Here is a 129,046-nt window from a genome sequence, read left to right on the forward strand (position 1 = left end):
GAGAGGCAGGTACGTATATCGATGGCATGGCAGTGAATTAAGACAGCGATGTGAAGCTATTATCATGTCGGAGCCTCTTTTACTGCACGCTCATAGGAAAACATACCGAACTGTAGAAAGGCAACCTGTAGTCAGGAGTTGTCTATGCACAAGCTCATATATATTACTGCTGATAGAATAAGGTTAGGTTTGAGGGAATCTAAAAAGGCTAAAGATGAATCACGCTGGGGTAGAATGTTTCTCATATTAGCATAAAGTTACGAAAAAGGTATAGGAAAAGTATATATGGCTTGCTCAATCGCATGAAGCGCCAACCCTGCTATTATTCTTTGGCTCGAACGCGGACTCGTTCCAGTCCGATTGTCAGGATTGCGGCGATCCCTTCTGCACTTTAGAACACATGCTCTGGCGGTGTCCCTCGTTACGCGACCACGATAATCTCATCACGGAAGAAAAGTGGGTGGAGGCGCTCAAGAGCTCCGACCTCACCACACAGCTACGGGCTGTACAGAGGGCCCGCGACGCGGCGGTCAGGCATGGCCTGCCCGTCCCAACGTGGGAGCGGCCCGCGGTGGCTCCTCCCCCGTAAGGGGTTCTCGGAGTCGCTCCTCAGGACCTAAAATAAAGTTCACTGCCTGCCTGCCTGGTTCTGGGATAAAATATTTTACTAGCTGTAAAATTCTTTGGCATATCCTTCGACTATGGCATAAGAACCGACTCCGCGTACACCCCGGCTTGATTATTCAAGATTGGGCGTTGCGCTTCCCCGCTTTGTGCCTTCTGTGGTGACATTGGAGACATCGCACATTTCATTTTGGCTATGCCCACAGTTCGACACAGGAAGAAAAGCGGTGGTTGACAGCCTGAAAAAAAACGCGGTCTTGCGCACAGGACCTTTGAAGACATCGCTTTCCCCGGAGGGCCCGCGGCAATCAGGAAGAGAGCGCAACGACTGCTGATAGCCTTGCTGAGAGACACGGGGCCCATCGGACACATTGTGACACACCCCTGATCTCAATTCAACGGACGATCAGGCGGAACATTTGCTGGCTATGTATGCCAGGCTAACCCCGCCTGCTTAGATTTAGGTGCAGGTTAAAGAAACCGAGGTGGTCTAAATTAATACGGACTACGGTGTGCCTCATAATCAGATGGTGGTCTTGGCACGTAAAACCCCGTAATTTAGTGTAATTTTCTACCTCTACTTTTGACTAAGAGATCAAATCAGGTCGTATCAATCTCTTCCCTGCTTTTTTCCCACCAATTATCTAAACGTATCTGGCTAATCTCGACTGCTGACCGGTTGATGCTTCCGTCTACTTCAAAACCAAGCGCTTCTGGAAGCTGTACGTTACCTACTGTTCTCACTGGGTGAGTCCCTTCATATTCCATTAGAATGTGTTGAGTGGTCTCCGGATCTTTGCTGCCGCATACACATGCCTCATTTAGGTCGAAATATTTGCTCCGGTGTGTTTTGGTCCTTAGGCAACCGTCTCGAGCCTCAAATAGTAAGGCGCTGCCCTTTGTGTTATCGTACAGATTTTCGCTTCTAATTTCTGTCTTCTCATTCTTGTAAATATCCATTGTCCTTTTTGTGGTGTCCGGCCTATCGCCACCATCCTTAATGCGCAGGCGCGCAAAACGAATAAAAGGCGTGCGCCGCAACCTGCGCGGTGGCTTATCTCAACCAGCCACGCACCGATGAACATGTGGCAATAAACGTCGCTTCGCCCCTGGAAACTTGTCTGCTCCTTCGCATGAACCACGCAACACAACACTTTTTGTTTTCATTCGTTGCATCCAATTCACTGTCTCTATTTTTCTCGCTTTCTTTCTGATGAATCCTGGTTGTCTATTTGCAGTTTGAATAATCCTGTACTTGTTTGCCAACTTTTTTGACCTCTTCCTTCATTCTGTGTCCACGCTTTTCAGATACAGGTACTTGTGCACTTTAGCTGCCCATTTATTCAGAAAAGCCACTACGGTGCGAAAGGAGCCCGCGAGTACACGCAGAATTCCCGCGCGACTGGTCCCTCGAGGCACTTTGCGTGTATTCGCGGGCTTCTTTCATGCTCGGAAAAACACTTTTATGTAGCACGTATTGAGCATCAGTAAGCTGTATCCGGAGTTTTTCATGTTGCTCTACAATTTTCTCATTGGCACTTTGACAATTAGGACAGTACTTCTCGAGTTAGATAATTAATTGCATTTAGCTAATAAAATCACAGTAGCGAAAAAATTACTGGCGGCTACTACACTGTACCGAAAACAATACGCGCTAGGTTTCCTTCGCGTAACGCCGTTCCTATTTTTTTAAATCGTGCTGCGTGATAGCTGGGACACCCTGTATGCTATTCCGACTTCAGTGGTGGCTGGAAGTAAACGGTTCATTGACTGAATACCTCGCAGGATTCCAAACGACGGGTTGTACTATGGAATGTATACTGTACATTTTAACGCACATAAAGCAACAGCGTGCAATGGGTAATTTTACAGTTTGCTTGCTTCGATGGTAACCATGCTTCGATGGTTAGCAGTGTTCTCGCGCGTTCATCAAATATTTATTGAGTCTGTCGATGCAAAACTTCTAATTTGTAACATGCGGGGTCCCACAAGGCAGTGTGCCGAGTAAAACCTTTTTTATTGTTGTTATGTCGCGACTACCGTCAAAGCGTCCCCCACCATTTTACACCACGATATACGCGGATAATGTTTGCATATGAGTATTAGGAAGGAATCCGTTGCTTATGCAGCACCAGCTGAACTCTGCTATTGATGTTGTGGATGAGTTTCTGCATGCTCGGGGTATCGGTTCGCCAACAGAAAAGCAAGTGTACCTGCAATTTACTTGCAAACAATTAAGGAATTTCTCACTTTATTTAAATCAAATGACCATTTAGCGATGTAATCATCATAAATTTCTTGGTGTGTTCCTTGACACGCCTGTGTCTTGGAAAAGACATTCAGAATTGGTCGAGGAAAAAGCGAATAAGGTCCTTCATACTTTGCCTTGCCTATGGGGGCCTCTGTGGGACGCCCAACAAGATCTACTTCAGGTGCACACGAGTGCCGTGAGGCGATGCATGGCCTACTGTTTACCAGTGCTCAAAAACTTGCCCTCTACTCATAAATACGAATTAAGTTAATTTTAGTTTGCAGCCTGAGGGTTTCCTTAGTACTGCTAGCTGTGATATCTGACATTCTTGTGAAGACCGAAGCACACGAACCTCCATCAGCTTCACTTCAATCAAGGGAAGCGTGCAGTCATTTCTTTCGATTACCCTGCCTATGCTTTGCGGGTGCGCTGCCTACCTGATGCATTTACAAGACGTGACAGCTACTTCTGTCGGTTACTTGGCAGTCTTTCGTTCTCAATTGCACACCATGCGCCGCGAAGTGTTGATTCACATTGTTCACCTTGAATTTGTTCTCCACTGCAGATAAATGTCGACCTTGCTACGCTGGACAAAATAAATGCTGTCGGCACCCCTTTTGCTAAAATGTGAACTCTGTGTCACCTACACGATTATCACAATGAAAGTATGCGCGTTTATACTGACGGTTCAACGAATTTGTCAGGATCAACATCCGCTTTTGTGATTAGAACACTCGGAATAGGTCAAAGTTGTCGTATTTCATATTGGACGTCATGAATATGGCAGAAGAGCTCCATGCAATACTGTAGGCTGCTGGATTCACTCAAGCACAGGATTAACTTGCTATATGGTCTATTCTCACATACCCAAAGTTGGCTTTTCAATGCTTGGGTTGATTTTGCCGCCGTGATCCAGATGCAATAATAATTTTTGTGATTTCCTTTAATATAGTTACAGCTGCATCAACAGGTGACTTACCCATTAGGTACCAGGTACCAAGATGCAATGAACTCCTGGGCATGTCCGTATAGCACGAAATACTGAAGCCGACAAAATGGCAGGAGAAGCATGTCATTCCGCTTTTGTCCCACTAACTTAATTCACGAGGGCGGATAATAACATTAAAACAAAACAATTGATCAAGTCTATAACACAAGTTCAGCGATTCGACGCCACTTCAATGAACAGCCTTTTGTATAGAGTTGACCACAATCTACAGTTTCCAACCTCTGCTTGTGATGGCGGTGACATAGACTCTCATTCATCGTGTGAGGTTGGAAATGGTGCATACAAGAAGAGTTTTGTATCATCTACGTCGTTGCACGTGTGACCATTCATTGGAGAACGTAGAACATGTTATGTTAGGCTGTCCTAAGTTTGAACAGCACAGATGTGCTTCTAAGGCAACGTTGATGACCCTTGATAATCGTCCTTTCAGCACAGAAACGTTGCTTGAGCCCTGGGATAAATCATAATAACACCGATCAGCTCTGAGAGCTTTAATAACATTCCACACTGAAAGTGACATTCTATCTATGCAATAACACTTTGTATGTCCTCGTGTCTAATTATGTCGCAACATTCCATGTGGGTAATAGATTAATTGGTGTGCTGTTTTTTATATATTGACTGTTGTTGTTTAAGCGTGTTTACGAAATGTGCTTATTGCTGGATCGTAAGCTGATTGGACAATCTATTGTTTGTGAAGAAGCCGGTGACACAACAGTTGCCAACATTTCAGGTGTCAGAATAAATCACTCACAATGCGTGTGCCTCGGAAGCTGGTAAAAAACCTTCTGGAAATTCTTAACAATTTCCATATCAACTGCCGAAGACTTGACTGATCTTTGCTTATATAGGAGCACGAGCTCATTGCATTTCACACGAGCTCATACTGCATTTGGAAGTAATTGGAGCTGTTTAGTGGTTCGTTTTTATACTGTTTTTGATCTCCGTCTTCTATAAGTGTTTCCTTAGTGTTCAGGGAAATTTTCAGAGCATGCCCACACAAAGAGATAGTATAATTTTATATCGGCGCAACGCCTTCTATAAGTGTTTCCTTAGTGTTCAGGGAAATTTTCAGAGCATGCCCACACAAAGAGATAGTATAATTTTATATCGGCGCAACGCCTAAAACTATATGTACTAAAGGTGTGGGCTTTCATCTTGATAAAACAAATTTTGCCGGCCAATGTCTGGTCGCTAATTGATAGCATCCGTGCTTGTGGTCGAAGAACGAAGTTTCTGTTTCATCATCTGCAAGCTGAAGACCGTCACAGTATATTGTTATTTTTCTTAACACCGTACGACAAAGTGAGGAACAATTTATTAATGTAACTTCGGACACTGTTGTCGAAAAAGCCAACGTACTCATTAGCCTGACCGATCGCCATTTTTTACTCGATAGCTTGCCCTTTCGTGCCACTAAATAAAAAGAGCATGTTGTACTGCCATTGTGGCAAAATAGAGGTCTTGGAGTTATAGTGCTTTGGGACGACGGGTGTGAAAGCAGCATGACATGCGCACGCATGAATTACAGGCAAATAATGGATGCTATCACTGAGTAATCGTGGATGTCTCTACGTAACTACATTGATCTACTGCGGAGCTGATGACAGCTCTTTGGGGAAACTACGTACTCGTACACATATACAAGCTCGCAAACGCGTGTAAAATAATAATTGAGGCACGTATTCATCAATGCCGAATAATTTTGAATTGCTAAAGTTCGTTGACTACCATGGTGCGTTTCTTGTTGTTTATATATTGAAAATCGATACAGTGAGTGTAGCGCCGTCGTTGCGTTTACGGAATAATAATGGGGCAGCGATTCCTTAAGGAAAAACTTAGCATGTCGGTCGCCTTCTGTCGCAAGTTGTTATTCTTGTTGATAGTGTTGCTCTTGGTGGTGGCTTTCCCCAGGTGGAGCGAGTGGTTTCGTAAGAAATTGGCGTAATGCAAAATGCTGCACACCATTTGATTCTAGAAAGCCCGCCACAGAGATCTACGATGTTACCCAGGCAAGCCGCCGTAGGTTTTGCGTTCCTTACGGTACTGGTGATCGGTAAGTTTTCTACTTGATCATGGTTTTCATTTACCTTGATTTCCTGCCATGCTGAGTTTTCAACGTGACACTGCATGTTCTTTTTTTTGTTTTTCTTTCGGTGCGTGTTGACGACATCCTCTCTTAAGGGCTCTTAAGGAGGCAGTAAATAAATTAGCTTATGTGATTACCTAACGTAATGGCACACTTGAACCCGATATCGAAGGAAAAAAAAACTAAAATTCTAATATGGCTGTGTTACACCGCGAAGAAAAATTCTGCACAGCACACATTGCTTTCTTTGCAATGCCCGGAGAAGGCAGTGGTTAAAGAAGAGCCGCTAAAGACAGCGCTGAACTCCTTAACTTTATGCATAGTTCGCGCCTTTGGTCGGTTTGGAGCAGACCAGTCAAAAGCACATGGGAGATATGATCTGTTTCACCCCAAGCACATAAAAAATCAGCACGCCTGATTGTATCTAGAAGGCGGTTAGAGAACGCCACTGAAGTCAACAAAAAGAAGTTTGCACTCTCTTGGAGAGTTATTTGACTTCGGTGAAGTGCGATAGACGGAGCAGGCAGGCGAGACAGACGAGACAAGCGCTTGCTCCGTCTGTCTCACCTTACTTGGAGAGTTAATTGAAAGTCTGTACCTTAATAACGCGACAGCGTTAAGGGCCCCGTGTCGCAGAAAATCCGGCGTCGGTGTAAGCATCGGTGTCCGAGGAATTCGTGGCGGAGAAATTCATCCCGAACCACCGCCATCACACAGGCCCTCCGCGTGGCTCAAGGGGTTAGTGAACAAAAATTGAGTTTCTTAAAGTCAAATTCATGAGATACAAACACCGCCCAAGCACTCCGTACAGATGGTTAACCAGCGAAGCTGAAACGTGCCGCCCCGGTGTTTAGCATTGGGTTAATCCCGACTCTGTATTCAAGCATTTCTCAATAACTGGTTACATGTTTGTGCTTCTAATGGAACGCTAGCTGCAATGGCGGGCGGATGCTGCTAACCACGACGCAGAGCTAACTCGAGATATCGAACGTATGCGACAACGGCGAGCCGAGGAGCCGGCGTTGCGGGCAGAGCAGGCACGACGCAGAGAACGACGTCACTAACGGCGCTGCCAATGGCGCGCGCGCTTGGTTGCGACGTAGAGAACGACGTAACTGACGGCGCCGTCAATGGAGACGTTTAGAGAAACATGGGACGAACGGTTTTTCATTTCGCCTACCCATATACAGCTTTCGCTGTAAAAATAATTAAGTCCGATTTAACTACAACCTACAGACATGATAGCGTCGGATTGTAATTTGAATATACGAGAAAAAAGCCTTATAAGCAGCCAGGGATTTTTTAATTCAATCGCCTTACACTTTTAAAGGCGAAGCTTAAGCGTCGTCTAATGATGATGGTGTTGGATCAGTCGCTCACAACTCGAGTTTTTTCAGGGTTTGCTGCATACAGAATCAATTTTGTGCATTGTCGAAAAGAGTAGTCAAAGACCACATGGAACATTTCTTCACGATCTGCCTTATATCATAAGTGAAGAGCTCAATAACGCACATGTCACTGCGTTGGTGCACGCCCGCTTTGCCATTTGGTCAGACCGTTCGTTCTCAGATAATGCAATTTGACTGGGTATACCCACAGAAGTACACAACAGGCGCACGTTGTAGGCCCGATTTTTCGAGGAATTTAAATTCACATTGATTTGCTCAAAGCACTAAGTTCGTTGATTTTCACAGGCTTTCGCAGAAACATTGTACGCAGTTTGTGAGCAGAAATTTATGTCCTCTCACAAAATATTCATGCCGTATATCTGATGTGGGGCTGCAGCTCAATCAATTTCCTCGACTGCATTTTTTCAAGCATGCGCGTACGCACACACAAACGTGGTTGCAGCTATGGTTGTCATGTCATGTGTGTTTTCGAAGGCTGAAACGAACTTAAGTGCAATAAAAGACAACGGACAAAACAGGCACATGATGGAGCACCAAGATCAAATGGCGTTTACTCATCACACTTCATGCTCTTTTATACTTAATAGGTCACAAATGCGCCGTAATCATTGCCGGCATGCATAAAAAGCATGCTGCGAATCAACGAATTAATGTAGCCTCTCAAACGTTCTAGTTAGTTGATCGTCTTACGGCTGGTACGGACAGCCCATGTGTCTACTGACTTATCGGCAATTTTTATTGTCGCAGGCACGCACCAGGTCGAATTGAAAGCTGGTTGCAAGATTGAGACCTTACGGGCTTGCGGCGACGACTACGTACCATATGGTAATGGACCGCGCATGGAGGTTTCCGGAGAACCATTCAACAAAACATGCGCGTACGTATGGGAACTTTTCTTCGGGAATTACTTAAATACTTCGTTATGATGTTATTCTATGCAATATTTGTATAGTTACGTCAGTAATATGCAGCAGAGGTGTTTGTTGTGCGTGAATTTGTTGGGGATAACGTGTGTACTAATTGAGACGTCATTTGGTGATGGGGATTCTTTCACGAAATAGAAAATAAAACACATGTCACTACCATATTGTGCCACAAAGTAAGCTAATGAGGGTTCCGGAGATTATAAATTTGTAGTTTTAGTAACGTAGTAAGTTGAAATATGTAACAGTTAAGGAAAAAAGAAACGCTGACCGCCACCCGACACAGACATTAGTTCTAGCAGCTGTGCTCAGATCCATGTCTGCATACTGTGTGACGGACACACCTACTGAATTACAAAGTGATACGGATTGAGACGTGTAGTTCCGACGCAACACAAGGAAATTACAGTGAAGCAGCTGATGTTTAATCTAGCTATGAATATAGCGAAACAACCTGCGCCAGACTGACAAGAGAGACGGGCGTATATGTTTCAGCAACGTGTGCGTCCATATCTACGGTCAGTCTTCCGTCCGCTGTCGCGCTGTTTTTACAAAGGATTACCAAGTAGTAGCCTAGTCATGCACCTTCCCTCTACAAATTCACAATTTGAGATTGGGAATGAGCCATTCTGAATTGCTAGCGCGTACGTTAAGGAATACAATGTGGAAGGGCACAACCAGTGTCTCTGTAGAAAAGTCAATGACAAGTCCGGAAGGCAGGAGAGTTGTGTTTAATAAACTGCGCACTGTAACGATGTGAAGGAAGGAAGCGTCGAAGGCGTCAAAGCCAGAATTACATACACCGACACTCAAGCACTACCAGCTGGATTGTGCGTTTAGTTGCACCAAATTTTCAAAATTAGAGCATAAAAATCATAGTGTCCAGATTGATTGCCTCTAGATAAAGACTGCGTGCCACAGTTATGTTATAAATAACGAAGTTACAATATTTAACCCCTTAGTGCATTACTTGTATTCTTGTGAAGGAAAATTAGACAAAGCTGTCTACATGACAGATATGCCTAAAACGAAATTTTATACAGAAGCTCATGGTTGCAGTTTTATGAATGGCAATTGTTGAGTAATATATATTATATATAATGCCACCCCCCTTCCAAGCCTTAACGCCCCCTACGCCTGGTTACGGGTAAATTTAACAACTGTACACAGAGACGTTTGACTCGGAGAAAACCTGCAATAATACCAAAGCGATAAAAAAACTTCCGACATTGCTGTAATAAATGGAGCGTATTTATAGCATCTTTGTCTTTTTTAATTCCTCAACAATTTTATTATGCCATCTTGGTTGACTAAATTATAGCTTCACTATCTAAGCCGGCTCCTTTAGCAGGCTTCTTTTTATCTTGATTTTTCTTTCGTGTAGGCTTTAAGAGCTTGAGAACGAGCCCCTTCTTCCGAGAGTTCTTTGTAGCTGCTCGTGTCGTTAGCTTTTGGAAAACCGTGGGCCTCACACTATGTCTATTCTAGAAACAGGTGGAATACCTGTATTTATTTTCTACCATTTGCATCGCAATATAGGTGCTAATCCCAATAGAGGCTAATTCTTTTTTCTTCTTTCGGGGGTTTTACGTGCCACAACCAGTTCTTGTTATGAGGCAGAGTGGGGCACCGACGGGGGGGGGGGGGGGGTTGGTTCGGGTGATGTAACCCCCCCTGAGGCCGAGCCAACCGACCCCCCCCCCCCGCGTCCAACACCCACATGTCTAACATGTCCCTTCAGCGCTCTCTTCACATTGTCATCACAATTCAGAAGGTGCCTTGAGGTCGAATTTTCCTGATTCACGAAAACACTCAATCACAGTCATGTGTTTTTTAATTCACTCCTACATTACTTTGAGTAAAACGCTGAAGAAATAAACATCGTTATCATCCTTGGTGTCATTTTTATAATTATTAGGCACGTTATTTGCAGTTGGATTCCTCTGGTGAAAGCAAGGAAATTGCATGTTATGCAAAGTGTTTGCTTCCCCCCCCCCCCCACACACACACGCACAAAAATTTAACCCCCCCCCCCCCCCCCCCCTTGGCAGAGATCTTGGGTGCGCTACTGATGAGACACGCTGTAGTGGAGGGCTCCGGATTAATTTTGACCACCTGGGGTACTTTAACGTGCACTATGACGCAAGCACACGGGCGTTTTTGCATTTCGCCTCCATCGAAATGCGGCTGCCGGGGCCGATAGGTGCTAGTTAACAGCATGGCTGTTAACAACGTTCTTATTTGCCACCAAGCTTGTTTTCTCGCAGCAAAACAAATATCAGCTCTCGTCCACAAGTTAAGCCAAAACTGCATGGTCGTGCCATCTATGTTACAACAATGGAAGCTCTTCTCACAGTAGCAACTAAATGTCTTGTTCATTCAGAACAACGCGAAGACAGAGAAATAGCTAACAACCCTCCTGCGATTTTGTCAGCGCTATCTTTCAAGTTTAAGAACAAGAATTATAACCTGTCTGTTTGCAAATTTCTTACGCATTTTGTGACAAGCTACCGGTACACATATTTTGAGAAAATAATAACTTGAAAATGTTTTCTAGAGTTAAAGCCGCTATTAAATTTATTGCTAGAAGTGACGCGGATTCCGGGAACATGTGTGCTGATTTCCTTTGGTTTTGTGGAAGTAGGGTAAAAAAAGGGGTTCTATGCCTATCATATATAATACACCATGCGGTGAAGGGTTAACTATTTAATTATTCCGCTTAGGTGGTTAACGCAGATGACCCGTTCGAAGGTCGTGCTCTACATAATCTAGCTGTTTGATGAAATTTTATTAACGGAGGCCTTGTGAAAAGTACACGAATAAACCTTTCACGTCCGAAGGCTAGCTGAGACTGAAGGTAAAAAGGAAAACGATCGCCAACGGCTTTGATATCACCACGCCAGATGACGATATGTGGGAGTTGTCTGCTGCAGATCATAATGAACCCACTCGTAACATTTTCGACACTGTGTGATTCATCTTGTTGTGTCCACTGGATGATTAAATACGACATGAGAACATCCACTACAGTGAATAACTACGTTGATAAAACTGTTACTTTTCACTACATCAATCATTCGCTCGGCCAAGTTTTTTTTTCTTTATTAAAGCGCTACAGATGGCCTTTGAAGTGGCTGTAATAAGGGAACGGTAGAGGCTACATAACTTTTCAAGAGCACTCTATATATTTTTGTGTTTCACAAGGTAATACCAGCTCCTCACCATTACTGCTTAGGGGTTGGTCTGTTAACCTATTAACGTGTACAACTTTACGCGCTGCTTAGCCATGACATCATGTGCGTGATATACACGACCACGCACGCACACACGCACGCACAATACGTACGCATATAGAGAGAGACAAAAATGATGATGAGCTTGTAAACAACATAAAAAGGAATGACCGTCTGTACCACTATATTATCACAGGCAGAGAGCGAGACAGAGAAATGGTTGCGGGCTTATAAAATATGAGTAATAAAGGTATACATTGAAAAGTTTGGACTTATATTATCGTGTTTATCCTAATTTCCTTCTATATTATTAACCTTATTTTTTGATGATTTGCAGGACGCAGAAACAACAGGTAAACTGAAGTATGCACTTCGCCAGTGACTGCTTGTATGGCATACCCAAAATTGCTGCAGGGCTCACCCTAAGTGCATTTGACGATAACACGAAGAGCATCTGCAAAGTGGGTTCCGAACAGCACGAGGGTACGTAACACATAGTCTAAGCTTGAAAGTACCTCCATACACACTGACCTGTACAAACCGGCAGTGATGATGAACGAAGTGGGCCAGAAGGGCTGCCTGCTCGATGCTTTCCGCTTAGTTTAATTTCTTTACGCTAAAGGGTTCACCGCATTTGTCGGCGACAAACGGTCCTTTGCTGTGCAAAGGCACGCAGACGAATTCGGTCCCTTGGAATACCGTCGCAGTGCTTTGTGCTACGATAGCGTCTAGAATCACTTGAGCGGAGCAACCACCGCTCTTTTTTCTGCCTTGTTTGGTGTTTCCTTTCTTGTTTTTGAGCTATTAGCTTAACAATAACGGCGCTACTAAAATCCCGTAAATTGCTACAATCTCTAGCGGTGCCCAGCCGCAATACTGCCGTTGCAATACAGGCCTTAGCATCAGTAAGTAAAAGGTGAAATAAGCAATATTAGTTAATGAGCGAGTGTACTTCGAGGGTTACTATCTTACAAATAATTTCCATCCCACTGCATGTGCCCACGTAGGTAACAAAATATCCTGGTCTGAAGGCATTTTGTAAAATCTGTTTCCTTTATAAATCATTCAGTATAAATGTAACCAAGAGCTCATATGCACTAAGATGGAACTGTTAATTACGTCGACACGTCAAACTATCGGTGAGAGATGGACCTGTCTGAAGACCGAGACAAAAATGAAGAAGATTTCGGTCCGCTTTTTTTCATAGAGTTAGCATATATACTTACTTTAACAGAAAAGCTGGCCGAGAAAGGAGGAAACTGCAAAGGCTCCGCCACGTCACTACCTCTCATTTTTGTAGCGCAAAAAATTATTCACAATATGATTAAAAAATGAGCATTTAGACGCACCGCGTACAATGTGTAAAGCTCTCCCGGATATTTTTCGTAAATATTCAATGGAAATTTATAAAATGTTGATGTAATGTTTACGGTGCGCGAAACAATGTATTTGCAGGCGCCTGAACTAGACCGCGCCACTATACTCAGCTAGGCTGGGGATTGTTTAGATTCCGCGTCTCGTCTGAATCGCATCTCGTCGTCTGCGCCTGAGTGCCTGCACAAAGTAACAACATGGCGGCGCCCTTGCAGTTACCGAATCCAATGCATGGCCACTATGGGGAACCATTCCTGTAGAGTTGTTTATATTATCTCTATGCGATTTCCCCCCTTTTAGCAGAAAAAAAAGAAACATGGTAAAAGAAGAAACAATAAAACTAGAAGCAAAGTCTCGTTGAATAAGGTGATAAAGATGCACTAGAGGGGCGGAGTTGCGCAACAAATGGCGCAAGAAGTAATACAAGAAAAAAAATGAGTGGAAGATGAACAAACAAGAGCCGGCACGAGTAGTACAACCCCTATCCCGATCGCCTGCGATGATTTACAATTTATAAAAAGAATTACAATAAAGTGGCAGGAGAAAGGTATGTCTCTTTATAACTCACTGAGGAGATATTGGTGGACTACTCGGTTGGGCATTGTTGTTTTAAAGGCTGCGAACTTGTGGAACACAAGCATGCAGGAACTCCAAAACAGACAAACTTGAGCATTGTGTTGCAACTGTCGGCTGTACGTCAAGCGCTTCTGTTCATACTAGAATACAACGCATGCGCAGGTGAAATGGCGGGATGGGATCGATGTGGAATATCAAAGAAATAAGATCTTAAGGTCGCAACGTAAACGATGAGACACAGGGAAGAAGCCAAGTGATAGACTGTAGCTTCGGCTTTACGAAAATCAGATACTCGACGGCCTTATCCAGGTCAACTGCCGCTAATATTTTCTTTTTTTTTCTGAGAATTGGTGTTAATGCCGATTAATGCCACACACCTGAATAACGCAGTTCACCCGTGTCCCACCGGCATCAACAAAGTATCATGGTGATGGCGACTTGAAAATGGCATATAAAAGAACAAAGAGAAAGGGCACTTTAAACGCTCTCAAATGTCGGACTTCCGTCTCTTACAATTGACCTTTCGGACATCTGAGCCATGGAAATTTTAGTTTCTTTTATTCTATGTACAATAAACACCAGAAATGGAAACTCAACAAGACGTAAGCAAGTCAAAACAAAATGCTATATGAAACCTACTGACACACCAAAAAGTGATTTCGGAGATTTCAACATGCTTATCACACATCTTGCACTGTCAGTGGCTGTGCAAAACATGATTTTTTTTGTCGTGGAGGAGATGGCCAGGTTTTTTAGATAGGGAGATTGCAAATCAAACCTAGTGTGAAGTTAACATTTTTATTAATGCTCTCTCTGGAATCTGTAGAAAAGACACTACTTCTTCCCAATCCGTGCAAGAATCAAGGGTTGTCTCAAGGTGTTTCAGGAAAATTTGTTGATCATGATAGAAATAGTGTCTTGCCTATAACCAAATTGTAACAGGGAAGAGTTTTTGAATTCAGATCAAAGAATCATTGTTCATTTTAGCAAATGTATATCAAAGGGAACCTTTCTTTGCCCTTCTTTGATTTTTTTTCTTTTTTGTGATTCCACCCATTGGATATACATATGCGCCACTGATGGAACGAAAAATATTAGGAGTAACGTTCAGAGACAGGAAGAGAGCGGTGTGGATCAGAGAACAAACGGGGATAGCCGATATTCTAGTTGACATTAGGCGGAAGAAATGGAGCTGGGCAGGCCATGTAATGCGTAGGATGGATAACCGATGGACCATTAGGGTTACAGAATGGATACCAATAGAAGGGAAGCGCAGTCGAGGTCGGCAGAAAACCAGGTGGGATGATGAAGTTAGGAAATTTGCAGGCGCAAGTTGGAATACGCTAGCGCAAGACCAGGGTAATTTGATATCGCAGGGTGAGGCCTTCGTCCTGCAGTGGACATAAATATAGGCTGCTGCTGCTGCTGCTGCTGATGATGATGATGATGCGCCACTGAATATGCGCATATTCTTGGCCAATCGTCCAAACTGCGTAAGCGCCACAAACCTAAATGTATGAAGTCCAGAATCGGACAGAATCCAGTATTCTCAAACCTAAGACATGTGTGTTTCACCGTACATACACCTGTCGTAACCTTTTTTCTCTAGACAAATGTCAAACATCGGCTTTGTTCACGTGACGTCGCAGCACAGACACTTCACAATGTGATTTCATCACATTTGCAGTTTGCCTTCGGCATAGCTTTTGAATGTCGCACTGCGTAAATATAACAAATTACGTGAAATCAATGCTGTGACCTTTCGTTGTACACAAAGATAAAAAAAAACGTAAACACAAGCGTACGCGTTGCTGTTAGTTGTATATCATTCATTTACCACCTTCAATAAAGGTTCAGCTTCACTTAGATTTCTGCATGTGCGTTGAGTCGGCGCGTGTTTTTTCCCGCTGGTTTTCGCTAAGCAATAGCTGTCGCATATTCGTCGGCGGGCTTTTATTGCGACACCCGAAGCGCACACTGCCGGCACGTCTTCTCCGCCGCCGCCACCAACGTCGCACAGCCTCGGCTGTGACGGCTCACGCGGTTGAGTGGGTTGAGTGAGTTGAGCGCCCGTCGCCGGGTTGAAGGCATGTCCTCGGAGAATCTGCGCACTAGCAGCAAAACCTGCTAGCGCTCGCAATCAAGGAAGCCATCTTGAAGCTCACGTGAGTGGCTGGGCTTCTAAAAGGTGGCACTTATGTAGGCACTGTTAAATGCAGCAGCAGCACTAAGCGTTCTTTTTGGCGCAAGCACGCGCGCTCTCCGCTGCCAGTGTTTTGACCGGGAGTGCTTGCTGTCATCTAATTCTGCAAGTGTTTGTCTACGGGCGCGTGACATTAAGAGTGTTTTGTTAGTAGATGAACGTGTACAGCAAATTGTACTGCCCATAAAAGTTCGAGCCTCAAACTTTGCCTGACGTTCTAACACCTCCCTATCGATTTCACTGCGTCGCCGTTCGGGTGAAACAGCGGCCTTTATTTCCTGGTTCACCTCTGTCGTGCTCCTAACGTACATTGTTGTATTAATCAGGATGTGTTTAGCGAGCCCGGTGGACACGTATTCCTCCTCAATCCTGGACGAAATTGACGAAGTACACGCGCAGGGAGCAGGCACAGCTCACGGTGCATCCATAGTGGTTCGCGACACAATGTCCTGAGCAGCATTGGCGATGCCGCTGCCATCCCTACAACATGTAGCAGCATTCTTAGCGATCGAGTGGGTCACACTCAATCTGACACACTTATTATCGCGCAGTGCATCATGCGGTGCTTTTATTGTCACGCAGCGTACCGGAAGGCCGTCGGCTGCATGAACTCAGTGGGCACAAAGATCAACGCCTGCCTAAAGGGCTTCCACAGCCTCGTGCAGAGGGCAGTTGTCAAAGCACAAGCCAAACATGTGATTGGCCACGCCTGCTGGTGAGTACAGTGGGTCCGGATAGGAACTGAGAATGCAGTTTTTAACTACACACTACCCATTGTGACGCAACAATGTTGGAGTATGCATTAAAGGGTACCTCTGGGGGACAGAGATAAATATGAACTCAAGTAAATAACATTTGCAGATATTTGGAAATGAGCAATATAGAGAGTGGAAAAATGCTGTGCGTTGCAAGCCGTATAGCAAGCAGTCTCAACCAGAAAATGCGAGCAACAGCGGCAAATAGAAAGTGTGCATTTAGTTCAATGCAATACATCGAATTCCATCAAATCGTCACCGTGTTCTAGTAGATGGCGGAGTGGTTGTTGTAGAAGAAGTCGAAGCCCGGGACTGCAGGATAGGGCCGATGGCGACATGTACGAGACGATAACAGCTTCGAGTCGCGGGGCAGAATCGTCATGGTGACCATGCAGACACATGCACTGCATCACTGCTAGAACTGCCGTCGGGAAGTACTGTTTCCGAAAGTCGCTGCAAAATGATGGTCACGTCAGGGAAACTAATTGAAAGGGTAACGTAGCAGGGTCTGTTGGCACTCTTCGACTGTGTAAACGCCTCCCCGACCTGAATGCCTGCACTGCTTCCATGGAGTGGTCGTTAGGGACGTTGTTGAGGCGTCAAGTTGACGGGCTCAAACGCTAGTTTCGTTTCACAGACTATCAGTGTTACCTACTACGAGGAACTATTCAAAAAGCAGGTGGCTTTAGAAATTTGTATTTTTAGGTGAAGAATATTAGAACCAAATAACAATTTAGAAAATTAAAGTACGGGCGAGAGATAAAAAAATCTGGGAAATGAAACAATGGCTAGAATGAACCTTGAAATGAACAAAATACAAAATGAATGAATAAAGTGAAAGAAGCTATAAAAATTTTCGGAACTTGACAATGTTGTCGTTGTGTGTTCCTAATGGTGTTGTAAACTGCAATGCACATGTGAGCGCCTTGAGCTCAGCGAAGACGTCCGAAAGGAGAGAATAGGTGGCGACGTTAGTGATAAATGAATTTGGCGAAATTAAATGACTGAAAGATTCTTTTGCTTGAAAACAGGTGGCGGGATAAAAAAAGAAAACTGCACAATGGGTTCAGACACATTGCAAAAATGATAGATAGCTACAACAGACTTGTAGTCTGTTGTAAAACTTGAAAGAGGTATACGGTGCCATCCTCTTCCTATCCACGCCCATTTTTTTTTGGACAGCACAGACCGGGGTTTCAGCCCCTGCAGTGACAGTTTGCATCTTCTGTCTCTTCTGCCTGGGATGATTTTTCTACGTAGAAACCTAATAATAATTGTGTACTGACACGTGTGTTTGTTTATCTTTCTTGGGAGACCGCGTTTCACCGTCTAACAAGTGCTACCACTTAGCGCAGGAAGAGCCTGCATGTATCGGAAGTTTCTCGAATGTTATCGATGGTTCTATCCGCTGTCTGTGGTCACCGTACCTTTGCAATCTGATTGCATCTATGCGCGACGCGAATTGTGCAGTACTTTCTGGAAAACACGCCGGCACCAGCGATTACTCTATAACCTTCGATGACTCGTGTATAAAAAGTCGATGCGCTTGACCCGCTGTCCGATTTTCGGCGACCGCCATCTGTGTTCGCCGCTATCGTTGTTGTTTGAGTGTAGCCTCTTTTAGTGGGCACAAGTTCGCCCAATAAAATAAAGCTAGTTTCGTCATTCACAGCATTGCTGCTGTTTTTTGTTCATCGTCTCTACTACGTGAAAATACCATAGCATTTTGTCAGTTCATTTTAGTGTTCTCTATATTCCCACACAGCTCGTACCATGATGCTCTGGACTGCCTCCGCAATGCTCTGACACCATGCGACAGTGCTGGCTCCATCGAATTTGCAACTGGCCTGCTCGGGAAAGTGTTCGGTGAAACTTTGCATTTGGTGTGCGGCGAGCACACCGAGGGATCTGAGGCCTGCAAGACTCTGCCCGAAGTGCCGAAGCTGGGACCACGTGATCGCAAAATCGACAATTATGTTGAACTGCTGGTAGAGGTTGCTAGTAAGGTGGGCCGCCAAAAATGAGCACATGACTGGCTCCGGCTGAAGCTTTGGTTGCACCGTTTTAACTTCATTGGTTTGCTCAATCTACGTAGAACAAATTATCCAACCGCGGTAGCTCAGTGACTATGACGTTGCGCTGCTGAGCCCGAAGTCGCGCGTGCGGTCCCCGGCCGCGGTATGCAAAAATGTTCGTGTGCATAGATTTAGGTGCACGTCAAAGAATCCCAGTTGGTTAAAACTAATCTCGAGTTCCCCACTACGGCGTGCATCATATACGATTGCTCCTTTTGCACGGAAAGCCCCTCAATTTAATTTTAATAACGTACATGTTTAACTTGCAAGAACGGAAACAGGGAAATGAAAATGGCAGGACGGGAGGACAGCCTGAGGAAAGTGCGGTTTGCTACGTCCCAAACGAGGAACGGCTACAAACCCTTCACCCCATGGTGCACGCCTATGTTTGCTCGACTTGCGTTTAATGTGATTATAGTTCTCTGGAAACATCACTCAGTTTGCCTTATATATCTGTGTTTGTCCGTATCTGACCTTTTTCCCAGCAACTTCGGTCATTGGCTAGTCCGCGCTCTAATGGGGAGAACATCGGGCTGCTGTGCTTAGAGAACCCGGTTCAAAACCAACCGTCGAACAAATTAGGGTTCAGGATGTTTCGTGTACAGGGTGTTTAATGTGCGTATGTGACACTCGGCATGTGCAACTCTCCAGTGAACCTCTTTCACGCCAACTTGGGTCACAGTGTATGTGGCCCTGGGTGTGTGCCGCTTTTCAATAAACTGAGGACGCGCGCCACACGCGAACCTAGTGGCCTCGCCGCTAGAGGGGGCAGCGCGTCCATGCTGCCCGCATATATATATATACACGTGGGATGTATACACGCATATATATGTATACACGCAGCGTATATGTATACACGTGGCATGATGGCTTCGGAAAAACATACCTCTGCTTTGCAAACTCGTTGCGCAACATTACAGCAATACTCTACGCGAGGTGTACAGGCTGTTTAATGTAACTTGGGCCAATCTCTAAAATATGCAAATGCCACGTAGCTGGACAGAACTCAGGTAATGTTGTTTGCCGTTGCTTGGAGATACTCAGATTATGTTTTGCATTTAGCTTAATTAGCTAATTCATCCTAATTAGTTAATCAACTTCTCAATTATTATAACTACATTAAAATTGTCGATGAGAGAATTGTACCGCAAAATGAATAACTCCCGATACATTTTTGCGTTGCTCAATACGTGCTGCATAAAAGTGTTCTTCCGGGCGTGAAAGAAGCCCGCGAACACACGCAAAGTGCCTCGAGAGGCCAGTCGCGCGGCAAGCTTTTCGCAAAGGCAGTGGGCTGTTCAAAAATTTCACTCTCAGGGACGCCATAGAATATAAGACTATATCGCCTACTACGATTTTCCGAGTCATCCAGTTTAGTGTATGAGCATTTCACCACTGAATCAGCTCGCGATTTTAATTCTTGCAAAGCTGCATTGCTTTGGTCCTACGATAGCCTGTAATTTGCTCGTTATTTCTTTCTGATGATCCAAAATTAGTTGCAGTGTCTCTGAGGCAGTCGGCCTGGAATTTGACTACGTTTGACCGCACAGGAATGAAAACAAGAAATTGAAAGCATATCTGCACAGCAAAATAAAGCGGCTACTCACAACCTTAGGTGCGGCAACTCCACCGGGCTGCGCAACTTTGTCATCCTACGGCCGCTTGTTATCAGCAGTTGTTCAAGAATCGTCAGCCTCATTAATGCATTCCGAACGGGTTAGCTGTGGCCGAGATATTGAGTCTGCAGTGCTTGCTTTCTGTTTATGTTTCTATCTTAACATTGCCCCGCTCGCCGGGGCTTGATTTTCTTTTCCGGGACCTCAGAGAGGTGCGGCACAATGTCTAACGCATTTATCTCGCAATTACCGCTATAACGCCAATGAATGTGTATTGTTATTTGGCCAATTTCCCCCTTCGGTCGCCGGAATTTCTAAGCTGCGTCAAAGGGCACGTGCTCTTAATACGTCAGCACGTGCTCAAACGGGCACGTGCGGACGTTCGTCGCCTAGAGCTTCGAAACGCACGTGTTTTAAGACGTTCTTCGTGGGCGTGATGACGGTTGCCGGGCGCGTTCGTAGCTTTTGTTCGCGGCGCGTCATTTGTCCAGATGTTCCTTTTCGTCTCTCCGGTTCACCCCAGTTTCGCTTCCGACTGCCACAGTGCGATGAATATGCACGACCTTTAGGCGACTGTTCGGAGATGTGCCTAGTCTCCGTACAGTAAACGGGGGGTGCGCAGGTGCGCAGGCGTTGTGAATCCATCGTCTTCACGCTGTCGGGATCCCATTGACGTCATACCGTCGTCGTCGTCATGCCGTCGTGGGCCTCATTTACGCATCCGCCATGCCGAGCAACATACCGGAGACGTGATGGAGCGGTTTTCGAGCAGACAACAATGGTGCGAACGCCATCGGTCGCATATTTTGTATTTTGTTCATCAACCAGCCACGTTAGTCCTAAGCTTGATTCATCATCATCATCATCATCATCATCTTATATTTAGGTCCGCTGCAGGACGAACGCCTCTCCCTGCGATCTCCAATTAACCCATTCTTGCGCTAGCTCGATTCCAACTTGCGCCTGAAAATTTCCTAACTACATCACCTCCCCCCTCGCTTTCTGCCGTCCTCGACTGCGCTTCCCTTCTGTTGGTATCCATTCTGTAACTCTAATGGTCCACCGGTTATCCATCCTACGCATTACATGGCCTAACGCATCGACATCTGATATTTTCCACGGCATTTCAAGGTCATGTTGCCACACTGACGTTTCTAGCGCGCACAAGTACGCGGGCGTGTGGTCGAATGTCGTGTGTTCGGCCTTTAAAATGAAAAATAAAAGCTGTATATAAGAGAGCGAGAGAGCGACAGAAAAATGGGGTAAGGCAGGGAGGTTAACCAGAAGGGAAGGTCCGGTTTGCTAACGCTGGGGAGAGACGGCGGGGGGAATTAAAGTGACCGAAAGTAGAGATAGAGAAAGAAGTGGAGCCCAGATACATAATCACAGTCGGTCACTGTGACCACATACTATCACTACACAGCACAGTAGCACTTGTAGCACTGTAAACATGAGTTCAGGCTACAGCCGCTTGCCCAAGTCTGTTGCCCTTAAAAACTGCAACAGAGCCCTTGTCGGCCTTCGCTGCAATGGCTTGTGATGTCGGCATTCTAAAGCGTTTTCCTCTTTTAAAGGCCATTGATCAAATCACTTTGTAGAATGCTTTAGGCAATAACAAAAGGAGGCCACTTTCGATTTTCTAGACACCATGCTGCACAGCTAGGGAGACTGCATTTTACCGTTTTAGGTTCTTGCGCATGACAGAGCAAGAAAAATGCATTGCACTTTCGATTGGACACTGCTTGTAACATAGAACGCAACATCGCATTGTCCTTGAGAAAACGCATAGCAGCACATTCGAAACAACGCTTTACAATTGACACCAATGCTTTGCGTCATCAAGGGCGTTAAGTTTACGTTCTTTGTGGCAGCTGGTTCGTTCAGCATAACATTACACAGAGATGACAAAATGGATGGTCGTATGTTGTGACGTCGCATCTTGCAAACCACTGCTTGATCTCGTTCTTACGTGTGCGGTCCTACTCTAGTCCAAACTTCTCCAAGAAAGCCCCTATGAGATCGGGCGTGCCCCTAGCTTGGGCTGGACAGGCTGTGTTCACCCCACTAATTTATCGGCTCAGCCAGGGGTCTTCATCCTCTTCTGAGTGATTTTCGCATGAAGTCGTAACTATTTTGCAAATTCCCTTTTTTTCGGTTTTATTGCCTGGCTGCGTTGGGATAGCGGCACACGTGCGGCTTGATCGATATTCAAGTGGCTCGGATAGAGCTTAAGCGCGAGATGTGATGACTCCGGTCGGGAGGAGAAAGGCCAAGAGTCGAATGGAGCGATACATTCCTGCTCGGCGAGTTATTTCCCAAGCAAATGCAAGCGCCATCGTTTCTCCGCGACGATGGTTCGCCGCCAGCCTGCACGAGCATCGTATGTTAAGGAGATCAAACTGGTAGACACCGTAAATGCCGCTTTCGCTGCACTTGACGTTCGAGTGTCAGGAAGAAAAATCCATGTGCGCAGCATGATTTTAGAAGTATAATGAAGTGATCCATCAAGCCAGCAGAAAGGTTAGGCAGCGGCACTTTACAGACGTCACAAATCTTTCCGAACCGCGCGCACGTCTGTTCACCACGAAAGAGAGAGCAAGCGAGAGAGGAAAGGCAGCGAGGTTAACCAGAAGTCAGTTTTCGGTTTGCTACCCTACACTGGGGTGGGGGATAAAGGGGTTGGAAAGAGTGCAAGAGAGAGAGAGAGCGAAAAAAAAACGCAGGCATAGGTAACAAAAGAGGCGTTCCAATCACAGACGTTCAGACAGGCCAGTGGACTTCAGGAACCGCAGGAGCGCTTGCACGGCCTTCTGATGGGATGTTGAGTCGCGTCGATGTTGCAGAATTCTTTCTTCCGATAAATTCACCACGAAAACACCTGCTCTGCGTATGGCAAAGCAAAGGCGAAAGTACTGCTCTGGTCGAGAACGAATTATAAACGCTGTTGCTTATAACAAGTAAACTAAGCTTTCAGCGGTCTTTGTGAAGAACGCTGTTCCTGCTTAGCGATCATTTGCTTGGGGAGGGCTCGCTGCACCAGGAGGGCGCGCCTACTATGCGGCGGACGGATTTGCGCAACGTCTCGTGTACGTGGTAGTAAGCGTGTGACTCGAAATTGCATTTCACGCAGAACTACTACGAAAGCCGGGAACGCATCGTAAGGCTGCGGCAGAAAACCAGAGAAATTATGGCGCCTATTAGAACAGAACTTGGCGGCCGTCATTTAATAGTGGTCCTGTGCTGACGAGTAGTTACACAGCGAACATCTTCTCGCGGCCATAAGCAACCAATTGATGAGGCTTCTCGGCCAGGCGTCTGTGAACATTGGCGGCCATACGATACAGTGCATCGCCATGTCTTCAGTCAGGAGGATGGAGCTCAGAGAAGGCACGCCAGATGTCTAAACCTCCAAAGGCTTGTCATCAGCATAGGAATAGAAGACTTCAGGCAAAGCCGAAGAGGATACGGGCTCATAGTGCTGTTGTGGGTCAACTGGGTCGAGCGCAGGGGCAGCAGGAAGAAGGGTGCTGCATTATTGGTAACAGACCGATATAGTGTGCAAACGATAACTTTGTCGAGTCCTCGCGCCGTTTGTGTGGCTATCGAAACATGGAAAGCAAGCAGGTTGTATAATTGGTAATGCTTTGTAATGATTAAAATCACCGCCCTTTCCGCTCCGTCAAGATAGTCGAAACGCGAAGCTGTGAACTTGCGGGGGATGGGACGCGTCGGCGTCCACGGGCGACGGCGTTCCTCACGCTTTTCTAACATGATTCTAGACAAGAGTCCTTGAAAAAAGGTCCGTACATGCAACCAACGCGAACGCGAACTCTTCTGACACCCCACTCCTCCGTTGACCTACTTTTTTCTTACACCGCCACTGGTTGGCAAGGGTCACGCGCTCCCCCTCCAACGCTAGTATTGGACGGCGCGAATTACGTCAACCCCTCTCCCCGTTCTCCTTTGGATCTGTACCCTCTCACAGCATTCTCACCGGGTTGAACTCTTCCTTTCCCCTCCTCCCCGCTAGGTCACGTGGGATTTAGTGACCGGACCACAGCACAGGGTGCGCAGTAACCGCTTCGCTGTACTAATATAATTGTTGATATCATTCATATTATGATTCGTAATGACTAATGCTTTATTGCACATCGTTGATTGGCTGAGAGAGGTTGATTTATACGATACCTATAAATAGCTACGTCAAATAACGTTTTAACAGCGGAGCTGGTTAAGCTCTTGGTTAGGCCGCGTAGTGATAACAAAAACTGTGGGCCGATCCTGGATGTAGTGCAGAAAGGGTCCAAGCGCAATTTCCAAGTCTAAGAAGCGTAGTCTGTTGTCTGACGGGTTCTCCGTGGTCAATTCAAAAGAACTTAATTCAGTGCGAAATACGTCAAAAATTATGACAGCAGCAGGCTGAGTGTCAGAAGGCTTAGCGCTGTAAAATATTAAAAAGTCGTCCACGTATCGCATCACCTTTACTGTGTTCGTCTGGCTGAGCTTCCTCGCAAGATTACGGTCACAGATGGCCAGCAAAATGTCCCATAGAACCGGGGTGATGCATGAGCCGGTGCACACCCCTTTTCTTTGTATAAATACCTTATCGTACATAGTGACGAAAGTGGATTGCATATAAAATTTCAAAAGCTCTAAACATCTATCATCATTGATTCCACATGCATTCTGAAAACCAATTACACCGAATTTGTCAATGCTGTTTCGAACTTCTGCATAGACAACCTCTTGCGGTAAGGAGTAATATAAGCCCTTGATTTTCACGGGAAAGGCACGCGCACCCATTGGACAATCATCCCGAAGAAAGGTAGAAACATTACCTGGGGTCTTTATGAGGAAGGGGTCGTCGACTTCTAGGAGGCACAAAAGCTTTTGCAGGAACAGACCCACTTGTTTTTGGCAAGTTCCACGCTCCGAAACAATAGCCCTAAACGGTCACTGTTCTTTGTGGGTGCTGGCGCTGAAGAACACCGAAACGCTGGTTCCCTTGCAGGCCTTCACTTTGGATGCCAACCTAACGAGTCCTGACATTTTCGCAAAGCTGAAGAGCCCTTGTTTTAACCATCGTAGGAGGCACTCTTTGCACTTGAAGTTGTTCCGAATTGCCGCATCTACCTTGTCCTGGTATACCCCACGAGACAACACGACGAATCTAACTTCTTTGTCCGACACGAGCAGCTTGAGGTCAGCCTCTCGAAGGACAGCCATGGCTGTGCGCTGTGGAGTTGTGTTACATTTTTTAACCCGCTGTGGCAGGCAGTCAGCGCCTTCTTTGACGTACCTATCAACTTCATCTGTTCTTGGTCTACCGGCAGCCGTCCTGACGAGGCTGAGCAGTTAGGTCTTGTCAAGATGAGGGTGCTCACAATACTTGCGACCGAGCTATTCGGGATGGATGTGTCTCCAAGAACCGTGACCTCCTGCTCTTGGCCTGGAATTCGGCGTCCACCCCTGGGTAGTCGAACTACTACGTTGTCCCACATGAAGTCGGCAGTCTGAGAAGCCAGCCGCAAGTCTTGGAGGAACCTCTTCTGGGCGCTGTGGAACGGCAAGCTCTTTCTGGTTTAAAACCTGCAGGCAGTCGGTGTAGAAGCGCACCTGTCGACATGCTTCCGACCTTAATATTCGGCACATTCTTTTGGCATGACCCTCTGAAGGCACCACCATCCCGCTGACTAACAACCATAAACACATATGGTTGTTAGTCAGCACCTGTGTCTGCGCTCTCCCTTCGTCTTGTTGTTCAGTGCTGTTTCTTCTTCTCGTGGTCTTTACTAAATTGCCAATATGTATTCTGGGCATTTTTCACCACTCATACTGCAATATTGAATGAGCATTCATTAAACGCCTATGTATTGTTCCTTTCGATGCTGTTTCTTGTGCAAGAAATTTAATTATATCCTCCCAAGACCCATTGTACAGTACAATATACGTTGCCTTCCACTTTTTTTTCTTTAATTCAGTCGGAAGTGACTACGCAAAATATTCACTCTGGGTATGGAGTACGGTGCATGTGTAACTGTAAAAACGTGGTTTACTCATATTCTTGTCATGCACTTTCGGGGAATTCGACAATAAATTGGTCTAGACCTCTGTGTCGTCCCAGACGGCCGAAAGCAACCTCGAGGCTTGTTTCGAAGTCACCAAGTTTGCGTGAAAATACCGGACGCGGCAGCAACTTGACAATGTATTACACGTACGTATATAGTTCCAGCTTCATCTCAGCGTTTAAACGAGGAAATTAAGTTTTTACCACTAGCTAACATGAGATGATGGAGATAGTAATTTTTTTTTCACGCAGATGGAGACGGAGCTTTTGACATCTATCCGTGGTATTCAAATTAAAAAAGTTTTTTTTTCAAGTTCAAGGCAGAACAGTAGACAATAAAAACCACCTTGAAGAGCAATTATGTTCCGTTGTGTTCGGGTCTCCGGAGGATACTGGAGCATGTGAGTAACTTTCTATTTGCAGATCTGAAGCGCAGTAACCTGGCGGCGCATTTGAAGACCGTAATGGAATTGCCGTGTGTGTTGCACTTGTAATAGACGAGCACCAACCTTGCAGTTAGACATGTCTGGAGCATGTCCGGTGCTCCCTGAAAAAAATCGTCTAGGAGCGTTTCTTTGGATTCTTTTTATCTTCAGATAACGTACCGCCGGCGATGTTCAAATTCGTATAATATACGTAGTCATACGAAATTATACGAATTCGTATAATAAACTCAGTATACGAAAGAGCAATAGGAGGAATTCCTCAAGAGCAGCAACCTTCAAATTCAACTCCAGGCTGTCCAGAGGGCCCACGACATCGCGACGGGACTTGGTCTCCCGGTCCCATCGTGGGCGGTGCCACCGACTTATTCTGGGGGAGCCTCCTTCGGCTCCCCTAGATCTCAGCTCTTCAGGACTCAAATAAAGTTCTTGTCATGTGATGTCGATGCGAGGTTTAAATTGCTGACTTTATATCACCTCAGGATTATGCGACGCTATATTTTAGTTTAAAAAAATCAAATGTAACGTTAATGTAACGACACGTTCCAATGTTCAAAGCGTAACTGGAACGCGTTCCTTTCGCATCAAAGAAACTTGTAACGGGTAGTCGTTTCAAGATTGGGAAGGAACGAGGAACGAGCTATTGTTCATGTGTTAGAGTAACGTCTACAACACTGCGGTGAAGGCACCACGACGAAGAGATTAACGACTGGGACACGTGCAAGCAGAAGCTGAGGGACTTGTTCGGCCATACCGCCGGGCGGAAGAATGCCGGTAAGAAAACTATTGTGAATACTCGTACAACTTTAACTGGGACTTCCGCATCGTAATAATATTGTAATTCTGCAGATAGTGATCGCCAAACGTACTAATGGGCTAATAGTCATTGCAAAAAGGTAATTAACCAAAATGTAATTGTTTTTGCATTTGCGACACCCACACTTACTGTCCATCGGCGAAAGTGGCCCGAAGAAAGCGTGATGTTGGTTCGGCTTTCTGTACTAACCATATTCTACTTGAAAAGGTCAAGTTTGCACTTGCTGAAAGATATGAGGCTGCAGCGGCAGGTGAGAGCAATATGGCATTAACGATAGTGGCTACAAGAAAGCGAGACGTTAGCCCGGCTTTCTGCACTAACCATATCCTACTGAAAAAGGTCAAGTGCGCGCTTTCTGAAAGATGATATGAGGCTATAGCGGCAGGCGAGAGCAATGATATCAACGATGGCAGAGGCATCGCTACATCTGCTAGCTCTGACAATATACGATACTAGCGCGTGTTGTGATTAAACACGAAAGAAACATAACTGCTACGAAAAATACACAAGACGTTCGATTGAAAAGTTGAAAAGGAAAGAAAAAGATGGATGCTCATACATGTGCACTAAGAATGCGCTGCAGCAGCTGTCAGAGGGAAGCAAATTGTTAGTGCTTTAGACACTGAGGGACTCTGCGTGGCGAATGACAAACAACCAACGTTTTTTCGACCACCGGCCTCTTACAGTGTCATTGACTTGACATTATACTCAGCAGACATCCTCGCATCGTCAACGACGAGTAAAGATAGAATAGGTAGTGACCATTTTCCTGTCTTCGTCAACATTGCTGGATATAGAACCAACGGCCGAAAATCCTGTCCTGTGACACATTGGGATACATACAGGGACGGCCTAAGTGAATCATCTGGAGACCTGTTGGCGGACATGCTACGTAGCAAGAGATTAGCTACCGCTGAGCTGAAGCTACCCGACCACTTTCCCGCTCCGGATCTAAAGCTAAAAAATCTATGCGCTGCTCGTAAAAGAGCGGAACTGAGGCTGATGTGGACGAAGGGCGACCCACCAATGAAGACAGTGTACAACAGAATTAACGCGGTGATTCGACGTTACACGAAGAAACTAAGAAGAGATCAATGGGCCGCATTTTGTGCAAGCCTATCGGTCTTCGCGCCAGTTCCAAGGATATGGTGGGTCGTTGATAACCTTGCTGGAAACTTTCGACCAAACAAGCCATTTGAAGCCCTAGCATTGAAGTTAGGCAAGACGCTCGATTGTCTTGCGAATGCCTTTGGCCAAGTATACTCTTCTGGAAGGTCAGCCGGCACAACCAACCCGCCTCCGCCACTATCGTCGTCTCCGATGGATGCTCCTTTTACACTGAGAGAGATGGAACTAGCTATGAGCAGCCTCCGACGTCGCTGTGCGGTGGGACCTGACCGCATCAGTAATCAGATGCTGACGAACCTACCGATTGAGCAACGACGTGACTTGCTGGCATTTTTTAACAAAGTGTGGGCTAGAGGGGATATCCCACATTTATGGAAGGTAGCATGGGTGGTACCGGTTCTGAAGCCTGGAAAGAATCCTGCAGCTCTGGACTCATACAGGCCGGTATCGCTGACCTCCTGTGCAGCGAAGCTAATGGAGAACTAATGGCGTGCACAAGACTCACTTGGTCTGTCGAGCAGGGTCGAAAACTACCGCCGTGCATGACTGGGTTTCGCCAGCGTCTAAGTGCTCAAGACAATGTGCTAGACCTGCTAAGCCACATAGAACATTACAGTGCGGATGACCTGTCGACACTTGCTGTTTTTATGGATATTTCCAAGGCTTACGACTACGTGTCTCCAACAGCCATCATCAGCCAGTTACAAGTTATAGGCGTCACGGGTCATCTCTTGCACTTCATACATACGTTTCTCAATGATCGCCGCATCAGAGTCCGTCTTGGTAACACTTTGAGCGATGAAATAGGTATATTTCGATCGCGGCGTGCCACGGGGGAGTGTTTTATCTCCCTTATTGTTTAACATCGCCATGGCTAGCCTCCTAAGAGTACTAAACCATCGAACACCAGTGAAGATATATATATATATATATATACATATATATACATATACATATATACATGCTGATCATATCTGCATATGGGTCTCCGGCTACCAGCATCGGCGCCTCGCACGAATAGCCCAGGGAGCAGTAAATGTCATTCAGGGGCACTTTGAAACGCTTGGAATATCACTATCAGCAGAGAAATCATCATTCGTACTATTTCCTGGAGTAAAAGAAAATCTACACGCTTGAAGCTGAATATGGACGGATACCACATTCGACAAGTCACCAACGTCCGATTTCTTGGCGTTACCTTGGACCGCAGGCTACTCTGGCGCCACGCTGTTGACCACGTTGTGGCGTCATCGTCACAGAGGCTACATGTGCTCAAGCGAGTCGCTGGCATACGCTGGGGCAACACTCCCCGACGTCGATACATACAGCGTTGGTTATCAGTCGGATTCTATACCAGCTACCCCTGATGTCACCCTCAGATAGCCAATAGGAGCGCTTAGAAGCCATCCACAGAAAAGGTATTCGACTTTGCCTTGGAGTCCCTCAGCCAGCGTCGAACAAGAAAGTACTCTACGAAGCTGAGTCACGCCCTCTGCGACTTCAGGCTTCCCAGAGTATCATGATCCAGTTACTACGATTGAGTGAGTCTATGCCCGGCAAAGCCCTGTTAAGACGTGTAAGTAACAGGCCGCGGTCACATTTTTATGCAGCACTGAACACACTTCGCGTCTTAGGATTGCGCTGCTCGAGACAGAGGGAAAAGATACAACCGCCCTAGACTTTCGAGGACATCACATGCGACTTAAGTATACCACGATTACAGTCAAAGAGCTGCATTCCATCTGCAGAAGCCAAGTCATTAGTCCTGGAACATTTGCACACGACTTACCCGAACCACCTACAAGTATACTAAGATGGCTTTGTCAAAGTAGACGAAGACCGCTGTGCAGCTGCATTCTGTATTCCCTCTCTGAGATATGCATGGTCTGGCCGTCTGGACTGTACGGCCTCGTCGACAGTCGTGGAAGGCGTAGCAATAGCTTCTGCTCTGCGCAAACTAAAGACTGTGCCTTCGCAGAAGGTCGGCGCATGTTTGTAAACAGCGAAACGGTCTATAGTCTGCTGTAGCGAAATGGATGAAGGCGAAAGCCTGTGAGCTCACGAGAGCTTCATTGCCTTACTTGACATTTTATCCGCCCCCCCCCCGAATGCGTTAATTCCTATTACTTTTCTCCCATCATGGGTCGTGGATTCGAGTACCTTAATTAACTCTACTTAGATAACTATGCCTTAATAACTTCTTCCCAATTAACACCAAAGGTCGCGGGCTTAACTCCTACCAAAAGCCGTGGGTTAAGTGCCTCAAATAACTCCATTTTAATTACATGTGCCTTAATTACTTTCCCCTTAATAAACAGGGTAGTGGGTTTGGCTCTCGACCTTCACTGCATGTCAACAGGAATTCAACTTGGAGATATGGCCGGTTCGCCCATACTTCCAACTGGGTTCGACTCCCACCAAACGTCATGGGTTCAAGTGCCTTAATTAACTTTATCTTAATTAACTGTTGCTTAATTCACTTCGCCCTAATTAACACCAAATGTAGTGGACTCGACTCTCGACCTTCCCGATGTAAATTAAATTCCAACTTGGAGATATGGCGGGCTCGCCCATATCTCCAAGTTGGTTCGACCCCACCAATGGTCATGGGTTAGAGTGCCTTAATTAACTGTATGTTAATTACCTGTGCCCTAATTAACACCATAGGTCGTGCTAACGCTTCTTCTTGGCCTCGGCTTCACACTTTCTTATAAAGAAATTAATGGCCTGTTTCGCCCTAATTAACATCACAGGTCGTGGGTTCGCCTGCCACCAAAAGTCAAGGGATCGACTCTGTGAATTTTGGTGCCATAAAGCCGTACGCCGTAACGCCGCACATCAGATTTTTTGCCCCATGAGCCGTCTAAGGCTCTCGCCTTTAAATTCGGCAGAAACTCTAAAGAATGCTTACGGGTGGGAATGAGAAAACATTATGGTCTCTTTGGTGAAACCTTTAGTCAGCCAGAGGCTGCGACGGGACGTGTGCAATATTGCACGCACTAGGCACTTTTCTTGTTCGCTTGAGTACCTTGAAAAAGGTGGTCATAGGGCGGCGTGAGAGATGGTCGGTTGCCTTCACGCCGTACGAAAATGGGGCTCGCTGTAGGCATGTCTTTGCTGACAAAAGCGTCACTTGAGGATGCAACCTACTAAGGCAAGGACGCAAGCGTAAAAACAGGAAGCGGAGCTGCTGAGCATAGCTGTCTGGGTGGGGCGTGGCAACAGTAGCTAGTGCGAAAAATTGACCGGGAAACGGCAACGTTCTGCCACAGACCAGCTCCGCAGCTGGTCGGCAGTGGTCTTCCTTGAAAAAGGAGCGCACGCCTAACGGGACGAGAGGAAGGTCTTCAGCCCTAGAAGAGTGAGCCATCAAGGCGGCTTTAAGTTGACGGTAAAGTCATTTCAATCATTCCATTTGCCGATGGGTGATATGCGGTAGTATGGATATGGCGGACGCCAAGCAGGCACGTGAGTTCGCGGTAGAGATCCCATTCGAACTGTCTACTGCAATCGGTCGTAACAACGGTGGGGCATCCGAAGCGCGAGATCCAGCCACTGACAAACGCGGAAATCACTGTAAGTGCCGTTATGTCAGTGAGAGGAAAATGCTTCAGGCCAGCGGGTGTAACTGATCTACCCAAGTGAGTGTGTAGCGAGCACATCGGGATGGTGGCAGCGGGCCAACGATGTCGATGTGAATGTGATCGAACCAGGCATCAGGTGGGCGAAAGGAATGAATTGGCGACTTCGTGTGTCGTGTCGACTGGGAGCGTTGACAGTGAAGGCATTCGCGAGCCCAGCGGCGCACGTCAGAGTTCACACTTGGCCACACAAAGCGGCAAGTAATTAGACGCTCGGTGGCACGAACTCCGGGATTACTTGCGCCGTGTAGATTGTCTACTACTTGATGGCGGAGTCTGAATAGAAGGAATGGGTGTATTAGACCCCTTGACACGTCGCAAGGGACAGTGCCTGAAGAAAATGAAAGGGGCACGTCAGACAGCGCTAATGAAGTAGCAGAGGACCAGAGGTTCCGAAGCTCGACGTCTGAACGCTGCGCTGTGGCAATTTCTTTGAAGTCAACTGTGTTCGTGGATATTCGGTTGATACGGGAGAAATTGTCTGCGGCTGCGTTGGCTGGGCCTTCAATATATTCTATGTCTATGGTGAACTCGGAGATAAAATTGAGGTGCCGTATGTCTCGTGCGCTATAACGCGGAGTTGCGCTGGAACTGGTTGTAAAACGGCGCCGAAAGCCGCACTAGAAGTATTGGTGCAATATGCAGAGGATGCACCAGCAGGGTGACATCTGCCGATACGTTTTTGGCAGCTTGGAAGGGTGCTGCGGCGTTGGTCGTCCAGGACAGTGGAGCGGACGGAGCTTTAGTGGTCTTGAGCCGCTCCCTCAGTGACATAACAATTCGGGAGATATTGGGAAAGACGGCGGTGGAGGCTGAGCAAAACAAGGAACTCATGGAGCTTTCGCAGTGACGGTGGGTGAGGAAACTCGCGCAAGGCCTGATTATTCTTTTTCAACGATCTTACTCCTTCGCGAGTTATGCGGTGTCCGAGGAACTCAGTGTCGTGAACTTCAAAGACACTTTTCGGAGTTGATAAGAAGGCCGTGTTCCTGAAGCCGGGAGCCGTAGCATGGGCAAATGGGTGCTATGCTGTTCGGGGGCAATACTAGTCACCAGGAGGTCATCGCGGTGTGCAAAGACGAAGGGGAGTCCCCGGTTGACCTAGTTGATAAACCTCTGGAATGTCTGAGCAGCGTTTCTCTACCGGAACGGCATGCGGACGTACTCGAAAAGAGCGAATGGTGTCGCGATTCCAGTTTTTAGGATGTCCACTGGCTTGACAGGAACTTGCTGGTAGGTTTTCACTAAAGCGATCTTGCTGAATATTACCGTTCCAGCTATAGGTTGGCTGCGAAGTCATGAATGTTAGGCAGATGATAGCGATCACGGATGGTGCGCGCATTGAGCGCATGGTAGTCGCCACATGGGCGCCAATTGCGTGGGTCACGCATGTATAGAACTGAAGACCGAATGCTCGACGAAGGACGGATGATAGCCAGTTGCAGCATGCAGTCGAATTTTCTCCTAGCGATGACAAGGCGGTCACCAGCGAGGCGTCTGGGTCGGCAGAGCACTGGGGGGCCTGTGGTGACAACATGATTCCTGACGGTGTGACGTACTGGCAGATCAAGATTGGAAGGTTTTTGACGGCTGGGAAGTCTGACAGAATTGAGGCGAACGTAGATGGTATCTGTGGTACCATTCTAGTGGTTGATGTCATAGGCACGAGGATGTCTTGTATAGACATCCTAGTCATCGTGCCCACGAGGCGACGAGCGTGGAGTATGGGCGAAGTAGGTCAGAAAATCCGCGCCCAATATGGTACGTCTCCAACAATGCACACTTCGTTTGTAGCGGGGTTAAATCACGCCGTGTTTCATCCGAAGTATTACAGGCAAGTGCTTTTTCTAGCAGCCTAATGATGAAGTTTCTGTTGTGTGGAACACTGCCTTTTTGTCTCTGCGAATTTCAAGCTACTTTGTGAGAGGCGCCACTCCCATAACTACGGCGATGGACGTGGAGTCACCTGGAGGGGTGCCGGGTTCTTCCACGTCAACGGCGGCCGCTCCTAGATACTGGTCTAGTCACCCGAGGACACTGTGATCTACTCAGCGACCAGTGATGAGACCTCGAATGACAGTGACTTCGTGGCCGCAGCAAAGTACAAAACAAAGAGAAGACTCGTCAGGACATCTTCCACAATCACCAAAACTGTGATACTGCCGCGAGAGTCATCGGACCACACAATTTTATTTGTGCCTGTGGCTGCTAGCGACAATTTAAACCAGCTCAACCGCCAAGCTACATCTGTGTCGCTCGAGGCCCTTGTTCTGGGTGAGATCAAAGATGTAGGAATCAACACCCGTTAGGGCATTCTCGCTATAGACGTCACAAACCGCAACACGTAAGACGTTTTGAGGAACGTCAAGGTGCTGGGTAATACCAACGTACGCTGCTGTAAGCAAGCTGATCATGACTGTACGGCCGGTGTTGTGTATGACGTTGACGATTCAGTACGCGATGCTGAACTACATATACTCATCAAGCCGGCGACAGAGATAACTGCAATATTGGAATCCCGTCGCTTAGGGAATTCGCACTGCGGGAAGATAACTTTTAAAGGAGACAGCCTACCATCACGCCTCAAGGTCGGCCATTTTCGACAAGTAGTACGGCCTTTCTTGCCAAAGCCATTTGAGTGCCGGAAGTGTCAATGGATAGGGCATGGTAGTGCGGTTTGCACAAATGCTGCCGTGTGCTCACGATGCTCTGGGTCGCACAGCTCCGACGTCTGTCGTGCAGAAAACCAAAAAGTGCTTCAATTTTCAAGGCTCTCCCGATGCATATCTTCAACGAATGAGCAACATGTGAAAAATGAGATAAAAATCTTGAGTCAAATGGTCAGGGATGGCTCGTCGCACAGAGACGCTGTCGCTAAGGTGCGATGTCGGCGTTCACATCGCCGGATGTCCTCTATGAAATCCACTGCTATTGCTAAGGGTGTACCGCGTCCACTGACAGTCCACACACTTGCACAAACAACTTGGAATGCTAGCAGCGAGGATCGCGAGCAGGAAGTCTCTAATACCATTGCTTCATGCGAGGAGTGGTCACCGAGGCCGCGGCTAGACCAACCAGCGGAGCAGCAACGTGTAGCACGCGCGCCGAATCATGCGTCACCTTCATACAGCAGCCAAGAAGACGACAAACCAGTTGTCGCCATATTAGGGGCTCTTATGACCACGTTCCGAGCACTACTGACTGCCATACACTGCCGACATCCGCTAGCTCTCACAATACACGGTACGTATGTGTTTTACAAATGGGCGAGCAAAAAAAAAAGCACACAAACAGAAAAACCGTAACAACAAGTTTCTCAGAAAAAAAATTACAAGGCAAAGAAATGATGAATGTTGCTGTAGTATGATGATGTAGTGTTGTTACGGGGGCGTACGCATACTAGCAGCTGCGAGCTTGCAGTAGGCGCCAGCACCTGACATTCCCAATACAGCGTACGTCACCATGCATTATTCAGTGCTTGTATTGAACGCATTCTTATTTCGAGACACGCAGACTCGATCCTAGCTATCTGCTTGACGTGAAGGTATGTAGTGTGCCTGATTTTGCTTTCCGTGTGCGCTCGTCTCCCCGCGGACAACCGATTAATTGAAAAGTGGGGTCTCGTGCATTACCAGTGATTGTCATGCATTTCAGATTTAAAACATTCCTAACCACATTGTGCTTCATCGGTTTCGTCCCTGCTACAATATTGTTCTGTGTTTTCCACGCGCACCGCACAAGCAGGACAGTGGACCAAAAGGCGGGTAAATTAGTGCTACCCGGCGTCCTCTATGTAACCAGGGAACAGGCTTTTCGCAAAAAAACTGTCCACAACGCGTATGCATTATCAGCAAAACTCCCTGCAGCAAGCACGAATGCCGCATTTCATCATGCGAATGAAGGAGTAGTCGAGTGCTTTGCAGAAGGTAGTATTTCGGGAAGAAAGAACTCGACATGCGTCTGCAAAAAGGGCTGGAATGGGCTAGACTGCTCCATTCCTGACGCCGTTTGGTTTACTGAAGTGTTCAAAATCTGGTATTCCAAGGGTCTTATTCGACGCCGTTCGAGGCCACGCACAATTATCAATGGACTGGTATTCAACCACGAGCTTGACCTTCTGGAAATACGAGTAAAAGAGCTGGGCGATGCTGTTGACTATTATCTCGTTGTCGAATCCACCTACACTTACTCCGGCTCAGAAAAACCACTGTACCTCCGCTCGAACCTGAGTGCCGGATTTATGCGTGCGCATGCGCACAAGATTGTCCCGATATCTGTGGACTTCTACAACTACGACGGCGGCGATCCGTGGGGTCCCGAAAACTACTTCCGCACATCAGTCTGGTACGAAGGTCACCGTCGGCTAAAGAACATCCGAGATGACGACCTTTTCATCATGTCAGATGCCGACGAGATACCTAGCCGAGACGTGGTGCTCTTCCTGAAGCATCATGATGGATACGGAGAACCGATGTTATTGCGCCTGCGATGGCTTATGTACGGCTTCTTCTGGGAGAACCGCATGCCGGTCGATGTGAGTGGTGCGTGCACTGTAGCTTTTATGCGGGAAGTCTATGGAAACGATTCACTGCGTCTCCGTTCGATGAGAACCTTCACGCGCAATAACATGTCGAACACTGGGACGTTCAGCCAAAAGTGGATCATAGAGGGCACATCGCCACGCTACGCCGGGTGGCACTGTTCATGGTGCTTTGACGCTGAGGGAATACAGGTGAGAGGACCAATTTCTCCGTAAAGTTTTTATCAGATGAGATCTTTATACGTGGTAGCTTTATTGTTGCTGGAAAATGATACGGTGAAGCATCGTACTCTCAACACGTACATCTGAGGAAAGGTGCACATTTCGAACTTTTTCATTGCTAGGAGGCATAGTTGGCTCTAAATAATGCTAATACTAGGCGTAAAGTTTCCATTTATCGGAGTGAGAACTAATATAAGTTGAGCATATGTAATGGCGGAGCCACTTTTGATATGACGCATGGCCTATGGTAGGTGTAAATTGTCTCTGCAAATTTTCATGATAGCAATCCTACCTTTTATGACCGGCTTAATCAAAAGCGAGGCATGTTGACAATTACTATATTGTAATGAAGTAAAAGCTTGTGAAAGCAGACTAGTATACAATTTCCGAGGCTGTCACAGTTTATGTCGTCCGCGTCATCACCATCACCAAGCTGTACAACGGAAAACAGCCTTTGGAACAAGCAATGTACATACCAGCTGGTACGGGATAGTGCCATCAGTAAGTTCGAAGGTTATTTAGGTCAAGCGCAAACGGACATGAACGCCGAGAAGAACAAGACGCCAACTTTGAACAACGCTCACCGAAAAGCCTTCATGCTGATGTATCAACAAGCACAAACCTCCACACTTATCAGCAATTTCGATTGCATAATTATATTGTGACTTGTACGTAAGCCGACACACTAGAAGCGAATTAAAACTTCAGGACATGTTTGCCAAGAAATAGTGAGCATTGCGCAATGCTCACTCTTTTCAAATCTATAGCTCATTCTCTTTTTTTCCTGAACGCTTATTCGTCCTCATTCGCTGAAAATCTCTGCTCCGGTGGTACACGCGTGTGGTAGTGACTTTGCGTGCGTTCTAACGTCAAGAGAATATTTCTCGTGTTTGGTATTTGGTGTAGTCACGACCATCTGCCTGCACGCGGGGGGCTGTGATGTTAACACGTGCGGACTTATTGAGCGGATGAATGTGCTTACAGATACGCAGAGGTTTTGTAATTTGTTGAGGGTGCCTGGGCTGTGCCATTCACTTTGAGTTCGGTTCCAGCTTCGAATGCCTGTGTACGCAAGATTCTGTACAGGACTCCGGTTAGGAGGAGCAAGGCGACACGTCAAGTACAGCGATAAGCTTGTGCCGTGTGACTTCTTAGTTAATAAAACTCACGAGTAAACGTTTTTTTTTCACGACGAAGTTTAATCAGCGCCCTTCACAAGCCTTGTGTATTAAGACGATCGCAGTAGTCGACACCGTACTTGACGTTCATAGATAAAGATGGATTGGAGTGCACAGCATAATTTGCAAATACAATGCGTAATTTTTCAGAAAAAAAAAACAGGCAGCGTGCACTAGTGGTGCAAGGCTGGAGTAAACAGCGGAGCTGGTGATCAACCTAGCTTCTTCCAGGTTTTACTAGGCTTGGCTAAGTTTAGCTAGGAACTGCTAAGTGCTACTAGGCACGGTATTCCGAATCGGCTCGGCGCCGACACGCAGATTCTAGCTTGGCCGCGAGACGCGCTTCAAGATGAGCGGCGGCTTCTTCGGGTGTCCGGATCTTCTTTGGTCGTCCCATGTCGAGGCTACACGTACTCGCCCCAAAGTCAACGAGAGTTCTAGCTTTATCTCCCCGGTTACGCCACGGCCAAGCTGCGCCGCCACACATGCCGGGGCGTGGCTGGTAGAAACCTGCCAAGCCGCCGCCAGAGGTGCCTGCCGCAGTCACGGACACCGCACGCGTTCGGCGCGAACGCGGGGAAACGGGGAAACACGGATCGGCGTCGGCAGTAGCTCTGCGCGTTGCCTCGTTGGTGCTGCTACAATTTCTTTCTTTCTGTCGCTCGCTCTCATTTTCTCTTTCTCTTCCCGGCGCGCGCTATGCTAACCTTTTCCTATCCTTAACGTCCAAGTCAAGGCAACATGTGCACGGTGCGGAGAGGAGGCGAAGCACGGGCCGTTCCGCGAGGTGGTTGCTAGGCAACGAAGGAGACGTCATCGCTCAGCGAGGTTTCGTTGGCGACACACAGACTGACGGTCGGCTTAAACAGCTCCGCTGTTAAAACACGCACTCGTCTTGTTGAAGAGGAGTGCTAAGCATGTTGTCAAACGAAAGCAAGTTATATACTATGTGGGCTACTACGTGCGCGTACACCTGTCGTATTCACTCGGCTGCAAACTGAGCGCATGCCTAATGGACGACATAGCAGCAAATTCGCAACAGATATTAGCCGCTGTAGCCCGAATGATGCAGCAGCTCTAAGAACGGGACCCCAAGTACGCACGATAAAAGAAAAGAAAACTCTTGTTGGTACTACAAACCTTAACTCCTGAGAATACAATATGGGGACGCAGCCGTTTTACGCCTAATAATGAACTGTCAAATTTACTACGTCAAACACTTTTTCCTAACTTGTATGCGGAGTATACCTGTATATAAGAGAGACGTGGCAAATCGTTTTCAATCCCTGCGACCCGAACAAATTGTTTCGAAAACGAAAGAGAGAGAAAGAAAAATAAAAGCAAAGAGGTTAACCACGTTGTCCTGCTTTGCTAACGTACACTGGGGGAAGGGAAAGTTGGCAGAGAAGGAGAAACGAGAGAGAGAAGGAGAGGAAGAACAAGTGACGCGCGCGCACACACAGCAGCCTCCACCGCACTATACATATGGTCGCAGAGTTCCTACGGCTTCGAAAAATGCCTCAACACTCTCGTAGCCGTCGCTCACTGTGCTCGGACGATGGCTTTAGTGGCTCAGTGGTTTTGGCACCAAACTTGTACTCCTGATCAAATTCACTATCTAACTTCCTTTATACGGCTGCTGTGGCAGTGCCACCCGGCTTTTTTTTTCTTTTTCGATAGGGTTGCCATGAAGCATAATGTGGGAATGGAATTTATATGTTAGCGTGGAGGCCCGATACATGCAAATACTGCAACAGCGACCTGTGAAATACGCTGTGCGTGAGTCATCGCTCATAATCGTCAGTTTGGTCATATTTTACCTTAACGCCCATGAGCGCATTTTGTGAACTATATTTGCTCCAAGGCATTCTCAGAGTACACGACGGGCGTTTACTGCAGACCGAATAGTGCTGCACTTCAGTTGTAGGACATTTTCTTCGTTTGGATGAACCACGGTACAAGCAACGGCTCGCGTAATAGCAGCCCCACTGTCCGAAGTCTTCGGAGGGAGACTTCCTCATCCGGAGAAACATTATGATGGAGGTGGTACACACATTGAGAGACGAGGACACGAGCGCCTCATCGAACGGAGATTTTTCGGGGAATGAGGGCGGACCGGGGCGCTGGGGGAAGAGAAAAAGCAGGGGTTACAGGGAGCGAAGAAAAAGTGAACATTGAGGTCTGCACCGCCATCGTTATGGTCATGCCCACATGCTTGCTCGCAGTGCACGGCGCTTTAACACGTGCACACATTTCAAAGCACCGCTTTACAGACGTCAGAGTTATTTTTTAAATGCGTGCATCATCTATTCCACACGATGACTCCCGTTCTGAGTGTTGAAGAGTATAGGTACGTGTACTGCTGCTCAAAAGAGAACTATTAACTCTGTGGGTTGCTATGGTCGTAAACCCGTGCAGTACGCTTGGTTACAAACTTCGCGCTTACCTGACGGGCGACTAAGCGCAAACCCGTCGTTACTAAGCTAACGGAACAGCTATAATATGTAAAAACGAGACTCCAGTATCGGAAGTAAAAAAAAAATACTCCGCTTGACACTACGAGCTGACATCATCTACCACAACACATGCGAACAGTTTTGTCGAAAAATGTATTGAAAAAAGGTCGGATTCAGAAATTCACCGCACATACAGACAAGTAATTTATACTCTATAGAGTGCTTTTTCTTATCAGTTATGTGTGGAGTATAAGATAGACGTCGCAAATAGTTTTGAGTCTGGGCTGCCTGAACAAAACAACACAATGGGAACCTTCAGGCAGCCAAGGTAGCCTCGAAATATGATTGCTTTGAGGCTAATGACTTTATCGCCAGTGAGGTGTTCCTATTTCTACGTTTAAGTTTTTTTTTCGTGGTAGAGCATGAGCTTTATAGCTTGAAAAGGTCTTTGTTATTCAGGACGAACTGGTGGGAAAGTTGGATATGCATGTATATTTGATCACAGCTCATAATAAATTGCCAGGGACCGGCAGAGTAGACCCCACGAAGCGCTGGCTGCAACTGGCTTATCGCCACGCAAAGCGCTTGTAAATATATAATTCGATGCATAAGCATGCGCAGAAAAACAACAAATCCAAGGCGATACGTGAAGCCCTTCCTCAATAGCGGTGAACGATCTCGTGTGTAATCAAAGCCACGTCACATAAAAAACAAAAAGAAACAGCGAAAGTGCACTACGAATGTACTCTGCCGACCGAGTCAGCACGTGAACCGGTAGCCTTGAAACAACCGTTTAACGGGTCAGTATGACTAAGAAAAGACGCTCCGTATCACTTAACAACATCAATCGCGTACTAACGCAATGCTCTTTAAGCTTTGGTATCTCGCCTGCTTTAACGATTTTCGTCGTGGTCATCTCGGTGCCCCTACGCAGAATCCTACTTTGCTCAAAGTTCCTTACACCGTTTGCAGTATCGGCAATGTAGCATACCTAGGTGTCTAGAGACAGCAGAGATGTTATTGTGCTCCCTGAGCATCGTATTTAAACATCTGCCAGCGTGGCCGATGTAGGCTCGGCCACAGGGCAAGGTAATTGAGTAGACCACGTATTCTGTGCATCTTGTTGCAGAGTTTAGGTAACCTTCCGGCGCTGAAAAGACATCTTGCACTCCTACCCGTCTTCCTGTTTTACTCAGGTTGCGGGAGATGCTTCAGAAACGACCTCACCAAGTCATGCGAGCACCGCCTTGAATCCGATTTCTATAACCAGGTGTCTCGACTTAAGGGCTTGCGCCACCCCTGCACGCTTTTGCTTTCCGTAGCTGAAGACATGGCCAGAGATCTCAAAAAGCTAGCTCTCGAAAGAAATGTGGCTGACTCAGCTCACAGGGAAAAGGGTAACAATAATTTTCTACCTGCATGTTATATGACTAGGATCCCGGTATTTCCTCGTCTCTGTAGCCAGAAACTCAACCAATCCCAGCGGAAGGCGCGCGTCGCGTGCACCGAGAGGTTCCTTGCAGCACCACCAGATGGCACTTGCGTGCGCGCATCCGTGGAGGCAAGATCTTGAATTTAAAGTGGACGGAAGCATGAACCGGTCAGCATTCGAGATAAGCAAGATACGTTTAGAGTAATGTGAGGTAGAAAGCATGTATAGCATACCTGATTAAATCAAGCAGGCTACGTGACTATTTGTCACCGCCCCGTTTCAAAGGGATGCCATTAAATCATCATCACCGCGCGTCATTAGAATGTGAAGATATCTACTCAGCTCTCGGTTTAGACTCCTATAGTCTCTTTGAAGCGCTTGGGTTGATGGATAGCAGGGGAAAGGCAAACTCCTACGCAAAAAGGATTACTAAGAGGCAATTAGCAGGTTTGGTGGCAGAACAGTATGCAGACCACAAACAACAGAGGCGTACAAAACCAAAGCTCCTTGCAGTGGCTCAGAAAGTTTGATGCTGGAAATTTCTTTTGTGTGTTGTTTTTTCTTACAAAAACATAGGGAGGACATTAGGCAAAATAAGAACAAGAGCTTGGTGGCGCAATCAACCACCTCGTTTCAAAGGGGACGTTCATAGGCATCCACCCGTCCAACCGTGGTAGCGGCGGCGCCTGCCATACGGGAGACAGACTGAAAAAAAGGACCAGAAAGCTCGCCTTCGCATACAGCGTTCGCCGGAAGCGTTTCACGGGAAAGATTATGGTTGCATGCATAAGCTGCATAACTACAGAAGCGGCAACGGTCGCATACGAAGCAGGGAGTAACGTCACCTACACTTCCACATGTAAAAGAAGAACCGGCCTAGCAACTGATTAATTTATGTTGTGATAGCGCTGTGGAAAAGCAACGCATAGCCAAGAATTCCGAAGAGCAACGCGAATACGATGAGTGACGGAAGGAACAGCAACGTCAATAAGCACAAAGCTGTCGTGCTCAGGCCCGGCAGGATTCACTTCAAGGCTACGTCCCATTGGTCTAACGGATCAGGTGATACCACAGTTTCGCTGGCCAACCACCCTGCCATTGTGGATTGGAGCCCTATTTCTTTAACATCGTCATCCAATCGGCATCAAGTCTTCGTAACACCATCGTAGTTATACCATCGTCGTCATCACGTGATGGTGGTCTTGCATTCGTCATCCAGCATCGCCGCTACTCTATGCACATATTTACGTCGTCTACAGCTTGCAGAAATGCTTCGCATGACGGATAGTCATCAAGGCATATTTCTGCCCTATACTTTTTGTTTGTTGGCTTCGCAAGTAAACAGGCATCCAACCCAGGGAGACAACGCAGGTTGAGTTAAACGGACGGCACACACACTTTGTGCGGCTTCTGAAGCCCAGGCCATGGGCCACAGTGCCGCGGGCTGTGGCACGTTTCTGTCGCTAGCACGACCATCTCTAACGTTCAGTGGAAAGATATGTTAGGGCACATAAATCAGCCTTTTTTCAAGGGACAACGGTCGCCATTTCCGACCACCCTGGTGCAAGTAACGGTCAAGGGCGCCGCTCAAGTTCGAGGTCGTCTCCGATTTCTCTATTCTAATACATACAAAACACAGAAATGCTTTTGTGAGATAACCGTTTCACCAATCTGAATGAAATTTACTGTATGTAAAAGCAAATGTATAGTGAGCGTCAGAAGTAAAATGTTCATTAAGGGCATCGAATTAAAAACGTTGAAAATGGGGGAATTTCAAATTTTTGGAAGCACAAAGATTGAAAATCCGTAATTCAGCAGCAAAAACAGCTATCGCTATTCGGTCGATTGCCGCTATTAGGGCATCTCAGGCGCAAAAAAATATACATAAATTTACAGCGTTTAATGTTTAATAAGAGTTTGCACAAGTTGCACTGACGAATCAAGGTTACATTTTACTGCGGTGAAACATACATCACTTTTGTCGGCTTTACATGCATTATGTGGTAACGTTAATACAACTTGTGATATCGATTTTTGTCGATGGGTTACGGATTTGTGAACTTGATGCTTGAGTTTCTTTTTATTGCGATATCAATTATATGGACACTCCAAGCGCAGTCGCCGTCTCCGTGAGGTTCCGTATAAAGTCCAACGGCGATAAAATTGTCGCTGCGCGCCGTACGCTGTGTGTGCGATTCAAAGCTACGAGGGTGAGCCTGCAATCGCGGCTCAATAAAGCGCGCGCGAGGGAGAAGGGCAGGCCGGAAGCGCGCTGTCTTCTTTCGCACCCCTCCCTCTCCCTCTATGTGGAGAGAGAGGGCGTGCGTACTGCCCTTGTCGGCTGCTGCTCACAGTGCGGCGAGCGGGCGCCGTATCTTGAAAGCGATCTGCGATGTGGGCGAAGGGCACGCCTGCGCGGACCTCATCTTCAAAGCGATCTGCGATGTCGACAAAGTACATGCGTCGAGTACCGGTAGCTTCGTATGCGCTGTGCTTTCGACGTTTAGTTCGCGTTGAAGCGGGACGAGAGACAGCACGAAGGTAAATTGGTCCGCTGCTCCTGGCGCGCTCTCTCACTCCGGCGTTTTCACAGCGAGTTTCCGCGGTCATCGAGCGAGATGTGTTCATGTTTAGCCGTGCGCGCGTGACACCGTGTTTGTCTATTTAGTTAGTAAGCGAATGTTTACAGCTTTCTACGGCCCACTGAACTACTATCCTTGCTTCGTATAGCTCTCTACTAATTTGCTATCGCAATCGATGCTTCGCCTGCAAACTGCCATATTTAAAAAAAATTCCACAATCTAATACTTTGATTAGCATTCTTGGGTTAGTTCACGCAGTTCTTGTGCAATGATCCGGGTGGGAAACTGTCTTCCCCGACCTCTTCAAGAAAAACAAAAGCTTTAAAAGTTCATCTGTGGTGGGTGGAATCAAACCGACGTCACATATGCTCTTCGAGCACATCGGTCCAACTTGGCGAGCTGCACCACGAGCCACTCCTAAATGAACCTCATTCGCACCAACTTTAGCCACTGGTATGTGCCACTAGGCATGCAGCCAGCGAGGCAACAATTGTTAGCGTTCGCACGCACTCACGCGGCACGCATCTCTGAGGCCATGGGCAGATTTGTGGGCAGTGTCGCTAGATGCCGTAGCGGCTCCAGAGGGAAGCACGAGAGAGAACGCCGGCTGCAGTACACGACTCATGTGCACCACCATCTCGGAAGCCACGCAAACGACATCGCATGGGCTACGCGATGGCGCCGCTAGATGGCACAATGTGTCCAGACGGAAGAGCGATAGAGGAGTGTCGCGGCAATACACGCCTCATTCATGACGCGTTTTGGCAGTGGCAATACAACGTGTCACTCATTGCCTCAATGCTAATCGCATTACCGCCAACAGCGATCAATAGACAGGTTCTGCCGGAATTTCAGGAAAAAAGGGGACCGCCGAAATAAAAAAAAATTGCATCGTACAGTGGAACTCGCCGCCAGGGGGTTGAGGAGAACAGAGGTGTCTCACATGGGCTCCCGCTTTTCGTGCTTCTCACCCCGGAACAAGGCCAGTGACGAATCTAAGTTTTGCCCCGGTGGAACCGGCCAGAAAATCGCCGGACAATAGCCTATTTCGGGTAAGTGCACCTTATTTCAAGATATCAAGTCGACCGCCCACCCACCCGGGTAAGCCTAACGCCAAAGCAGCTCCCGCAATCCCATCGAAGGAAACGCCAGTTGCGGCGCACGCCACGTGAACACGGGCGCACGAGCGCTCGCCCACGCCGCGGCGAAGAGCGCCTACGATGAGCCGAGTTGCAGCTGCAGCAAGCGAAATGTCAAAGGCGCAAAAAGAAGTGGATGCGTTAAGAACCGACGTATCCCGAGCCATTGGAATGTTAAATAAACTAAGATCACTCCTCCCGCCTGAAGCAAAACGCAAAATCTACTATGCACTTGTACACTCTCGTCTGATTTTCTGCTCCTTGGTATGGTCAACAACAACCGAGACAAACCTTAACTATCTTTTATCGTTGCAAAAGCGAGCTATACGAGCAATTGGAAATGTCCCTACACGGAAAGCACTGCATCGTACTTTACCAGATATAGCATACTTCAAATAAAACAATTGCTGAAACAAAAATTATCTCTGGAAGCCCTACGTCAATACCGAGAAAACAGAATAAACTTTCAAGAAACCTATCCAGTTAAGCAGTCTCCTTATGAACTACGACACAGCTTAATAGTTAGGACAAGATCACGCACAAATTATGGTTTACAGAGGCTATCGTCACTAATACCAGAACTCCTCAATAAGTATCCTGACATATTAAATCTAATTAATTCTAGAGTTTCTCTAATTCAATTCAAAAAGCAAGTTAAAGCCCTATTACTATTTGAGCAGATGTGAGATGTTAGTCCCTGAACCAATTCTCGGTATTAATCTTGTGTATTGTGTTGTATTTCATTGTGTATTGTGTAGATTTATTTCATTATGTGTGTGCATAAGTATTAGGTTTTGATTCTCGTTCCAAAAAAGGAACTGCATATCTCTCTGTATTTGCATTGTTGTTATTGTATTTGGGTCGGCCTATGATGTGTAATCAAAACAAGACTTGCTGCCTACGCTGTCAGGGTGGCACAACCTAGTCAGGCTCTCTCCGGGCCTTTTGTTGTGCCTCCTGAGCCAATTTGTATGAAAATTGTCTCGAATAAAAGAGAAAGAAAGAAAGAAGTGGAAGCAAATGCGATGCAAACGGACACTACGATGAGCCGAGAGGCTGCTACAGCAAGCGAAATGCCAGAGAACCAGAAAAAAAGAGGAAACAAATGCAACGCAAATGGACCGGAGGGAAGAAAACACCGGGGAAGATATGTGGAACTATGATGCAGAAAGCGGCAGAACAATCGAAGCGGAAAGCGCATGGCTCACGAGGAGCAACAAGGGCAAGAGCGACGCCACGAATATAAAGACGCCGGCAACAAAACGAACTAATGAGCACACGTCCAATCCAGCACCCCCACAGCAACAACGCAGACCTAGTATGCCGCCCCTGCCACTAGACGACATTTAAGATCGTCTACCGCCCGCAAGCAGGTCTCGACCTCGCCAAATGAAACACCGTTGCAGTTATGCACGCCATCGGCCGAGCGAGTGGACTATCGCACTAAGACTTCAATGACAAAGTACGCGTGCAAGTACAGAGAATCGAAAATTTAATCATCGCAAGCACGGCCGACAAGGAAGACGCCAAGATGCTGGTCAGCATCAACAAACTACAGCTTGGAGGCACTTATCACCACGTCAAAGGCAACATACGAACCCCTGATGACGTCTCCAGAGGCGTCATCAATGGCCTCATATCCGAAACGAGCACCGCAGAACTCATGGCAGGAATCCGAGCACCGGCAAGATACACCGTTCTTCACGCCAGAATGCTGGGTCAGTAGACCGCGGCAGTCGTATTCTTCGAAGGACCGCACGTTCCATATTACATCATCTTCCAGAGCGTTGATTTCCGCTGCAGACCATATCGAAAGTCAGTGCAGTACTGCCGCACCTGTGGCACCACAGGACACCGTCAAGGCGTCTGTCCAAGACCGGTCCCAGATTTCTGCTACAAGTGCGGCAAGACCGGACAACCACAAATCCACGATTGCCAACCAACCTGCAAGCTCAGCGGAGAAGGGCACGAAACTGCAAGTACAGAGTGCAAGAAGAGACTGAAGCCAAGCCCACCACCCTACAATATACGGCCACAGCGCCTCACCAGGCTCCAAGAAAGAGACAACCGCTGGAGCTCCAGCAGTGAAGAGTTCCCGGAGCTGAGCACCTCGGCCACCAGCTCGAGCAGTATCAATGCGGGCAGCTCCCCTAGGCGCAACAGGTCCAAGTCAATACTGCGAAATGCCTCGCGCTCCCACTCGGTCAAGCGCGCGAGCTAGCGCCTAGAGTGGTACGAGCAGCTTGGACTCCTCGTCGACTGAATCCACAGCCATACGGGTCCTCGAAAACAAACAGCAGAACCAGCAGAGCAAACTGCAGAATCAGCACAGCCAATTGCAAAGCCAGCAAAACCTCATCGACAAACTACTCCGCAGTCAACAGAGACAGCAAGAGCTCACAGACAAACTGCTCCAAAAATGCAAAGAACAGCAAGAAATCACAGACAAGCTGCATCAAAAATGCCAGGAGCTCGAAAACTTAAAGAGACAGTCGGGAACGACACTGACCAAGGCGGATGTCGAAGGTATAGTAGATGCAAGGTGCCTGATACTTCAAGAAGCCTTTATGAACAACATTCACGCCACGATGGAAAAAATCGTCGAATCAGCAGTCGAAAAAACAGCCCCAACCTTCTAAAACAAGATTGCCACGCTAAACGCCAACATCTATGGGATCGCGCCACACCTAAACAATTTTATCGCGCATGTAAAGAAAAACTACGTCACCAATGCACAGCTCGACAATTTGCGCCACACGACTCGGAAGAAAGCGAGGGCGAACAGCCACAGCGACTCTCGCTCCATCTCGTCCACTCGCGATCGCCAACGCGAATTCGAATCCATCGACGATGGCGACCACTAACCACAAGGCGAAGTACCAGCATTCAACTATACGCATATGGCAATGGAACTGTCGATCGTACCGCCTTCGACACGGAAGCCTGCAAGAATTCATCAAGCTGAATCAACCCGACATCATAGCACTACAGTAAAGCAACACGCAGAATACCCGACTGCAAGGATACACCACTTATGCACACACCCAACGCACTGCCATACTGGTCAAGAAAACTCTCACCGCGCAAGGACACGACATAAGGAACACCCAGACAGAACACACTCTAATCGAGGTTTTACCGGAACGAATGACGCAGAAAAGCCTATTCGTGGCCAGCGTGTACCGCCCCCCTCCGATTACCGGACTTTGATCATTTTGTACGAAAAATCAAGAAGTCCACGTATGACCACCAAGTCGTAATAGTGGGGGACTTCAACGCCTCGCACACGACATGGGGCTATCATACCACCACGAGGAAGGGTGATAGAGTGCACGATGCCGCCCAACAACACAGACTCCCCCTCTGGAATGATCCTCTCCTGACCACGAGAATAGGAAACAGCGTCTCCAGGGACACAAACCCCGATCTTACTTTTACGGCGGACATCCCCTGGGCTGAGTGGAGTCGACTTCCGGAAATCCTAGGGAGCGATCACCAAATCCTCCAATCACCATATCCTCCAAGCACACACCCGTAGACAGACAAAGGCAGGAATTGCACGACTAACTGAATGGAAATCCTTTAGGGACAACCTAGATTCCGGAGCAACTATAATCGACATTGACGAGTGGCTCAAAAATGTGCTAGATATAGCAGAACGCCACAACAAAGTCATACAACTCGATGCCGATACGCCCGCGGTCGACGCGCATCTCCTCCACCTCTGGGAAGCCAGAAGTGCCCTCCTCAAGAGACTGAAGCGACAAAAGCTCATCAGAAAGCTTAAGACACGCGTCGCTCTCCTTACCAAGCAGGCTCAAGAATATGCAGACCAACTCGCCAGGCAGAACTGGCACGCTTTTTGTGAGAAGCTACAGGGGACTCTGAGCACCAAAAGGACCTGGAACCTCCTACGCGCACTCCTAGCCACGGAACCTACCAAAGCCACACAGAAGCAACATCTCCACAGACTTATCCACAACCACGACGGATCAGAACACCTCCTCCGAGAAATACAAAAGAAGCTCTGCGGAGATGCATCTTCTCGCGCGTTAACTAGCAGCCAAGTATAGGCTGGAAAACCAAATCTAGAACTCGACCGACCCTTCACGCAGGCCGAACTCCACGTAGCCCTATCCAAGCTGACTAGAAATACCAGCCCCGGCAAAGAGCGGATTGCCAACAAGCATCTACGCAACCTACCGCAGCAGGCCACTGCCGCTCTCCTTCGGTACTACAACGAGTGCTGGGAGAAAGGAGAACTGCCTGCTGTATGGAAGCACTCGGAGATCACTGATACCCAAGCCCAACAAACATGTCAGCTTGGAGAACCTACGCCCGATCTCCCTCACCTCGTGCGTGGGAAAGCTCTTCGAACATATGGTGCACGACCGCATTACCCAGTACCTCGAACATAACGGCCACCTACCGGACACCATGTTCGGCTTCAGGCAGCCCCTTTCAACGCAGGACGTATACTCATACAACTTAAAGAATACCTCCTCGATCACCTTAACAATCGAAGCAAGTACTGCATACTGGCAGTATATAGACGTCAAGGGAGCCTTTGATAACGTCAGTCACGACGCGATCCTCAACAACCTCGAAGGCACCGGCTGCGGCACTAGGACCTACGCGTACGTCAGAAACTTTCTGGCACACCACAGGGCAACCGTCGGGATCTGTAACATCCGCAGCCAAAGCTTCCAACTTCCAAACAGAGGCACCCCGCACGGGTCGGTCATCTCGCCGCTACTCTTCAACGTGACTATGATCAAGTTACCCAAACTCCTCGAGACCATACCGGATCTGCATCACGCGATGTACGCTGATGACATCACGCTCTGGACCAGAGCTAAAAACATTGGAAGGCAAGAAAGCGCCCTACAAGAAGACGTAAACACCATCGAAAGCTATCTCCAAAACTGTGACCTCCACTGCGCCCCCGATAAATCTGAGCATCTCGTTCTGAAAGCAAGAACGAGAGGCAGGCCACCCAGCTACGAAGAGCCCGACCCCTGCGTCACCCTAAATGGGACGCCAATCCCGAAAGTCGATACGCTACGAATACTGGGTCTCCTTATTCACAAGGACGGATCAGGAGCGGCCAGCATATACCAAGACTACAACGCACCCTTTCGCAAGTCACGCACCTCGTCAAGAGGATCTCAAGCCAAAGAAGCGGCCTCAAGTAGCAAGACACGCTCAGAATAATACAAGCACTGCTCACCAGCCGCATCACATACGGCATGCCGTACCTGGCTTTAAAGAACGGAGAGATCGAAAAGATCAACATCATGATAAGGAAGGCAATCAAAGTCGCCCTGGGACTCCCCCCCATAGCTTCTACTACACGTCTCCTTAAGATGGGCGTCCACAACACGTGGAAAGAACTCGCTGAAGCGCACAAGAACAGCCAACTGGAACGACTCAAGCTTACACCCACCGGGAGATCAGTACTCCAACACCGGAACTACAGCGAGACGTACGTCGCGGACACGGATAAGAAAGAACGAATCCCATCGGACGTTCGAGAGTCCCTCTGTATTGCACCCATCCCGCGCAACATGCATCCCATATACCACAAGAGTAGAAGGCAAGCTACAGCCAACGCCATCAAACGAAGGTTCAAGCAAGAACCAGACGCCCGCTACACCGACGCGGCCAAGTATCCGCATCGAAACGCATACGCTCTCAGTGTCGTAGACTTCCGAGGCTGCGAGTTAGCATCGGCAACCGTCATGGCACGCAACCCGGAAACGGCGGAAGAAGCGGCAATCGCTCTCGCCACCACCACATGCACCGACGCAGCAGTCATTTTCACCGACTCTCACGCCGTCTGTAGAAATTTCTCGAGGGGCCGCATCTCGGCTGATGCACTTAAGGTACTAGAATGACGTAGCACGCCGCTCCCGTACACCTGCGTATATAACGTGGATACCGGGACACGAGGAACTAGAGGGGAACGAAGCGGCCCACACCGCTGCCCGCGAGCACGTCATCCGGGCTCCCCTCGCCCCACACGCCCTCCGACCCGCGGCAGGAGAGGTGGAAGCCGTACCCAACAACTATTCGTCGATATTGCAAGACTACAGGCACGAGCGCTGCGTGTACCCTCCACCACACCCAAACTTCGGCAAAGAAGAAAGCGTGGTCCTCAGACGCCTACAAAGCAATACTTACACTCACGGAACTATAATGCACGTCCTCTACCCGACGCGCCACAGCTACCTCTGCCCACTCTGCAACGTTCCCGACACCCTGGCACACTTGCTCTTGGAATGCCCGTGGCATGAAGACAGCGAAATGCAGCCGGAAATGGACGCTAACCGAGCACCACAAGCAAACGAAGAGCACCTATTCGAAACGTGGGAGGCCAAGCTCGCCCTCGGGGACCTGGAAGACCAACGACAACTCGTCGCCAGCGCCAAGAGGGCGCCAGCGCCAGAGGGTTCCTGGACTAAGGAACCCACCTCAGGGTGATACCGGGCCTCGCTCGGGACACTGTTTCAAGAATAAACGTTTCTTTCTCTCTCTCTCTCTCATCGTACAGTCAATAGAGTTTAACTTTTTGTTTAATTGAATCGGACATGGTAAGGTGCTTACTGTGAAACAATATTGCTTGGTTGTGATGTATTTAGATTGGAAAGGCTTGCGTTATTGCTTCCTGTAAAATTTTCAACCGGGGTATAACAAATCAGTGCCTTAGAATGCAGTGAAACAAAGTTCCACAATGAGGCTTGTGCTCCATTTTACGCATTGCAACCAAAGCAACGCATATTACAGAAACGTTTCTCATACATATATGTGTAACAAAGTTCGGCGTTAAGTATGAAACTTAAGGGCTATAAAATATGTAAATTTACGTCATACGTTATTATCACAAGATAATTTTGCGAGTCTAGTGATAAAAATAATCTATCGGGAGGGCTGAAATAGAGCAGGAAGGATAAAATAATGATAAATGCCCCTTGTGGCATGTGCAATGCTTTGGATACTAGAATAACCAATTTTTGTTGGCAATTTTCTGCAGTTTTAGTTTTCTTGCGCAATTTATTTTGAAGCGAATAACTTCTTCACGCTCTGTCATCCATTCTATTAGCTGGCGCCGGTGTTCCCAGACGCGCTCACGTGTAACCGACTTCCCGAGGGCTTTCTTCCCTGAACTCCAACCATAGCTTTTCAGAAACACACGCTGTTGTATGAGAGCTTAGTGATATTGTAAGATATAGGCTGCGGTCGATGGTGGTGCTTTGTCACATTTCTCCGCCGCCTGGCTGACCTTTGCGGGCCATTTCTGCAGCGGACGTCAGCTGCGTGCGTCTTGCCGAAATGTACTATTTCTTCGTGCCAGCTCAACAAAACTTCGCTTACATTCGTCAGATCTGGATGACGTCAATCCAAATGATCTGAGCAGCATCTGGCCACCATGGAGTAAACAAGTGGTGAAGAAAACGGAGGTGCGCGCCGTGATCTGCATGTTACAGGCGTTAAATAAACGTGACTTCAGGAATGTGTACAAGCAATACTAATGTTCTTATTTACATTTCGCGCTTGGCACATGTTAGAGCTACCGCACCAGGAAGGCGTTGGGCCAGGGCTTCTGCCCTGGTCGAGGACGAAGTTGTCTTCAACTACGAATCTTTTACAGCCAACCTGTATATGGCTAGGTACCCGCCGTGGTTGCTCAGTGGCTACGGTGTCGGGCTGCTGAGCACGAGGTCGCAGGATCGAATCCCGGCCACGGCGGCCGCATTTCGATGGGGCGAAATACGAAAGCACCCGTGTACTTAGATTTAGGTGCATGTTAAAGAACCCCAGGTGGTCCAAATTTCCGGAGTCGCCCACTACGGCATGCCTCATAATCAGATCGTGGTTTTGGCGCGTAAAACCCAATAATTTATTATGGCTCGGTTTTGGCGGATCCCGTCCGCGGACATAACAACGCGTAGAACAGCAATGTGGGCCGGTCCTGGTTATAGTACAAAAAGAGGCCACGCTCATTGGCACATACCGCTGTCATGTGGGCTGATCCTGGTGATAGTGCCGAAAGGGGCCAAGCTCTATGGCAAGTACCGCTGTGGCCTCGGGGACCTGTAACTACCCTTATCACACGTGGGACCCAAAGAGACAAAACGAATGCGCCGGTGTGGTGAGCGCAGCTGCCCAATCGCTAGTCTATGACGATGTCTGTAGAAACGTCAGTGATAAAACATAATAGTCTACCAACCAAAATATATGTGTCTCATTCTCTCTTCACATAGCCATTTCCCTAGCGAAGCCATCAGTTGCCCCTTGGACTCGGCATGAGTAAGACCCGTGTCGCTCGCTTTGAAGAGGAAGAGCGCGCTTTCAAGGAGTGCCGGCGCTCTCAACCACGCGAATGGATGCGAAACTACGAGAAACCCAACGCGCAGCGCCCCAACGTGCTGTAGCCGATGGTGCAAGGCGGTGTGAACCTAATCGCCTAAACTCGCTTTCACTAGCACATACAGCATATGGCGCGCGGCGACGCAACGAAGTTATGTGTTGTGTCTCTTCAGCAATTTAACATATCCACCAAATGAAAAATTTTAAATATAATTAAAAAACACCAACAGCTTCACTGGTCTTCGATTTTCACATGGTGGAACGGCTCTGAATTTTTTCTCAGGTTTTTCCCTTGCAGCTTCGTGCTCCAGTCAGGTGGATTATAATTTACCCTTTCGTCATCGCAATTCGAGCAATTCGTCATCGAAATAGTATATTGCCTTCTTTACGTTTGGCGAAAAAGTATGTGCATTAAAATTTGTGCACAGGAAGCAGCAGAGGAAGATGCGCAGGCACACGTGACCAGAAGTGCACAGAACAGGTATTTGGCAAAGATAGCAATTTTCTTCGCTGCTAATAAATGAACGATGTTATTTAAGACTAGTGTTCAAACTGTGCATTGCGACCTTCTCGTCACACCCGTAAAGTTCAGTTTGTGCGTCTGGGTTATGAATAGTATAAATATTTTCCGCGACGTAAATGGAAAATGACGTGGGTGTTGACGTTTTTTTTAAGACGTTAGTGTGCATCCAGAGATAATGTCGAATTTTCTTTCGATCATGATGACAAGAGTTTGGACGACATATTGAGCTCGCTATGAACAAGTGAGGTTCGGTACCTTGGAAATGGCGCCTAAAGGAACGCCTCGCTGGTATCTCAGAGAATCCCTGAAATCAAAACAAAACGAAGAAATCGTGGATATGCGCACGCGAGCATCCGCCCCCATAAGCTAGCAGAAAGCGCAGCGTCATCGAGAGCCGGGGAAAATGCAAATCACCTGCTTGTGACACCTTATTAGAATAAATCGGGAAGATAACCGCTATATGTGCTGAGTGGAATTGAGCTCACACGTTACATTTATACATTTATGTACTAGCACGCTAAAATACCCTTAGTCGTGTTTTAGATGAGAGTTCACCTTAGTTAACGTCCTAAAAGTTGACGAATTTCAGTCTTGCAGTTACCGGCCTTGGAGGGGCGCACAAATTCAAGGGAAATCATTCCAGCCCACGGCTGCTTCAACGCATAAAGTTCGAAAGCAAAGTGGTACTAGTATGCGGCGGATGTAGTTTGTTTTGCTATTTATATGTAAAGAATTGCATCTCACAGGGGAAATGTCCGTGGAAATATTACGCCTTAACTTTAGGCTGGGCCAGTTAACCTTAAGCTTTATTTGGTTCAGACCTATGTGTAATTATAATTATCCTACACATCTTTCAAAGATAATTACTAGTATTTTAAACAAAAAGGCTGTGCTATCTACGCAAATGCGGCTTGCAGAGGCAGTACCTGGGCTTTGATGAACGCAATTTTGCGCGAAGACTTAATTAGGATCAACAAATGAATAATTAAATGATTTGCTAAATATATTGTTAACATTCGCGGTTATAGTTTGAATTTTTAGAGACAATCGTATTCGCAAACAACTCCGTATCGAGGGGTATATATGGAGCAAAAGTATTGAGACATTAAAATTAGCATTGTCACTCAATACGGAAAATTCGTATTCAGAGGTGGGACTCACGGCACAAAGACGAACGCCCCATGAGACGAAGCTAACTGCTGAGGAAAAGGAGGAGGCGAGTTTTGTATTTGCCTGCCGAGAAAAGGGAGCACAGTGGTTACGAGCTCCACCCAGGTTCTAGACTGGCGTGCTGTACGGAATCAGCTGCGTTACATGGGACATTGGCCTTGGTGTCCTGAGCGCCTCTTTTAAGCGAGAATTCCGTACGTGTACCTTTACTGCAAAGTTTGATGAGGAATACCTCGATTAACAAGCCTTTTAAAGCATACCGTAGAACAAGGTGCAGTTGACTTCGAATACGATTGCCTTCAAGCAGTCAATAAAAAGTTGTATAAATCTATACATGCATAAACAGTTGTTTTGAATTCACGTCGTATTACGCAAACAAGCGTTACAATCCCATTGGCTTTAAAATGTTTTGTAAACATTACGAAAGCTTCCCTTAACCCATATTCGAGCACTGCACGGGCCGATTTTTGCGGCCCGGGCCCGGCTCAGGCCCGTGTTTACATTGGAGGGCCCGCTCAAGCCCGATCAAAACTTTTATGGCGAGACCCGGGCCTGGCCCGGAAATAATCTACGTTACTCGCCCGGCCCGGCCCGCCACCCCTTTACCTTAAGCCCGAGCCCGGCCCGAGCCCGGCTCGAAACCGGCCCGAACCCGGCCCGAGACCAAAAAATACATGTTTTTCTGAGTTGAGAAGCCCGAGGAATAACTCGCCGGAAGCCCGAGCCCGGCCCGGGCCCGGTCAAAAAGCACACGCCATGCCGGAGCCCGGCCAGAGACCGTGAAAAAACTGCTCTACCCGGCCCGGCCCGGCCCATGGACCGGGCCGGGCCCGGGCTTTCGGTAAGCCCGAGCCCGTGCAGTGCTCTAACCCATATTCCCCAATTATGAAGGTAATCCTGCGAACGTTTGTGCTAGAACGTTTCTTTGACATCGCTTCGTAACTATAGTACTATAGACCCATCCCGGTAGCTCAGTGTCTATGGCTCTGCAATGTAGAGCGTGAGGTCGCGTAGGCGCAAACGTGGCTTCGTCGACCGCTTTCCGATGGGGGCAGTAAGCAACACTGCTCCTGTGCTGCGCATTGAATGCAGGTTAACGAAACCCAGGTTGATGAAATTATTCTATTTCACATTTAGAAGGCACTGACAGGCCGTGCCGTTGCTTATCGCGCATTTTCGCTGAGAAGTCGAAAAGGTGAGCTATGGTTTGCAGAATTTCCTTTCCCTTCGCTTCGTGTATGGGTGAGATATGACACGCATTCCGCGAATGACAGGATGGACGCTGATACTGGGCAAGAGAGCGTCAGCGGAGAAAGGTTATACGATTTAAATACGAGATCACGAATTCTGGGGCTAACTGAAGCATCAAATTCATTGACATATGCTGATATACAAAGGTGAAGCACGTGCTAACGAAACACTTTCGATGTTACCCTTTGACGTTGGCAGGAATTTGGCATGCGCACGCGGTCTCCTCCTCGCCAGCTTCCTGCCTTCCCAACCCCTGCCTGTCTTCTCTTCGCGGCGCGCTGAGCCAGGAGAAAAAAAAATGAAATACAGGTGAAAGCTTGCACTAGGCCGCGCAAAGCTCAAGACACAGCGAAGCTGTCCGACTGATATCGAGCGGCTAGCCTCCAACGCATTCGGCGTCGGCAAGCAGCAGCGTTCTTGGCACTGTGCCAACCATGGTTAGCCAGCCTGCGTTAGCGGCATGCGAGGAACGTTGTCGCTCGTAGGCGCCCACGCGTCCAGCGCTAGTCTCGTGAAATGTCACGAAAGGGAAGATACTTCCGAAAATGATCGATCGAGAATATCTTCCTACATGCGTAGTTAAGACCTAGCAGCAACCAAGTTCATACCTAGCAGTAGCAACCAGTAAGCTTCGCTGTGCCTAAGCTTTGCGCGACCGAGTGCAAACTTACCTGTTTTAGATGCGAAGCATATTATGCTCGGATCTATGTCACTCCCTGCCTCCCTCCGCCGTGCGGCGTCCGCTTCCGGTTCCGCTTCCGGTTCCGGAAGCCAGCTTCTGGCTTCCAGAGAACGCTTCCAGCGTTTTGCCTGAATGATCCCCAGGTGCTTCGCCCACTCATCATCATTCACTTCGTCCTCCCATTCTCCTCCCGCAACGCTGCGATGAGTGCCACGGACAGCGCCAGCGTCAACGCCATTGTCAGCGCCGTGGACAGCGCCGCGGAGAAGAGGGCTCGAGCCGCTGCCACGAAACGGTAGCGGCGACAGGCCGATCTGAAAACTAATGGGAACTTGAGTCGACCCATGGCTGCTTCGCATACTACTCAGGGTTCCCCTACGGGAAGATGGTGTACTTTTTTTTAAACGGGTAAGCCTTTCTAAGGTTACCTATCGAGAAAACTAACGCGTCTCTGGGAAGACCGCTGCGTTAGCACATATGCTCTGGGAGTGCGGGTGGCTCGGCCTGACTTGCACCAAGACCGAGTGGAATGCGCTTCAGCCCAGCACAAACCTTCAAGATTCTGGCCGACCAGCGCGCCCGCGACAGGGCCGGTAGATTAGACCTGCCGGTCCCCAAGTGGGAATAGCCAGGTGGCGCGGGGAAACCTCCACGCTTGCACTGCACACTAATAAAGTTGCACTCACTCACTCACTCACTCACTCACTCACTCACTCACTCACTCACTCACTCACTCACTCACTCACTCACTCACTCACTCACTCACTCACCACATGACGTGTGCAATCAGGCACGCACTAGGCACACCTTTAGTGAGCCAGAACTGTGGAGCAGCCGTGGCTTCGGAACGCAAAGTCATCAGCGCACCGGGCAGCGCCACCTGCAGTAGTTTTCTTACCTCATAAGTTCTCGTGGCGCTGCCTTCCGCAGCAGTTCATGTCGCCACAGCGCTGTCGCGTTTCCGTAATGGCGCTAAGATGACCGTAGCCGCTGAGCAGTGCTAGGACTACCATCAATGTTGAGTGTGAGCACTCAAAATCAGGTCCTTACTACGAAATGCTTACGCATCCTTCGGATAACTCCTTGAGTAGATTCTACGCAAATTCCTTTCTGAACGACCGGGTGCTCTCGGGGGTGGTGCTGAGCCTAAACGGCGATAGTGAAGAGGAGGAGTGTATGGCGAAAGCGTGAGAAGAGCACTGCCGCGCAAGACGGACTCTGTAGCTACGATGGCTACGAGATGGTGACAGAGTAGCGCGCATAGTCTGTTCACCGATGACGCCACTGTTACCATATAAGGAAACAAAAAGCTGCATGAGCGGAGGTCACGTCTTCTGCAGCTGCTGTGAATCGCGCCCACGAGTCACCCACGCGCTGCCTCTCGCGATCTGCGTTTAGCGAGGCAGTCGCGCCACACTTCGCTCCGTTTGCAACGTGCAGCACCAGACATATTTGTCCGCGCCAGCCAATACATCACGATATGAAAACACATATAGAGCTGCGCTCAAATTTCGCAGTAGCGAGTATCGTAATCCTCGGTGAATTTTTCTCTCATTATTTTCTACATTGCAATTTGAACGTAAATTGACTTATTTGTTTTACATGCCACAACCACGATTTGATTAGGAGGAACGCCCTAGTGGAGGACTCCGGAGCGATTTTGACCACCAAGGCATCTGCAACGTGCCCCCAATGCACTAGAAACGGGTGTCTTTTTTTTTGCATTTCACCCCCACGAAATGCGGCCTCCTCGGCTGGGATATGTTCCCGCGAACACGTGATTAGCAGCGCACCGCAAAGCCCGAGGGCGCTGAATCGCTTCCCGGCCGTCACGGCCGTATTTCCATGGGGGCGTATAATGCAAAAGAAGTGGGCAGCTGGCACTAGTGGTGCATGGCTGGAGTAAACAGCGGGGCTGGTGATCGACCTAGATTCTTCCCGGTTTTAGTAGCCTTGGCGTGTTTAGCAGCCGTGGCTTCGGTGCGATACTCCGGATTAGCACGCAGTCGCCGCATTCGTTCTAGGCTGGCGGCACGACGAGCTTCAAGCTGAGCGGCTTCTTATTTGGGAGTCTTGTACTTCCTCGGCCGTACCATGTTACATTTACTCACTGCGAAATCTACGAGAGTTGGGTGTGTCACCATTGCGGCGACATGATCTTTATAAGCAGTGCGACATCATGGCCAAGCTTCACAAAGTATTGCCATGACTAAGTAAAGCAAGAATTGCGGTGCGAAGCAGTGACATGGCTGGGCGAAGCTGGGTAAGTGATTGCTAGGCGACGGCATCGACGGAGCAGGTCTGCTGGAACGCGGTGTCGGTGTTGCAAGCTACACAATGCAACGCGCAGTGACGCCATTGCTGGCGCGGCGGCGGCGGAGCGCTTTCGGAGCTAGGAGAAGCGAGACGCAGCTTCGACTCTGTGCCGTCGCTTGTCTAAGTCTTCCTCGGCTCTCTGTGCAGGATCAGCTCGACGCCGGTGATTGTATTATTGTTCGGCCAAGTGGCGGGATTCCCGGAAAGCGGCCTCTTCCTCGGGAGTGCGGTGCTTCCTCGGTCTCTCCATGGCTGCTACTGCCGCCCGCAGTAGCGTACCAACTAATTCTCAAGTGGGGGGGGGGGGGGAGGGGGCAAACCGCACACGAGTGGACTCCCTTTCTCTCTCTCTTATATATATATATATATATTGCCGCGACGCTATCTGTGCCCAACCACGCTGACGACAAAGACGACGACCTTGAGCTTGCAAGCGAGGGGCTAGAGAAGACGAAGTTTTGAACTGAGCGCTTTGTCCTCATTGCCTCAATTAAATACCGCTCTTCGCTCTTGTCTCCAGTGAGCCGTGACACTGGTGGAAGTGCTGGGCATCGCATCCTCGCCTAATGATTGGGACGACTCCGGCGAGTAGCCCTGCATCCAGCCCTTCAAGACATCGTCCACGCGTCGAGACACCTGTGCACCGCGCAAGCCGCCGCCTGCAAGGTCTGTGCCCGGAATTCGGTCTCTTGCAAGGAAGTTTGTCAGCGACCGCACCGACTCAGAAAATGGCGCTTGCAAGTACAACACAGGTGACTGTTCAGAACAATCTAGTCCCCAAAAGCTTCCGCGGTGACACGTATGAAGACGCCGAAGACTGGCTGGACCAGTACGAACGCGTGGCTAGGGTCAATCAGTGGCGTCCGGACCAGAAGCTTTCCAATGTGTACTTCGCTCTTGACGGTAGCGCAAGGACGTGGTTTCAAAACCGCGAGGCACATTTGCCAACGTGGGACGAATTTTGCCGTCGGCTAATTGATACCTTCGGAAGCACTGATCGCCGAGATAATGCACAACGCCTTCTCGAGTTGCGCATTCAAAAACCCAACGAAAGTGTCTCCATGTTTGCTGAGGACATGTCTCGTTTGTTTCGCCGCGCGGATCCCAACATGCCTGATTCGAAGAAGCTGAGCCATCTCATGCACGGCGTCAAAGAACAGCTATTCGCTGGTCTCGTGCGAAACCCGCCTACAACAGTGGAAGAATTTATTAAGGAAGCCACAGCAATTGAGCGGGCGCTCCAGCAGCGTTGCCGGCAATACGAACGCCTAACTAACGATGCACCTGCAGGAGCCGCAGTTCTGGCAGTGGCCGACGAGACCTCGCTGCGTCAACTGATCAGAGACATTGTGCGCGAGGAGATTGCGAAGCAAACTGCGACACCGAAGGAGTTTACTGTTGCTTCGGTCGCTGAAGTTGTCCGCCAAGAAATCCGGCAAGCATTTGCATCTCCTGAGCCACTCCCTGAACCATGTCCCGAGCCGCGCTTCGAGCCACGCTTCGAGCCACGCTACGAGCCACGCTTCGAGCCATGCTACGAGCCACGTGCATATAGCTACGCAGACGCTGTCCGTCGCCCTCTTTCTACCGTGCCAGTACAGCAGTACCACCAGCGGCCACCTACTGCTGCCTGGATACAGAGAGAGCATTTCAGGCGACCCCAGCTTCGCAGGACCGACGTATGGCGCACTGCTGATCGCCGACCATTGTTTTCACTGTGGCGAACCAGGGCACATTTATCGTTTTTGCCCTCATCGCCAGGGTGGCATCCAGGAAATGTCACCTGCTACTCCGCGACAGTTTCCAGAGAGAAATCCACGCTTCGACGGCAGTATCACTCGGGAACAAGGCAGCTCAGCTAATCTCCGGTCGCGCTCGCCGTCTCCGTTACGCTATTCTTCGCCGGACCGTCGCAGTTTCGCCGACGTGGTAAGAGGCCGCTCTCCAAGCCCACGGCGGGGAAACTGAAATCAGCGACCTCCGGGGGGAAGGTTGCAAGTCGTCAAACCGCCAAAAATCCCCCATTACTGAGCAAGGAGCCGAGCAACCCGGAGAAACGGAACACCGACGAATTTGTGAGTGCCGACCTACTCTTAACGATTGATGGACACGACGTGACAGCTTTGGTTGATACTGGCGCATACTTTTCGATAATGAGTGAGCAGTTGGCAGACCGGCTTAAGAAAGTCAAAACGCAATGGAATGGCCCTCATATTCGAAATGCCGGGGGCCAGATAATGACACCTACAGGAAAATGTACTGCACGACTCCAGATAGGAAATACAGCTTTTGTCGCCTCTTTTATGATGTTAAAAGAGTGCTGCAGATCACTCATCCTTGGAATGGACTTCTTGCGGGAGTACGGCGCCGTGGTTAACATACGGGATGGCGAGATAACATTATCGAACAGTATAGACAGGAGCCACGATGACGAGCGCCAACGTACATCGTTACGTGTCGCCGACGACGACGTCTGCTTACTAGAGCACTGCACGGGCTCGGGCCGGGCCGGGTAGAACAGTTTTTTCACGGGCTCGGGCACCGCGTGTGCTTTTTGACTCGGGCCCGGGCCGGGCTCGGGTTTTTTGACGCGGGCCCGGGCCGGGCTCGGGCTTTCTGGTGGTGTGCATGTAACGTGCAGCGAGTTATTCTCGGGCCTCTCAACTCTGACAAACATTATTTTTCGGTTTCGGGCCGGGTTCGCGCCGGTTTCGTGTCGGGCTCGGGCTGGACTCGGGCCTAAGGTAAAGGGGTGGCGGGCCGGGCCGGGCGGGTAACGTAGTTTATTTCCGGGCCCGGGCCGGGCCCGGGTCTCGCCATAAAAGTTTTGATCGGGCTCGGGCGGGCCGCCCAACGTAAAAACGGGCCTGGGCCGGGCCCGGGCTGAAAAAATCGGCCCGTGCAGTGCTCTACTGCATACCACCACTATCATGCAGTCTTGTCTCCGTCAGTTGCGGAGAACAGTTTAACAAGGACGGTGTAGCCGAACAATTAACTGCACTTCTGTTCCATCAAGGTGTTGTTATCGCTCGGGGTATCGTCAGCCTAATCGGTGGTCGCACAGAGGTACTACTGACAAATTTTACTAATGAACGCCGGCACATCAGTAAAGGCACCGTTGTGGCATACTTTGACGTAATTGACCACGTTCAATACTGCTTTGCTGTCAAAGAGGAATCAACCACCGATACGATGCCACATGCACCCGTCGTCGACGTTGACCCAGGTTTAGCGCCGCAACAGAAACAAAGTCTCAGGGAACTGCTTGACCATTTTAAGGACTGCTTCTCTACAACGTCCCGAATGCGTCAAACACCATTGACGAAACACCGCATTATTACGGAGGAAACAGCAATACCCATCCGGCAGCATCCGTATCGCGTGGCTGAGAAAGAGCGTGAAGCAATACAGCAGCAAGTCAAGAAAATGCTAGAAGATGATGTCATCCAGCCGTCAAAAAGCCCTTGGGCGTCACCCGTGGTACTCGTTAAGAAGAAGGATGGTAGCCTGAGGCTTTGTATCGATTATCGCAAGCCCAATCGGATTACGAAAAAAGACGTGTATCCCTTACCACGCATCGACGATTCCCTCGACAGGCTACGGAATGCTCGGTACTTCTCGTCAATGGACTTAAAGAGTGGGTACTGGCAAATAGAGGTCGATGAACGGGATCGCGAAAAGACTGCTTTTGTGACGCCTGATGGGCTCTATGAATTCAAAGGTCTGCCTTTTGGTTTGTGCTCCGCCCCAGCCACGTTCCAAAGGCTAATGGATACCGTTCTCTCTGACCTTAAGTGGAAGACTTGCTTAGTGTACCTAGACGATGTGATTGTTTATTCTGCCACATTTGATGAACATCTCAGACGGCTACGGTTAGTTCTTCAAGCCATACGGTCCGCTGGGCTTACTTTAAAACCTGAAAAGTGTCACTTTGGCTATGAAGAACTGCAGTTTTTGGGCCACGTTGTAAGCCACACAGGTGTCAGACCTGATCCTGAGAAAATCGCAGCTGTCGCAAAGTTTTCACGGCCTACGGACAAGAAGGCAGTCAGACGCTTCCTGGGCCTATGCGCATATTACCGGCGATTTATTGCGGGTTTTGCACGCATCGCCTCACCGCTGACTTGCCTAACCAGAGAAGATGTCGCCTTTGTGTGGGGAGAGGAGCAGGAGGCGGCATTTAACGAGTTGCAGCACCGTCTACAAACTCCACCTGTTCTTGCCCACTTTGACGTGGATGCGCCCACAATGATCCACACCGACGCCAGCAACGTGGGTCTAGGCGCCGTCCTTGTTCAGCGGCAAGACGGCGCTGAGCGAGTCATCGCTTACGCGAGTAGAACACTGTCACGTGCCGAATCGAACTACTACACCACAGAGAACGAATGCTTGGCTGTAGTATGGGCAGTTACCAAGTTCCGCCCGTACGTATACGGCCGCCAACATGAAACCAACATGAAAGATACATCTGCACGTTTGGCACGCTGGGCCCTACGGCTTCAAGAGTACGACATGACAGTGGTCTATAAATCGGGACAGCAGCACTTAGATGCTGACTGCCTTTCCAGATCGCCGATCGAGTCGTCAGGTGGAGATGACGAAGAATCCATAGGCTTTTTAGGAGTTGTTGATGCGGCCACCATCTCTCAACAACAACAAGAGGACCAGGAGCTCGCTTCTGTAATTGATTTCTTAGAAGGCCGCACCACAAACAAGCCTGGATTGTTCTCAAGGGACCTGTCATCATTCTGCATACGCAACAGTGTTCTTTTTAAAAAGAACTTCTCTTCAACATGGAACAGATATCTACTAGTCGTCCCTAAAACTCTCCGCAATGAAGTATTGCAGGCCTGTCACGATGAAGCTACCTCAGGCCACCTAGGGTACACAAGAACATTAGCGCGGATCAAAGAGAAGTACTACTGGCCATGGCTTGCAGCACAGGTGAAGCACTACGTTCGAACGTGCCTTGACTGCCAGCGACAAAAAGTACCACCTGCGAAACCTGCCGGACTATGACATCCTGTTCCAGTGCCGGAAACACCGTTTGCACAAATTGGGATGGACCTTTTGGGCCCATTCCCAATATCTGCCGCCGGAAATAAGTGGATCATAGTTGCGACAGACTACCTTACGCGATATACAGAAACCAAGGCACTTCCGAGCAGCACAGCAGCCGAGGCCGCACAGTTCTTCATTGAAAACGTCGTCCTGAGGCACGGTGCTCCAGCGGTCATCGTAACTGACAGGGGAACCACGTTCACGGCTGAACTTTTGCGAACTGTACTAACGCTCAGTGGTACGGCACATAGAAGGACGACAGCCTATCACCCGCAAAGCAATGGACTTACGGAGCGCCTCAACAAGACTCTCGCAGACATGCTGTGCATGTATGTCGATGCGAACCACAAGAACTGGGACCAAATATTACCCTACGTCACGTTCGCTTATAACACGGCTCGGCAAGAAACAACAAAAATGACACCATTCAGTCTCCTCCACGGTCGAGAAGTGACTACAATGCTGGATGCTATGCTGCCTCATGATTCCAGCGATTCCGAGACTGACGCCGCAGATTTTACAGCGCGCGCCGAAGAAGCAAGACAGCTCGCGCGCGTTCGCATAACTGGCCAGCAAGAGCGAGATGCTCGACGTTACAATCAACACCATCGATGCGTCGTCTAGCTCGCGCGCGTTCGCATAACTGGCCAGCAAGAGCGAGATGCTCGACGTTACAATCAACACCATCAATGCGTCGTCTACCATCCCGGCCAAAGAGTCTGGGTTTGGACTCCAGTACGCCACCGGGGCCTCCCGGAGAAACTTATACGCCGATACTTCGGACCATACAAGGTTCTACGACGCCTTAGCGACGTCAACTATGAAGCTGTTCCTGACAGCCCATCCTGCTCGAGGCGCCGTATGAACCTGCCTGAGACTGTGCACGTGGTGCGCATGAAACCTTATGTTTCTGAATGACATGGGTACTCTCTGGTTTGCTGATCACCGGGTGCTACCCGCCGAGCATCGGGTCGATGCTCCTTATGGAGGGTGCAAATGCCGCGACGCTATCTGTGCCCAACCAGGCTGACGACAAAGACGACGACCTTGAGCTTGCAAGCGAGGTGCTAGAGAAGACGAAGTTTTGAACTGAGCGCTTTGTCCTCATTGCCTCAATTAAATACCGCTCTTCGCTCTTGTCTCCAGTGAGCCGTGACAATATATATATATATATATATATATATATATATATATTATAGGTCGGCTTGACGATGTTGATTCCATCTACTCTACTCAACTGCCTGACGACACGATAAGTCTTCTCGTCGACAGCATTACTCCTGTTACCACCGCCGATTCGTCTTCCTTCGAAGCCTTCCTTCCGTCAATTGATTCCGAACTCCCACCTGCCCAGCGTACCCAACTCTTGGAACTGCTCGACCACTTTCGGATGTCGCTCGATTATAAGCAATCTTCCTTGCGCCTCCACCAATTGATAGGACGCGTTCAAGGTTAGATGCACTTGGCGTTTTTATGATTGCCAGAAACAGGCAATGGCCAAGCGGAGCGAGTGCGAGCACCAACAACAAGAAGCGTCTTATTCTTCGTCTTCTGCTGGCGCCCGTATTTGTCACTACAATATATATATAGCAGAGAAGCAGAGAATAGCGAAGCCAGCCCAGGAACGGGTGCTGTCTCTGCTTAGTCCTCCTCTTCTCCTCGTTCGCCCCCTAGCACCCGCTGTGCGAGCGCCCGAACCCAAGTGCATCTCTTCATCTTTACACTCGGCCACGCTGCAAGTTTCCGGCATGGCTTGCAAACACGCCACTTAACATGGGGGCAACCTGTTAAGTGTGTGAAGTTGTCGTTGGTGAGCCGTCCAGCATGCAAGCAGCTTCTTTGGCGGGCGTCACTGGCTGTTGCGCGCTGGTCGCAGGTCTTGCCGACGATTATTCTGCCGCTCACCATTGTCGATTTCCGCCGAACTTGAGGAGATTCCCTCCAAGGGTGTTCCGCTGACCACTATGGGTGGTGTGACCACAACCAGTTGTCCCCGCCTCTCCTCAGGCCCTCGAGGACCATCACATGAACAGCTGGAGAGGCTGTCCACGGATGGCGATGCCCTGAATGACTGGAGGGCACAGTCGGAGCCACTCCGAAGCGGCGTTGTCATGCTTGCCACATGGCTGGAATTAGTAGCAACTGGCTGTAGTGGACCATGCCGACCTCGCTTCTCGTCAGGTCTGCCGGGATTGTTGTCCGCAAAAGAGGACGACGACACATTGTCTGAGAACGTAGAGCGGAACCCATTAAAGAGCACGCGCGCCTGGGCCATCGGCTCACCCCCGCTGCGGTGGCTACCATGCCCTGGGCGCCGCACCGACTCTGATGGGCGCACCTTGACACCACCGCCATGGCTGCTCGTACCACGAGGTGCCGGTGCTGGCCGCTGCTGAGCACCAGAAGATGCCCGAGTGCCGCCACCACTCCCCTACTATGGTGGTGGCCCCGGGCAACAGGCATCCCGCAGTAAAGGCTGTCCTGTGATGCCTCCCCTGCGACCTGTCACAACTGACGACGACGGCACCAGGTGGAGGGGGCCTGCACGCGGCTGCTGCTGCAGCCCAGGGAGGAGTAGGACAAGGCACTGGGTCATTCGATCCAAGCCCTGGTCCGGAACTCGCTGCTTGATACGCAAGTCGAACGCTGGCGGGCCACTGGCGGGCCGTCTCGTCAGCGTATGGAGCCCTCCATGCAGCAGGGGTGGCGTGTGCCGGAGTGGGGCTCTTGTTGCACTGCTCTTCGGCCCTCAGCAGCCGCAGAGCCACGGCGGCTGGACCAGTGTCTCAAAGGTCGCAGTACTGTACATCGCCTGCGTCGTCGCCGCACGCCTCTGTTGCCGACGCTGCTGCTGATGCAGCTTCATGCACTGTCTTGGAGGCCTTGCTGCCGGGTTCGCTATCGATGGCGGAGGACGCCGACATGGAGTTCGAACCTGAGGCCTGTGACTGATGCGGTGGCGGCTGAGGGCTCGACTCGCTGCCTCTGTTGCTGAATCGTTGGTTCTCAGCCGCGATCTTCGATGATGACGAGCCGCAGCTGATGCTCGGGAATGTAGGGGCAGCGCAGGCATAAGGGAGCGGGCGTTTACTAGGTGGTTTGATCGGAAGAGGGATACTAGCGGAAGCGGCGGTCACCATACGCTTCTCATCGTCTGGCGTGAAGCAGACAGCGACCCCCGGTGAGCCAGCGTCTGCGGCGAGGCAGCCTGCGGACCGCTCTGTCGACGCGTTGCTGGGGACAGCTGCCGCATCGAAGCAGTGGCTCGCCGGAGCGCCGTGCGCAGAACTTCGCTGGTTGGACTCACCGCAGGCAGAAGGTAGCTGGCCGAAAGCAGCTATTAGAGCAGCACTCCATTCAAGCCAGGACCGCTGTTTGATGCCTTCGTAGTTTTCCCATGCCTTGGCGGCACCTCGAAGTCGCCCCGCTACAACCAGCCATGTCGTGTTGTCGGGCCAGGCATGATGTGCGCCGAGCGCGTTGGCTGCTTGCACCCACAGAAGGGGGTCATTCTGAAATCCATGGAAATCCGGTAGTTCCGAGGCTGGCTGGAGGGTGGAAAGGCTGCTAGAGCGACATTCGGCGTTCGAGTAGGAAAAGTTCCGGGTAGTATAGTGCGTGTTGAACTGCAGCGACAGGGACAAAAGCACCTGGGTTGTGCAGCCGCCTGTCAAGTTGTGCAGTGTCCCGGGTAAATGGTATGAAAAGGAACGCAGGCAGGCATGGATAACCACTGTCAGAATAATCAAGTAAGTCGGAATGCGAAAGCTTGTTGTTTTACTTAATGCTTGTTAAAATTTGCTGCAGCGTAGTCACTTCGCCCTGTAGCTCAGTCATGATAGTTTGCTTGTGACGACGAGAATGTCGCTACAGGTCTTCTTGTCTTCTTGGACGTGCTATGAGTTACGCATTGAGCGTCGGCTGATTTGTGCGTGCGACGCACACTGAGCGCTTGATCGTACACATTTCTGTAGGAGCTAGTGGCATACAGTTGGGTGCTTTAGAGCAGGCGTTTAATTAGGTAGCCTATAGCGGAAAAGATTCACTGATTAATTTTTGAGTGGTCATTTTACGTTAAGTCTTAAGAGTGTAAAATTGAGCCCCTGCGACTTCACGCCTGCTTACAGGAAATCCCAAGACCAGCATCATTTTTAACATTTGTGTCTCCAACATATGATAAGAAATAAATTGGCGTTCCTGTTAATAACTTCAGAAGAGCATCCCTCTGAGAGTATAACTACAATGTCAATGGATATTTTAGCACGTTTTGGGGACACATATCTTAATATTGATGCTAGTCTCAGAATTTCTGCTAGACAAATATGACCTCACCACGCCCCGACAATCATGCACCAAAATTTGAAAATATACAAATGCCAGGTAGTTGGACAGAACCAAGGTAATTCTGCTTGCCGTGGCTTGGAGATACTCTTATTAATTTTTGCATTCCGCCTAATTACATATTTACGCTTAATTCATTATTTAACCTCTCAAATATTAGAATTAGGTGAAAAGTTTCATTGAGAAAATTGTACAGCAACATGAAAAACTCCCGATACAGCTTTCTGTTGCTCCATACCTGCTACATAATTGTTTTTCCGGCCGTGAAAGGAGCCCGCGAATACACGCAAGATTACCGCGCGACTGGCTACTCAGAGGCACTTTGCGTGTATTCGCGGGTTTCTTTCACGCTCGCAAAAATACTTTTCTGATGATACAGCATGTGTAACGCGTTGCGTTCGCAGTTTGTCCAGAACCAGTTATTTGGCGGTAACCAAATTCTCTTATTTTGAAACCACGCACACAAATGTCGAGCAAGGCGCCCGCGCGTCGCTTCGTTTAAACGCCGCGCAAATGTCAGGAGTGTCAAGTCTCAGGAGCACGCAAATGCATACAATGCCCACGGCGCACTCCTGCAGAAATAGCTCCACGGCATGTCCTGCGCCGACTAGCGGTAGGCGAAATAAATATAGAAATAACGGTAGAAGTGGCTGCGCGTCACCTTCTAGTTTCCACAATACACGATACTAGCGTGTTTCCCAATCAAACTCATAAAAAAGAACGAGCAGAAAAGATGTAAAAAAAAGGACAAGACGAATAATGCTTGAAGTTCACCATGTGAGCATTGCAGCAGCTGTGGGAGCTTGTGATGGGGCAACTTCTCCGCCAGACTCTATCTTCTTTGTGGGAGCACCGAAAGAGAAAAACGTACATCATCACAAGGCCTTCAGTTCTTTCCTTGAGTATTTTCTTTTGATACACAAACGGCATCTTCGAGCTAATTGCTTCGGGGAAAGGTTGGTAGTTATTCGTGCTTATCTTCCGGTGTATGTGGACGTCCAGTGAAAAATTGAAGGACTGCGACATCTTGTGCTTTGCCTGTTATTATTGTCATGCATCAGAAGTTCAGAAGAATTATCGCCACGTTGTCCTTCGTCAGTCTCGTTCCTGCTACAGTATTGTTCTGCGTTCCCCATCTGCACCTCACAAGCAAGACGGAGGACCAACAGGCGGTTAAATTAGGTTTGCCCAGCATCGTCAGTGGAACCAGGCAACAGACTTTTCGCAAAAAAGCTGTCAACAACGCGCATGCATTATCATCAAACCTTTCTGTTGCAAGAACGAATGTAGCCGATCATCATGCGAATGAAGGAGTAGTCGAGTGCTTTGCAGAAGGTAGTATCTCCGGACGAAAGAACTTGACATGCTTCTGCAAGCAGGGCTGGAATGGGCTAGACTGCTCCATTCCTGACGCCGTTTGGTTTACCGAAGCGTTCAAAATCTGGTATTCCAAGGGTCTTATTCGACGCCGTTCGAGGCCACGCACAATAATCAATGGACTGGTATTCAACCACGAGCTTGACCTTCTGGAAATACGAGTAAAAGAGCTGGGCGATGCTGTTGACTATTATCTCGTTGTCGAATCCACCTACACTTACTCCGGCTCAGAAAAACCACTGTACCTCCGCTCAAACCTGAGTGCCGGATTTCTTCGTGCGCATGCGCACAAGATTGTCCCGATATCTGTGGACTTCTACAACTACGACGGCGGCGATCCGTGGGGTCCCGAAAACTACTTCCGCACATCAGTCTGGTACGAAGGTCACCGTCGGCTCAAGAACATCCGAGATGACGACCTTTTCATCATGTCAGATGCCGACGAGATACCTAGCCGAGACGTGGTGCTCTTCCTGAAGCATCATGATGGATACGGAGAACCGATGTTATTGCGCCTGCGATGGCTTATGTACGGCTTCTTCTGGGAGAACAGCATGCCGGTCGATGTGAGTGGTGTGTGCACTGTAGCTTTCATGCGGGAAGTCTATGGAAACGATTCGCTGCGTCTCCGTTCGATGAGAACCTTCACGCGCAATAACATGTCGAACACAGGGACGTTCAGTGAAAAGTGGATCATAGAGGGTACATGGCCACGATACTCCGGTTGGCACTGTTCGTGGTGCTTTGACGCTGAGGGCATACAGGTGAGAGGACCAATTTCTCCGTAAAGTTTTTATCAGATGAGATCTTGATAGCATTGATGTGATCGCATAGCAAATTAGAAGGCGATGCATTGCACTCTGAACAGGAAAATCATGGTAGGGGTGCGCATTTTCAACTTTTCCACTGTAATGCGGCACAGTTGGCGCTAAATAATGCTAATACGAGGCGTATAGTTCATATTTATTGGAGTGAGAACTATGGGACGCCTGCACCTGCAGAGGCAATTTAAAATGATGGATGGCCTATATGGTAGGTGTGAATTGTACCTGCAAATTTTAATAAAATTCATTATTATAATTAGTAACAATAAACTACAGTGGTGACGGCATGCTTTGATTTTAGTCCCCGCAAATTACCTTCGCATTGGCGTGCTAAGTATAACCTAATTTTAATCGTAGAGCAGTTCAGTGAACGCATATTGTCAAGTAAACAAGGCGTGGATGCCCTGTGGCAGTTAACAAATCACTCTTACTGAACTATTGCAGTTAATACCTAGCTGTGCTGTCAATTTCTGCATACATTTGATGCAGTATTTATGTGAATCTCGCCAAAGGAACTGTAGGCGTGATGAGTGCACAAACGAAGTCATCATTTAAGAAATGTATTACAAGTTATCCGATGCGAATGAGCGGAGCTGTTGAGGCCGGTGAATGACAGCAACTTATACCTGTTTTCTTATACAGAACTCACGTGCTCCTTGTGCTTTTTTGGCCGGAGGAGAGAAGGTCCACGTTCACGTCATCGCGCACATGCAACTTGTCTATTTTTGGATAATGTGTTGTCTTACTCCTGCTACTATTACAACGTAGCACTTTTTCTGCCTTCCGTTAATTTCGGCGAGCATGCTCAAAAAATAATAATATATTACAATTATTACCGCGTGTCTGATAGTAACCAAAATGCCTTGATAGGACAACTTTTCTCCTACGTTTGACATTCTTGATGCTGTGTGCGAATAAATTCTGTTGCTAGCATTGCAACTTGCACTGCGACATCATTTCAGCTTAAGAACAGTGACTTCAATAAATCATTTCAAACGAATACGTAAATAAGTCTTAAAAGTAAAATTTGCAATGTATTTGCATAGCACATACATAGTTTATTCGTCTAAATTTAGGGAAATCAAGGTAATTTTTGCTACACGATTTAGGGGAAAATTAGCTTCGGAGTCTGGCAGCTCTGCTATGAGCTTTGATTGGTTTTGAATAGGAGAGAAGTCGTAGCGATATCAAGAGCTGTCCAGCACGGTGGGCGCATTGCAAAACTTAGGCGGTTCGGCATTCACTGGCTACGTGGTTGCTCTTGGTGCAGCGGAAGCATCGCCCGCGCTCCTGAAAACTCCCTCGTTTCTTTCTGGAGTGAGCGACACGGAACATTCTTGAAATGTGTAGCTTGTCGCGTTGCACGGCAGACGGACGCGTGTACAGCGAGAGGAAGCCGCTGCGACCATGGCTCATTGTAGCTGGCCCGGCATGGGGCCAATGGTCCTGTAGAGGGACAAGAGCGTGCGACCGCTCGGGAGGGGGGGGGGGGGGGGGCGCTAGCACGTTCTTATCTCGCGCTACATGCTCATCAGCCGTCATCTCCTTCACCTGTTCTGGAGGCGATAGTTGCGCCGCTACAGGGCTCCCATCCTGCAGTGTACGGTGATTGAAACATACCGAAAGGCGCTCGTAGAAGTCGCGACTCACGTTCTTCTTCCTTCAGGGGTTTTACACGCCAAACCAGTTCTGATTATGAGGCACGCCGTAGTGAAGCGCTCCGGATTAATTTTGACCAGCTGGGGTTCTTTAACGTGAACTACAACGCAGGCACACGGGCGTTCTTGCATTTTGCTTCCATCGAAATGCGGCCGCCGCGGCCGAGATTCGGTCCCGCGATCTCGTGCTTAGCAGCGCAACGCCTTAGCTGAGTGAGCCTCCGCTGCAGATTCACGTTCATGATGCCACAGGCTTGCAGATAAGCTGGCTTGGTCGAGACCGCCTTCCTTCTTTGCTTCGACTTGAATTCGGAGGAAGGTCATGCGATTTTTAACTTGCTGAGCCTTGTCTGCTGGAACCGCCGCTGTGCCCGCGTGGTTTGATGAATAAGCCTCCTTCAGCCACTGACGGTACATGATATCGAGGTCAGATAGTAAGGTTTTCATTATTGTAGTGGTCGCCTCATATCAGGCGATAGGTGGTCCCCTCGGGCGTCGGAGCACGAGCAATGTGGCGTGTGGTATATAAAACACTTGGGAGTTGGGTTCTGAGAGGAAGTGGTTGTCGTCTCGCATGCTCTACTCCGTCATGGCCTGTCAGCACGCCGGACAGGAACGCCACGAGATCTGGTGTCAGAGGCGGTATCCGTTTGAAAGACTTCGGTCTCTGAACGTCCGTCAACGACAGGCTGCCCTTCGAAGAAAGCGCCCAATCAGGTAGGCCTCGCTCTTCAGCCACTGGACGAGCTCGTGTTCTCGAACCGCGCAAGTTGGTCCTGGTGGAAGTCTCGCTTCGAAGATTAGGTCGCTGCCTCCGGATTACAGAAAGCTTTGCAAGACATCGAAGTACGTACGCTACCTTACTACATGGGCCCGTGTGCTCGTCTACTCCCGGACAATATTTCACTCGACTCATTAGCGTCCTCCGACTCTGCTGTCAAACGCTTCACCTAGCACTTTCTGCATCTTGCTAATGAACTATACGAGTCGTGCCGCTTTCATCAGCGCGTTGAACAACATGGCGAGAACGTCGACACGTTTTACGCTGAATCTGCAAATTAAAAAAAAAAAGATGCAACTACCCGTCATCGGCGGTGGAAGAACGCTTGGTCACGGCCGTGGCTTGGTTCACGACAGGTTTGTTGTCCGCTTGTGAGATACGCGTCTCTCAGACCAGCTGTGGCGCTTCCCGAAGCTCACTCTCAAAGAAGCTTGGACGCAATTTCGTCAGTCAGAGGACGCTGATAAGAAAGGCTCACTCGCGCAGGCTACGTCGCAAGCGGTAGTCTACATCGATGCCACAAACATTCGAATGTTCCCTTCATGGCAGCGTGTGGATGCCATACGCAATGCACGTGAAGTCAGAAAGCGGCCACGGCGAAGCTGCGGTTTCTGCCTTCAGCGGTCGCGCGTTTCACGCACGCTGAGAGTGCCCAGCACGGAATTCAGTCTGCCATTTTTGCGGCAAGAAAGGTCATTTTGCTGAACTTCGGTGGCTCCAGAAAGTCGATGCGCATTAAACTCAGTGCCATACAGCTGCACGCTATGGAGTCGCATGCCAGAGCCAAGTTCGTAGATGTCACAGTCGACAACTACACATATAAATTCAAAGTAGACTCAGAAGCTGAGGTTTCTGCAGTCCCAAGTGACCTGCCTGGAGTACTGGCTCAGCTCGATAACGTTAATGCAGTCTTGAGAGTACCCCGAGGGCAACCTCTCCGTCTAAGGGGCTCGTATCTGACACGTATATTTTGGTGAGGGAAGACAAGCTCTCAGCGTCTTTACGTCATTGAATCCTTTTCTTTACCATTACTGTGTCTATCGGCTATCCAGGCTCTTGATGTCGTCAAATGCCTTGTGGTCGTGAACACTCCTGAGCCAACGCTTCAGGCCGAACCCTTCATGCCATGGCATCGGCACATTCGAGGATGAGTACAGAATTCATCATCATCATTTATTTTCCCTTAAAGACCCCGATGGGGCATTACATAAGGAGGGGGGGAGGCAGCATGAAACATTACAGTGCGTGATATGACAATTAACCTAAAGCAAGACGCTGTGCCATTCGCACTAAATGGCCGTCGACGGATGCCTATCCCGCTTCGTGAAATCGTTCGGCAAGAACTGGAGAAACTTGAAGGAGACGGCGTTATTCGTCGAATTTATAAGCCAACTCCGTGGTGTGCCGGTCTGGTAGCGGTACCTAAGAAGAATGGAAATTATAATATCTGTGTTGACCTCACTCGACTGAAGCAGGTGGTTCTCACAGAGCATCACATTCTGCCTCCCGTCGAACAAGTTCTTGGTATGCTCGGCGATGCAGCCGTTTTTTCGAAGCTGGATGCGACTGTAGGCTTTGACCAACTCAAGCTGTCGGCGGACTCTCAAGAACTGACAACTGTCATCATGTCTTCGGTCACTATTGTCTCTGCCGACTGCCCTTCGGTATCACGTCTGCCCCGGAGTATTTTCCAAAAGAAATGGGGCGGATTCTCGAAGGTCAGGTTGGTGCCTTTAATATTATTGATGATGTTCTTGTGTTTGGGCGTACCAAGCAGGAATATGATGGAAGGCTTGAGCAAGTGTTGACTCGTCTTGCAACTGCATGTATCACTTTAAACCACGAGAAGTGTTGCTTTGAGGTCTCCGAAATATTATTGCTAGGCGTCATTGTCTCAGCACAAGGCATCAAGCCAGACCCAGGCAAGATTGAAGTAGTCCATTCAATGGCACCTCCCACAGATCTTGCAGCTGTCAGATGTCTACTAGGGATGGTGAATCATATTGCCAGTTTTATACCACATGTCTTGGAAGCCACTGCATCCATAAAAAAGAATACTAGTTGGACGAGGCAGCATGAACAGGAAGCAGCATTCCCAAAAATCAAGGAACTTCTGACGTCCGACCGCTGCTTGGCCAAGTACCACCCACCTTATACCACAACAGCCTTGGCTGATACAAGCTCTTTTGGACTTGAAGCCGCCCTGTTGCAATCGCAACCATGTAGTGAACGTAGTTCAAAATCAATGACTACCACAGAATAAAGGTACATCCAAACGAAAAAGGGACCTTGGCTACGGCGTGGGCCATCCGAAAGCTTGATGAGTTCATCAAAGCTGTCATCTTCACTGCAAATAATGACCACCTTCCTCTCGTGTCATTGTTTGGCAAGATGGAACTTGATGTGCGTCCTCCGAGGGTGCAAATACGCAGGCTAAAGACAATGCCATATCAGTGCCAGTTGATGTGCATCCCCATTGGTGTCATCTGATGCATTGTTGATTGCAGCTTATGCATTGTCTTATACCCCTCCGAAGGTGTATTCATTAGACACCGTGGAATGTTTTGCTACAGAAGTCGTGGCTTCCGCTCCAGGGGCCAGTTTCGCAAAGTTTTTCTTTCGTAAGTTCGCTTTGCCACTGGCTGGCCGCCTTGGCTAATGATGTCTGGCATCCGGATTGGCTAAAATGCTTGCTTGCGAAAATTTCTAGCGTAAGAAGTTTTCGTGGGTTCGGGCCCTTATGTGCTACTTGTGAACATACAGGATATCGGAAAAGCCCAAAGCTATGACGGACAGTGCAGCGCACTGATCTCTTTCTACCTGTACGGCTGGCAAACAAGTCAAAGATGCCTCCTCACGTACCAAAGTATGCATCAGTCAAGAAAGAACTTTTCTTTTGTGATGGCCTTCTTCTCAAGCGTCATCATCATCATCATCATCAGCCTATATTTATGTCCACTGCAGGACGAAGGCCTCTCCCTGCGATCTCCAATTACCCCTGTCTTGCGCTAGCGTATTCCAACTTGCGCCTGCGAATTTCCTAACCTCATCATCCCACCTGACTTTCTGCCGTCCTCGACTGCGCTTCCCTTCTCTTGGTATCCATTCTGTAACCCTAATGGTCCACCGGTTATCCATCCTACGCATTACATGGCCTGCCCAGCTCCATTTCTTCCGCTTAATGTCAACTAGAATATCGTCTGCCCCCGTTTGTTCTCTGATCCACACCGCTCTCTTCCTGTCTCTTAACGTTACTCCGAATATTTTTCGTTCCATCGCTCTTTGTGCGGTCCTTAACTTGTTCTCGAGCTTCTTTGTTAACCTCCAAGTTTCTGCCCCATATGTTAGCACCGGTAGAATGCAATGATTGCACACGTTTCTTTTCAACGACAGTGGTAAGCTCCCAGTCAGGATTTGGCAATGCCTGCCGTATGCACTCCAACCCAATTTTATTCTTCTGTAAATTTCTTTCTCATGATTAGGGTCCCCTGTGAGTAATTGACCTAGATAAACATATTCCTTTACATACTCTAGAGGCTGACTGGCGATCCTGAATTCGTGTTCCCTTGCCAGGCTATTGAACATTATCTTTGTCTTCTGCATATTCATCTTCAACCCAATTCTTGCACTTTCCCGATGAAGGTCTTCAATCATTTGTTGTAATTCCTCTCCATTGTTGCTCAATAGGACAATGTCATCTGCAAACCGAAGGTTGCTGAGATATTCGCTGTCGATCCTCACTCCCAATCCTTCCCAGTCTAAGAGCTTGAATACTTCTTCTAAGCATGCAGTAAATAGCATTGGAGAGATTGTGTCTCCTTGCCTGACCCCTTTCTTGATAGGTATCTTTCTACTTTTCTTGTGGAGAACCAAGGTAGCTGTGGAATCCTTGTAGATATTTGCTAAGATATTCACGTATGCCTCCTCTACTCCTTGATTACGCAATGCCTTTATGACTGCTGGTGTTTCTACTGAATCGAATGCCTTTTCATAATCTATGAAAGCCATATAGAGAGGTTGATTGTACTCCGAAGATTTCTCGATTACCTGATTGATGGCATGGATATGGTCCATCGTAGAATATCCCTTCCTGAAGCCAGCCTGTTCTCTTGGTTGACTGAAGTCAAGTGTTGTCCTGATTCTATTGGAAATTATCTTGGTGAATATTTTATACAATACTGAAAGCAAGCTAATGGGTCTGTAATTCTTCAATTCTTTAACGTCTCCCTTCTTATGGATAAGTATAATGTTGGCGTTCTTCCAGCTCTCTGGTACACTTGAAGTTGTGAGGCATTGCGTATAAAGGGCCGCAGCGTACTCACCTCATTATCGCCTCGCCCCTGAGGCCAGCAGTCTTGATGCTTCTGCACGAAGGGCATCAAGGCACAAGTCGCACAACGGCCTTCACTCGTGAATCTGTATGGTAGCCGGGCATAGCGGCTGAGATCCCCTCTCTTGTCGCCATTTGTGAAACATGCGCCCTTACGCGAGTGAATCCAGCGGAACCGCTCCTTCCTACCAACCTCCCTGGCCATCCCTGGAAACATGTGAGCCTGGACATGTTTCACCTTAACGGTCAAACCTTCTTAATGGCAGTAGACTATTATTCACGGTTCCCGGAAGTGGTGACACTAAAAAACACAACAGCTCAAGTTGTCACTGATGTGCCGAAGAGCCTGTTTACGCGACACGGCATACCACAACAGGTAAGATCCGACAATGGTCCACCCTTCTCTTCACGCGAATTCGCCGCACTTGCTGCCGCCTACGGCATCGACCACATCACCAGTAGCCCCTATTATCCTCAGTCTAACGGGGAGGAGGAAAATGGGATTCGCACTGTGAAAGACCTCCTCCGTAAGGCGAAAGATCCTCACATGGCCCTCCTCAGCTATGGGGACACACCCGGGGTGAGTGGCTTTAGCCCTGCTAAATTTATCATGGGAAGGCGATTGAGAACTTGAGTCCCAAAGACGGACGAGCAGCTTCGTCCACACTGGCCAGTAAGGGAGGAGGTAGCAGTCAGAGATGAACCTTACAACAAAAAGACTGCTGAGGACCTCAACCACCGTCATTGGGCCTGAGAGCTACCGTCAGTGCAAGCCAACGAAGAGGTCTGGATTCGTCCAGATCTGGTTCGCGACACAGTTTTGAGTAGTGCTCAGCGTCCAAGGTCATTTGTAGTCGAAACAGAGCATGGAATAGTACTGCAGCGAAATCGCAGACATCTAGTTTCCTTCGTACTAATGTAATTGAGGACCCCATTGCTTCAACCTCACCACCCAGTAGAAGTCGAACTCACACTTAAGCCACCCCCTCCAACAGGAGCACCTGCTCCTTCACGTGATGCTGGTGATAGCGTTGTGTGCATCCGTAGCGGCCGTCGTGTCGTTGCACCCGACCGTTCGAACTTGTGACTTGAGGGGAGAGATGTAGTTGTCGCCACATATATGCTGACAAGTGGTGCCCTCTGAGCACGAGCAATTAGGCGTGTGGTAAATTAAACACTTGGGGCTTGGTTCTGAGAGAGAGTGGTTGTCGCCGCGCATGCTCCGCGCCGTCGTAGCCTGTAAGCAGGGCGTGACCGGAACGGCACGCGATAATTAGACGCATCGCAGAACACTTGCGCAATCGCCTGGGGAAAGGCCAAGGCCCTCGTGTACGTTTTTGGGGAATGTTACCTCGTCATAGAGATTTCGCCGCTTGTCGGTGTCGGCTGAGCTACCAATAAGTGGCATTGAGATCAAGTGGTTCAGGTGGCCGTCGACGAGCTCGTCGCGACGGCCGAAACGGTCAGAGAACACCTTGATAGCGACGTCGTAGTTTTCCTCAGTGATGCGGATTCACGGAAAAGCCGTCTTGGCTGATAAATTCAAGTACGTGAACAGATATTTAAGTTTGTCGATCTTTGCTAGCGAGTGATTGCCGTGAATGCTTGTCTGGTGCTGGTCTCAAAACATTTTGCACTCGCGCCGGTCCCCAGAAAAGCTCGGGATGTGCAGCTATGACAGCGCAACGCGGGACAACGACGCCGCGGGGTGGTTTGCATTGTTGATGCAAGCGATGCAAAAGGATTCACGGTGGCATCGATAGATACTGGAATGGCTGGCGGGCGCGGCTCCGTGGCAAGGCGCACACTTGTCCCGGTAAAGCTGACATTTCGTTCGTACTGGAACGCTGTGATAATGTCTGCCTATAGGTCTGCATCCATGAGCGTGTCTTGTATTTGGCGGTCGAACTCGACGAAGTACGCCTGTTCACTAAGCCAACTTGGAGGCGTTGGTGCGGCACCCACACAATGGTGGGGCCATCTCGTAGCAGGGCGCCGATCGTACGTTTGACCTTGGTGAGGGCCCTCCGGACGAAGCCGTGCTTGGTCGGAAGTCGAGGGCGATGTGACAAGGTTGGTTGCGGCACCACTTGAAGTGTAGCTAAACAATGATGGAGATTAGACCCGCATCCGGATGTCTGACTCGTTCGTCATCTGGCTGCAATTGAGCGAGCAGCGACTATGACCACTGATGTTGTTGTTGTCGCCTTCAACATATGGCATTTACCTGCTCGAGGTTGGCGCACCTTCTTCTTTATTTGCGAAAGTGCACACGCCGAGACGAGAGCACGCGTGCCGTGCTATAGCAGATATTTTAGGCGAATGATGACGGATTGGGGCGATGAAGAAAGGGAGAAAAGCAGGGGACAGGAAGAAAAAAGAGGCGAAACTGCGGTCGGCACCGCAATGGGTATGGTCATGACCACATGCTTGTTCACAGTGGACTGCAATATTAACGAGTACGCACTTGCTGAGCCAACGAAACAGCTCACAATGTGCAGCGTTTCTGTCCCGTGTTTAGTTCCTAACCGCGCTGAGACACGTTCGCCTTAAGTGATAGTCCTCTAGAAAATAATTAGTGCGAGATATGCTGACTGTGGTCTTAGATAACAAGCCCAGCGCATGAATTTGAGGGCAGACTTATGCTAACTTTTGTCCCGAGAAAACGCGAACGCAAAAGTTTATCCGTTATGAACCTTGACCGCTTGTCAGCAAACGCGTCGTGAACTTATGGGAAGAAAATGAAGAACACCGTAAATGAAGATTTCGCTGAATTTGACGTGGGACTTTTTCTAAGAAAATATTCGTACGCCAGCACTGTTTCGATGAGCAATAAAGCGGTTTTTCACGTCAGCTGTAGTTCTGACAGCAGCGCTTTACAGACGTCAGAAATATTTCTCCAACGCGCTCGCTGCCATTTCAACAAGATAATTCCCAATCTATGTTTGCAAAAGCAGAGCTAAACGAGCTGCTGCTCGAAATATAGATTAAACTATATGGGTTTGCAACGTGTTCGTGAACGCGTCCATTGCTCTCGGTTCTAAAATTAGCCCCTGCTGAACAGAGAACATAGCAGTAAATTCGGAGCAAATATTATGTGCCCGTTGCAGCAACTCTCACGCAGCAGCTGTAAGAAAAAAAAAACAAAAAAAATCAGAGCCCATTTTTTAAAGAAATATGGTTGAACGTGAAGCTTTCTCATATGCAAACTGAATCAAAGTCAAAGCCCAAGCCAACGACCACGCAACGTACCCAAGAATTGCTGAACGACCCGATGCGATGCATATGTGATTTCATTGCTTCTTTAGGATGATATTTTAGCAGCGAAGCTGTTTAAGCTATCCGTAACTCCGTTAGTCGTCCGCGAAAAACTGCGCCGAGCTATGACGTCACCTCGCGTTGCCTAGCAACAAGGAGCAGGTGGGTATAACCGGACAGAGCCGCGCTCCACTCCGCCTAGCTTCGTACGCGGCTCAGTGTGCGCTCGTTCGTACAATTGCGGAGGTGGGGCTTGTGACGTACACAATTGTACAGTAGAACCCCGCTGTTAATTTGCCGGGTGCTGCGTTTTCCCGGCTGTTACGTCGTTTTCGGCCGGTCCCGGCACAGCTCCCATAGAACCCAATGCATTGGTAACCTCGCTGTTTCGTCGCTACAGAGGGACCGTTCCCGCGTCATACGTTGCGAACTGCCACCCCGCGCCGGCCCGAGCGGCCATTTTGACTTCTCATGCCGCTTGGCTTGGTGGCTTGACGATGTCATTAGCCGCCCGAAGTGCCGGGGGCGACACCTAGGACCTATTTTCGGTTTCCACCAGCAAAAGTATGGCCTTTGTGATCCGTATTTGCTATCTAAAGATGGTATCTATGACGCGTTGTGGCCCTGAAATTAGTTTTGGCGCATATATGTTCCGTATAAATTGCGAGGGCGATAACGCCGTCACCGCGCGCCGTATGCTGTATGTGCGAGTGAAAGTGTGCGAGGGAAGCTGACGACCGCGTTACGGTGGCTAGATGGGTAGGTGTGCCGACCGGCGCCTCTGGAGCGTAGTTCACCGCTTCTCCGCGTCATGACGCAAAATTGGCGCTGCGGTCAGTAGAACGGTTCCGCAGCGCGCGTCGTCTGCTACAGGGGGCTGGCGGACTGGCGGCGAGCAAAAAAATAAAAATAAATAAAGCCCGTATTGGAATAGTTGTATGTCGTCTGTTCGTGTCAGTTTGAAAGGTGAAGAGCTCCGCATCTCTTGCACTGTTTGTAAGTTCCTAAGCGATGTGGAATGTTCCAGGTCGGAAAAATGACCGGCGAGATTAGCGACGGCGTTGCTCCACCAATACCACCAAGGAGACCTACTGCTTCGCTCCGAACTGCAAGTCGGGCTCTAAATTTGTGACAAAGACAGCTGAATTGTTCCACTGTCTGACAGCGGAAATGTTCACCCCGAGCTGCTCAGTAGCTTGCTCAGTATCGGTACGGTGGCTAGATTGTATCGGCGACGTTAATGAGCAAGCGGTACACCGAAAAGCGTACGTCCATGAGCTCCTCGACGTTGGAAATTTTCAAGCCACACATGAGGTGCTCAGCGCCTGCGACATCGAGCCCCGCTGCGCTGCTACAGGGAAAAGAAAAGTGATTCTAGGCTGATATTCTATATAGCAGGCTATGTAGCAAGGAAGTTCCTGCAAAGAACCAAGTGCTCCGATTGCTCAGGGACATTACTAAATTCAACAGAATGAGTAGGTCAGGGCTGTTGCTCCCTTCTGAAGCACTAAAAAAAAAAAAAAAAACTGGTAGCACCGCTCGAAGACGCCTTCAAGCTGTGCTTCAGTTTAAATGAGTTACGAAGGAACAGTGTATCGCCGACTTTGCATCCTTTCTGCAGTTGAATCCCCCGAATTTGATCGGCTGTAAGCGGCACAAGAAAGAGCTCACAAACGATGTTGTGAAGTTCTATTCAATTATACGCGTTTACTTTCTTGTCAAGGGCAATAACATGGCGCGCGAAAGCAACAGGCAGAAGAAGAATCACCTGAAGTGGAGGCGTGTGCTGTGAATAATGTTATGATGTGGTGGACCAACGTTGCGGCCTTGCTGGCGCTAGGCTATTTATGTTGGTGCGTTTGCTGACTCAAGTTATGAGAGCGTTTCTTGTATTTTAAATATATTCACGAATTTAGCCCAAGACGTATTACTCTATTTTATTACAATGAAACAGTGAACCACATGCACTTACCAACACAATTCTTCTCGCACCAATTTAGATACCGTAACTGACGCAGCAATAAAATAATAGCTGGATTTCTTGAAATTGAAACATTAGAACGCGCTAAATATCATGTAAACACGGTTCCACATACCGTATAAAACCATTGCAGTATTGTTTTATGCATGGAAAAAATGCATTTACGTCTTTAATGCAATGGGCTGGAGCGCCGCGTTTATATCAATAAATGTGACCGATTGCCAAGCTAGAAAATTTACTTCAGCATTTCGTTTTTTCTGACTAGACGACAACAACAAGTTCCTCATTCTCGCTTGGCCTACACTGCTCCGAACGGTATTATAACGCGCACTTCAAAGATACAATCAGAGGCAAGCGATACTATCAGACACGCAGCTCGTCTACACAGCGCAGCCGCCGTTTCGCGCCGCTGAACCGTTCTATAAAATCCCTATATAAGAAAAGTACCGCCATCTACTCTTTCCTCCGCCGCCTCCTCTCCTAAAGCGCTTGCTTTTTCTTTACTTTTTGCTTGCGAAAGCCAAATCGACGGTGGCGCACCTAGAAAGTCCACGTTGAAGCTTTCAGGCCGGGCGCGCGCCGCCGCCGCCGCCGGCGACTGCGGCTGCGCAGAGGACTTTCAACATGGCTCTGAGGCGGAAAAAAAGAAAATATAAAGAAGTGAAAAGCGCGCGCTATCATTGTCCAATAGGAGATAAAGGATAACACAGGAGAGAGCGAAGCGGCATTTGTCAAAGGATGGCGGTACTTTTCTTATATAAGGGGGACTTTACCGTTCTACTGTCCGCAGCGCCAATTTTGTGTCGTGATGCGGAGAAGTGGTGAACTATGCTCGGTCGGCACACCTACCCATCTAGCCACCGTAACCGCGTCTAAATCTCGCGCGCGCACGAAAGAAAAGCAGGGAGGGAGCGCGCCTTCTTCGGTTGAGCTCGAGGCACCGGCGAGGGAGCAAGGGGGGAGGGGGAGGGAGGGACAGCGAGCGGCGTTGTACTCTAGCATCAACTGCGTACTACGCGGCTGCGCGCGGGCCATATCTTGAAAGCAATCGGCGTTGGGGGCAGAGGGGGGGGGGGGGGGGGGGGGGGGCAGACGACAGCGGCATGAGGACAATGTAAGAAGGATGCATTTATGACGATGATGGAGGAACGACAGCTGCACGACGACGACTCTATAAAGACGACTGTATTACGGAGATGGCGTGACCAAAATGCTGTGATGAAAGTGGAATGACGACCACGGACCGACCAGGACGGCATCACAACAAATTCGTGACGAAAACTGTATGAAGACAGCGCAACTAATATGTTGAAATGATGACGATGGAATGCCGACGAGTGTACAACGACTGCTATATGACGACGTTGGTGTTATTTGGTGGCGATTGTTGCGTTTACATACCGATTCCAGCGCTTCGCTTTTGCTTTGGTGATTCCAACAGCAAGGTGGTGGCGTCTAAGGCGGTGTTCTTCTGCTTCTGCCACTCAAGTCGATGAGTCAGTCATCTCAATGATACCATCTTGATAGTGCCTCCAGGGCAGGCGAGGCAGGACTGTTCTGGCTTGCCAGGCGCTTCCGCTCCCGATGTTGAGCTTGCCGGAACGCTTGGGGGTCTGACGGTTAGAGCACTGCACGGGCTCGGGCTTACCCGAAAGTCCGGGCCCGGCCCGGCCCGTGGGGGCAGTTTTTTCACGGGCTCGGGCCGGGCTCGGGCACGGCATGGGCTTTTTGACCCAGGCAGGGCTCGGGTATGTTGACGCGGGCCCGGGCCGGGCTCGGACTTTCTGGTGGTGTGTATGTAACGTGCAGGGAGTTATCCTCGCGCGTCTCGACTCTGAAAAACCTGTTGCACCGGCGCAGCTGGAAGCTATCAGTGCTACTGCTGTGTACTTCCCTTTTCTTCTTCCGTCGTATTTTGCGCTGTTTGAACAGAATGTAAAAGTCCAGAAAGACCAACGTCACCTCAAAGCAAAGGATGGCATTGTAGGATAGGATAGGAATAAACTTTATTTGTCCAACGGTTATGGCTGTTGGTGCCCAGGGCTAGGCTGCCAGAGGTCCATCGCCGGAGAAAAATCTTCTGAGATCCTCGGCCATTGTATTCCTTACCTAAATCAATGTAATGAATGCTTTCAGCTCGGTGTAAGCGCGTTCGCGACTTGCTGATTCTTCAAAGGCGAAGTGGTAAAACGATTACTGGTAAGATAAGGTAATTCGTCACGCGGCTGAAATATAACGCTGCGTCCATCTATGATTGCACGCATGTTCTCAACCGGCCGCCTAGCAGCAGCGCATTACGTTGCACCATGGAGGAACGAGAAGCTTTCTTTCTCAATTTACTCCATCCATGCGTTGCGCTCAGGGCCTGTCGTGGCGTGGAGATCAGTGGTCGTGGCTGCGCTTCGGCTAGAGTGTACTAGAATACGGTTGAGTGGGACAAGCGGCTGGGGCGGCGCATGCTTTGCAGTGAGGCGCCCGACGTGGAAGAATACTGGGGCGGCGGGGCGATAGAAGTGGATTGGGCCGCATCAAAGTCGCCCCGTTGGAAAGTGCTGGCGATACAGCTCGGCAGGGTCATTCCTACTACTTCGCGCGCTGGTAATTTGCGTTCAGACCGCTGAAATGGTGTTCATAATTGCACATGACATGTATTTATGCCTTAAGAATAAATTCATTTCATTCTCTTATTTATTTTATTTTTTTGATGCCACTCGGTGGTCTTCTTCGGTCTCGGGCCGGGTTCGGGCCGGTTTCGAGCGGGGCTCGGGCCGGGCTCGGGCCTAAGGTAATGGGGTGGCGGGCTGGGCCGGGCGAGTAACGTAGATTATTTCCGGGCCCGGGCCAGGCCCGGGTCTAGCCATAAAACTTTTGGTCTGGCTCGGGCGGGTAGCCCGACGTAAAATCGGGCCCGGGCCGGGCCCGGGCTGAAAATATCGGCCCGTGCAGTGCTATACTGACGGTCCGGCTTCCACCTTGACATTCCAGGATACTGTGACCGCAATCGGTTGATTACCCCTGCTTCTGATGGACAGAGGGCGAGAATATCTGGTAGTGTTCAAAGGAATCGATGTTTGCGTCACCGAGACCAAACTGTCCTTTCTCATTGGTGGAAGCCCACGCGACATCGTGTGTGATTCAACCAATGGAAGTATCTTCTGGCGCACTAACAATGTCTGCACCTGCGAACGGCGTCAATGGTGCGAAACTAGAGCACTGATCAGGCCCACTTTATGAAGCCCGAGCCCAGCCCGTGATTCCAACCCGTGCCCGCCCTAGGCCCAAGCGTACATGGCCAAGCGCAGCCCGGGCCGGGCCTGGGCCCGTGGTTTCAAGCCCGATCCCAACCCGGGCCCGACCCGGGCCCAGGCGTTCATTACTAACCTTAGCCAGGGCCCACGTGTACATGACCAGGCCCAGCCTGTAACTAAAAAGAAAAATTTACTTACAGAGTGCGCCGTATGTGTCAGCCTCACCTTTTCGAGGTCTAATCAGCTGCTGTGTATAAGCAATAAAAGACCGAAATCTTTGTTGCTCAGATGCATGGGAACATCAGTGATCCGACCCCAGAGACTGTGCAGGAATTGTCCCGCTGTTGCGCATGCATTTACCGTGGTCGTACGGTCTGGTGCTGCGAGATCATTTGGAATGTGATTATATATATATATATATATATATATATATATATATATATATATATATACATACAGGCGAATTCACGAGCAGTGCCACATAAAATAAACGCACACGTTGCAAGGGGCACAAAATTCTTTAAAGAACACTGCAAGAAGAACTAATAGATACGCGTGTCAAGCCGTTTCTCTCTGTCGCAGCAGCGACTGCGTGATATGATCTCTTTATGCTTTCGGAGGTTTGCAGACTATGGAGTTCATGAATACGTCTGAAACCCTAACCCTGTAGCACACTCGGTAAAAGCTCGCTTTGTTGCTAATATTACTGAACTAGAGATGTACTATATCAGCAAGGTGATGAATATAAAATGTTTCGCATAGAGGCTGTTCTTGCAGAGTCGAAAGTCAAAGCCCATGCAACCAGCCTTAGACAGGAAGGTGGAGGTTCGTTACGCGTGTTGTGCATTTGCCACTTTATGTTTTCTTTACACATCGCCATAAAATAAAGTTGTGTGTTGCGGCAGCCTGCTGCTCTGCCGATCGAAACCTGTGTATTTTAGTGTTTGGTATTTATTTTTACAGAAGTTAGCCATAGTATATACTGTACGTAACACTGTTTTCATGTAACGAAAGAACCCCTAGTAGCTATCACTGAAAATAATTTTCGCAGATGAACCAGTGGCGCACTTGGGGAAACGTACAAGTCGAAAGAAGGTTGACAAAAAAGAACCACGATTTAAAGCGGAGAATACGCAAATGGCTGCGGCTTAGCTCAGCATGACTTAGCTCAGCACGGCTTAGCTCGACCTGCTTAGCACAGCAAGTTATGCAAGGCGAAAGCTTTGTTTAGCCTGGTTACGTCTTGGTTTCACTTGGTTAACCTTTGATTAGCTTAACCAACGTTGTGGTTTTCCTTGCGTTTTCTGGCGTTTTGTCACCCGGCGTCGCTCAGCCTCGACGCCGAGGGAAGCGCCAAGGCGAAACGCCGTGCTCAAGATACACCAGATCTCGCCGCCGTCACCGACGACGCCGAGAGACGCAACGGCAAGATAAGCCGATAAAAGCGCTGAATGTGTGCGTGTGTAAGGGGCGTAGCCATGCGCGCGGCGAGTCACGTTGTCAGGCGGCAACTCAGCTGCGGAGAGCGCATGCGCCAAGCCAGCGGCGGTGGCGCAGGTGGGCGCGGCGAGCCACGTGATATGCGTTGCCAAGGCTAGGGCGCCACGGCGGTCAAATGAAGGTCAAATTTCTGGCGACGCCGAAACTCGGCTCGTCGTCCTTAATAAATCTTTCGCTTCAAAGCTTGACATTATAAATCTCGGTTGGCTCCTGGGTCTAGTGGTTAGGACGTTCGACTCAGCTGCGGGAGGTGCTTCTTTTCAAAACATTTCAAACCCACCGCCTGACACCTACCGATAAAAATGCGCACACGTGTAATCCGGCTTTGCGCCCAGCATTCTTCAAAGAACGCACCTAAGAAAGGGCTGTCCAATTTCTTGGCGCCTTTGTTGCGGATTTTCACACCCTCTATCCCGTCCAGGAGGGCGTTGCCTTCACTCGACGCTATGCACATCTTATCGGCCATGCGGACAACCCGAACTGTGAACGCTGTCAAGTGCCTGAGACTCTCCAATATCTGGAAAGGAAAAAGAGCCCGAAAAAACACGACAAGAAGACAAGAAGGGGGACACACACCAGCGCTGACTGACGACTGAATTCTTTATTCAGAAAGGAACACATATATACCATTCCGAACACATACAGCCAATTCGCGTTGTTTTCCGTTTCGAGTATGTACCGACTAGCCCAAGCGTCTACGGGCTCCATTATCTGCATTGCGGCTAACGTCTCTACGCATAACAGCGGAAGACCCTGGCTTCGGCGCTAACAGGCAAACATTGTCCGAAAGTGTTATTTTGTCCACATTGTGTGGCCGAACAGTAGCGTCAGTAGCTACAAGGGCTGCTCTGGACTACTTGAAGATGACCGGACTAGACGCAACACTTTAAGAAAACCACTGTGTTAGTGTATATTTATGCATCCCTTCCCTCTGTCCTCATCATCATCTTTCTTCGCTCTTTATAGTCATTTTCCCTTTCCCCTGTGCAGAACACCAGGCCACAGCATGTTAGCTCAGGTGGACCCCTCTGCCTTTCTATTAAGTTATCTCTCGCTCTCTCATTCTTTCGAAGAAACCTCCTTTGGTAGAGATAGTGAGTGTAAGTAGTTGTTCGCGGGGTTCTTTTGGAGTCCCTTCCCTCACGTCAAACATAAGACTTCAACTAGCAAAGGGAAATAGCGCGTCAGCTGATGCCACCTCACCGACAAAATAACGCAACTAACGGGTTAGTCCGGAGCAGTATCGTACTGTTGCCGCTGTCTGAAAGGTTATTGAAATGCTGAGTGAGTAAAAGTTTTTTCTGAATAATGCCTTAACTACCAAGATTTTCTTTTCCGACTGTTGCATAATCCCCGCAATTTTTTTTGGACATTTCGTACTACATTGATCTGGTTTTTCTTCGTCGTTTTCTCGGATATCCGGATATGACTGACGAAGGATAAATTCCTTTGCCAGCCATAGTCAGAACACATGGACCTGCCACAGTGGTGGTGGCAATGTTTCCCCTTCCGATCCTTCAGCTCCGGCCATATTTTCTGTCGCATATTGGTTCAGAGATTTCGTGTGAAATAGAAACAAAGTCTCCGTCGTCGGATACTGCGGATTTAACATCCATCAACAGTTCATAAATCTATTCACCGGTCATTGTGAGGATGGCCTCCCAGACCGCACAATAATTTCTGACTTTTTCTACCGCGTTTTTATGGTGTTAGGATCCTGGGCAGAAGATAAAACTCTGCGGGAACCGTCAGTGGCTTACCACATTCAAATCAATGAACAATCTTGCGTTAGTCCATCCTCATTTTTCTTGTACAATGTGGGAATGAAATTAACCCACCCACTTAGTTTAGTAGCTACGCCTTTGTGCTGCTGAGCTCGAGGTCGCGGGTTAAATATCGGCTGCGCCGGCTGCATTCCGACGGGTATGGAATGTGGTAATAATAAAATTTCATTTTCATCGTGAAATTTCAAAGTTTTCGGACAGATGACTCTTCACATACTCTTCACTGGCCCTTGTTGTCGTGCGTTTGCTCAGTATATATGTGGCAAGCTATGCGTCTGAATAAACATTTGTAACCACCATCACCTGTCTTACAATCTACTTTTTCCTTGGGTAATGTTTCTTTTCCTTTCCGTGAATTATTGCGTTACAATAATTGGGTCGTAAAGCCACATGGGTTCTTCATGGCTGACCTGTAGAGAGAGAGCGACAAAATTCGGACACCTTGGTCCTACATGCTGTCAGAAATCTAACTTTTAAGTTTATACCTGTGAACATGAGCACTTCATAATTGACTAGTCGATGCGCCGTTTCGTTTATTTTTGTTGAATAATAGCTCCTAGAGAGGCATACAGTGGGCTGAAAACACAAAACAAGTATATCGAAAATAGGAGTGATTTTGTAAAAGTTGTTGCCAGAGTTTTTGCCAGAGTTGTTGTTATATCGGCAGTTACAGGGAGAAAGTTAGCGTCCCGCAGCAACAGCATAAAATCTTTACTCTGTGTCGTGTGCTTGTATCGCTCTTACAGGCAAGGACATTCCATTGTATTTGTGCCTGTTTCACACTGTCATAAATGTGAAAAACTTTTCAAAAGGTCGCCGCTGGTAAACGCGACTTTATAGTAAAGCAATCGTTATGCTACCATGCAGGTCAAGCTGGCAGCAGCGCAGAGGGATGACGGAGTGCGGTGGGGTGACATCGCCGAGAAAACGGACCTCGGGTACATCAACTCGCTGAGGAAGAACGGCCGGCTCTTTGACGACAGCCAACCGCTCAGTCACTGCGACTCAAACGACACGGCTCCCGCCTACGTCAAGGAAAATGCCGAACGATTTAGATGGCTGATGCGGCCATAGAATCATAGTCACCATATACAGTATAATGTAAATAGCGTACTCTTCTCAAATAAAAGAAAACTTATCGCAGATAACGCAGATGCGAGTGGAAATGTCACAGTGGTTCGACACCCTCGAGGGTAGAGTAGGGCAGCCGGAAAACACGCCGAAAGACGCCCGACCCGCAGGAGCGCGGCCGGTACAGCGCAAGCCGTACAGCAGACCACCTGCGGCTGAGAACAGCTGCATGGAGAACTCGAGTAACCAACATGGCACTGCGTAACGCGTACTTGGTTTGGCAGTGGAATTGTGTGTTTCGCCGTAAGAGGGGCAACCAGCAGCAATTCGTAAAAACCAAGCAAGCACCGAACGTAATCGCCCTCCAGGAAACTGGGTGGACCGCAGAATTACCAGGATACAAATCATATGGCACGTTAGATGAAAAAGCGACAGTAACCACACGGATACACCGAAACATAGCGACTGTAGAACACGACACCGGCGTATACGAAACATAAACCACGTCCTACTCGAAATCATCACCTCCCGAAAAAAAGGAAGGAAGCCTGTTCGTGCTGAGTGTATACATCCACCCCAACAAAACGCAAAGATTGGCACGCTTTCCCCCAAAGCGTTAAACATGTCGAGCAGACACGTACTGGTAATCGTGGACGAAATCCGAAGAAATAGAACTGGGCCACAAGGGAACACCACAAGGCTTGGTGGTTTGCCCCTTCCTATTTACCGTGGTTCAGGCAGAGCTGGAACGCATCGTAGAACTTCAGCACAGTGTGTATGTGGACGACATCACCCTATGGGTGACGGGCGGAAGCGATGGCCACATCGAAGACATTTTACAGCAAGCAGTCAATACGGTAGAGATACACGTGGAGAACAAGGGCGTAAAACGCTCTCCCCGGAATATAGAGCTGCTGATGTATACAGACCTACAAGTAGAGGACGGAAGCGCCATCAAGAACGACCCAACATCACAATCTCGGCAGGGGGCCATCCAATTCCCCAGGCACAACACCTAAGAGTACTGGCACTCCAAATATCTCAGAACAGACATAACGAAGAAGCAATAACTATAAGAGAATAATAATCGCCAACAAGAATTACACCGTCTGAAACAACACAACCTAGTATGGCTCATCCAAGCCTACGTCGTCAGCCGCATAGTGTATGTGACCCCATACCTCAAGTTACACGTAGCGTAAACACAAAAGATAGAATGCATCATAAAAAGGCATATAAATAAACCCTCGGGCTACCGATCACCACGTCTAACGAGAAGTTCAATGCGTTGGGAGTACAGAACACGCTAGACAAGCTCGTTGAGGCTCATACAATTGCACAATACGAAAGGTTCGGGCAAAGCTACACGGGAGGACACATCCTACTCAAGCTCGATGGCACGTACGCTGGGCAAAGCGGGGATACATACGACATCCTGTGATGTGCAGGTTCTTGTTTGAAAGCAGGTCTCTGAGGCAGGGCCTCAGAGGACCGAATCAAAGGACGAAGCCGTTGGTTTCAAAGAGCAGTACGAGACATATAATACATACGTTATGAAGGCAAGTAGGAGAAATGAAGTGAAGAGCAGAAGAAATTAATAGAAAGGAAGGCACAAGTAAAATCCAAGTTAGACTTCACACAGAGCTAGGGCTTGGCGTAGATGATAGCGCGCGTAACAGTTCGATGTGGAAGGGTGGTGGTAAGGCGACGAAAGAAGGGCGTTCGTCTCACCAACTGGATGACGGGCTGGTCGACTACTGGGTAGAGCGCCCGATCGCATCGGCTCCGGCTCGCGGAGGGGACATGGGCAGCTGGCGGCACGTGAAGAGCGAGGCGGCGTTCTCGCCAGGCAGATGGGCGCAAACTCGGGCCCGTAGCCCGACAGGTCGACGGCTGCTTACAGCACGGGCAGACGGCGGCGGCGTTCTGGCGGGGCAGCTGGTTGTGGAACTCGGGCCCGTAGCCCGACAGCTCTCGTTCTGCCCACGGGCGCAGACGCTCGCCGGCCTCGGGCAGCACTTCCCGAACAGATGGAGTAGCGACGCCCAGGAATGGGTTGGCAGGGTGCCCCGGCCGGGTGAAGCCCTGGTGGCTCGGGTCCGGAACCCGACGGCCGTCTTCAACCCCCGATCCGGTGGCCGACATTCTCCTGGTGCCGCTTCTGGAACTCCTCCCTCCGTCTGCCAGAATGCGTCGTTTTTCTTCCCTCTGGTCCGTGTGTTACTTTTGGATTGGTGATCTTCGGGCTCCGTGGGCATTGGTCATTGGCCCGCGTGAGTGCTGTGGTCCTTTCCAATTGGATGGCGCTTGGTTTGTTTGCTTTTCTTTGTGGCGCGGCGCCTCGTGCTTGACGATCTTTGTCATCGTCATCGTCTTGCGCTGATCATGGTCACGTTCACACGCGCACAATTCACTAAACTTTGTCTTCGCGCACTACCACACACCACACATCCCAAGAGAAACTAGAGAGCGCATCATCACACCCCCGTTACCCAGAAACATCCACCCTGAACATCACCGAGAGCCGAGGAATGCACTGATAAGAAATCACTGTCAAGAGCGAAAGCACTGCTTAAGAAATTTCAAAACGACGCAGATGTGGTCTATATAGTCGCGGAGGAATATGCAGACAGTGGACACATGGCAGTGGTCGCCTCAAATCAAGCGGGCAACCCGCTTGCCAGCGGCACCATTAAAACAGGAAATTCCGAAATCGCCGAGGAAGCGGCCACAGCGCTGGTGCTCGCCTCCACAACGGCCAGCGTCGTAATCGGTACGTGACTCAAGAACCGCGCTTCATAACTTCGCTAAGGGAAGGGCCTTGAAAGAGGCGCTAAGGATCAATGACTAACTTTTGCGGGGACTGAGACGTTCATGTTATATGGACGCCCGCAAACTCCTCCTTCCCGGGCAACGAAACCGCACACACTCTAGCTCGAGAGTTAGCGAGCCAAACAGGGTGAGGAACAACGCTGGGCCTGAGTGTGGAGAGAGGCTGCGCGCCTTTTTTCCTGCGCTAAGTACTGTAGGACGCAACAGGGACGAAACGAACACTATAGATATGAAGCGGACACGAAATGACACAGGGGAGCGCAACAGGGGAGTCCCTGTTGCGTCCTACAGTACTTAGCGCAAGAAAAAATGAATGCACACCAACTGGTCCAATTCATAACTGTTCTAGAAACTCAACGGTCAAATACAATGAAATCACCAAACACTACATAATAGGCTGCAGCATTACCCCGCACCACACTCCCCATTAAATAAACAGCAGGCGACAACGGCGCATACTACAAACACCTTCCCAAACCCGATCGCTTACAATCGTTGTTACCCAGAACTCTACTCAGACACATGTAAAAACTGTAATCAGCGGGCGGGTCTCAAGACACATAATGCCGCATTTCGATGGAGGCGAAATGCGAAAACGCCCGTGTGCTTGCGTTGTAGTGCACGTTAAAGAAGCCCAGGTGGTCAAAATTTATCCGGATCCCTCCACTACGGCGTGCCTCATAATCAGAACTGGTTTTGGCACGTAAAACCCCAGAAAGAAGAAAGAAGAAGAACATAATCTGCGGTGGCCTCAACATAGTGGAGGTGCCAGACAACACATTTGGACGGCCCAAAGTTGGTCTTCGAGTTCTGAGCTGAGTAGCGCGGTCGACCACCGCGCCCGTAGAGTAGACCACCGCGCCCTGGGAGAGTGCCATTTTATCTTTATATATTTTACATCCCCACATGTGTTGAAGGGTGGGTCTAGGGGACTTGCGTAGCTTGCATATATCGCTCGTGTATATTTCGGGGTAGAATGTCTTTAATTATACGGGACTCGTATAGGTTTCTGTTTGTAATCACCTCCAAGCAACGGACTCAGCTCTGTTCAGTTTAGTGTGAGGCAGTGGTAATATTCGCTTCCGATTTTGATAGAATTTGGTATTATCGCTAAATCTTGTTAATCTGTCTTTTTGTCTCCAGATCTCCTCCTCCGCGTTCCCCTGACCGATGGAAGTCACTCCCTGCTCTGCTCGGCGAGTAAGACCTCAAGCTTCACGGTGTGTTACCTCGTTGGGGTAGATTGCGGGAATGCTTGGAGTCGTATGCGCTGGGAGCCAGAGCAATTGCCTGTCGTTCTGCTGTGCGTTTGATAATTTTTCTTCGTTGACTGTGATGATGTGCCACGTCTAAGAAGAGATCCTACCTTAGCATAATTTCTAATGGCCGCCTGAGAATCGCTGATGATCTCTATTGAGCATTCGTGGAGACCAATGCTGGTGCAATGGTTACCTCCTCTGCTGTCCCGGAATGTTTGGTATTAACTGACATGCTTGTAAGGGGTCTTTGGGTCTGATCTACGACTACTGCCACGTAGCTATTTTTGTGTGGGTATTCAGCCGCGTCTACAAAGGTTGCTCTGTCATCTGACCCATAGCTTTGGATCATTTTCTCAGCTCTACTCGTGCGTCTGCCCTTGTTGTAAATTGGATACATGTTTTTGGGTATATTTGTAACTAGGAGCTTGTCACGAATTTCTCTCGTTATCGTCCTCTTTTCCCCGTATTTAGTGTGGTCATTCATTCCTAGCTTGCGTAGTATATGACGTCCTGTTTTGGTTTTTATTTGTCGTTCCACCTGAGATGTTTTTTGCGCGTCTATGAGTTCCTCCAGTGTGCTATGGAGTCCCTACTTTAGGAAAAGATCCGTGCTCGTATTGATTGCAAACCCTAGTGCTAGTTTGTATGCCTTTTTTATGAGGATGTTAATTTTGGTCATTTCAGCTGCAAACCAATTGGGGAAGGCTGCTATGTATGTGATCTGACTGATGACGAATGATTGTATGAGCCGTATGGTACTTTCTTCCTTCTTACCCTGGTGCTTGTTAGTAATTCGTTTGATTAATCTGATGGTGTTCGTTACCTTTGTGTCTATCTTCCTTATGGTTTGCCCGTTTCTACCTTTGTTCTCGATTACTAGACCGAGCACCTTGAGCTGGTTGACTATTGGGATATTCCGCCCGTTCTTTGTGTGTAGCTTGACTTGCTCATCAGCCTCGTTTCTGTCGTATACTTTGGGAGGCCTGCCCCGGAGTGTGGGGCGGTATAAGAGAAGTTCGGATTTCTCTGCAGAGCATGTGAGACCCGTTGCCTACGAAGTGTTCCTCTACTGTGTTTATTGCGGTCTGGAGTCGTCGTTCTATTGATCCATCGCTACCATCACAAACCCAGATAGTAATATCGTCCGCGTAAATTGTGTGATTGATGGACTCTATGTGATTTACTTTTTCGGGGAGTCTCATGAAGACGAGATTGAACAGCATCGGAAAGTGACAGAGCGTTGCGGCAGTGCCAGCCACCCCGATGGCGATCTCGGGCGACGTGAGCCCTTCGAAGGAGATGACTGCTTTCCTATCTGATAGGAAGCTCTTATTGTAGTTATACGTCCGTTGCCCTAGTCCTATTCGATGGATGTTTTCCAGCATGGTTGCGTGGTTGGCATTATCAAAAGCCTTTTTAAGATCAAGCCCCAAGATAGCCCTTGTAGAGCGAGTTTTGTAATCGATTGTCTGATGCTTAAGTTGAAGCATCGCATCTTGTGTGGAAAGGTTTTTGCAAATTCCTATCATTGTATCTGGGTATATGTTATTATCCTCTAAGAAGTTATCTACTCTGTTAAAATCACATGTTGCATTAATTTTCCGACGCAAGATGTTAGGAAAATTGGTCTCAGGTTGCCGATCTCAAGCATCTTACCAGGTTTCGGACTAAGCGTTATCGTCGCTTTCTTCCAATGAGCTGGTACTTCTCCCTTTATCGAGCACTCGTTCACGTAATCCGTTAGTTTGGCGATCGATCCATCATCGAGGTTCCTGAAAGTCTTGTTTGTTATACCGTCTGGGCCTGGGGCTGATTTGGTGCTTACGTTTTTGTAGGGCCGCGCGGATTTCTGCCTCCGTGAATTTCTCATCTAATTGTGCGTTTATATTCCCGTTGTAGCTAGGATGGTTGCAAGGGGGTGCCTGCGTTATGTATTTCTGCTCTAATTCTTTGAGAAATGCCTCTTCCGTGCCCTCATAGGCGTGCATTAACATAATAATGGCTGTCTGTGTTCTTGTTATTCTCAGGGTCCAGCAGGAACCTGAGCATGTGCCAGGTTTTGCCAGTGCTAAATTGTCCATCCGTAGTAATTACAAATCTCGTCCCATTGTTTCTTTGTTGAGTAGCGCTGTGATTTTGACCTTTAAGTCTATTTTGAAGCGACTGCTTAGCTTCCCCACATGTGGAGAAGTCTTCTGTCGCATTTCTCCATGTTAGATTCAGGTGGTGCTATTAACGCGATAACGTTTAGGGCCCCGTGTCACAGAAAATCCGGCGTCGGCGTCGACATTGCCACCCGCGGTCGAGAAAATCATCCCCAACCACGCAGGCCCTCCAAATATATTTGACCACTAAAGTTGCTCACACTTTGTCTTTCATTCTTTACAGAGTTATTCCTCGGCATTTTGAGTACCAGCCCACAAACAATTGTCATGAAACAAAACACCGACAGCGCATGCCTTTTATTCTAAATCTTTTCAGGCTGAAGTATTAAAGGTGCAAACAATAAAAGAAGGCCGACCCAAGAAACAGGCCGCGTTTCTACCAGAAAGCGCGCTTTCGTGGTAAGCGTTCAGCGTCAGCGTTTCTCGGTAAACATTACGGTTACATAAGCTGCAGTTGTTGGGAAGTGTGAGAAACAGTCAAGGATCTTTGAATGTTATCGCCTTCCAATCTTGAAGGCGAAGCTTAAGCGTCCTCCAATTTTTTTTTGGCCGCTTTGCCGTCATCGCTGAGCTCCTTAGTTCATTGTTCTATGTCTGTGATGGATCGTTGCTGTGCAGTCTCCCGCGTTCTACGAAGTAGTTCCCGGTCTATTAATTTGATCTGTCGTTCCTTGTGTCTATTCTGCCATTCTTTGACGTTTGACTCCGATATGCGGTGATCGCTACCCAAACCTTCTAGTGTGTTGCGCCACGTCACCTTTTCAATATTCTTGGTAAATGTTAGGTCTGGGGTTGTGTCCCTGTTTAGCGCGGCGCCTACTCTGGTTGGAGTGCCGGGGTCTGTGACTAGCGTGAGGCCTAATTCTTCCGAATCGTTCCAAAAGGCCCTTCCTTTTGGTCTTGTATATAGATATCCCCACGTGGTGTTTGGGGCATTAAAGTCTCCTCCTATGACTACTGGATTTTCTCCAGCTAGTTTGAGTGTTTTCTGAAATAAATTCTTGAATTTGTGCTTATGTTTCGTGGGGTTGCTATAAATGTTCTCGAATAAATAAGCTAGGATCTGTCTTCTTTTGCGGGATGAGTTCCGATAGAATATTGTCTATGTGCGCTATGCCTATGTTGTGTTGCACGCACGCTGTTTCTTTTTACCAGTGTGGTTAATGCCCTGGTCTCCCCTTCGGCATAGCCAAAAGATCTGTATCCTGCCATCTTTGCGATCCCATGTGTTTCCTGCAGAATTATGACGTCCGGTTTATCCTTGTCTTTATCCTTGTCGTACTGCTGCAAAACTGACTTTTTGTAACTTCTACAGTTCCATTGCCATATCCTGAACCCTTTTTTAGCGAGCCTCATTTCGGGTGCAACCATGGAAAGAGACGGGAGGTTGGAGAGAAGCTGATCTTATATAATTGTGTAGCTGAGGAGTGGGTAAGGATTCACCAGGTAATGGGTAAGGTCCATTACCTGGTGACTGTTTTACCTCTAGGATGTATAATCTATTCATAATTGCTACTATTGCCTTAGCCATTTGGATCATCATTTCGTCCTGTTTTTCATTTGCCGTTTGTATCCCTACTAGGGTCTTCTGGACATCGGCTTATGCTTTATCCACCGCCGTGTTATCTAGTTTATCACTTTGAGTGGGCTCATTCCCTTCGTACATCTTATTGTCCGGGATTTCAGTTGGATCTTTCGTGCTCGCGTGTGGAGAGAGAGTTACCTGATTTAATTGGCTTTTTCCTTCCTTGAGACTTTTTATTTCATCGCTCCTACGTGCTAGAATAATCCTCAACTGCGCGTTTTGTAATTTAGTTCCTTTATATCGATATTAATGGCAGTGTCCCCTCCAGCCCCCGGGCGCGCGCCATCAACCACGTCTGCCCAGCTCACCTTGGTTGTCGTGTTTGGTGAAGTGGGTGGCCTAGTTCTGGACCTGGATCTGGATCCGGGTTGTGTCTCCGGTGTCCTTTAGCCGGACCGGGATAAGGATCTGGGGGTGGGTGCAAACCTTGTTCACCATCTGGAGCGTCGTTGCCTGGCGTTTGGTCTTCCACGAGATTCTGCCCTGTCTTCTCTTCAGGTAGCGTCTTCATTTCTCGTTGCAGTCTTTGCCATTGTCGTTGTTTAACGATGAAGGGCTTCTTGAATTTGGCTTTGCACGTCTGTTGCATTGGTGACAGCAATCCACTTGTTTCCGGTACAAGGAGCATCGGAGCAGCGCTGCCCTGTATCGGCCGTACGTGGGCACATTGTGTCCTTCAAAGAGCACAATCAGTGTGGTAGTATTACTGATTCTCTTTGCTGCTATCGCCGTTGGGTTTTTGTTCGCAACCCCCGCTGCTGTGATTTCTCTTGGGCCCTCATCGAGTGGGATTTCTCTGATGAATTCTATGGCCGTCATGTCCGGCGCCTACTCGTAAGCATTGGTCACGTAAAACTTGTCTTGAATCTTGATACGTGGATATTTGTTGGCATGCTCTTGATCCGATGTACTGACGATTAAGATATTTTGACATTGTTGGGGCAGACAATATTCTCCTCACTTTCGTCTCGAGGGATGCCTGCCGCATCTCGTACCGCCGCTATTAGGTGAACTATACCGTGTTCGGATATTTTGAGTCCTTCACGTGGTCTGATCACAATCTTGTAATCCCCTCGTGGCAAATGTGGCATCCTGCTTGCCTTGCGTATCTGCTCTAGCCTTCCTTTCCTGGGGTTATCGTTGCAATTGTCGGACCGCGTCGGCGACAAGGCGCTCTCGCGATGTTGGGAGGTTTGCCGATCTGATCTTCTGTGCCTGGCCTCCTTCCATGCCTTGCTTATAGCCATTTCTTACTGGGTTATGCGGCGCCCCTCTACGGTGACTTCCATTATTGAGAGCATGATGGGTAATTGTTGAGGAAGTCGGTTCTAAGGCGTGCGACCTCGCGGCTCTCCCGCCGCGAGGTGGGGCAAAAAATTTCGAGTTTTTGACCACGTAACTCGGTACGTGCTTTAAAATTTGTTTCTTCCTTGCGCAGAGCTCGGCGCGATCACTGTTGAAAAGTGGGATCACCTCTGTACGCGATTCAGTGTCATGAAAACGTAGTACGAGCTTCGTAACCGGTGCCAGTGCCTCAGGTCGTTACGCCCGTCTTCAAGTACATTTTGTAGATGCCTTAGTAGTGAACACTAGCCAGTTAGGTACTTTCCCGAAATATACACTGCGACCTCGTCTGACGCATCCCATGTTTTTTTAGGGAACATGCGCATGCAAGGCAGGCCTTTCTGGCCAATGCAAGCATTTTTGCCACCCTGATTTACTTGAACCGGTAAGTTCTTTTTTGCCTACATCGTCAAACCCATGTCACCAGCCACTAAGAGTAAAAAAGAGCAAAAGAAACAATGCCTACCTTATCAATAATAGGTTTTCCGTTGAGAAATTTTTAACTATACCAGTTAGTCATAAGTGTGTCTTCAGTAGTGCATAAGCCACTCTGATTTGGCTGCTTACATAAAAAATAGCAGAAGTCTGAGTTTTGTTTGTCATTTTATTTTCCATGTTCAGGCCAAGCAAAGACAGCCTGGATTTTCCCTCTTGTAGCGACGTCCAGCCGCACTGGGGCCGTGCTGCCACATCAAGCTTGTATGAGCCACGACCTGTGAACACATTTTGCCATGTTCAACGGCCAACACAGAAAGAGTTTCCTAAAGACGTTCAAAAGGAAATTCTGAAAGAACTGATTGAAGCTGCGCCAGACTCTGCGCTAGCTAAGCACAAGACACGAGCTCGAAAGCCACAAACTCTACAAACAAGCAATGCTTCAGATGTTCCTCACATTTTGACACTTTATTTACACAGAACCATGCAAACTCTCCTCTGAGTGACTGTGCAAAGTTCCAGTTTTTTGAATGTGTGTTTAGAGAGCATTTTACGAGAATGAGGTTTGTGTAACTGATGACAGAGCAAAACACATATGTGAAGGCACAGTAAATCAGCAGTGCACACTGTGGTAAAGTGAAAGAAAAGAAAAGAACAAGTGGTAGCATATGCAGAGAGTTGTACACTTTTCAAGAAACAGCGAGTCGCACATGGTCGGCAAAAATTGAAAGAATCTATCAAAACCGCTCTTTTGCTGGCAATAAAGCAACAGCTTATGGTAAAGAAAATGTACATCTTGCTGTCCACGAGTATGAACAACTGCAAAATGCTACAGTTAGCAGGCTGGGGCTCGTAGTTGTCCCTGAGGTACCATGTCCTGATGGTGTTGTAATTCAGGATAAAAAGAAATACCTTGTTGAGGTTAAGTGTCCCATGTTGGGCAAAGAGCAGAGCATCGCTGAGCTGGTAAAAGAAAAAAAAACTGACATACATAGTCAAAATTGGAGAGAACTATACATTGAAACTTAAGCACAGTTATTACTCGCTAATTCAGCTGGGCCTCTTGCTTTTAAACCTCGACATGTGCCACTTGGTTGTGTATTTCAAGGTAGAAAGCTTGGTGATCCCTGTGATGAAAGATGTCCGGCACATGCATGAACTGCTTGGCAAGTTGCAGTATGTGTATTTTAGGAAAGTACCTCCCAAACTTGCCGACATAAGCAAAAGGTAAAATTGTGCACAAAACTTGGCAAAGCCATGCCACATGTATGGCACCACGCATTTCATAAAAAAGGGGCGAATGACATCTTCTGAAGTAATAGGTACTTAGTGTAATATTATGCACCATTATGTACATAATTTAAATTCAATTTATAGGCAGCAACTATTTTACTTCATGGGTGTGTCTGACTATAGCAGGATACAACCTAAGTCTCCAGTGAAACTCTTTCAACATTGTGCCTTGCCACACAGAACAGTGCCATAAAAAAGCGGTCAGTTGTTCAAACTTTCCTTGCTTGCATTGCTTTGTATTGTTAGTTAACTGTGCTTTAAAGAACCCTAAAAGGCTGAAATCAATCCAGGGCCCTCCAATATGGCACGCCATTTGTTCATGATGCGGATTTAGCACTAAAAAACAGCCCTTCACTACAAAAACTTATCGTCAGCTAATATTGGTGAACACAAGTTTGTCATGCCACATGCTACAGTAAATAGTTGATCAATATGCGGCAGCATTTCCCACAGTATTGTACCACTGAACATTTTGAATATTTTCACTCGTATGTATGGCCCTTTCAACGTGTACTCTAGCCCTTGCAATGTCAGCCGTCTTCAGGGCTTCTGCTTCAGAAAACTGGCTCTCCTTTCCTAAGAATGGGGGCCTAACAATGCCCACAGCACGAGATGCACACAGATCATCAATAAAATAACCTCTGTCAACCATGATGTCGTCAGTGAAAGACTCTAACTTGTCAAGAAGGCCGCAGCGTTCAGTAATAGCTTTGTCAGATGCACGTCCACCAAATGCATCACTAATAAATGGTATTGTACCTCCGGGGCTGACACACACAAGAAATTTAACCGTATAGGTTGATTTATACTGGTAAGTACGTCAGCAGACGACACGTCACCAAACCTGATCGTTCAACTGCAATTTCAGTGCAGTCTACACCTCTTACTCTGCTGTACTTCTCGAATTGCAAAGGTGTATTGTTTAACACCTCTTCTTTGAGGCTCATTCAATGGCTGACTGAAAAATTGCTGCAAGAGGAAGTTTGTGAACAAAATACCTGTGCACAGATGACGCACTGCATTGCAAGAGCACACCAACTGATGAAAATGAAATAGCATGCCTCAGAATAATAAACACTAAAATAACTCTATCTTTCACAGTGGCTTCCAACTTGTTTTCTCTTTCGTGCCTCTCCACGAGCTGGACAACCTTGTTTAGAAGCGTCATATTTGGAATTCCAGTGAAGGCATTCAGTTTATAATCTGTAGTAAGAAGTTCTGTGATCTTAAACTTCTGAGCCACGTCATGTAGTACATTGGCCTGCATTGCCTTGTCTGCACTAGGTGGTTTCTGTAATTGATGGAGGAGGTTTTGCACCTCCGCTTCTGTGTGTCCTGAAATAAAAAGTTGAGTAGCTGTAGTAGTATTAATATTGGCAATGTTAGTCTATGTAATTAACCCGATTCGGTGCCCAATTAAGAACCCAGGAGGTCAGTAGCTTGACGTACCAAGGCCAGTATTAGAGGGCAATACCAAGAGGCGGGAAGGGTAAGGGGGGATTGGATAGCAAAAGGACAACGAAGAGCCAGCGTTTCATTTTAGTACAGAGGCAAGGACAGTTGGGGCAAGATCGGTCTAGACGCAAGTGGTATAGAGATTCCTGGGTGGAGATAGCATTTGTCGGAATTTGGCGAAGAAGGCAGGACTGGTGACAGAGAGGAAGGATGCAGCTCCGGATCATGGGTAAGGTAATGCTACAGTAGATAGGAGTGATTTGCCTCGTGCAACAATTACGGTAATATTTACAAATCTTACCTGTTGGCATCTCTTCATTTCTTACATGGCTGCTTGGACAGGAGCTTACTGCAGAAAGCCAGGCTTGGACAGGTTGATCTGCGGTACACAAACAAGGAGAAACACATGGATGAACAGTTTTGTCAGAAAAGCATGTGCACTTGTTTACAAATTACCTATGAAATGACGATCACAAAAACAACACAACCATGCAGTAATTCATATTTCATGTGATGCGTCTTTCGTATGTCAACACGCAAAAACCGCGTCGCCTCTGACAATGAACACAAGTGCTCGACATTCTGTGCTGGTGACGCACTTATAAACAGGGTGTCAAGGCACAACTTAAGCAGTTGAGGCAGGCTTGCAGGCAGAAATTAAAGATAAGAAATCCTGTAACGCTTTCCAGGATGAGTACTCACCGCAGTTTTCGGCTCCACATGAAACGATTGGATTCATACCTGCAAATTCATAATACAATCGCAACCGCGTTTGACATACCAACAGCGATACTTGCACATTTGCGACAGCCTTGCAATACGTCAGCGGAATCAATGAAACAGGTAAGCGCCGCGTACCAAGCGCACGAATGCAATGACTCGGGAAACTATCGAATGTCGGCACCGGGAATTAAGAGATAGATAAGGCACAGAAGGGAATTATTTTTATAAATTATAAACACAGGATTACAGTGCGTACCGTGGCTGGTCTCTGTCACTTTCCTTCTGCTTCATCTGGGTTTCACTTGTGTTTCGTGCGTCCGAACAGGTATTTTTATTGAAGGCACGGCCCCTTCCTTTAGCCGCGGCAGACGAGGCTTTAGGCTAGAGCACTGCACGGGCCGATTTTTGCGGCCCGGGCCCGGCCCGGGCCCGTTTTTACATTGGGCGGCCCGCCCGAGCCCGATCAAAACATTTATGGCGAGACCCGGGCCCGGCCCGGGCCCGGAAATAATCTACGTTACCCGCCCGGCCCGGCCCGCCACCCCTTTAGCTTAAGCCCGAGCCCGGCCCGAGCCCGGCTCGAAACTGGCCCGAACCCGGCCCGAGAACGAAAAATACATGTTTTTCAGAGTTGAGAAGCCCGAGAATAACTCGCAGAAAGCCCGAGCCCGGCCCGGGCCCGCGTCAAAAAACCCGAGCCCGGCCCGGGCCCGGGTCAAAAAGCACACGCCGTGCCCGAGCCCGGCCCGAGCCCATGAAAAAACTGCTCTACCCGGCCCGGCCCGGCCCGTGGGCCGGGCCGGGCCCGGGCTTTCGGGTAAGCCCGAGCCCGTGCAGTGCTCTACTTTAGGCTCCCATCTTGTGAAAAACCACAGCACCGCCAAAGAAGGTTAACAACATAAGCACTGAACGACTGGATGGGCAAAAAAATTACCGAGGTGGCTCCAGAAGTAGTCTTCTTGCTTGAAGTGCTCGCTGCAAACATACATCTCGCCGGTGACTTTTTTACCGATGCGCAGCCTTGCAGCCCACAATTACCGCAGTTTTTTGTGTCTCGGGAACACATGGAGGCTTACCTCTCCCGCTACGGCATGGTTTCAGCACTACGGAACGCTGCACATGCGATTACTAATCGCTTTTTTTTCCCTTTTCGGCGCGTCCATGACTACCGCGAGACCGAACCGCCGAACTGCGTCGGAGATTTCTATCACCGGGTGGCTGTTTCGGAGGAGGGCCGCGTGGCGCCGCCTGCGTTGCTCGAATGATCGAATATACAAACGCTCACGCAAAAATTTTGATGGTGATGATGATGATGTCCTCAGCACATGACTCGTACTCACTTCGGGGGATTGGCCAAGAATTGGGTACCTGAACTTTTATATATGGATGCTGAAATTACGTTACTGTGCAATTTAGTAATCAGAGCAGGGAGATTAATCATTGCTAAGAGCTCAGCTTCAAATACGGGAGTAAAATCTGGCAGTCTCAAGGAGAATGACCAGCCAAGCGAAAGCGAGAAAATGCCTACGCCCGCCTTATCGTCGTTCACGGAAGCGTCAGTGGCTATTATGTTAATTGTGTGTACGTGTGCAAGGTAATCTTGCAACATATTATTTAATAACCTGACTGAATGAAACTTAGGGTTCTGTGGGAAAATTTCATCGAATTCAATCTTTAAATTCTAATTTGAGTCATATGATGGAATTACGTCTCGAATTTTTACATTTAAACTGTCTAATTGCTTTTGTACAAAAATAATCTGTGGAGTGTGAAAACGTGGCCAATGAGCAAGAAAGAAGGAGTTTGCATCGTTTATAAATACATGTTCAGATCGTCTAATTAGAGAACTGTAAAATTTTAGAAATGTTTGTATCGTTAAGATGCGAAATCTGCAGGGCAATGTTGGTAGGCGCGCTTCCTGATAAAGAACATTGTTTGCTACAAACCTAGGGAGTCCCAGGCACAGGCGCAGGGCTTCACGCTCCAAAAGAACCAGAGGCTTAGTTTTATAAGCTGGGCTTCCCGAAAACAATACACAGCCGAATTAGAGTATTGGACGCATGTACATTTTGTATATCATTATGAGGGCTTCCCTACGTAGTCCATATTTTCGGTTGCTCAGTCTGCGTAGTAAACCCAAAGCACGCTGAGCCTTATATGCCACCTTTTCTATATGTGGACTCCAGTTGAGTTTTCCGTCATCAATTGATATCTAAATATTTAAGAGACTGAACCTGGGGAATGGGTTCTTGATTGTAAAATATAGAGATTGAAACCGGATGCATAAGTGGGAACACCAATATTGCGCTTTTATTTACATTTAATGACATGCAAATTGATTGAAGCCATACCTCAAGCATACTCAAGTATCTCTGCAATTTTTGGTATAAAGAATATATGTCGTTATCGGCCGCGAAGAATGCAATATCGTCTGCATAAACGTAAACTTGCACGTCTTGAGTGGCTGGAATGGAGCTCATTAATATGTTAAATAATATTGGAGATAGGACTGCTCCTTGGGGGACACCACGAGTCTGTTTGAATTTAGACGAAGAGCAGTCATCCTTAAAGCAATCAAATTCTCTTGATCTCAAAAATTCTGCCAACAACGCAATAATATATTTTGGGGCATCATGATTCCTTAGTACATTCAGTAAAACTGAATGTTCCACGGAGTCATATGCTTTAGCTATGTCTAATGTCACCAAAGCGGCATATTATCTTCTTTTTCTCGCGAGCTGTATGCGGCTCTCTAAATCAGCGTGGGCACACCATATAGAGCAGTCAGCTCTGAAGCCTATTTGATTTGGATTTAATATTAAATTATCCGACATCCAGCCAGTAATTCTGTAATGAAGAACACTTTCTATGAGTTTGACCATATTAGAAGTAAGAGAGATAGGTCTGATATTTTCTATGCTGTAACCTAATCCTTGTTTTTTAGGTATCGGGATTACTCGTATCATCTCGTAATCGTATGGTATCCAGGTGTTGTTTAGAGAATAGTTTATAATGCTTAGGAGATCACCAGGAGATAGTTCGAATAAAATTTTTATCATATGCACGTAATTCCATCAGGACCTGGACCTGACAAGGGTAAGTTTCGAATTACTTGAGCTAATTCAAGCAAATTAACTTCATTAAAGTCTGACATTAGGGCTGGTTTTTGCAAGTTATGTGACATCGACGACATGAATCTACACTCAAGGCCTTTTGCGATCTGTTCTAGTGATTTTGTCATTTCATCAGATGATAGAGTTACATAATCAATATTAATTGGTGGTGGCAGAATTTTGCGATTTCGCATATATCTAAACAGCGCTTTTTGTTTTTGGGATTTGAAAGGAAATCATAGTGGTTCCTATCATAATCTTCTTTATATTGAGCGACTGTGCGTTTAAATAGAGCGGTGTAAAATTTGTAATCAGCCCAATTTTTGAGGGACTGGCTATAAAGTAGTTGTTTCCAAGCTGCTTTTCTACGTCTGTAGTCTCGTGTACAGTCTGGATTCCACCAAGGACTATGAGAGGCTCTCTTGGCAGACTCAATAATAAATTCAGCTTCTTTGTATGATCGTTTGATTACAGCACAAATTTTCATAGGTTTGGTTTCTTCGCGCTCTTCAGAATGGTGGGCCAAATGTGCTTTTAAATCATTTTTAAATTTATTGTAGTTTATGAATACTCGGATCTGAGAGCACGATGGTATTAACGGGCAAGCAATTTCAAAAATTATTGGACAGTGATCACTGTTGGTTGCACAGTCCAAGGCTGCCCAAGATGAACTAGTGAGAGATGGACTTATGAAACTTAAATCTAAGGCTGAGCGCGACCGATTGGAAATAAATGTAGGAGATCTAGTGTTGAGACAAGTCATATGGTTATCGGTTGACCAATTCCACCAGCGTTTGCCACATTGATCTGTTCGAAAGCCCCAACACGTGTGATGGGAGTTGAAATCACCCACAAGGATTTTATCCTTGCACCATGACGTCAACGCGGAATCCAAAGATCGAGTGTCCTGCACACCCGCAGGAAAGTATACATTTACTAAAAGAATGGTAGGCAGCCCGGTAAGGTTACATCTATGGCAAAAATTTCACTTTCAGGGGACATATGTTTGTATGAAATTTGCACCTTGAGACTAACTCTATTGCTAATGAAGAATGCTAATCCTCCGCCTTTCGATGGACGGTCCAATCGGAAAGATCTGAAGTTATTTATATGAAAAGTTTGATGTGTTGAAAGCCATGTTTCTTGCAGTGCAATAATATCCGGGGAGAATTTCGATGCCAATTACAATAGATCTGTTACGGCAGAGTGAATGGATCGGCAATTCCAATGAAGAATTTTGAGGAATCCTATTGTTGCGAAAGGATTGACTCAGTAACTGCCTTGCTTAAAATGCTGTCTTTTAAGAAATCATTCTTTGTAAGGTTGTCTTTGAGGTATTTTTTGGTCTTTGAGTGAATGAGTGTAGTGGCTGTTTTCGACAAAGGGGATCTAGATCGTTTTAGCGATCGGGGGTCCATGTCCATTTCCTCTGAGCTTTGTGCATCCTCATTGATGCCTTCACTTTGATTCTTGTTTACAGCAACGGATGGACCAGCAATTTGATCATCTTGGGACATGAGTTTAGGATCTACCTCTTCATTTGATGGTCGTGGGCTCTCAGAAGTTTGCGAAGTTATACTAATAGGTGCTGTTGCGCCGAATATTTGTGCCATAGGGTTAGTTAGGATTTGTGATAAGGACTCGCAAAGGTTTCCAGCTAGGCGCTCCATGGCCTTCTCCATTGCCCTTTCGACAGCATCGGCAATTGAAATTGAAAGAGACGCTTCCGTGGACATTGTATGACGGGCTGTGACAGCTGCGTAACCTTGTGATCTAGCCTGCATTTCAGCTATGGCTTCTTGACTGAGAGCAACGTCTTCGTTCAACGATTTCTAGAATTTGTATTTCTCGCGCCCTTGCCGAGCAATTCAAGTAATCAGCAGAGTTGCCTTCATTGCAGAGGCAGCACTTTTATTCCTTGCTGGTGCACTCGCTGGAATTGTGTTCTACGCCACAAGAAATAGCAATAGAAATAGCACCTGCTGGTGAAAACATCTCTAATATTTCTGTTGGCGTCATGTTGACATCAACGCCACGCACAAGCCCTTTCATGCACGCCAAGTGTGGTGGAATGAATGCCCTTACCGGATTAGAAGCAAACGTGGAACACTTAAGGAGGTCTTATACACAGGGCTGGTCTGGGGAAAAGCATAGAATACCTCCTCTGCCGAACTGGCGGACCTCTGTGATATTCAGGAAATGGGCTGTCGCCGATCGCAGTTCCGCCTGAATCGCTTTCGGGCTCTTCATCCGAATGATGCCATCATTGCTTGGGACGATAGCCACGGGAACCGATCGGACGCCGCTGCGCAGAAACAAGTCCACGGGTAAATCCTGCGAGGGAATAGAGGCGGACCAGAGGAAAGCCCCTGGCCCTGGTGACGAAAATGACATCTGTCTGGTCTGATTAGCCAAAAAGCACGTATTAAACAACAAATAATATACTAGAACAGTTAACAAGCAAAAAGGAGTCAGCAACTACTCAATCCTTGGCCGCAACCCCCAGAGCCGAACACGCCGCAGCGTCCGCTCGCTGATCTTCCACTGCCAGGATCATTTTGATTTTGATGGCGTGCGGGTCACTGCCATCATCGTCTTCTCTGAGTAAGCAAGCGACGCTCATGCAACAAAGTCTGATGTTGCGCGGGTCAAGCAAGCAACGCTCACGCAACAATTTTGATGGTGTGCGGGTCACCATCATCATCGTGGTAATAGATCGAGTTGATTCAGGCACTCGAACGCACGATCTTCGGTGGGAGTCTAACCTTCGAGCTTAAGTGGGACTCGAACTTAATACATTTGGCGTTAAGGCAAAATTCATTAAAGCACATGTAATTATAACAGAGTTAACGAAGGCACTCGAACCCACGACCTTTTGTGGGAGTTGAACCCACGGCCCTTGGTATTAATTAGGACGAGGTTAATTATGACACAGTTAATTAAGGGAGCGTCAATTAAGGCTCTCTAACACGCTATCTTTGGTCGGAAAAAACAAGTAATAAGAAGTAAGAATGCATTAGACTGAGAATGTCAATTTAATGAATGTCTCCTACAGCGCGCAGGCTTTCGCCTTCACCCTCTTTGGCGTATACTAATGTGACTGTCAGCTTGGCGAGTTTTAATTAGTTTAAAAGACGATTTAAAGAGAGGATGTATGTATTCGAAAGAGACGATTTACACATTGAGTCTAATTTGGCGTTTCTATTCTGTGACCTGTACAAGGTGGTTTGATACAGAACCTTGTTTCGGTGTTTTTTCTGCATAGTGATATTTTTTGTATTTATTTTATTTATTTAAAAATACCTTACAGGCCTCAATTGAGGCATTGAGTAAGGGGGTAGTACATAGAAATTACACAGAAAATACATAGAATATATGACATACATAAAACTGTAGCAAATTACAAAACACAACTGGACCCACAACCGATGTACTAATGCAACATAGCGAGATAACGGTAAACACAGCGACATAACAGTACCAACGCTACAATAAGGTGCAAAACGTAGTGTAAATACAAGAATTTGTAGTGCGACAACCATAAAACCTCACATTTTATTAGACATATTGTCGGTCAAGGCGTCACGGAATGAATCATAGCTGGACAGGCATGCGATGCTATCTGGGAGAGAATTCCAAAACCTGACGGCATGTGGAAGATCAGAGTATTCGAATGCGTGTGTAGAACCGTAAATGCGGGCATAGCTGAAATGATTATGAAGCCTGTGTGACATGAAGTAGGGTCGTTTCAAGCATGCCGCTGCTCAGTGGAATGAATGAATTTGTGAAACAGTGTTAACAGGGCAATGTCTCGGCGAGTATTCAAGGATTGTAATGAAAGTTTAAGTATTATTTTTGTTACACTGGACTGGTAGCTGTAATTGTTTAAGATGAAGCGACTTGCCCTGTTTTGAATCCGTTCTAGGAATTCAATTAAGTATTTCGGGTGAGTGGACCAAATGGGAGATGCGTACTCCAGTTGGTAACGAACAAGAGTTAGATAAGCGAGCTTGCGAACATTTATTTGAAGGGTCATTTCTTAAGTTGCATCGCAGGTATCCCAACGATCGGGAGGCGTTAGCTGAAATGGACGGGATGTGTTCTGACCAAGAAAGATTCGATGTGAATAGCACCCCTAGATACTTATATTGAGTAGCCATTGCAACAGGGTAATTTTCAATATGGTATGAATACGGTGAAGTTGTCGGCTTCCGGGTAAACGACATTACTTTGCACTTTGAGGTGTTTAATGTCATTAGCAATTTGTTGCACCAGCTAATAATTTGTTGAAGGTCTTGCTAAAGAACAAGACGATCATGTGAACTTTTAGTTGGGCGATAAATTATGCAATTGTCGGCGAATATTCTTATAGTTAAAGACACATATTGTGTGGTAGGTCTTTAATAAAGATGAGGAAAAGCAAAGGACCGAGGACGCTAAACTGCGGAACACCAGAAGAAACATCTGTTATGGAGGAAGAGTAGTTATTTGAAATAGTAAACTGCTGACGATTTGACAGAAAGTTACGGAGCCACGACAAGGTAACACAGTCCAATTTGAGTGCGGAGAGTTTTGATACTAGGCGAACAATGTGCGACATGGTCAAAAGCCTTCGAGAAATCAAGAAAAAGCAATTGATTTCTAAGTTATAATTCAAGTTAGTGTGTAGATCTGTTGTAAATTTAAGTAATTCGGTCCTTCCTAAGACCATGCTGATCATGAAAAAGAATTGTTAGTCTCAAGGTGTCTGTAAATCCGTGAAGCGATAATATGTTCGAGCAACTTGCAGGAAATGCATGTCAAGGAGATCGGACGATAATTTTCACAGAATTTTCTGTTGCCATTTTTAAATACCCGTATGACTTTTGCCACCTTCTAGTCTGTGGGAAGGTGACCAGTCGCAAGTGACTGTCTGAATAAGGGAAGATAATTTTGCTTGATACTGATACGGTATTCTTTAAAATCTTTGTGTTTGTACCATCTACGCCACATGAATACATCTTAAGGTTATTTATGAGAGAAGAAATGCCCTCCAAAGTGACTTCAATAGGTTCCATGTGTTGGTAGCGGAACTCTGAAACACAAGGTATACTTGAAGCGTCCTCCTGTGTAAACACACAGCTGAAGAATGAATTGAAAGCTGATGAACATTTGTTGTCTAGAACAGGAATATTGCTGCAGTTTTGTGAGGGCACCTGATCGGATTCATTGTTAGGCTTTATTATTTTCCAAAACTTGGCTGTATTGTTTTTAAGTAGCTAAGGAAGATCATTAGAAAAATATTTCTTCTTAGCTTGACCTAGAGCTGAGCAGTACGAATGAAGATGAGCTCTGTAATTCTGCAGGTGATGTGCGAGCTCTCTTAACAATGCTATACAAGCGTCTTTTCTGCTCCCGCATGCACTGAAGCTTTTTAGAAAATCAAGGGTTTCACTTATCATTCGTTATATTTTCGAGTGGAACATACTTGTCTACTAACGCGCACACTCTGTAGCAAATAATGTGTGACGGTTCGTTTATGACATTTACAGCCACGCTTTCCTTGTCTCTTCCTTCCCCTCTCCTACTTCGCGGGTTCTGGCTAATACTCTCGTGTCAAACAGACAACTTGTATCGCTACGTCTCTTTCCATTCCTGCCTATTCTACCAGAATCGGTATACGGTTGAATAGAGAAGCAGAACAGGTGGCACGAAAAGAAGAAAAATGAACAACAGAAGCAGCCGAGTTTGGAATGAATAATCAGGTGAACAAAATGAGAGCATTACGTGCACTGAGCGATGCACGTTGAGCTACACAAAATCGCAGAAGTGTCCAAGAGAAGCCCTATTTTATGCTCCTCTGTCCGCTCAGTGCAGCCGACGCTAACGCACGACCACCTCTCCTACTTTCGCGGCCAGTTTAACGGCGGGGTGGCTGGCAGCATGGGCAAATTGTCAATTCGATTTCGGCAGGAAGCCGATGTTGCCTCGGATTCGTGGTCTATACCTGGCCAACTAAATAACGACCGCGCAGCTGTTTCCGTTGCCGAGGACCCTTGGTGAGCCGCTTAAGCACTTCAACTGGTGTGGCAACACTATTGCCCTAGCAGACCAGATCATGTGCAGGGATAGCTTCAACTTCCGATAAAGAAACGCTTAACATTCCAGTCGGCCGCGCAACGCTTGAAACAGCGAAGCTGGGCGATCGTAGCCCAGCATGTTCCGGAAGTGCGCACGAATTTTTCATCTTATTATTCATGATGATGATAATTTCTGTTAGCGCGTCTCGGACTTACGGCCGTCACTGCGCGTTGCATTGCGCAGCTTGCAACACCGACACCGCGTTCCACCGTGTTTCAATGCCGACAACCCGTTCCACCAGACCCGCTCCGTAAATGCATCTCTCTCCCTCTCTCTCTCGCTCTCGTTTTCTTTATCTCTCTCCCTGGCTTGCGCGCAAAACCTCTTCTTCACCTCGCAGAGCATGAACGTGCGAGGTGAACCAGGCATGGGTCAAGACTTCTCGTGCTTTTTTGGTGACCCACGCAGCACGTTTTGTTGTATCCTGGCTATGGTTGGACGTCATCGGCTGTTAGATCCTTCAGTTCCTGCGGAGGTCGCGGAATTTCGTCACTACAAAAACAAGTGCTAGTGCCTCCCGTTCCTTCGAAAAATAATTTCTTTCTGCTTTTGTCAACGTTCCTGACTGAAAGTGCAGGGTAGCGAACCGAAAAAATATACTGGGTCGCGTCAGTTCAGGCTCGAGTTCAACGAGCATTGATTTCGTTGCAGTCCAGCTGCGGTTCGCAGAAACAAAATAATTATAACTGTTTGTGAATCGGTTAGGCGCAGTACACTTGGTCCTCCACGATGGTGACATGCCACACAATGCTATGTGACGTATCCGCATGCGCAAGGTTCTTTAGAGCGGACTCCCTGGCACAACGCAGATAGCGACTGATATTTTTACACGGGTGTCAGTTAACGAAGTTTCATGTTAAGCAGCTAGAACAGTGATACACATAATGAGAGCCATCTTGAGTAGTGGTAGTGCTACGGGGTGCCGAACGAGCTGCGGCGCCTCGAGGCGCCCATACCTGCGCTTAAGCTTTCCCGTGGTGACTTTTATCGTGATCGGCATGAATAATGTGCACACCAGAAAATAAATATCTGATGGAACGTATAATAGCGGGTATTTAGCTAATCGTAAATTTGAAGTCTCACGATTGCCACCAAATCAGGATGCTTTTTCATCGTAAACGCTACACTGGAATAACAAACTTCGTGAATACATCGATAAAGTAAAATACTATTGAAATGTCTAATATAGAGCACATCGCACAAAGATGACAAGCGAAAAATCTTGAACGAACATTGCATGGACTGCTTTCGGATATACGCCAGAACAACTTATTTCAAATACAGGTTATTTGCAATGCCAAGAAAACTATAATTAGGAGCATATATTGAGCGTGCAGAGCGATTGTCATTCGCGCAGGAAAACTACCCCACAAAAAATAACTTTTTTCCCGAAAGCATTCAGGAAGCAAACAGAAACGACATGTACATAATTACTGCTCTAATGTACTAATTACTCGCTGACTTGTGCAGCATGCAGGCCATTCACACGTAATCGAACAGGATGCCACTTGACAATAATTTAAAAACATGATGCATTGCCTAACCATGATTGACGAGAACACTAACGACGGGCCCGTCTGACCTCGCCATGCTCGAAGTCATCGCTGGACACAATTTCGAATCTTCAGTTGCATCGCAGATGAAACAAGTGTAGCAGCAATGGTGCAAAGTGCCACTATACTTAGATACGCCGCACGGCCAATGCACAACCGTGACATCGACATTTGCTGTCAGTCGAGCCGAACGCCAGCACTGTTTCCTCACTAATCCGTGCACTAAAGCAACTAAGCTGACGCTCAGTCCCGGCAGCATGCGCCTTACAGAGATACAAAATGAGCGGCAACGTTAACTAAAGAAGTCAAATTCAGCTCTCTGCCAACTTGGCATCGACCTCACTTGCTCGTAATGACGCCGCCCGCGCCGTGTACGGTCTTGCCGTGGTGGACCTCGGTCAGAAGGGAAGCAAATCTTACACTCATACGCTACTCGCATGACTGCCGATGTTTCACTCTCCCCATTGAGACTTGTCCTTTCCCTTCCAAACATCATCTATTGTGCCACAAAGGGGACGCCGATTTATGAGGAAAGCGACAGGCACTGGATAAACGGGTACTTGGGGGTAGACGCGTGTATCTCGGTGAAGTGCCGCGAAGTATAGACAGCGGCGGCAACTTGCTTCGCCGGCTCTACTGACGGTGACGGTGCAGGGGCGTACGATGAGCTGGTGTGCGTGTGCGTGCCTGTGTGTGTGCGAAAAAGGCACAGTTTAGACACACTCATGGTATATTCGGGTGGTCGTGTTAGAGCGCTCTGGCAGCTCTACAAAGTCATGTAAAACAGTTACTAAGCGTTACCGTTTGTGTAAACGGGTTCTTCTGATGATAACAAAGAAGGATCATCACTTCCATACCCGGTTATTGTCGTAACATAGTTTAAAGTTGTTTTTCAACTTTTGTATCCGTCCAGAGCGCTCTGAAACGACCACTCGAATATGCCATCAGGCTGCATCGTATATTGCGAAAGTGGGCTCAACTTTGAATAAACATTTCTCTTTATCTCCATCGTCGTCATTCTAGCGATGACGTCCTTTTTATATCAGGAAGCGGAAAGAAGCCAAGGCACCCTGATAAAAATGAGCGCGTTTTCGTCTCGGCACGACATGCAGTTTACGAATGGCTTGCGCAGAGAGGGGTGAATTTTTGTGTACACTAAGTACACCAATATAAATTAAACAAAAATGTTATAAACAAGGGAGGACCGCCGAAACGAGACACACCGGGCATTAACTTCGAGCTGGCTTATAGACAAAGCAGTCACATACTTGTAGGGACTTGTCATTCTGCATGAAAAAAAAATTCATCATTCTTACTGCTTACGCAGAAAAGCAACTTCTTCGAAAATCAAGTATACGTAGGGAGGTGCTGAAACGTTGCTCTGCTACCCGGCCTATCCAATCTGCTTCAATTATCTCTATAGTGAGTTGTTCTCTTGCTCTACTTCTAATGCTGGACTTATCATACAATGTAACACAGCCAAAACATGTACAATAGCATGAATAGTGTTTTTTTTTTTTTGCATATCCGTTCTGAGTGCATATGGCATTACACAGGTCACGTCGCTGCCTCCCGCGCGTCACTTGCTCTTCAGATTTCATTCTGTGCATTGTCTACTGGGATGTTCTCCGAAACGTCTACCTGAGCGACAGCTGTGAAACGTGGTCGCCCGCGGAAGCACGCATCAGAAAACGAAGCAAGGGAACACAAAAAAATTGATCGTCCTGCAGCAAAATGGTCCGAATGCTTCCGGTCTGTGGACAAGGTATGCGCAAACACACACACCGATTCAGCAGAAAGAACGTTAATGCCATGTCGATAAATCGAAAACATTTCACGTAAGCAATTAGAATGCTTTCACATTCCCACACGTAAGCAGTCGTAACTGTCTCTGCTGATTTTATTTGGCGGGGGCGGTGGAGTGACTAGAGAGGAGGGAATGACCAAGGGAAGCACCTTGTAGCAAAAAAAAAATTAAGCCAGTTCCATGCTTGTGAAATCTGATGAAACAGCGGAGCTCTGCAAGCGTAGGTGTATAGCGTAGTGGGTATGACGCTCGCCTTCGGACCGTGAGTACCCGGGTTAAAGTCCCGCCTCACCAAGAAAGTTTACATTGTTTCTTCTTTCTTTCACTCTCTTTCTTTCTTTGTGTGTGTCTCTTTATGTCTCTTTCTTTCTCTCTCTCTCGCTCTCATTTTCTCTTCCTCTCGCCCATAGGAAATTGTGTTACAATCGTCGATACAATGCAACCGTATGGTTCCCATAAATGCATGTTCTGCAAGCGTGGGTGTATGTGTATAGCTCCTGGAGTTGAGACATTTTTCTTTAAATTGCATTCTGAAACACTTCCTGTTAAAACCTGGCTGAACGCGAGGGGTTGCTTCCTGCCGTGGTCCACGAACTGTGGACTCTGTCCACGTGCTGAAACCATAGATCACTGTTTTATGGACTGTACGAATGCTATATTTTTCTGGGACATTCTCCAACGGCTGCTTAAAAAGGACGTTGACATCAATCCATACGCAATTAGGTTCCTACCGTTTAAGATTACTGGCCGTCCTCCTTATGACATGTTCATAGTACTGGGTTTATACAGCCTATGGAGAGCTAGACTGTGTGATCGCCATGCCGAAAGCCCATGATCTACAAGTTCATTCTTTCATAAAAGTGCAGCTTATGTAAGAAGTGTGCACGCTGCGCAGGAACCTCCGCCTTACAGGATGCACTTGTAGGACGCATGTGTGTGTTTGCCCGAGTTTCAAGTGTGTAAGTATGTCCGCACTGTAATATATCTTCAGTTTTCTTTTCCATGTATTAAAGAAAAAAGTAGCGCAGTGGTTATGACGCTCGCCTTCGGACCATGGGTACCCGGGTTCACACCCCGCCTCGCCAAGAAAGTTTATTTCGTTTTATTTATTTCTTTATTTATCTCGCTCTCTGTCTGTCTATATTCTTTCTCTCTCTGCACCTCCTCTCCTTCTATGCGCTGCTTTCATTCTCTCCCAGCTCACGCTCTCCCAGCTCGGCTTTGCTGCGCACGACAACGAGACCAACCTAACGAGGCTTTAGCAGCTCCGCTGTAACAGAAATTTTTGTGTGTTAATAGCGCAAAACTTCCGAGAGCTTTTCTCCGTCTCTCTGATCTAGCGTACTGAACAACTCGCTTTCTCGTAGTGATCAAGCATGTCTTAAATTACTGTGAGCAGGCTGGCACTATTCGCCTCCCGGTGCCATTGTGGGCGGAGCCACCGACTTCACCTGAGGGAACCTTTCGCTCCCCCGGGCCACAGTTTCTCAGGACCAAATAAAGTTTTTGTCACCGTCAGACACTATTCAGTGACACAAGCAGGATTGAGAGTAAAATCTCTGCCTTAAAACTGCCGCAAAATGTGACTGACCCATACATCTAAAGAGGAAGCTTTCGCTCGCGGTCAACTCCGAAATAACTTTTGGGGTTTTATGTGCCAAAACCACAATCTGGTTACGAGGCATGCTGCAATAGGGGACTCCCGAATGTTTTAAGCACATGTAGGTTCTTTAAAGTGCGCCTAAATCTAAGTGCACTTAAGTGTTTTTGTATTTTGTTTCCGTTCAAATGGGGCTGCCGTACCCTGGTCGAACTTGTGACGTCGAGCTCAGTAGCGTAGTGCAATAGCTATTGGTACTCTAGTTTTCCTGATCAAATATATGAAAAGTACTGAAATCATTTTGTGAGAGAATCACGGCGGCCGCATTTCGATGGGGGCGAAATGCGAAAACACCCGTGTACTTAGATTTAGGTGCACGTTAAAGAACCCCAGGTGGTCCAAATTTCCGGAGTCCCCCACTACGGCGTGCCTCATAATCAATCAGAACTGGTTTTGGCACGTAAAACCCAAAATTTAATTTTTTTAATTTTGTGAGAGAACCGCTGGATTCATTTGAATGAAATTTAGTTTACATGAGAAAGAAAGCTTAGTATTGATGAATCGGTAGCAGAACAGTGATTTAAGATTCCCAAATACTTCAAAGTTAAAAAAAAATTGAAGCACGAAGCTTACATGTCAGTAACTCTGCACGAAAAACAGATATCTCAGTTCTGTAAACTACATCTGTTGGAGAACCTGAAGCGGACAAGTTTGATACACTCTTTATGTGTGTGCAGCTTACGTGAAATTGTAGCAATGTTTACGAGTGTTTTGCAAAAGTCGTACTCACCAATTAGTGATACATTTCAGATCAATGTATCTTACATACATTTTGTCTGCTTTATATGTGTTGTTCCGTGCAGTTTACAGAATCGTGCTATTGTTTTTTATTGCTCAGTTATGTAACAACACGAACAATAGTTAAAGTCATACGCTTGAAATAACCTTCTACTATAACCGTCATCTTGCGTCATCATCTTTCTCGTCTACCTTACACTCGCCCAGTTATTCTTATTCACCCCTCCTGGCATGATAACGGGGAACATTGTTTGCCGCTGTGAATTCTAGCTCTCCGTTTCTGAGGTATGTGATAGGTTTAAGCATGCCTTATTGTAGCCATGTTGGCGCGACTTTTGAAGTGCGAAGAATTCTTGTATCGCTGCTTGGTAGCCCCTTCCATATCAAACACAAAATTGTACACTTCATTTGCAATCCGGCGTCCTTGGTGCCGCTTGTAAAATTGGAACTTCATCCCCATTCGATATGTCCTTTGCTCCTGGTTGCTATTACACACTCAAACGTTGTCTTCAATTCGGTCATGACTTGCCTTCAATTTGAAGTTCACTGTCAGCATGTAGTGTCGGTACTTCTCCATCAAAGTCAAAATTTGGGCTGGAACCAAGACCGTGCATTCTGTTGTTGTGAGCCACCGCCACTACTAAAGATCCTTTCCACCCGCCTCTAAACATTCGAAACATGTGGATGAACTGCTTAAAATCATGAATCACTCCATCGGGCATTGAATGTCTCTGCTGGCGATATTTAGCACAACGTTGTAGCGTAAACACCACTGTTCTCTGCCCACTGATGTCGCTTCTTGCTTAAGAATACGGGTCCATTTTTCTGATATAACAACTTTCAGCTGTGAAAACATTGCTGGATCAAGCAGGGTCATAACGCTGTTAGAGTATTCTTCTCCCGGACGCGCTGCTACCGTGCTGGTGCACTCACTTATTGCAGCCAGAATAGATTTCTTCTTGGCGAACAGGACTCCTCTTATTGAATGTAGTGAAGTCTATGAACATGACTTCAATGGGTTTGTTAGAATAGTACGGCAAGACTAATTGGTCGGGTCGTTGCCGGCACTTGGCATTGTTAATTTGGCTACAAGTGGCACGACTTGACATTGTCTTCGATGTGCTTTTTTGTTTTTTTACCATGTGAACCTCTGAAAAAGTTTTTTATACGTTCGCCAGGAGCCACCATGATCCCCAGATTCAGGGCTGTCATGACATAAGTGAAGTACTTTTGGTTTCAGCGTCCCTTGTGCAGGCAACCTTCCCTGCTCGAAGTGAAGGTGTTGATACTATTTTCATGATTTCGATAAGTTGACCATTCAGCGTGGGATTTCAACTACCAACCGAGATAGAGACTCGGCAACTGCAAGGTGACTGCCTTGCACGGCAGAAGACTTCAAAATAGCATAGCTAGAGTTCATTGATCTAACGGGCCACGTTCCTTCTGTGCTCTGACATATTCAAAGGATGGGTTAGTGCTTGGTGACAATTGTACAATTTGATTTTCCTTCCCTTCCATGTACCATCGGAAATAGCGTACAGCCACTAAAACGACCATTCCTTCTTTCTCAAATGTGGAATGATTCAACTGGGTAGTGCTGAATGTATAGGAGGGGTATCCTATAACCCGATGCTGCTAAGTAGGACAACTCAATTTTAATTGGTACAGAACCACCCCCGAGCCGTAACTTGATGCATCCGTGTTCATTTTGAACGTTATAGTCAGGCAGGGTAAAGAAGTCACGGTAAAAAATTTTGAATAGTGCAAGAACGAGGGAATAAAAGAAAACAGCAAGTCTTGCACTAGGCTGCGCAAAGCTCGAGACACAGTGAAGCTGGCTGATTGATGGCGTCATAACCTGAAGACAGAGCAGGGATAACCAAGCTCAACTGAGGCATAGCCAAGGCCGAACCTAGCAGCTACCAAGTTCAACCTAGATACAACAAGTTCAAGCTCGACATAGCCAAGTTTAACCTAGCTACTACCAGGAGATGCAATCGATCGGCCAGCTTCGTTATGACTCGAGTTTTGCGCGGCCTAGTGCAAGCTTTGCCTCCCCATTATGACGACAGAAGAGAAGTGAAATTGCACGCTGGAATGATAAGCGGCAACGCAGCCAGCTGTGGAAGACGACGACGACGACGAACGCGGGAGCAGTGGCACGAGCGCATGCTGAGCACTGAGTTAGAGCGCTAACTGAGGGGTGCCAACGAGCCATCTGTGGAAGAGGACGAGGACGCTCGAGCCAGTGCTTATGATGATAGTTTCGTGAAACGCGCGCGGGAGCAGTGGCACGATTGCGTGCCGAGCACGAGTAAAAGCTCTATCCGAGGGGCGCCACAAACCAGCTGCGGAAGAAGACGACGACGGTCGAGCCAATGCTGGTGATGATAATTTCGTGAAACGCGCACCTTTTATGGCTGGTTTAAACAGCTTCGCTGTTAATAATTAAGCACAGAGTGAAAGACTAGCGCTCTATATTTCGCAGTCTTTCCGCCCACGTCCTTGCGCTATTTAACCTCTTTTACCATGGTATACCAAAAGACCTAAATGGTTGCGGTTGTGAAAAAGTCGCATAGTACCAGTTCTCGATAAGTCTCCTCGAAATGATTAGTCCTATGAAAAGGTACAACTTCCTTTGTGAGCTCCGTCAAGCACTTAGTGATCTTGAAAATATTTTTCATGAATCTCGTGAAGTGACCTGCGAGTCCTAGGAAGAGCTTGAGGTTGCGAATGTCATGCGACTTTGTAAGCTTCGTGATCTTTGGACGGACGCCTGTCTTGTGCTCTTGATAGCTCCGTCGAACACTCTTCTGAGGAAAACCACAATTGACTTAAAGAACTCGCTTTTCTTCGCATCTATCCATAGATCCGCGGCATTGACCACTAGCAGAACTTCTGCCATTTGTTAAGTGTGTTCTTTGTCTTACCGTAAGTACACTAGGATGTCGTTATATAATCATTGCAGAAGAGTCCCGCTAAGTGTGGGATCAAAACACCGTTCATCATTTTCTGAAACCAGGCTGGCGAACTGTTCTCGCCAGATGGTAGTCAATCGCATTTAAATACAGCAAATGGCGTGACGAATGCTGAGAACGTCTTCCTGTCTTTTTGCAGAGGCACTTGCCAGAAGCCCTTGCAAAGGTCGAGACGACAACAAAAAACATTTGCAGCCTCTCGTCTGCATAATTATTTCGTCCATTTGGTGCACAGGAAAGGGAAAAAGGTGGGTCTGTTTGTTTATCTGCCAGAAGTCAGTGTAGAGCCGAAATTTGTCATGCTCTTTAGGCGAAATGGTGATCTGAGAGGCAAAACAAGGTTTAAAGGGGCGTATGACACTATCGCCAAGGCTTTTCTCAGCTTCTAGTGTGGCTGTTGTTGTCGCTTTCAACATGGTCTTCCTTCAGCCAAAGCTAATTTTCTCTCGACAGGTTGTAGGTCTTCCCCTTCACTACTGCCGTATCTCGAAGCTGGAATGGCACTTGAAACTTTGAATCGCTTTCGGATGGCCTCCAACACAAGTTAGCTCTGGGTGCATTCGAGTGAGTGGGTTTGCGAGGCTTTTCATCCAGGACTGAGAAGGAAAGCAACCGGCGACCGTATTGTGCTGTAATTTGGTAATACTAGTACAGGTTTATATGGAGCTTATGCATTGCAGGGCAGGACAAGAGCATTTGGTATTTCACCCCGCTAAAAGCTAGGGCTTTTACGGAGTTGCTCTTGCCCTAATAGGTAATGATTACTTCCACCCATTCATTGTGCACTTGTTTATTTGCATCGCACTCGTAGACGATGACCGCAAAATGTTTGTTTATATTTAGCTTTGGGATCTCGTTCTTAATGACCACAACAATTGACGCTCTGCTGCCCACAAGTGTTTTTACATTTGCACAACCGCTGCACAGACTTGTGCGGGAACATATGTCAGCACGGCAACACCAGTAAGGAAAAACCTATCCTGTAGGCGTGTTGAGGGATATCAGGCATCATTTAAGTATTTTCTTGCATTATGTATAGAAGGGGGCTTCTACAGGCAGACCAGATTTGTCGCTTTTCTTCCAACAATTGTCACCTCGGAACCTCGGTTCTGGAGATATTTCACTGGCATTGACTTCTGTCGTAGTATGTTGCCACTCCTTAACAAATTAGTGCTTCATAATCGGCAATAGGCCTTCTAGCATTTGGGGAACCCAAGTTAAGCTTGACACTTCATGCGCTTAGGAAATCCCATTTTAATAATTGTGGCACAAGCGATGAGTCTGACAGTGCAGAATCTGTTGCATGCAACAGCCTCCACTGAAAGAAGTATTAAAGAACAAAGCCGGAAAGGTACTTGCATTGCCCCGTACAAACTTTGGAGCTCATTCACTGAAACTTTGGCCAAAACGGGTTTTCTGCAATCCACCCGAGGATGTCCAGCATTTTAAGGCGCTCGGATGGCTTACCACGTTCCAGGTAGAACCGCAATTCATAACCATGTCCGGATCATCCTGCACGTAATTATAACAGACGTATTCATAAAAATCAAGCCATGTAACGCCTGAGCACTCTCTGTAAATGTTTCATCGAACATATCGGTTTATTTATTTCCATTGGCGCCTTCAGAGACCATTGGAAGCATGTCTATATCATGAGTTCTAATAGGTGCTGTTGCTGTTGGTTGTTCTCTTCATGGAAATAGATTACGTGTTGCAAGATACATCTGGTTCTGGAAACACTTTTGTATTTTTTGTGGGAAACTCCTTCTGTCTTAAGCAGCCCATTGTGAGAAAAGAACCTTTCCTGTAGTTTGGCGCCGCGATGCTCCCTTTGTATATGCGCTATGGCCCCTTCATGTCCATGGTCACTGCTATTTAGCGTGAGAGTTCTCATCGCCATTGGATCGCCAGAAAGAATATATGCACGTATTAGGAAAGAACAGTCAAAGGTCACGCCAGCAGGCTGACGTTCCACCATAGCCGCAGCATGCACCGATCCCCAGCTTGACAACATCCATATCAACAGCCGTGACGTTGACACCCATTGTCCTTGGGAAATCAGAACTCTCCAGGCGGGTAACAAAGAATCCTGCAGTAGACAGCGCCAAGTTTGTAACGACCTGTACGAAACCCCCGCAAGCCCACTGCAGAAGACGTCACACGAATGAACGCACAGCTTGTTTGCGGCGGTGGCTGCCCAACAGATAGTCAAAACAAGGTTTCAAGTACCATTAGAGCTACGAGAAACGATAGTAGTGAAGCGCAATGCCTGCAACATGGGGTGAGAAAAGAACCTCTGGCTGAAAGAAGAGTTGCAGGAAATGCTTGATGCTGGTGTCATGCCCCTCTACATATTCATTTGTATCTTCATTAACGGTTGCACCAACGGAGGACGGAATTTTTTTTTGGTTTCCCCGCGCGGGTTCGGATCCTGTCGACAGCGCTCCATTGATAACGACACGAAATATAGTTAGTCAATTGGTCGCCATGACTGTTAATTCTGCCTTCTTCAACTTCTGAAAACCGTGATACTGCGTCGTCACCTCTCTTGTCCACCTGACAAGTTATAGAGTTTATGCATCTAGCTTTAGTTCTTGCAATTTTGGAGTTTTTCACAATTTTTTACCAAGATAGACGGCGTAATGAAAAAAAAACCGCTTCTACAATGACTCAATTTAATATTTAACTTTGCCTTAAAAAAACCTTCAAATGAAGTGCAGTGCTTGACACGAAAAATAATTTCTTGGTTCCGATGTGTTTTGCACGTCACGGAACATTGTAACAAATTGTTGCAATTTATTTCGGGACATGCAGAGTGCACTTGTACAAAAATAGCAATGAAATGGTATTTCAGTTATAATGTATTAGGTGTACTACTTTTTATTAGTAATTGTTTAACGGTTGACGACTGAGTCTCTGCTCCAGGCTATCAACAAAAGCCACGGTCAGGTTTGCGTTGTTTCTCACGTTTAAATCAGCATTTTGAGGCATCAATCTCAGCGTAAGGTATATCATACATGGGACATTACAAGGTTAAGAACGCGTACTATGGATGTTGCCTATTTCGAATCCTTTGCTGGCGATATGAGGCACAGCGACACTAGCCGTTCAGGCTCTAACAAATTTTATCAAGTAGAACATAGGAAATAGGTCTCGCCTTACAGCTTCAAAATTCAAAATTGAAAGCTGAATTCTATGTACACCGAGCGTAGGAACAGAATTTGCAATAAGAGCCTCATTTTTTTACAAATTAAGTCAAATATAGGTAAGTCTAATATAAAATCAGGCACGAAGTTTACAAATTTGTGACTCTAGACTAAATACATATAGCAGTTCTGCTCGTTTCGAATATGAAGAAAAAAATGAGGATTTGTCAATGCAAAGACCAGAAACGAACATTTACTAACGTTAAAAGAAAGAGACAGTCTGTCCGAAAGGTCTGAAGAGTTTATTTGGCTCGTACAGGCCACCGCCCTATTTCAAACTGGGCACTCTTGTGCCCACGTGCTCGAGATGTGCCCTGTGTATGCGCGCGAAAGGCTGACACTGGCAGCTACCTTGAGGCACTTGGACAACAGACCACTATCGGAAGATCTCCTGCTAGGCGCATGGCCAGAGAGTTGGCAGACTATAGAGGCAATGCGTGCTCTGTCCCGTTTCTTAGGTGACACGGACCTGGACTCGTGCTTGTGATGGTACAACTTATGCGTTCTGTTCTGTCACTTAGTTTCTACCATAATCATCCCCCATTGTGACCTTCATTCTTCCCCTCTTCCCCTTCCCTTACGTAGAGTAGCAGTCCAGATGCGCCATTTTCGGGCCGACGTCTCTGCATTTTCCAATCAATAAACTTCTTCTATTTAAGTAGTCTTCCCTTTTATACCAGTGCCGCCCGATTCATGACCGATCCCCCGTAGTGGGTTGTGCCAAGCCAAACCAAGCTGGAATCAAGGCGAACTAAGGAGAAAGAAGAGAGGCGACCCGGAAAGAATGGCCATCCTACCGCGAATGACAGTGTCCACCAAGGGCGAGCTCCTGGTCTGCGTGTCGTGCGCTGTTTACGTCGTCTACTACATCCTGGTAGTGGTGCGCACGCCGCGGCTGGTGTGTCGCACCGGACGCCTGCGCCGCTTTATGCAATCCAGCATGGACGACTTCCTCAGGCGCTACTTCCGCGCCCCAATCTGGTGCATCGGCGCAAACCTGCAGTGCCTTGTCGGCTGCCTCTACAACGTGAGTGCACTACAAAAACGCGAGCTGTTTGCCACGTTACGCCGAGCGATTCAGAGACTGTGAACGAAATCTGTGCATCGAATGATTACTGCCAGTAATTGATGAGACTGATACGAGCGCTAGGAGAACTGGAGGGAGCTCTGCCTACACAGACGTTTTAAAGCGAGTCCCTCTTTCCGCCTTCGAGAAAAACAGAACACCGTGTGATGGTGCACAACACGCAACGCAAACCCGCACGGTAGGAAATCACTGTATTTGTGTGTAGCATGCCCTCGCTCCGTTTGCACAAAATTTGTTCTTAGACACGTCGCGCCGTTGCAAAGAATAAGTAACACCAAAAGTCTGCAGAAAACCGACAAACTTCGAAACAAATTGTCCAGATCCCGCACACTGTGAGAATCGATGCTATACGAAACATATTGCAGGTGCCTAGCTATACAGCTTTCCTAGGTGCCTAGCTATCCAGTCCCCCACCACGGCGTGTGTCCAATTCACATCGTTATTTTGGGCGTGTAACACCGCAGAGTTTAAACAAAGCGCTATACGAAGTAAGGATAGTAGTTTTATCGGTAGTATAAACTTGAAAACATTCACTTACTAACTGATTTAACAAGCATGGTGTCAGCGCGCATAGGCAAACATGAACACATAACACTCGATGACTGCGGACACTCGCTGTCAAAACGATGTGTGAGCAAACGCGGCAGCAGCAGCGAGCGAAGGGACCTTCGTGCTGTCTATCGCTTGAACGCAAACTGAGCGGCGAGAACACGGCACGCACAAATGTATGAGCCGTCTGCGGATCGCTTTCAATTTACGGCGCGCGCACCCGAGCGCGGCCGCGCTAAGTACGCAGTTACTGGCGGAGTAGAAGCCGCTCCCCGTCCCTCTAGCGCTGGCTCCGCGCTTTCTTCCCTCTCGCGCGCGAGATAGAGCCGCCATCGCCAGTTCCCCTTGCGCCGGGTCGCGAAATACGCAGTTGCTGCCGATGAACGACACCGCCTCACCTTCCTCCCTCTCATCCTCCCACGGCCTTTCGCGCGACGGAAGAAAGCGCGTTTGCTCTCCGCTTTCCTCCCTCGCGCGCGCCAGATTGAGCCGTGATCGTCGGATCACTCGCATATGCAGCATATGGCACGCGGCGATGGTGTTATCGCCCATGGACATTATACGAAACATCACAGTGACGGTGACGCCGACGGCAAAAATCCGCCTGGAGTGTCCATATAATTGCTATCACAACAAAACGAAAGCAATGTGAAGCCCACTAAGCTACAGCGATAATTAGGATTAAGCTGGCCGATTGTCGGAAAACCCTCATATTTAGTGTACAATATTGTCGTGAGCAACCGTGTCAAATGGATTTTATCGCGAATAGTTTTTTTTTTCAGTGTTTTCATCCTACTTAAGCCACTTTGGGTGTATCTAGTCGCTTTAAGCAGCTCTTCAATAAAGTAAATCTAATTTAAGATTTCTACGCGGCTGGGTGTAGTCGAATCCGCTTAGCACGTTTTCTTCTAGCGCAGCAGCTCGACACGCTGCGCCACGAGATCCCGCTGGCCAGCGAGGGATTCATTCTCAACATTAGCACGCACTGGCCTTCTACGCATATCGGAGGCCGCGCAAATAAAGGGTGACTTCCTGCGGACTTTGCGGGCGCGCCACTAGATGGCATAGCGTGTTCAGAGGAAAACGCAAAGTATGACCGCGGCTTCAGTGCACGGCTCACACGCACCGGGGCGCCGTTCGGTGCAATCTCGAGGCAAGTCAAAAGGAGGGAGACTTCGCGCGCCCCGCTGCTATATAGATCGCGCAGGGTGTCCAGAAAGGAGTGCGATAGAAGAGCCCATTCATGGCGCGTTTCGGCGGTGCCAATAAAGTGTCCGCTACATTGCTTGAGTGCAAATCGCATTACTGCGGACAGTCTTCGTGAGGCGGGTGCTGCCGAAATTTTCTTTTTATGTCAAGTAATACTTGTGGAGAGCTGTGTTGAGTCTTTGGGTGAGGACCGAAACTGCGGAAGACGTTTATCAGGTCCATAGCCTTGCTAGTGCTTAGTAATTGAAATATTCTTCTTCGGACAGTTTTTGATATGTTTACGGAGTGGCCGCTAAAAAATAGTGCCACATGTGCTTGACATGGACATTTTGTCCAAAGGTATATCGCGTGCATGATTCTCATCCTTATAGACACGTATTACTTCAGCCGATTGAAGCATATCTGGCTCTATTTGTGCATCATAAAAGTGGTTAAACAAGTGCTGAAGATGTATTCTGAGAATAAGTACAATATCTATAACTAGCACCTAGCCTAAATACATTCGGCCCTGTTGCTTCATTAGCCTGAAGACATGTGACTGTTTCTAAATTGTGCGACCAATCTATTCATGACCAACGATTCGACTTGATGCAGACGGTTAGGTTGTGGCCGTCAGTACCATGGGGC

At 47.8% G+C, this 129,046-nt stretch overlaps 2 protein-coding genes across 8 annotated transcripts; both read left to right on the forward strand.

Moving 5' to 3' along the window:
* The first annotated feature begins 5,767 nt into the window (after positions 1 to 5,767).
* LOC125946870 (uncharacterized) lies at positions 5,768 to 19,597 on the forward strand. Its single transcript, XM_049670987.1, has 5 exons — positions 5,768 to 5,940; positions 8,130 to 8,259; positions 11,876 to 12,021; positions 16,274 to 16,406; positions 18,212 to 19,597. The coding sequence occupies exons 3-5, from the start codon at positions 11,904 to 11,906 to the stop codon at positions 18,468 to 18,470; spliced, it is 510 nt and encodes a 169-aa protein (XP_049526944.1). The 5' UTR covers positions 5,768 to 5,940; positions 8,130 to 8,259; positions 11,876 to 11,903; the 3' UTR covers positions 18,471 to 19,597.
* A 16,186-nt stretch (positions 19,598 to 35,783) lies between these two features.
* LOC119459020 (beta-1,4-mannosyl-glycoprotein 4-beta-N-acetylglucosaminyltransferase) lies at positions 35,784 to 95,518 on the forward strand. Of its 7 annotated transcripts, XM_049670981.1 has the most exons (3): positions 35,784 to 35,993; positions 70,666 to 71,637; positions 91,105 to 91,795. In XM_049670981.1, exons 1-3 carry the CDS (start codon positions 35,877 to 35,879, stop codon positions 91,309 to 91,311), a joined length of 1,296 nt encoding a protein of 431 aa, XP_049526938.1. In that variant the 5' UTR covers positions 35,784 to 35,876; the 3' UTR covers positions 91,312 to 91,795. The 7 variants fall into 7 exon arrangements, with proteins under 7 accessions (XP_049526938.1, XP_049526941.1, XP_049526937.1 ...); XM_049670984.1 differs by lacking the exons at positions 70,666 to 71,637; positions 91,105 to 91,795 and adding an exon at positions 95,284 to 95,427 and having other exon boundaries at positions 35,784 to 36,965; XM_049670980.1 differs by lacking the exon at positions 70,666 to 71,637 and having other exon boundaries at positions 35,784 to 36,965; positions 91,105 to 91,788.
* The last annotated feature ends 33,528 nt before the right edge of the window (positions 95,519 to 129,046 follow it).

This window comes from Dermacentor silvarum, chromosome 7, assembly GCF_013339745.2.
Source record: "Dermacentor silvarum isolate Dsil-2018 chromosome 7, BIME_Dsil_1.4, whole genome shotgun sequence".
NCBI classification, from domain to species: domain Eukaryota; kingdom Metazoa; phylum Arthropoda; class Arachnida; order Ixodida; family Ixodidae; genus Dermacentor; species Dermacentor silvarum.

Bases quoted from the DNA above. Each gene is read 5' to 3' on its own strand.
- LOC125946870 (XM_049670987.1), top strand. From the start codon at position 11,904: ATGCACTTCGCCAGTGACTGCTTGTATGGCATACCCAAAATTGCTGCA. The intron at 12,022-16,273 runs GTACGTAACACA...ATTGTCACGCAG, and splicing joins GGGTTCCGAACAGCACGAGG to CGTACCGGAAGGCCGTCGGC. The intron at 16,407-18,211 runs GTGAGTACAGTG...ATTCCCACACAG, and splicing joins GTGATTGGCCACGCCTGCTG to CTCGTACCATGATGCTCTGG.
- LOC119459020 (XM_049670981.1), top strand. From the start codon at position 35,877: ATGCATTTCAGATTTAAAACATTCCTAACCACATTGTGCTTCATCGGT. The intron at 35,994-70,665 runs GCGGGTAAATTA...GAGGACCAACAG, and splicing joins GCAGGACAGTGGACCAAAAG to GCGGTTAAATTAGGTTTGCC. The intron at 71,638-91,104 runs GTGAGAGGACCA...GCTACCATGCAG, and splicing joins TTGACGCTGAGGGCATACAG to GTCAAGCTGGCAGCAGCGCA.